At 42.5% G+C, this 125,001-nt stretch overlaps 1 protein-coding gene across 3 annotated transcripts; it reads left to right on the plus strand.

Annotated features, from left to right (window-relative positions):
- Nucleotides 1-3,572: 3,572 nt before the first annotated feature.
- On the plus strand, nt 3,573-116,112 carry LOC124416595 (ABC transporter G family member 21). 3 transcript variants are annotated; one of them, XM_046897799.1, is made up of 13 exons: nt 3,573-4,044; nt 106,365-106,525; nt 107,312-107,481; nt 110,505-110,610; nt 110,997-111,097; nt 113,010-113,265; nt 113,655-113,825; nt 114,081-114,185; nt 114,523-114,644; nt 114,777-114,984; nt 115,082-115,296; nt 115,393-115,601; nt 115,744-116,112. In XM_046897799.1, the coding sequence occupies exons 1-13, from the start codon at nt 3,929-3,931 to the stop codon at nt 115,937-115,939; spliced, it is 2,136 nt and encodes a 711-aa protein (XP_046753755.1). In that variant the 5' UTR covers nt 3,573-3,928; the 3' UTR covers nt 115,940-116,112. The 3 variants fall into 3 exon arrangements, with proteins under 3 accessions (XP_046753755.1, XP_046753757.1, XP_046753756.1); XM_046897800.1 differs by lacking the exon at nt 3,573-4,044 and adding an exon at nt 96,773-97,084; XM_046897801.1 differs by lacking the exon at nt 114,081-114,185.
- The last annotated feature ends 8,889 nt before the right edge of the window (nt 116,113-125,001 follow it).

Consider the following 125,001-nt stretch of genomic DNA (forward strand, 5'->3'; position numbering starts at 1 on the left):
AAGTGCGTTTTGCCCGGTTGACATAGCGGTCGGCCGAGTCACCTACACAAGCCCACCGTGCAGACCGTCCGGGTTATTCGGTGGTGTTTCAGTTGTGCCAGGGCCACGGGGGCTTTCGACCAACTGCGCTCGCCGCATATCGCAATTCAAAACCGGGAGAGTGAGCCGCACTTTGTGCACACATGAAACGTACGGTAGTATAAAGAAAGGCCCAGTCGTCGCAGCCCGCCAATTCAAACACCTCGTTCACCTTGCCGGGGTTATCCTTTTTTGGTCCTCAGGGGTCAAAACGTATGCTGCCTTGGAATGTGTGGATGAAAAATATATACCTAGTTTGGTAGAATTAGAAGAAAACGAGAAGTCTGATCACTGATGCGAAAATCGGTTTTTCGTTATTTCATAAAAGTTAGGGGACCTGTGAGTATTAGGGTGGTTCTATTTTAGAACTTTTTCGAAATTTGACCAGGATGCCTCGCGAATTGGTTCCAAATGAATAAAATACGTCTCTATCTCAACCCTGAATCCCGACTCCCTCGCCTCGCAAGGTTTGGGAAATTGACTATTTAAAATATGCACATTTTGACTTAACCTTCGGTATACATAGATTTGATCGCAGGATCAATTAGTTGCAAAAAATCTATAAGTGTGATAAATAGATCAGCGTTGATGCTACCATTCGTTAAATATATCAGCATCGTCAATGGCGCACTTTCTGTCAATTGTCCACCGATATTAAACTGACAAGAAAGTCTAAGACCAATTGGGTACATCTGACATATAGAATGCTCTATAGAGGCTGCTGATCTTTATTGAATATATTAGAATCAACGCGCACTGATTTCTCCCAGTAACAGATTTTTTTTAAAGCAATTTGTCCTGTTACAAAATATATATATATATATATGTGACTGTGATTTCCCAGCTCTTGTCCAAAGGCTTAAAGTTGAGACAGAGATCCGTGCTTTAGAGAAGATTTTTGACAATTTATTTGGAACTAATCCGTAGAGCAGCCGAGTCGAAATTTGAATAATTCCAAAATAAAAATCGTCTTATTGACTATTAACCAACCGATCAACGTCGTGAAAAAAAAACTAATCCGGTGTCGGCTAGAATCTAGATAATCCATTGAAAACGATGAAATTTGAAAAAGTGTGCGGTAGAGCCGCCCTTCAAGGAGGGTGTTAGACTATCAATCGCGTCTGGCAGGCATGCCCTGACGATAAGCAAGAAGGCATCCGGAGGTGCAGCGTTATTCGGGATCGTCCGTCCGGTTCGCATTGTTTCAGTTTTGGCTGCTCCTCCGGAATCCGGAGTACGCAAGGAACGCGAGAGGGCCGTTATAAAATCGAGCGTTACCGCGGCAGGAACTCCCCCCTCCCCCCTCCCCCCTCCCCCCTCCGCCCCGCCTTATCCTCTTACCGAGGGTAAGTTTGGGAAAAAAATCTTTGATTTCCTGACCGACCGACGACGGAAGAAGCGATCGGTCGGACATAACAAGGGATCGAAACTTCGGTCTCAGTATAAACGCGCGCGCGCTTTTCCCGCGGCCAACTGATAGCCGATAGGCCGGCTCCCGTGTCTCGGAGGAAGGAAGGGTGAGTCGCCGGTCCGTGTGTGTGTGTGTGCCTGCGTGCGTATGTGTGTGTTTCTGTTTGTGTGTGTACTTTGGCTGGTTCGGCTTCGGGACGCAACGCGGCGCGAGCTCGGCCCGCAGCTCAGTTCGCACTAGTCGTGCGTCGCGTGCGCTTCTGTCTCGATGAGCGAAGCGCGATCCAATCATACGAGCCGAACGTACAGAGACTGATCACTACTGATCTCGCCTTCGCGTCGTCGTCGTCGTTGTTGTCGTTCGAGTTAAAGAAGTAAGTCGCGAAGGACAGTCGAACGAACGTTTCTTGTCGCACGCAACGCGGAGCCGAGGAGCGCGAACGTTTCTTTATTTCTGTCGGACCGACGACAGGCAACGGTTTTACGAGATAGCGGAGAAGAGCTGCGAGGGCGTTGAATCCCCCCGACAGCGAACGTAAAGTAGACCGAGAACGGGAACAACAGCGATATCGAAACAAGAGAGTTGTTGTTGTTGTTGTTGTTGTTTTTTTAACAATTTTTTATTAGAGAGAGATTATTTTTACGCCAAAGAAGATTTTCGTGTCATCTTTTTCTCTCTCTTTTTTCCCTTCCTCTCCTTGTTGGCTCTTTTTCACTCTCTCTCACTCTACGGAGCAAAGGAGAGCGGCTCTTTTCAGCCCTTGTCATACACATCGACGATGATTTTTCGCCGCTTCAACGTCAGCGGACCCGTCGTCGGGTTAACGACACCGCGTTTTTACCGCAGCTTGACAAGCCTGCCGCATCTTCGCGCCCCTGCTGCTTCTGTTTCTGCTTCTGCTTCCGCTTCTGCTGCATTGCTCTGCACAGAGCTCCAGTGAAAACCGACGCACACACGATCGTCGTCGTCTTTTCACCGAATTGCGAAGCTTATCGTCATCAGCCCGAGGGGATAAAAACCGGAGAGTGAAATACGAGGAGGAAAGAGAACTCGGAGAAGCTATACAATAGCGCGGAGAGTTGAATAAATTCTTAATCTAAACACAACGCGCGTGTATGAGTATTTTTATTCATCATATGTGTACGTATCCGACCGAATAGCTGGATACCTGCCTTCCTTCCTTCCTTCCTTCCTTCCTTCCTTCCTTCCTTTCCACTCGACACCCAAACGTACTTGTTTGACACGGATTGTTGAACCCGCGGTTCGAAATTACTTCGCACGACGACCTTATTGTGTGCGTGTATGGATGCGTGTGTGTATGTCGTAAACATTCGCTATACATACGCAAAATCGTGCGCGTGTGCCGTTGATGTTACGTATATGGCGACAGGAGGGTATACGAGTAGTTGAAACAACGACCGAGTGTTTTGACCTTAGACGCCTGGGCCGAGAATATTATATATATATATATATATATATATATATGTATTAACAGTCGTGCGTTTCTAAAAACGCGAGAGAATCTTGTTGTTGCTCTTTGGGCGAAGTGAATTTTGACGGAAACAGCGACGCACCGAGTAAACGACAAACAAGAAAACAAACCGAATACATAAACCGCAACGACCCACTGTGCTACAGTATAATCCGTATCTTCGTTATTTTAAACCAGTGTTTGAAACGAGTCAAAATAGGTCAAGAAAGATATAAAGAATAATATTTAAAAAAAAAAGATAAAAAATTACATATATGAAACCAACTATGAATACAAGACGAAAAATCTATTACGTTAATAGTTGAACGGTAAACCTTTAAAACCCCCAGCATCGTCGGTTCGTCTAATCGCCGGCTGCGTTTCGACGATACGACTGACAGACGTGTAACACACACGCAAGGATTTTGTTCGGTGAAGGAGAAGGAGAAGAAGAAAAAGTCGGAAAGAATAAACAGAAGACAACGAAAAAGAAAAACGAAACAAACAACAAAGAGAAGGAGTAAAACGTGCAGACGAGACATCCTGTGGCAGGAGATCGGAAGAGGGAATCCCCCCCCCCCCCCGCCCCCCCCACTCACCTCTATTTTTCCCACCACTTGCCAACCACCCGTTTTACCCCTCGACACGTCATTGCTCCTTGCACCTTATACTCCTTGTAGTAAAGTTGTGTTTGAGGACCTGCAGACCCTGTCTCTCCCTCCCTCCCTCCCTCCCTCCCTCCCTTTCTCTCTCTCTCTCTCTGGTAGAGTTTTTCCGGTATCTGTGACCGGCGCCAGGACCGATTACGTATATCGGAGTGGTTCCGTGGCCCTCAGAGGGTGCGGCACCGGCTGACTGAGAGGATAGAGGATAGAGGAGTGAAGTGAGGAGGAGTTTGGACGAGGGTTTTTTCGTTTTCGATAGAGTGAGAAACGGCGCGGGGTGGCGGCGACTCATAGACGGTTGACATGATTATATCAAAGGATCTCTTCCTTCTTGGCGACCAAGATTACCTGCGGCTTCCCAGCAACGAGAAACGCCAGCAGCGGGCGATGGGCAGGCCGGCGGTCGTCAACACACCAAGGTAAGAAAGAACGAGGTTGTTTATCATTTATTGAATAATATTCATAAAGAAGGTCGTCGACGTTGGTCATTTTGTGGAAAAAAGATTTTACGATACGATGTTTCGGCAAGGCTCCAGCCTGCCAGCTTCAGGCTAGAAAACAGATGTTATGCAATTTACATGTTTTACAATAGTTGCCAACTTGTCGCAAAACCATTCATCGATACGAATTTAAGAACTTTTCGTCTTGAATAGAACTGAACTTCTTTTCAATCGATTCAACGATTTACTGATTGCGGAAATGTGATTTTTACACTTTTGAGCTTGAAATTCGTAAGATTACACTGACAACTCGATACGGACAGTGTTTGAATGTGTCTTTCAATCAGTCTAATTCTCTAGTTTTCAGTCTCTAATTTGAGGTTCACGATTTGGATGATTTTTTATATGTTCGTGGTGCGTGTTTAATTACATAAGATTCGAAACGAGGAATATTTTCACTTATCCGTCACTCACTGCTTGTGCCAAAATCGTGCATAAATGGCGAAACTTGACGCTTGGGCTCTGAAAGAAGTTTGTATAACAGTAGATACGCCCGCTTCCGGTTCTTAATCAACTAAAATAAAAGACCGGTATGTATTTGATTGTAAGTTAACTTCGTTAAATGAGGAAAATTTCACATTTCACGATTCGGTCACGTCTCGTGTAATTATCATTTAAAAATGAAAAATTGATGCGAATAAAAATAAAACCTAATTTATTGGACTAATGAAAAATTCATTCTCGTTTATTCGTTATCGACGATTTCAGTGAGACTTGTCCAAAACCTTCCAATTTCATCGAGGTACGAAATTATCAGAAAGACGGCATCGTCGTTCACCCAACGGAAATTTTTATGAAATTTCATGTTTACAGAATTACTTATGAGCAAAATAAAAAACAAACCGATTCTTCCTTCACATCTAATTTAACAAGGCGTAACCCGCGTAATTTACCAATCTGTGTTTATCGCCAGGCCCATTTGTCAAAGTCAAGTCATACTTAACGTCGCTTTAATTAATCGTCATCTTATTCAACCTGGACCGCATGTTGCATTATATATATAAGGACAAAGGGTCCCTTTTCCATATCTTTTGTAACTTGGCGGGTTAAAATTTCAAAGCTTATGAAAGAACTAAACGTGGGAAAGTGTCGAATAAACTCTTTATTACATCCCGTATAATCTCTCGGCTCATGTGCGAAGTTATATAAACTTGAGTATAATACATTTTCTTAATTGCTTAGAGTTTTGTTTAATTAGTACAAGGAATTAATTGCGTGTAAAAAAAGAACCACCAATAATACAAGTCTGATTGTAATCATGGAGTAACGCTATGCATGCATTATATCCCCCCTCCCCCCCCCCCCCCCCCCTGCCATGCGATAGAAGTTTGGTTCGGATTTTTCGGCGCGTCTCTGCACTCCAGACACGATTCGGGACAAACGAGCGCAGAGTCTGAATAACAATACCGAAGGCTTTTGTTGATTGCAAGGATTTTGACTCGGGTGCATATCAAACAAATAAAATAAAAATAAAAAATTGAATATTTCGCTAAAGTTTGATGTCCATACAGGTGATGTTTTTTTTTTTTTTTTTTTTTTCTCTATAATTCAATTCCTGTGAACAGCATCGTACTGGAAATGAAATGCAGATAAGATCTGTGGCGAAAAAAATGGAGTAGACAGAATTTTCGTAGGTACGTTATTGCACGTTGCGTGAGTCGATTAGACAGATATTTCAGTCTTCTTGTTCATCGGCGGCAAGTTCGATGACAGATTAATGAAATCTAAAGGCAACAAGTAAATACTGTAACACCGCATTGCACGTACTTAGGTACCTGCGTGCTTTGTTGTGTGGTGTTGTGTTATATATAGCTTCTCACTATTGCGTCATCAAAACAAACGCGCGTGTACGCGAATGGTTATTACACTACATAACAACGTAATATTATACATAGAAGTATATCTTGCGGGTGAAGCAGCAGTGCTACTAGCAAAGTGGGACGACATACGCGCGACTTGCGGTGAAGGAATGCGTGCCAAATGGGAATTGACACCGAGACTCGGTGTCTCTTCCTACGTATCTTACACACCCCCTCCTCCCTTGCGTACGTATACCTATATTGTTGCGTTGCTAGTCGCGTCAACGATTTTCCTTATTGACTGCATTGTTCGCCGTTGTCATCGTCGACCGTTTCTCACTTCCACGGATGCATGGCGTGGCATGTATTCATGCATGCGTATAAAATCTGAAATGTTCTACTTACTCATGGACGGTGCAATATTGCATCTTCTCGCCTCGGTTCATATCAGAATAAATGTACAGAATGCTGATGGAATTTCACTCTTTTGTTACGTTTCAAGCGATTTCGTTTTATCATCTGACGTTTAACCCTAGAACGGTAAGAGAGAGGTGAAATGATACCAGAGAACAATTTACGTTTTCGAATAAAGACACATCAATTTTTGAACACGTTTTTTTAACTTAAGCAAAAAGTTTTCTGGTCCACGTGATTTTTCATTAAAAGATGTAGAAAATTAGATCCTGTAGGACTCTTAACGATATGATGTACCCGATAGATGGAATTTACAAAATTGGAGCAAAGTTAGAAAGAAGACTGTTTTTACAATAATGTTGATTGACGCAGCAACCTTATTCATTTTGTGGACATATGAAAGCGTCTTTTATACGTCTTTTAACTATGACTACTACTAAATCGGAAAGGGAGGCAAAATGGATGCCTTCACCCTTTGTAATAATATTTTGAAGCGTTTTTCTACATTTGCCACTGTACAACTAAATGATCACACAGAATGTCGTTCAACCGTTGAACGTAAAATTATAAGTTCAACGAACCGTTAATAGTTCCGGGTATAATATAAGTATGGAAATCGCTGGAAATGTGATGAACGAAAAATGTTGATAGCAGCGGTATGTAATTAAATTGAAATGTTTGTCAATTTAGCAATTAAGATTAAATTTTAGTGTTAGAAAATAGCTGGCGTGCCAAAAAAGCAAATGAAATTTTTCTTCCCTACACTATCCAACGTGATCAGTTTTTACACAAGATTAAAGTTAGTAACGTTAACGCAACAACGAAGCATAGAAACAATAACCATTGATTTACAATTAACAATCTTAAAACGATTTTGAAAGTGTTGTTTCCATAATATAATTAGTCTCCGTAATAAGTTTTAAACGCACCGTTACGTTAACACCACAAGCTCCAACCTCGTGTTTTTATGAGGCTAAAGTTATTAACGTTAACGTAACGAAACGTCAGTGAAAAAATCATTATTGCGCAATTTCAGAATGACTTTCAAGGAGTTGACTTTCCAAAGTATGAGCATATTTTATTTATCACAATTTACTAAATCTTAAACATTCCTAAAGTTGCGAAGTAACGATATTTCCTAAACGTGCATCGTTACTTACAATTATTAACTTTACCAACTTCATGCTCTTGAGTTTTTGCAATAAGGTACACCCTTATATCCCTGATCACAATATACGAACACTATAAAAAACAATTCCTTGTTTCTTTTGTTCTTCGTTATTTTGTTACACATATTGCTGCACGCCTAAACTCCAAAGTGCGTTCCGTTGCATCGTTAAGTCAGATTTAAATCGTTGGTTAGATATAGGGACTTGTTGCCGGTCGCGAGGCGCTCTAAGTATGTAAATATTAAAGCGACGGGTCGGCGACCCGCCTTTTCTACGCTCCTGCCCATTTGCCTGTACTGTGCGTTCTTGTATGCGTCTATATATACACACGCATGCACACATACACACCATATATATGTATATACAAAATCCGTCGTACATGTACGTCGATAGTAGCCACGTTGTTGTTTATTAAAGTGACGTGTTAAGGGGCACCCACATCAGGGGCTCAATGGCCCCGCGTAAGTGGAGCAGTCGATGCATATAGGCGATATAGGCGCGGCCATTCGCGTGTCCGCGACCCGAACCTCCACTTAGATACGCAATTTACTCGACATTTCGCCTAAATCTTGCATTACCTGTATTATGTATACACAAACGCGCTCTTTTAACCTGAGTGCTTCGCAGTCTGCCAGTCGGACGGTCGATGGGAAAAGCTCGAATATCGAATATACGAAACTCACGGCCCTGCTTGAAATGCTTGTGTAGGTATACACGTGCACATACATATGTGTCAGTGTGCACGCATTGTCATGTAACACACTTACGTCAACGTGAACTCTGGCTGGGCACGGATATAAGAATACATGAACGTGTATTAGATGTACATATGTTAAATACGTTGCATACTATACAATATATCTACATACGTGCGCAGTTGTTGGACATGAAAAGATGTTTAAAAAAGCACAATATTCCGCATGATTATCGGATCGCGTGGTTCTAAGTTTTTCAAATATACATGTAACTCCTCCACTTCGTATATGTATACCGTCTCATTGATATATCTACTTAGTATATCTTTTTGTTTTCTTTTCTTTTTCCTTTCATTATATCGTTCTACGTGAAGTTTTGCTTTTACTCAATTTGTTTTACACTTTTTATTTTTTTTTTTACTTTTACACTCAAGAAACTAAATGAGAAATTTCTTCAAGCGCAAAGTTAGCAAAGTTATTAGGCTGCAAAGTTCAGGGCTGATTCTTCTCGCTGCTCACTCGCGCACGAGCTATGCGAGCTAAACGACCGACTAGGTTAATTAACGTTGGTGCACCAGGTAATTTTATGCACTAGCTGCATCGCCCGGCTTTATTAATGTTATGTATGTACCAGTGCGTGTAGAGAATGACGAGATATTGCTGGTTTTTCATAAATGCAGAACTCTGCAACTGTTATACAAGTTTTATACGCTCTATCATACATATGTTATGATCTGCATGATGTTAAAATTTATATGAAAATACCATGCGAACGGAGTTTTGAAAATGATTCAAATCATCATTCTCACAATGGTTTCGATATAATGGGTGCCATTGTGTTCGGTCTTCCTTATTACAAAATTATCTAAATGATCCATGAGGTATGGATAAAATATTTTAGTCTGCTTTTTGGTCTCGCTTTCTTTCCAAGTTTTTTTTTTCTCCTTTTTCTTTCTGTTTTTTAATCGTCACACGTGGGACGCTTACTGATGTGATCCGAAATAGAATCGCAGTAAAGTCGTATCGCTATTTCACGACAAACTGCGCCATGCATGAGGTACAAAATAAACAATATTCCCGAGGTAATAATTTACGTTTATACAACGCGCTAGGATATTCGTCAAGAACGGAGAAGGAGCGAAACCTACCTGTTGGATCTGTAGATTACAGTCAACGTGCCAATTTTCCTGCATTTCGAAATCGCGGTCGACAGGATGTTAACCCTACGTTTCCCGATGGCTGCAGTAGCTATATCCAACCCAGAAATCATAATCTTAGCGAAAAAAGAGCAAAGAAAAACAAGAGAAAATTATCGCCTCGATGCGGATGCCGGTGGTTTCATCGGCGTTGAAAAATACGCGCTTTTCCGCTCGCCACGCGGGATCGGGGAGCCGAGTTCCACTTCGACTTCCTTGGACTCGGTTTGGGGTCGAGGAAAAGGAGGGAGGCTCCGCGACATGGTTGGTCCAGAGGGATGAGGGGGAAAGGCGATAGGGGAAGAGGGCTGGCCGGGGAAATGGAGCTCGCAGGAGAGAACACCGGTAACACCGGCACACCTATTCGCGAATAAATCGGGGTCGGTGGGGAGAAGAGAGGAGAGGAAAGGAGAGAAGGCATGCAGGCAGATCTCTCGACTCGCGAAAATACAGAACCGGTCCTCCGGTCGTACGTGGCACGCATCTGTGTATACATATAGTGTGCATAACCACCTCGGGGATGGATAGTAGTAAGTGCGTGTATCCACCGGCCTTTTACTCCTTCGTAAGCTCGCAATCGTGCGTGAGTGCATGCGTGCATCTATGTATGCATAAACGTAAGCGTACACGCGGTTGGACGGACCGAACTGCGAACCGAACGCCAGATATAAAGCTCTGCTGGGTGGAATATATATACCTTTGGAGCTCTCTCCCTATATGGATATGCAGAGACGCACACACGCGCGAAGTCTTACGTTCAACGACTGTCAATCGGTCTCTATATGCGCCTTACACGGTTTAATCGCGATTATTTCACGAATCGTCGTTTGCATTTATTAGGTACTACGGATGATCGTCAAACACCGTCGCGTCTCGTGTTGGTTAATTATTTCTAAATGAATAATTGATCGGGCAGCGTATTAGCTCACTGAATGATAACGAATTGGAAAAATTTACCGTCAAAGTTTGTTTCTTAATCTTTTTCTTGGTCGATTGAGATGAGTTTCAATTATAAGTGCAGTTTCGTCAAGTTTTTTTTTTTCCTTCTTCATCGATAATACATCGAATACTCATATATCGCAATTTTTATGTAAAGAGATAGAAAAAAAAATATATTAATTGTATTTTGTGCGGTCTATAATACGCTGTTCTAATCCAGCAATTTGAAAGTCAATCTCGAGAGGTGATATAGTCCTTAAAAAACAATAAACCCTTTCAAATATAAGATAAGATATGACAAATTCTACCCATTCGCCACCCGGAGACATTTATTTTTTTGTTATTCTCTCGCGGCTCCAGCATCTAATAATTTATAGACAGGTAGAGAAATTATTCGAAATGGTATGCATGAAACAAACAAAATGAGTTAAAAATTTAATACAAGCTGCAAAGGGTAGAATTACATATATTACGATTTATTAAATCATAATCCGAATGGCTGCGATATATGATAAATTACGTGCACGCTTATACTGCTTTCAATGCTACGCGTACGATTCGCAATCAGTACTTAATTGCCAATTGAATGAGAATATTTTTCGCGCTGCAGGGAGCAGGTGGGAGGTGGAATAATCGGGGTGGGGCCTGAAGGAGAGGGGAGGGGAGCCTCGACCTGGAATCCGTAGAGTCGGAGCAAAGCGAAAAAGATGAAAATCTGCGCACTGCGCGAACTCTGATATACGAGACTATGCTAATAGAAACGTAGTATTTTAACAACACTGAGAGCGCCGGCTACCTAATTGGTTCGACGCCAAAAAGTGTTAGGCATACATTATTTGCCTTCCTTCGCTTTATTTTTAGGTTTTAAAGGTTCGATAACTCTCGTTACTCCCACTACAAATCGGAACCGATTGCAGTTATACTCGTAGCTTAGCTATGATTTGCTTTTTAGTCTTTTTTTTTTTGTTACAAAATTACTCTCGGCTCACATTGTGTCATGTATATATATTTCATGCTTTTACCATATGCAGATTGTACCTGTAGCGTAATTCTTATTCGCAATCATAGCAGCGCGTGTATTTTTTAGCTTGCAATATATGACTTAGGAACAGATTTTATCCCGTAGTTTAGTGGAATGCCAGAATTTTTCAAGATATTTTATATACTTGGTTCTTGGTCACCGTTTTGCTCGACAACGCAGCTCCGGGAGTTGAGAATTTTCTTATTTTTATTTTCACAGTTTATCTCTGCTAATAAAAACTCTATATATATGCGTGACGGTAGAATATGGGACATGATAAATTATACTGCAGATTATTTTTAGAGTCCTTACTTTACAATTATGAATTTTTTCTTTTTTTCTTCTTCTACTCGATAATATTACTTCTTCTATCGAGACCTAGTTTAAGATTAAATTTTTCTTAAACGAAAACATTTCGAGATTTCAACTCACAGACCAAGGTTTGTAACTTGGTACCTCGACTTGTATATATAACATACCTTATAATTTTGTATTAACACCTGAATATTCTTTTGCAATAACTATCATCGACCAGCGCGAAAATTTGTGACTTTGGATCGAGTTTTTAAACAGATTAACAACCGTGACCAGGAACCTGTAGCAAATCAAACCGACGAACATGTCTGCTAACGATACACACACGTCTATACTTTGGTGTAAACACGTATGTCTATCTACTATAAATACGTGTGCATGTGAATCGCAATAAAAAAGCGTCAAACCCGATTAAAATTCGAAAGCACTCCCTCACGGGTCCCGCCTAGATTTCGTAGTATAATACGATAGTAGAAATACATAGATATATCCAAGCATGTGTATATATACGTATAAGCAACACAGACCGGTTTATTTATATATATTACACAAAGCGCAGAAAATGAAATATCTCAACGTGCAGTTCGCGAATTCGTCGCGATCAGCGTGTACAGAAAAACATAACCCTAATATAATATAACTATATATAATAAAATGGCATGTGCCGGTATAACGAAACCTTAACACGCCGCGAAATATCCGTATAACGCATGATTCGCAAATACTTGCGATATAATAAACTGTATATATAATTTACCGAACCGAGATATATTATTACATTTTAATTTGTCATGTGTAACGCAATTTTTTTCTCTCTCCCTCCCTCCCTCTCTCTCTCTTTTTCTCTCTCGCCCTCGTTTCTTTTTTACCCACCGCACGCATCGGTGCCGAGGTCGACGGAAGTTTTTGCGATTCTCACGCTGCGAAAATTCGACGGTATACATATACATACGTATCACGTATAGCAGGTAGCAGTCGAAAGTTTCGCGATAATGCACAATAAGAGCGTGACAACGGGGACCAAGTTCTCCCTTAGATGCAGCGCATAGGGAAGAGGAAGCGCATGCACGCATGCAGTCCGACCTCCGTCGGTCGGTCGGTTGGGCTTCTGCATCCCCTTCCGCAAACGCTACGCACACGGGTGAGGAAGGCCCACGTCGTCCTCGTCCCGCCATCTCGCCATCAGCTATTTCCGAGCTGTCAGTCAAAACCGAAGGTTATACCTCCCATTGAGCTGCTCAGACCGCGTAGTCTTCCTCGCCTTCCCTTCTCCTCCTCATCCTCCTCATCCTCCTCATCCTCCTCATCCTCCTCATCCTCCTCATCCTCCTCATCCTCCTCTATCCAACCCATCCCGTTTATACGCTAGCTAGACAGCTGCGTCGCGCGATTGATTCATCGGCGTTTCTCCCTGAGGAAAGGCAGTGAAAAGATACAGATGGCGATGGGGGGGGGGGGGGGGGGGAGATTAGAGAAGAAACAAATTATATTTATCGCTCGAGTTTGTGTTTAATTTTTTTGGAAAGATTATTGCACGCTGTTTATACATATAGTTTTGAAACACGTCATGTGTTGTACAATTTTCGAGGGTTTATTGTTACACGCAAACACTCTTCATTGTTCTCTTGGCAATTTCATATTTACGTGTATACCTACGATATATATGATCGCCGCTGATATGAGGGAATTCGTAAGATTTATCCGATAATTATTCAATAATATCGATTGATTCATGTCGTCTAGCTTTCATTATACATACCTGTTTATATATATAGGTGTACTGAAATATAACGATATCGGTTAGAATTATTAACATTATGCTGCATGCAAAAGGGGAACAATGTTTGAGTGCATTAAACAGAAAATGCTTTATTGATTGCAATGACCCGGGTACCAATGAATCGATTATTCACACCTAATTTTATGCGCTTTTTATATCGAGACGTGGGAGAAGGGATATTTCCCATGGCTAGAATAAAATTTACTCTACACTCTACTTTGTCATGTACATATCTACTATTAAAGTTTTCGGTAACGGTGATGAATAATTAAAGAAATCTTCTACGCTGCATTTTTTTCGATGTGAAAATATAACGCTTATTCACCTTCGGTCTAGATGTCAAATAACCAGAGTCCGCAGTTCAGGGAGTTAATTTGTCACAAAATTCACGGCGTTGGAGTCGACATTTAGAAATAATTACGTACATCTACAATAACTGCGCAGTTCGAATTACATGGTTGAAAATTTCTCAATATTCGTCTTTATAATCATCATCATCATCATCATCATTACCACCATCCTCTTCTATGTCGTAAACCGAGCCGCAGAATACTTCCGCCGTAGTTATGATCTCTAATTTTAGATTGGACCACGGAGAGGGTTGGGGGGGGGGGGATGAGATGGGATACTCCGCGCACTTGGTAATGTCATGGCTGACATTCTCAAGGACTTTTTGGCGCGGCGGCAAGGATACTGTATGGAGATGAGAGAGCGAGAGCGAGAGAGAAAGAGAGAAAGAGAGAAAGAGAGAAAGAGAGCGCGAGATGGAGATGGAAACAGAGGATGCAGGACAGAAGCGCGGTCCATGTTTTCGAAACGTTTCTCTCTCATCGAGGATAAGAGTCAGACTATATCTATTTACTGCACCGCTGCAGCCTTTAGCAGTCTTCTTTTCCTCGCCGTGAAGCCGAGGGAAGACGAGGAACGCTCGTTAAGAAACGAACGAGCCTCGTCTTCGGACCTCCGACTCCACCTCCACCTCCACCTCCACCTCCCCCTCCCCCTCCACCACCCCGTGTGTATAAGCGGTTCTCGCAAATAACGTCACTGACCTGCCTTACCTGCGACTTGATGATGGTTCGTCTTTCCGTACGCCGCCCTCCGTATCCCGATCCTGCTTCTCTCCCTTTTCTCAACGACTGCTAAGAGTGAGTGCTAAGGACACGGACGTGACAACACTAGGAGATTCTTTTTCAAAAGTATTTTTCGATTATGGAAAATTTTTGTGTACCTACATAACACCCTAATATATGGATAAATATTCTGCGGTGGATGACCATGTCGGTGGAAATACCGCGAGACGCCTCAGTCATACAGTTGTTCAAGCTGTTCAAGCAGTTTGACGAGTCTGACAAAGATGAAACTTTCAGCCATTCGATGATACGATTTTTGATTTCTGTACGTATGGTTTAACAGTTATACTGTAATCTCGCCTATTTTTACTCTACTTTGATGATTGATTTGCGTGACTTTTAATCACGTCAATTTTTAATTCCAATTACACGCGGGATAATTGACTTTGTGTTTTATTATACTTACGCAGTGTATGTGTGGGTGAACTGTGTACAGTATAATTATTGGATTCTCGTAATTGTGCACCCCTGATTTTAGTTTTAATCGTAGAACGTTTCATTGGCTTTCCCGAAGCACAAGCAGCTTATAAAACCCGTACAATTAATTCATTATTCATTTTAATCCGACATACGTGAAAGTACACAGACACGTGTGTCAAGTATATAAAGCTACGGATACAAACGTTCGTTTGCTGTTGTTAGAAAATTTTAACGATTTAGTCAAGTCAGCGTTCGTCGATACGGCTGGGCAAAGGTCTCGATGACGTTGTTTTAATTCTCTACTTATATTATTCAATAATTGTGGAGGTACACAAGTACAAAGCGATAACGAGAATGTCAAATTTACGTTTATTACTCTTCTTGCATTACTTGTTTCTTAAATTTATTATATTTTAAGTAAAGATAAGCGTTGCGCGAGTAGTTGACAGAACACTGTGTATAACGGAGATTTACAATAATTATTAAAACAAATTCATGCGTGGAGAGTGAAGGTTTTCACGTAATCTTCAATCAATGCATTTTCTTTCTTTCTCTTTTCATTTCTCGCCGCAAATATCGTGATTTATTCTAGTACATAAGAAGAAGAAAAATCTACAAAGGTTTTTCTTCGCAGTGTACTCGTAAGCCTTTTTAATTTTGTTGTCTTTGAAAAAAAAAAAAAGCAAAACGAAAAAGTAAAACATACGTACAACGACCATGTAGAGATAACTAAACTGCATGATTTTGCAAGTATTTCGAGTAATTACACGGGCACCGCATACCTACCTACATATATTATAGCGTATTCGCGTGTAGCTTTTTAATCTTTATTTTATGGAAATGGCAACGGTTTACAGAAAGAGAAGAGAAAAAGAAGAAACGCAAATATATCTTCATTGTACTCCGACGACGACGACGGGATGAACCGTTGCTCTGCACTCTCTTTACTTCGCCGCTGCTGCAAGCAACGGTAAGGTTGGTGTCAGATTTGGGTCAGGGGGGTCGCAAGGGTCGGGCAAATGAATCCTGATTGATGTACGACACAACTGCCGCAAGTAATCTGAGCCTGAATGATCATCGTCCGAGCGCCAGTTAATAGCTGATCCCCCGCTGGAGATACATGGTTGTTTTTTTTTTTTTTTTTTTTTTTTTTATTGTGTTTTTTTTAGATTTATTTTTCATTTTACTTCCATTTTTATTCCTCTTTTTGCCGAGAAGCCGTGCGACTGCTATGTTCGGAGCATCTCAACCGCGTGAGAAAGTCTCTTTTTCGTCTTTACGATTCGTTAAATTATTATTGTTGTACGATTGGAGCCCTTGACGAAATAATTTCACCGCGGTTTCTTCTCCTTATGTGCTACTTCTAAGAGTACGAAAATAGAAACGTGGAATCTGTAAGATTCAAGGCTTTTTAAGGTGTAGGATGCGCAAGGTTTGACTCGATCCTCGTCTCCGATTCGCGAGAGAGTTTTAGGGTTGTAAAAAATGTGAAAGAGAAGAGTGGCTGCACGACATTCCGAATTTGAAAAGTTTCGACAGCGCCAAATTCCGAATTTTTTAATGGTTAAACTCGTTAAAGTAAAGAAATCAAATTTTGACGAAACGTTGAAGTTTCGGATGATTGAAAACCCGACGCTCAAAGTTCCGAAAGGACAAAATGTCGAAACTCACTTGTAACTGCGTAACTCCGATAAGTCAAAGTTCCGAAAAGTCGACAATTTTACAATTTGAAACATCGAAATTCCGAGTGATAGAATATTTCCAGTTCTGTGAATTTCCGGCTTGGTCAAAGTTCACCACTTTGATCTTTCTTTATATTGGATTTTCGACATTTTTACGTTCGGAATTCTCACCCCTTGGGAGTCAAAACTTGGAAGGGTCAATATTTCGAATAGCCGATGTATCAAAATTTCAAAGATGCGAAATATCGATTTTTCAAAGTGTCGCTGATTGGAATGACTACTAACCAATGGCTCAAGATTTCGAACAATTCATCTTTCGTTATCTTATCTACGCAAGTGTGTAATTCCGATACATCGCCCACTCGAAGTATTGAACCTTCCGAATTTTTCACCCCCAAGCCTCTTTAGATACACCCTCGAGTTCAACGGTAGAAAAGTGTTGAACCGCGTCTGAAATTTGCCGTCTAAAATCGCGTCGTCGTCGTCGTCGTTACGGAATCGCATGGCGATTATCGTCACGCCGTTTAAAATTCACCGCAAGTAGAGTAACAATAAGTCGAAAGGTGTGCAACTAGGGTACTGTACGCTGTATACGCGAGATGAACCGCATGCACGTGCGAGTGAGACACGGCCCGTTATATCTATTTGCAAAGAAATGCAAATCTCGAATATCCGCAGGTGAAAACCGAGGCGCTGCGTTCTTAGCGATCTTCTCCGGCCGCGTTTGCAAGAACGGCGAATCGGGCTCGAGACGTGCCTCACGGCTGCACGCGTGACGTACTTACTTGCCTCGACTCTCGATTCTCTCGTTGCACAGCCGCAGCAGCGGATCCTCGGAAGGGCTGTTAATTGATAAAAACGGTGATTGTTGATTGAAATTGCGGGGAATCACGCCCGGCTAAGAGGCCCACTTATATTTGCGCCGATTCGGTTAACCGCAGCTATACGTCGACGTTGCATCGGAGGGATGCGCCGTGCGTGTAATCCAGCTCTTGCCGCACGCCTCCGGCAACGTAAATAAATTTATACACGCGGTATAAAGTACAATGGTGCCGGGTTGCAAGCAACGCTGCATGTTCGTTCGTTCCTTCCTTCGTTCGTTCGTTCGTTCCTGCAACGTTATCGCTCTTGTTGCCGTCCCAGTTTCTCCGCTTTCATGCACGCGTGCGAGAAGCCACGGCCCCTCACCCTCCCCCTCCACCCTGCAGCTAGGCACCATCGTCGGAGGAATGACTCTCGTCTGTATGACAGTCGGTACTATACGTGGAATAATTTGTTTAATTTGGAGATTGGTTTGAAACGAGGTGATTTATGTTTGATCGTTTGTTGTTCTTTAATCTTTTGACGTCGGTAACAAATGTTCGGATATTTTTTTTTGTTATCGAGGTCTTGCGATGCTTAGTCGTGCGTGTGTGCCTGTCAAAGGTCGTGGAGTAACCCGATTGAACTCTTTGTTAACCTTTTCAAAACATGCGTTTTATTCTACCGCATTGTTCTCGAAATTTGGACGTAAAACGCGGAAGAGACCTGCGTGTCTTACGGTTTTATTCGGCGAGATGTAGTTTTTGCAATTTATCCGCGGTTTTGCGCAGTGAGTATTGGAAGTTGTCCGAACCTGAGGAATCATTCGTTCGGTTTTGAGAACTGCCAAAATACTCGTAGAGTTGTTCGGGTCTGCGGCGAAAGTAAGATTGACGACGAAAGCTTGGCTTCGGTAAAAAACTTAACTCTGATGTGGCTATTGTTCAGGTTTTATCGTGACGATGGGAAAATTATGCACCAGAGTGCGCAGGCGCCTCGGTCTTTCGTTTGCTGACGGAGTTGATCGAACCCCAAAACCGCAATTTGCCATAACTTGTAAGCAAGCTTTCGTGTAGTTGCGTTAAGTTCAGAGTGCTTGTTGATGACGGGTTCGTTCAAGTTTGCTGCTGGGTTAAATCAATTTCGGAATTTAACGGATTACCCGCCATAATGTTTTACGGGGGAAACCGATGATACTGATTATACTATCAAAAAATGGCGGTTGAAAGAAACAAAATCGTTACTATTGCGTATAGTTAGTTAGTTCATTCGTCGACGATCAGATACGTATGAAGGCCGAAAATGAGTTTATTGGTATAACAATTAGCCAAAAATATTATTAGCTATATTCTTTTATACAGCCGTCTTTATTCCACCATCATGCTTTAAACAAGTAAAAAGTCAAAATATTACAAGAATCACAATTATGCTTCGTTAGATTGTAGACTTTGAGTTTTCGTTGATTTCAATTAGAGATATCGGTTTTATTTCCACTCGAAAGGTTTCCTACGGGTAGTCGATACGAGTTCGAAACTTATCTATAAGTACCACTTATTCAAAAAGCCGGTGGTTAATAATCCACTGTATAAACTTTGTCTCAATCCTAATCGAGTATAACAATTAAACATTTATTGTCGTCAGTCGTCGTGCTGTGTGAGTTATCAAATTACTCACCGTCTTCGATATACCTTAATACCTTATAGTTGCAAACTACCATCTATTTTGGCACAACAATTCGTACAGGCAATCAAAGTTCAGTGTGTATCACACAGTTTTTTCATTTCCAATAGATAATACATATCTTTATCAGTCCCATCGAGATGTGCTATCCTGATAAAAAAAAATGGCCGTAGTTTGAAACGAGCTCGCATTAGAGCTCTTCTTTAATTCCTGCAACGATAAGCCATTTTAAAAATTCGATTTCCATCTTCTTCTCTCAGAATTTTTACAATGTCGGCAAAAAACCGTCTCTGCTCCTCACTCGCAACAACATCGCGATCGCGATCCTGCTGTAGCCTTGTTACAGAGAATGACGAGCAATGCTGCTGCGCTATGCTATTATATACGCTATGCTGCGCTATCCAGCTCGAGTGGTTGGCTATATCGTGAAATTTTTCTTAACCTAGTCCCCACCGCGCCTGTTGTCGGCCAGTCGGGTAGGTTAAGTGATTTTATCCTCCAAGGTCACGCCGGTTATGAGTCAGTGTGTCTGCGCCTACCTGTCTGTCGGTCCGTCCGCGTGCCATGTCTGAGCGCCCGTGACCAAGGTGTATGCGTCTCTCTCTCTCTCCTCTCCCTCCACCTGCTCCCTCCTCTCTCGGCCTACCTCGTCGACGCCGCCAAACTTCGGAGGCAATGACTCCCAGTTCTGAGCCCGTACAGCCGAAAGCAGTCCTATCCCACCTACCAGAGAGAGAGAGAAACCAGCCAACGCCGTTCCGCCTCTTGGATATACAGTCAAATTTTCGCCGTGGCGGTTTTACACATGGTGCTCATGGCGGTATTTTCCCAGGGACAGTTTGTGCGAAACCGTCTTATGATTTTCACTCACTAATTTATATTCGCTCCTCTCACTTTTAATATGTGGATTAACCGGATATACGTTTTATAATGTACGATGCTCAGGCACATCGCGAGAGTGGAAAACCCTGAGAGAAGAGACCAGCCTCTAGTCTCTCATCTAATCATGAGTCGAACCAGCCCGTGACGCCTCATGGCTATTCTTGTCATTCTGATTCGACCGCAGACTGCGAGCCGGTCCATTGCAGCCTCCGCTACCATTTGCAGAGTTCATACTTGTTCGATGAGGATTTTTTTAAAACTCTAGGGATTCTTCGTAGGCTTTAAATTCCAATGAGATTCTTCCTGCAATTATGGACTTCGTGCTATGAGTAGTGTATCAAGAAAACAAATTTCAGCGTTTCTGTATACCTACATATGGTATGTTGTATGTGGTATCAATTCCAGACGGATGATCATCACTAACGTCGAGACGTGCAATCCTGCAATTTACAAGATAATTCAGCGGAAATTAGACGATCAACATTTTGTACACGATACGTCAAGCATCTCGCCGAATATAATTACACCGTGACTGTATATATAGAAATTCGTATTTTTATTTATCTTTTTTGCAGCTCGTTTGTCAAACAGTAATCAGCTCGTAAACCATGCAGTTTCCTCGATTCGAATAAAAAAGAAAATTGTTGAATAGTAGCGTTGAAACGCGACTCCAGTGCCGCATGAAATGACTGTAATACACATGCCAAGTTACGTCGAGGTCAAAGTGTTGTTCGTTGGTTAGTTTGTGCTGCATCACGACGACGAGTGCAGCTCAATTGCTTTATTCCGTTTAAAATGCACTTACGCCGTGCATTGTATTGTGTGCCGTGCCGTGCAACAAATGTAGCGCATTCAGACACTGCACCACGTACAGCATCTGTGCTTACGTTATAATATAAGTGTGCATGGGGTATATAATTTTGTTGTTGCGTGTAACGTGGACGACGAATTAATACCGCGAAATTTTCTGGGGCATATGTACCTACATGACTTAGCATTGTTTGTTTCAAGGCGACCTTTTCTTCGTCTCGAAGTGCATTTTTATACAATTTTTTTTTTACTCTATTTTCAATCCTCCAGCATCGTCGAGTCGGGATGCTTCTTTTATGCACGAGATGATGTACGAAAATTTCTCAAGAATACTCGTCGCGCGATATGTTACACTTAATAATTGTTGACTACAACGTTGAGGAATGACCGTGCCAAAAAAACGTCGTTCTAATCCACTTTGAGAATTGCAACAAATGTTTTAAGTAAAAATATTCTCACCTTTATACTTTTCTTTTTTTTTTTTTCTTTCTTTTTTTTTTACTTTAAACTTGGTACTGCAAAAGAGGTGCATAAAGCTTGTTAAAATTCTTGCAGACGTATTTCATATCGCACGCAAGAGTCTTGAAAAATTTAAATAACGACGAAGTTATGAATATTTTTTAATATACCTCAGGTTCACTTTGAAGTAATAACATTAATATGACGTACCAACCTACATGATTAAAGTCGAGGTTGTATCGCGACTCGCGGAGATCCGACCGTGAAGTTAAATTGAAAATCGACTCGAATATTAATCCATGTGTCATTCTTTTGTACCGTAGCTTCCGGTGCATCAAGGCTGGTTTCTGTCTCAAAATATTCCTGTCGAATTATACTGTATTTAGTGAATCATACCTTCTCGCATTAGTTTCCTTCTATGGAAACCTGGCAGTTCACAGAATTTGTAAAAGAAGATTCCTATTATTCTATCCTCTTGTGGTTGGCAGGACCCAACTATATAATTGCGCTTTCTGGTAATTACTTAATTCTAGGGAATCTGACAAGAAATTTATACTCCATTTCATAAAAAACAATATTCATATATCGTTATACATTAAAACTGTGGCGCTGCCGTGCTGATCGTTATTGATAGTGTTTCTCACATTGCCAACGATCAGGATGGACGGATTGGTGGACGGTCGTCTGCCTTTCTCGAACGTTCGCACACAGCTGACCGTGTTCGATCCCGTCTGCCAAGCAAAATTTCGTAGGCCGTTTTTTCCGTTTTATTTAATTATTTAGTTCATTTTTTTGACAGTGAAAAATTAATACCTTGTTTACTACCGATGGATATTGCGTTCTGTTTTTATTATACTTTTGATGGATGTGTGACTGTAACTTGTGGTTGAAAATGACAAGATATGGTGAAATAATGCGAAAATAATCGTCCAACATTCATATGAACGACATAAATCAACTTGGAAGCAAGTCTGGGTTGGAAATATTTGTTTCAAATATTAACAAAATTTCATTCCAAAATTTTAATCGTGTTACGTACGTATATAAGATATATATTTCGCAATATTGATCGAACGTCTGTATAAGATGTTATAGGTATTGTAATAACTGGTCGGTCGTAAAAATTTTCGTTTGTAACCAGTTGTATCAAAAAAACAGGAATAAATTCTTGGAATTTGGTCCTCGATATTCGATCCCACTGGTGCAATATATAATATTAAATGCCCGTGCATCGCGATGCATCGACCACCCGGAATTTCGTAATATCATAATTTCCATACGATGAGATTCGGTGTCAGGGACCTGCAGGTATATACATATATATATATATATATAATTTCGTGAAAATATGATGAATTTCGACCAACGTTGGGAATTACTTTACAATTACCATATACCAATATGATATATATCTACATATTATACTATCGGCAGATTTTTCCATGTACATGTGGATAAATCGGAAGAAAAATTTCCCAACGAATCCCGTCTCGTTCTGAAAACGGAGGGTCGTCGACCTTGATAATCCGGAGAGGATTGAGCCGGGGCGAGGTGATCGACCATCGATAACGATCGATCCGCGCGTTCGTCGTGTGCATGCGTCGTTCGTTCGTTTGGAGTAAGAAGGTTCTTCTCTCTTGCAAGCAGGCAGGTAGATACGTACATAGGCCAACTCCCGAGTCCCACTGAACGCGGCATATTATACTAGGTACCTACGCTCAGCTCTTTTACGACTCGGCCTTTCCCCCGTCGCGTCGAGTCGCGGGACTCTCACTCTCACTCTCGGTGCTCAGCCACAGCCACAGCCACAGCCACAGCCAGAGCCAGAGCCAGAGCCCAGCCTCAGCTCGGTGCTGCGAAGTGAGGCTGTGCAGCAAGCAGCGCTGCAGACCGGCATCGAGGAGAAAGAGAGAGAAAGAAGATTAGGAGAGAGAAGAGAGCGTTGAACTCCGACGCCGCCGCCGCCGCCGCCGCCGCCGCCGCCGGGAGAGGAGAGGAGAGAGAGCGGGAGGCGCGAGCGAAGCAAGGGAGAGTAAAGCCAGGCCAGGCCAGGCCAGTCAGTAACGATGCCATTAGTTTAGTCAGTCAACGAGTCAACAACTGCACCGTTTCGCCCATCTACTCGAGAGAAGAGCCGCAGCATCCCCGATTCCCCTTGAGACCCGCAATACCCGTTTTTGCAAAACTTTGGCGAACCGGCGGCTTCTGTTGAACGTTTTTTTTTTTATTTCCTTGTTGCTGATTTTTTTCTGTCTCTCTCTTTGGATTTCTTTGCCTCTCTTTGCGATTAGAATGTCGCGTCGAGTTAGCGACCGGAGAGAGTCTCACTCTCTGTATTTTCGCAATTTTCAAAAGATGATCGATCACTCGTTTAACTCGATGTCTTTTTTCCTCTGCCCGTTGTTGCGAGCATGCTTTCGTCTCGTTCGAATAGGACTCTGCGACTGCGACTCGTTCGATCGCTGCTAAAGGATTTGGTACAAGATATTTGCGGTGCGGAAAAAAGCACTGCTCGCACACTTTTGTCTGCGGTTTCGGGGTTTAATTTTGGCAGTAAATGCAGCTGCTGCAGAGACGACCGTGTGCTGCTGCTGCTGCTGCACTGTTGTTGCAGGCGTTATTCTTCGCTGTATAACTGGTTTCAAAACTGACGGTCAACGCTCGGGACTTGCCGTTAAAATGTCAGATTGGCATATATAAGAGAAGCACGGAAAAGCTCACGCGATGATTTGATTTGATACACGTTTCAGGGTGGTAAGCCTTCGCCATTGCATACCTTGTGTTACATACACAACTACTTTACAATCTGCGTAGATAAAGTTCTGTCTTTTCGAAAAGCAAAGAAAAAAAGAGAAAAACAAATTTAATTGGTCATAATTCATTGATTTAAACTATGCGGACTTTGCATTTTGAAATTTTTAACTCGCGTGGATGATTATTTTTCATCGGGTATTACACAGGTTTGATTATGTGTTGAATTTTTTGCGGTTTGCCTATTATACTGTCTACGTTGATTCGCGCATTTTACCGGGAAGACCGTGGATACGTGGCCCCTGTTACATTGGTAGTTGCTTATAATAACAGCAGAAGCAACGACGGCATGGCAGTGGCAGCGAGCGACATCGTTCGTTACATACCCACGGAGTGCTGTCGCACTAAAGGCTAGAAGACATTTTTCGGAACTAAGGTCATGGTCGAAAGTAAACGCCGATTTGTTTGCTCGTGTTCGAGTGATAATTATTCATAGGCGTCGTTTGGCTACCGCTCTGCCATGCTGCTTCGCGTTATAAAGAGGGGGAGAAAGAGAGGGGGAGAGAGAGAGAGAGAGACGAAGTTTATGATCCTATGTGGAGTTTTTTATGCAATTTTTTTTCTCTTTTTATTCTCATTCAATCTTTCTTCTTTTTTTCATTAATTCCTACCGCATGATTTTGTATTTTATTCGTTGTTAGGGAAAATTACAATCTTCTGTCAGTAATTTCATGATAAAACTGTTCTCAACGTGCGTGCAATATTTACTTATTACAAACTCGCCTTGGTGTTGAATTTTTAGTTATTTTCCTGCGGCTGGATATGTCAAGCGGTTGAAGACTGCTTCGGATTAAGATAGGTCTAACCGTGTATCAATACAAGTGGATCATACAACTCCGTCGCGTATACTTTGATGAATGAAGATTAATGGAATTGAGGTTGATCGCGAAATAGGAAAGGAAAACGTTGAATGATGAAATGAATGGAATTGTCGAAGCTGAATGCGTAAGAATTTTAAGTGGAACGAGATGAAAAATCTGTACTAATTCTTCTAGACTTTTGCTGGAACACCTGTGGAAATATTATACACACTATAATATTTTATATATATATATATACATCACACGAAAGTACACACAATATATTTTTGACAAGCGTATAACCGGTCTTAATTAATTCCTTGTGGTATAACCGGTGGGTATATTTTTTCACGATCATGAGAGTGAAAAACATTTGAGCTATTTTTCTTTTGGTTTTTTTAATTCAATTATATTCTGCGAAAAGTTTTCTGAAAGTGGGTTTTTCGCTGTTGTTGCGAATCGAGCGATTCATACACATGTACCTACTGAATTTTTAATTGTCCAGGTTTCATTCCACGAAGTGCAGTAATGCCGGATTTTTTGCATTCGACGTTGATTCAATCGATCTAATTCTAGTGATCGCGTATGCATCGGCTGGTACGGAGATATTATGCAGATTAGGTGATAGGAATTCTAGAAACTCGTTTTCAAATCCGTATAGTACATATACCTATTCCATTAGTCATCGAAGCAAAGGGTTGACCGTTCGGGATATAAATTTTTATCACTCGGTATAAACGCGCGATCGCAAAAACCGGTCAATGTTACTAATTGCTCCGATCAAACCGATGGCAAGTACTCTACTTCTATAAATGTTGAATCGCAGCGATATTTACGTAGCGCATAAAAAGTCCTTCTGAATTCCGAAAACCCCGCAATTTATTGCAGCCAAATAACTATCTGCTGATGTGTTATTTGGAAAGGATACCTAACAACAAATGACACGATATTAATACGTTGATTCGAACTTGACGTAAATGTCCGAGGCAATGAACGAGTATCAGTTAGACTAAGTAAATTGTTAGCGACATTAGTCCAGGTCTACAATTCTACGTTATATTTTATTTATACACTATAGGTGTATAATTTGAGAAAAAATAAAACGATTTAGCTAAATTGCTTTATCATAATTTATGTAGGTAGGTATACACGAGCGCGGGTTGATAGTTATCACCGAATGATGAATAAACAATTTTAGGATGACAATAATGATTTGAAAAATAAGAATTTTACTTTTATTCTTAAAAAATCGTCGCGACGGTGCAAAACGTTGCTGAATCCCAACTGACAAATGTACGCTTCTGATGCATAGCATTATTCATCGCTGAACTTTGAAGTATTTTTCAGTATACGCGTTTCACGTTGTATAACGTGTGGGTGTATGTATGTGTATAGAGATAGATATATAACGTACAAATGAAAAACAGGATATATATGCATATACGTATATGTACTAAGTATGCTTGGTTTTTTCTTTCATTTTCTTCTTCTTTTTTTTCTATTTTTTTTTCTCATTTTTACTTTTTTTTTATCCTCATTCTTTTCTTCTTCGAGTTCAACACATGTTTATAATTAGAGATGAATCTTCGCGTTTCATCGTGTTCATCTTGACAGCTGCTAAAAGCACCAATTCTCCTCCCGCGTTCTTTTCCCGCGGTATAACCTGCGATACGACCAATAACAATTTTATAACATGTGTGTGTATATATATATATGCATATACATATGTAATTGACTGACCACCGACCTGGTTAGCCCGGAGCGATCAGAACGCGACGTTACTCATTTGAATTTCTTCAATTTTGAGAGATAATCACTCGAATCATACATATTGCATACACCTACGAACGAGCATATCTGCTGCGTTCCCTTGAACATCGGGCGAGGAGAAGAAAAAGTTGAAGAAGAAATCCACGATATGCATATCGAAGGAACGGACGGAGTCTAGTACATTAAAGCAAAAGTTCCAGGCGTTCCCTGATAGCCGGATAATACCGGCGCGAATACCTAATTAATTATAGGCGAGGCTGTTTCGTATTCAAAAGTCGAATAGCTGCCTGCACACGATGCAGGATACTATTAAATTCGGCAATGCGTATTCGACACTCGTCGCAATCGAACTTATATTGGTTCATGTTCATCATTACTGGACAGCCTTTGACTCGCGAGGCCGGATCCTCACACGCGTGTGCATATACCGTCTTGACAATTAATCTTCTTTCTTTGCACGGCGAAAGCACGCAACGAGTGCTCGATAATTTGGGCTGCACTCGCGTATGCGGTACACATTTGTCATTACGAAGTACATATATCGTCGGGTATGTAAAAGTGCAGGCGATAACGGTCCCTTTTCAGTTAAGGATGTGCAGGTAACCGACAGGCGTGGATCGATGAAAATCCTGCAAATTTTTATCACTTTTATTTTTTAAACACCTGTGTAAAATTTTACAACGATTATCTCGCAGTCATAATTAATTCTCCATCATTTTACATTGAAAGCCCGACAGTTTTTCGTGGGAATTAACGTTAAATCAGAAAAAAAAATTCAAGCAAAATAACTCCGGTGTATGTGCGGTTCGTTCAAGACAATTGTTGGAAAATTTTACACACAGGTGTTTGAAATAAAAGTGAAAATAATTTGTGCGCTTTTCATTGTACGGATACGATATCGACTTCTGCACGCCTGTACATCCAAAGAAAGTGCAGATTTTAAAATTAGCCTGCATGGTGGAGGCGTTATTACATGCCGTATGCGCGTATCCAAAGTTTCTGTTTTTTTTTTTTTTGGTCTTTTTTCTTTTAAATACTACTACACGAATTACTACCACTACTATTACTACTACATTCAGTTTTACCTTACTTATTATACGACGCTTCGGTAAAAATATATTTAGACTCGTATTACTGGCTAAACGTAGTCGCGGTGAAAATCTTGGAGCTGCTGAGTTGGCTGCGCTTGCAGTTCGTTCGTTTACGTTGTATAACTAACCTTACCCAATTTTTTTGTTCATTTCTTTTCTTTTCTTTTCTAATTTTTTTTTCTTATTTTTCATTTGGTCAATTTTATTATTTCTTGTTACTCTCGTCGCATAGCTGACTCTACATACATGTAATACAATAACACAATTATACGACTGATCGATGCGTATGCGCTGGGATACCTGCAGCGATGTGCATAGAGGAAAACATAAGTAATAGTAATGATGCAAACAAAAAAAAAAAAAAAAAAAAAAAAAAAAAAGAACACCTTCGTTTTCTAGACTCTGACTTTTTCTCTCTATTAAGTTGGCGCAGCGATCGTCGTCCGATGTCTTTCTTGTTTCTCTCATTCTTTTTACTCTTTTCAAGTACATTATACACGATGCAGTTACGACCTTCAGGAATCACTCGCTGTTTGCTGCTCCCCCCATCCTATATCTCCCTCTCTCTCTATCTCTGTCGCTTTTTGCGCATAGGTGCTACAGCAAACTCCCACAAACGCTACGTTTCATCTCTTTCTCTCTCTCTCTCTCACTCTGCTATATGCTATACAGGACCTCTGAGTCCACAGTCTGAAAAATACACAAACTTAAACTCAAACTCTCTCTCTCTCTCCCTCTTTTTCCCTTTCTCTCTTTCGCTTAATAAGCGGGCAGACACACGTATGTATCTCATATCCTACCTATACCTCGTCACGTAAACGCCCAGCTCGTCTGGGAGAAAAGCAACGAGTCATACTCTCCCGGAGTGAATGAATCCCCGATGGTATGAACAAAAGAGTCTCCGGTGAGGTTTCGGGATGCGCGGAGCTTCGGCTTCTGACCCGGCGACTGTGTACACGCGCAGCATATGACGTGTATCAACGCCTGCGTGAAAGTGATGCGAGACGAGGAGAGATAGAAAGAGAGAGAGAGAGAGAGAGAGAATATGGGAAAAAATGAGGTCTTCCACCTCCCGCAATGAAAGTGAAAGATAAATAAAGTCGAAAACGGTGTAAAAATAACATTTAAAATAATAAACGTAAACATGCATATACATAGTTGGGTAGGTAAACGTTGTACGCATGTTACATACATAACAAAACATACAAATATACACACATACTTGAAATGGAGAGACGGTCTTGCGCGGCGTTAGATTTCAGGGTAATAACCGACTGCGTGAACTCGAAATGACCAAGCGGCGTCAACATATGTAACGACGATTAGAGATAATCCTTGATAATACGCTCGTTTCCTCTCTCCCTCTCCATCCCTCTCTCTTTCTAATATCTCTCACATTTTTCCTCTATAATATACACTTCGCTGCTCTATCATACTCTGTGTGCATCATGTCGTGTAATAGACACGACTGGCGCCACCAGATTTTCTAAATTGTCGCCAGATAGCGGGGGCGATTAAATGTCGACGACTTCCATGCTTCATTTTGCAAAAATGATGCTGCCTGGCTCTTGGACTCCGGAGTCCAGCCACAGATACTCCGGTGCATGCGGATGGCAATTATGAGTCTATTCCTTTCTCCTCGTGCATCACCCTTTACTCACTCTCCTTCTCTAACCCTAACGTGATCCCTCTTCCTCCTCCTCCTCCACCCCCGTTTTCATGAGGGATGTTTACGTCTCGTGCAGACTCGAGTACGCGCTGTATCACCTATCCTTCAACCCTCGAATTCCACCTTGGGTGGTTCTTGGCTTGGGTGTAACAACGTACACGTATAATATCCTACTTCCAAACGTATCGTTTTCGCTATTTGCACGGATACCTGCTACCGTGGGGACGCCCACACTTGAGATAAGGTTTTTTACGTGGTAGCCGATACTCGCGTTTATAGAGCCAGTCGTAGACGGGGTAATGTTAGAAGAACCGTGTCGATAAACTCAGCTGCACGAATTATACATGATCAGATGCTCTTTCGGTGATAATTACAGGTGCTCGATTTTTCTTTTTTACATCCAGAAAACAACCTCGCTTACACGTTGCTCGGATTACGAATGTCGTGGTGGAAGAACATCGGCTAGAAGTATTTTGGAAATCTATACAAGCTAATTATAGATACCATGTTGAAAATGATCGTGCTTGACTTTTTTTCGAGTATATACTTCATTTGTGTGCATTATTGGCATTCGATCCGTTTTCCGGGTGATACCGTGAAAGATTTAGTGCAATTTTAGGCGCTGATATGTCGGATTAAATTGTAAGATGTTTTTTCATCGCTAATAATTTTTCGAAGAGTATTTGTCGTTATCCAAATTTTAAATCATTTTATACAACCTCACCGTTGATCGTAGTGTACAATCGTGTTTATTCATAAGCTTTTGTGGTATGCGGAAGGCGGTAAAAAATTGCGATTGACAGAATTTTTCAAGTCGCGAAAAGTGAAGGTTTCATTAATCAATTTCATTCTCTTTTCTTTTTCTTTTTCTACTATTCAACGACGCGGAGTGGTGGAAACCTTCGTCGATGACTCACGCAGCGGCGGTATCATGACCCTCTTAAAGGTTCTTATAAGGTTATGCGGTGATTCGTGGGGCCGCGGGAAACAGAGAAATTGCTTTTGGTAGCACGTCGAGTTTCAAAAGATTGACAAAACCGCGCGTAGGCTGGTTAACGTCATGTCAAGTATCGGTGTAAGGATTCGAATTAACACCGTCGTCGTGCAGATTTTATTATGCATTGCTATTTTTGTCATGCTATATCACTGTACGTTATCAAACTTTGAAAACTGAAAATATGTATCCGGACAATAGTTTCTTTGATTTTTTAATTTTTCCCAGAGCGCGATCCAACCTTTATTAAATTAGGGGTACGTTTGATGCATGAATTCCAAAAAATTGTTAAAACGAGAATATTATTGTTAGTTCGTTTCAAACTTCCACGCATTTGATCAACTTTTCATGTTCATACGTTTTTTCCGTTTTTACATTTTTCCCTACACTTTGTGCTTTGGTCGGAAATTCCTCGCATATACCTCGCAATACACGGTATTCATTCATTATTGACAATTTCATCAGCGAATACTTGGAATTATTAAAACGGAACCGAATCAGTTTTAGTCCTTGAATCACGAATGCGGAATGTATACTTGACTCACTATTTCCAACTGTGAAATTTCGAGTATTCGATTAAATTAAATTTCACATCATATTAAACTGTATATCGAAGAATTGAGTGAGCTGCATTATCGTTTTTTCGATTTGAAATCCGAACATATCCGGCGGCACTACTCGTGATGGAAAAATTCTTTTCAAATATATATATTTCAATTCCAATAGAAAATTGAATTCCGTTGAACGGAATACGTGTACCCATGTGTGCAGCTATGAGATGAGATTTCTCTCGTGACGATGTTGAAAATAGAAACGAATTAAACAGCAAAAGAGTTAAAAGCAAAAAAAAATAAAATAAAAAATAAAAATAATAATAAACAAATCGATAAATAAATAAAAGAAATAACGAAATAAGTTGCAACTTCTACTGTGTACGGAAAATGCAAATGCGAATGCCTGGGTATCGCAAAAAGGAGCTGCGGCGTGCAGTCGGAGTTCTACCGATGCGGTTATAGTATATATAGTAAATTATCGAAGGGCTCGAGGCTGCACTGTAACAGTGCATGTGTACGTGATACCCATACCCATACCCTGAATACCAAAGCCATGCAGCAGCGAGTTAATTAAGAGAAAACTGGAGTCGAACCTGGCTTCTCGTCTCTCGCATGCCGTAGCAGGTAGTAGGTACCTACCTACCTACTGCAGAAATCATACACGCATTGTTTCGCCCTTTCGGACGGCTAGTTTGACGTCCCGAGGCTTTTACTATAGGACACCGTATGTATGTATAATAACGCAAGTTATAGGCTGGTGCGTAACACGAAACTACGTGCACAGCGGTACATCCTGGTTAATACATGTCGTGAAAATACTGCACGCGGAGGTGACTCCGTATCTAAGACACGCGTACGCGTGATGTTTAATTCGGTGGGTTAGGTTTCTCGTTTGGGAAATATATTACCAAATCGTAGTCTTATATGGGCGGCTTTAGCGCGTTTGTCAGCGCTCGTTGCACGGCAGCGAGGCATCGCGTACTTCGTTCTGACGTGCTTTGAATTTATGGGTCGTCAGGCCCTTTCCCTTAAACGTGAGTTAAAGTTCAAACGATTTCGTTTTGCGCCAGACCTGCCATGCCATGCCATGCCATGCCATGCCGTGCTGATGTGGGGCTGACCGGGATGTGTTTTTTACTGGTGAAACTAATGCACGATATTTAGGACGTGAAACGGTCGTCGACACTTTGCGTGTCCTCACTCCGACCAGAAGCAACAAACTAAGCCTCACGAACTACAGAGATACATGACCAGACTTCTTATATGCACATAGATCCTTCTCTGAAGAATCACGATTAAAAACCGTTTTCTTGATGGTTCCAATTTCAACAGGACTTACAGACGTCTCTCTTTTTTTTTTTTACTCGCTGCAATTCGTATAACTTTAACCGTTATTTATACCTTTAGATTCCTTGACTTTAATCCTGCCAGCCAGACTGTCGCGATTTTAATCTATAGTATAATACGCAAGGATCAGAGTTGGGTCTTCGATCATCTCAATCATAGATCGGCAGACGAGTGTTTTTGTTTGCATTCATCGTGAATCTGCGATTAGTTTAATCTTAATTATATTATAAAGTTCACTGTACTCAATCAGCAAGATAACGATAAACCGATTAATTAGACTCTCAGCGATGTTTTGACTGATTGAAACTAGCAGAGTGCGATGTGGTCACTTTTTCGTACGTTGAATCGAGTCACCCTTTTCGCGTTTGGTTCCTTCTCGTTTCCAACATCATACCTCGCTGAACCTTCTGTGAAACTCTAAACTTTGATCAGAGTTTCCAAAACCAGCACGCGGAAATCATTTCATGAATCGTACAACGGACTCGTCTAGGAAAGAAAGAACGAACTTTATGGTTTGGGACTGGACGATGGTCGCACGCACTTTTACGCACGGGGTCGAGGTGGACACGTGTACACATAACGTCGACGTGCGAGTGTACCTAGGATCCTTAAAAGTAGGTTGCACGCGCGATCACATTGGATTGCATCAACTGCACTAGCAGCAGCAATAGTAGTCGGGTGGATAGCAAAGGATGGAATGGGGTGAGTTAAGTTGGGTCGGGTCAGGCTTCTGCCGTTACTTTAACCCTTAATTAACCGTACCTCGATGACTGACTGGCTGACTTAGTGCGGAGTGACTGCGCTGAGAGAAGAGGAACGTCAAAGGAGGAAAGAGCCGAGTGTCTTTTAACGCATTGCGCTTACCAGACCCTGGCAATAACAATTACCCGCGTGTACACACAACCGGAATTCACCCACCACGTCGACGGGGTATCAAAGCCGCCAGTAGCTAGTGAACGGATTGTGCAACGACCCCGTCATTCCGCGGAGTGCAGCAGCACCGCTTCTTTAACGCCCCGAAGCTGGTTATAGGCTTGGTCTGCGACTATGCATCTTATAGCGTTTTATGCGCCACACGGGGTCAACGACTCCGGCATAGGTGATGGCCTCGTAGTCTCGGATTCGTCGTCGTATTATTATAGTTGTTGCGCACCGTGTCACCGGTAAGATATGTTAATTTATTAACGCACGTCGTGTGACTCAATAGACCATCCATCGATTCTCTTATTGTCATGTCGATTTAGGTCCGATGCGGCGTCTTTCCACCCTCCGCTCCCTTCCCTTCCCTTCTCTTCCCTTCTCCCCGCTTTTTTACCGCTGTCCTCGGCTCGTCTCACCTCGTTCTCGTTCCCCTAGGGAACCGGTACGACCTTACCTGTCGTCCGACCGAGCTTCACCTTTCGTCTAACGGGTAACGGGTCCAAGATTTTCATATCCGATATCCCCACGCCCCACGCCCTACGGCCAGCTATGCATCCATTCCGCATTACAACGCACTCTTCCTCATCTCGGGTGTAATTTGCCTGAAACTTGCTCATCGAAACGATCAAAACCACCGCCAAGAGCCAAGAGTTGTACGTACGAGGCTGTTAGGCTGCGGCATGCACGTTGTCGCACCTTCTGAACACATTTTCGCTGCTGTATCTCTCTGTAATAAGGTATATACCTACCTACTTTACGAGGCAGCACAAAGACCGGGGACTCCTTCCTTCACGGTGCTTGACTTCAAATTATCGTCCCCCATTGTCTTGCATTGTGAAATTTGCATTTTCCTTCTTAATTTCATTTCATACTCTGGCATCAGGCGCAGCCAGCCGGGTCGACGTCGGGTAGGTATTGCGGTCTCGTTCTTACTAAACGGAACGCTAATTTAGAAGACGTTTTGCAACCTCCTGCAAAGCCCCGCTTACTTAAGGATCGTTGCACCCGATCTCATCTCTGTCGTCAACTGCAGACGGCGGTTTGTAGGTAATGCTTATATCTAGTTGAAAGACCGTTTTCTCTCGAAAATACTCGACGTCATTCGAGCAACATCACCGCGTCTTTCAACGTTCAACACCACGTGTAGATGGTATTTTAATCTTGTTTGTTTATCGAACCGGGGCGATTATTCCTTCCCGTTCTGTGCCAGCTTGAATGTGCAACGCTTTAAGCTTTGTAATAATATATACATCGATAAACTGGGGCAAACTCGGAGAGACTTGCAGATTCGTTTTAACGAGTACTTTGACTGCTGGTTATATAATTGCCTGTCTTATCGCAGAAATAAAAGATACAATTTGCCAGATTCATCAGTTCCGCAGTCTACGTGTGCAAACTCGATTTCATCTGGATTTTAAACGGTATTCGGTAGTTTTCTTTTTACACGAGTTTCGTTTGCATACTTGTGTATTACGGTAATTTAGTTACCGACAACTTTCGATTCCGTCTTTTCAAAACCCTTCTATCGGCTGACGCGGTTACGCGTTTCTTCTAATGAAATTCACTCATCGTAAACAATTTTATTCATTCAATTGTCACATTGATGAGTTCTGAAAAAGGCTTGCTTCCGATATCTAATTGCATGTATACATTTTTTCAATCCAAATTTGGAACAGCCTTTGTTGCGCAATAATCGAAGGTCGATAACCGCCGATCGATGGTGATCCGGTATTTGGCAAAATTGCCAATGTTTAAATTGGTGCGCGAGGCCGATAAGTTACGAAGAAAACGCAAATCCACCATCGGTGGGGGGATCGAAAAAATCGGGTTTACGACTTTCGACGGAACAGGCGACATGGATCGGTCCCGACTAACGAGCCTGTAAAATAAGCGTCAGCCACAAGCGGCTCCGTGGATCCTGTCAAAGAGTGTAAAGACGTCGAGGGACGCGAATTATTGCGCGGTTAAACCAATTTTTCCATCGCGGATTCAAGGAAACGCGGTTCGCCAACACCCGCGGTATAACCCGGACTGCCGTTTCACCCACACGGTCGCAGCTGCCGATCGGTGGAAACGAACAAAGGCAAACAGAGTCTTCAAGGTATCCCAAGGAAGCGGATTCTAACGAGTTTCCGATATTCTCACTCAGGTTTTATCGCGGGGTCGAGTGATCCCCGGAACCTTGAATAATTATCAGGATTGTCAAAAAGCTGGACTCTACTTTTATCTAGTATCACAACTATTACATCACGTACCTGTTTTCTGAATAATCTATTCAGAAAGTAGTATGTATCTATTGTATTCTGGGTTTATAGACAAACTAAAATTGGAGAATATGGGTTGGAAATCAGTTTCCAGTAATGACGATCGAATAATTTTTCGACAAAAACTGCGGAAGACCTTCGCAATGTTCAGCTGATACCTGATGACCTTACTGTGACCAACGCGACGAGCAGAAATCGATTTCCGCATGAAATTTTGTCGTGTATGGGACGAAATTACTCGGCCTCTTGACGAACGTTTCAGAGTTTTGCACGCGATTCCCGTTCAAAGAACGTTCAACCGCTGTTTATAAGTAGGGGACGGTGGTACACCGATTATACCTGAATAGACACACCCACAGAGAAGCGAAGGCTTGCGTAATTACACTTCCAAAGTTTGCTCAAGGTCGACGCTGGCTGCCGCGTGTGCAAAAAACCGGGTTAGCCGCCCTCCTGGACGGGGGACTGTCGCTTCAAAATAACACTCGAGTTTTTCTCCCGACCCTGAACCCTACAGTCACACGCCGCGTATGTTCGTCTGACGATAATTGGGTCTGGTGTGATAACGACAAGCTTTTTGATTAGAAAATTATCTCACGACAACGGCGACGACGACGATGAGGCTGAAATTAGTAGCCAGACGTTCTAATGCTCGTTCGAATTAGGCAAATAAGTCCGGGTATAAAAAATTTGTTAAATATCTTCAACTTCCGATACTATAATAGAATTATAAGGATAAAACTGAAAACTGCATGGTTTTATTTTCAAAAAGTTCAACACGTTTCGATGATAAATTTGGCTGCTGGCTTCAGCTTCATACGAGGACGAAAGGAGACGACTATCTAGCCGCACCAGCAACGCTCGTTTTTTGCGATGACCGCAACTTCAGCACCGGAATATGTATTCATGCCGCGGCACGCCTAAGCCAGATCTCCGGGGATAAGGTCAACGCCTGGAATACCCTTTACAGAATTTTTGCGGGGGTGGTTTCGCCGTTTCGTGACGGAAAAATGGGAAATGGCACTTCGCTCTTTGCCGCGTTGACGTGTTCATAGCGCTGTACAACGGATATAAACCTTCTCGACGATAATATAAGGTAGGCGGTGCGGCTACGAGGCGTCGCGTCGTTTGAATCTCATTGTCAGACGGAAAGGAGACTCGCGTTTTACAGGCTCGCTCGGATAAGTCCTCCTACTCTTACTCCTCATCCTCTACGAAGAGAGGAAAGAAGGGGTCGACGGACCTGGCGCTATGCGCCCCTAGCCTCACCCTCTACTTCCGCTTCGCAGTCGCTACTCGAGTCTCAGTATGACCACGACGCCAATTCTTATGCTCACAAATGTGCCCAACACTCGTTCCAAGATCGTCTTATAATTTGCTCGAATTTGTACCAGCCAAGTAGCTGGACCAACAGTCAACGTCCAATTCCCGGTTATCATCGTCGAGCAATAGAATAGTCCTGGATATTTTTGGGGAGGTTGAATTCCGGAAAAAAAGATTTGCAAAGAAAATTCGGAACGCATCGCTTGTCTAGGTTTTCATATTTACTCTTACCACAAAATACGACGACAGTTATCGTACAACCCTTAAGGATTCTTCCACAGAACCAAACTTCTCACCCGGTCTTATCGAACGTCGAGTCCTTGACTTTCGGAATATCGAGGTTTCCAGTCCTTTTATGGCCTCCGCTCAGCACCTTTTCTTCCAGAAGGTCGCCGCGTGGCCCGGACGAGTCAAGGATCATTTTCTGTGGTCCAAAATCGGTTCTTCCGACATCTGATGGTTCGTTTTATTCCGTCCTTGATGCCCGACGACGCCGGATACAGGCTTGCCGTGTTTCTGATTCTGCGACACGATACGCGTTCGATTTGGCACGAGGAATTATAATGTATGGGCGTATCCGCTGGATTACGTTGCAGTGGCGACTTCTTTCCCCACCGGTATATAACATGCAGGAGGATTTATTTTAACAGCAGCTGTTGAATCTCTTGAGGTAGGTCGCGATTTACTACATCCTTTCTCCTTTAACCATGCACGATTTACGTCAGGACGCACATGCTGCCGCGAATAATTCTACAACGGAATCATCACACCGGCCGCGAGACATCGTGTAGACTTAAATATGACTGTGCATATGGCCTGACTGCCTGCTTGCCTCCTCTCAACGTGCGATGAAACTCAACGTGGTTCTACTATCTTTTCAAAGTTGACATAAGCAAAAGAAAAAAAAAGTCTGGTATCAAATTTCAATTTATACCGTCATTTCGTCGGGAAGCTTTCGCAGATTTGCAAGTTTTTCCGTAACTGGTGCATAACGCTGCGTACGCATCGGTAAGTTTGGGCTTCTTCAGGCATGTTTCGAAAAGACATTCACGAATCGCGTCAGTTTTTTTTTCATGCAAAAATCTGGAGTTACGCGTGGTAGGATTTCCTTAAGTTTATTCGTGCCACTTCGGCACGGATCGTAGGGTTCTGAATAAAGAACCTTGAGAAGTGGGAAAATCGGGTTACGTGGAGTCCGTACATGACCAGGACAAAGTCTACAAGGTGTATAAATTTATACATGTATGTAGCGAAGCGTTGTAGATCGAATCCTGAAGACTTTCAGAGATTTACGAAATTGTGAAACGGTATAGTAAACAGTACCGTATGACGACCAATTGTACTCGTAATACACAGCCCTCTGTACTTTACACAACCCGGTGTTATTCTCATCACGTGGCATGGAGTATAGCTCTATGTAGTATGTATGTATCAGAGCTAGTGGACGGTGATATTGTGCGCTTGTGTATTACATAGAAGTACCTACGTGAATTTGACGTCCGTCGACGATTTCATTTCTCCATTTTGTAACCGGTTTAAATGAAATTAATGTATCCACGAGACAACTACTCGACGAGTTGGCCTACGGGCTTGTCGTAGACGACAACGCATACATGCACTGAAAATATGCGAGAATATAGTTGGAGAAGTTTAATTAATCAACTACCGAGTCAATTTGTCACGCTCTTAATTGAGTCACGTCATTCTACTTCGCGACGATAAATAATATACCTTGTAACTGTGCCCATTATGTTACACCGTCAACTCGTCAACGTTGTATGACGAGCCTGCAGTCCTTTTCTTCGTTGCATGTAGGTACAGCGCAGTTGGTCTCGTTTACCGTTTTATACAGACAACGATACAGGCATTCGCGCAAAGCCGGCAATGTTCCAGCGAGTATCGGTCCAACGTCTTCCTGACGTCAAAAATCCATCTGGCAGAAGTCGATGCTTGGCGCCAATCCTGGAATGCTCGTTCAGCGCTTGTGTATTGCCTTCGCAAGGTGGCGTGGCATCGTCTCGCCTGCACTTACGGATAACCCTTGGGTGATGAAATTTACGTCGCAGGCAAGTCATCGTCGGAACCTTAACGAAGATCTGAAGGTGAGAGAGAGAGAGAGGAGAAGAGAAGAACTTATGGTCCATTGGCGAGCGGCACACGTGAAGAAACGTGAATCGCGATCACGGGGGTGACAAGTAGAACCGAGTTGGGAGGCGCGAGGTGTGATTGCGAAACGTTGCCCTTCTTGAGAAGCCCAAAAATTTAATTCGGCGATGGGTTCACGTGAGGAGAGGCTTCGATGTCATTGCCGGAAGGACGGAATGAGGCGATGGTTGCATTGCGCGAATGAACGTCCGTTTTGCAAGGCCAACACTCGATGTATAGGTGCATACATGGCGTGCAGATTTACGTGCTCGTCGCCATAATTCGTCCCCCGTTAACAATTTTGTTTTCATACTAGGTATCCGCTCTCTAAGTTCATTTCCACAGCGGGGCATCATGGGCTGCGGTAACGCTGGTCTATCTGTGATCGTCGCACGTTGTACCGCCTGACAAACAAGTTTGACGCAAAGAGTAACGTCGGCTATAGTGCGACGGTTTAGTCTATCTATCCTTTTCGACACCGCCTACAAACCGTTTTCCACTTACGCACACACCTACCACCCGTAATGCCTATACTTGGGTACAGCACTCGGCATCGTCCTCCTCTAGCCAGCGGCTACTACATGGACCACTTGATTGTAAATAGTAAAACTGTTGTGACAGGGACGTTGTGGCGAGTAGCTATTTCGACCCCCGGATGAATTATGCAGGATTGATTGGCCCGAGGCCGTTTTGCACCGCGTTTATAGTTGCGGTAGGGCTACGACGGCAAGCATTGTGTCAAGGTTAAATGATCTTTTTTAATCCGTCGCACCACGTGCCGCCTTTTCAAGTTCATCTCGTCTATATAACATATAACTACACGTATGTTATAAGCGTTTCGACCGACCCCACGCGCCGTATGTCGCCGACGCCTAGACCACCAATCAATTCAATTTCATACACCGGTTGTACCTTCGGTTCAATTACGCTCGCGGTATGTATCATGACCATTTGTGAATCCGACCATTTCGAGTCTTGAACACTTGGATATTCCACTCTTTTCAGTTTTCCCCTAACGCTTCGGTTTATTATCGATATTATTACGGTTGATGGTTGGTTAATTATGATGACCGGGTTCTAGGACTAAATCCTCTCGGATTAATCCTCCCTGGACCAAATTTCTCGGGCAATATTCACGCGAATGAATTTCCCCCGGAATAATAATTTTTCAATTTATTCATTTATTTTAAATTTCATAAGTTTTTTTGCTTGCACTAGGTATATTTATTCACACCAATTCATTTATTTGAATACATTTGTTATTTATTATACCGGAGATTTTACGAAGGAAAGATTTTTACCCGGAGAGGAAGTTTTGTCCAGAAGGATTTTAACCGGGAAATTTATATCACAGAAATGTAGACCGGACATCGATTACCGTTTATAGTCGATTCCGAAGATTGCAATTGAAAAGTGAATGGAACTCTAAGTCTTCCAAGTTTTTTTTTTTTTTTTTTTTCTTTGCCACGTTTCAAATCTATTTCGGTACCCTTCCGACGCCGCGCTTAAAGTCCACCTTCGGTTGAAGGCTACGCGAAATTTCCAAGCTCGCACTTAATATCGCAATTTCAATGCCACGACGTACCCGCGGGAGGACTGAGTTGTAATGGCCAGAGTTACTGCCGGCTTAAACTATTTTTACTACCTACTCTCCTAGAGAACTATTCATATATGTATACCTCGAGGGAGTAGGCGAAGGTATATAGATATAACCTGTAGAAGACATGCGAACTCTTCGAGCTGGGATCACAGGCTTGATCTTTTTTTCACCCGCGGGACTGGCAAGAGATGCGGGCACTAAAATTTCTCGTCTGTAAACCCACAGCTTCTCGCTGCTCATCTCCTGCTATATGCCTTGTTGTAATATATTTCATCGGGGATGTTTACTGACGTGGCAATTGTCCGCGAGATTGACTTTGAGTAGTATATTACACATACTCAGATATATATATATATATATATATATATATAGGTATATCTATATAGTATTTTGAAAACATATAATAGGCGGTGCTTGATGAAAATATGCTTTGCTATTCTCACGTTTTGCTTTTCTTATTTCATCTGGAATTTGAGGGTAGTTGATTTTTTACCTTTTTTTTTTTTCCTCAACTTAGTAACCACTGAGAAGTTATTTATGCACGTGTCTCGGGATGATTCAAGACTCTATTTCAATTGTGCGTGCGTATAATGGATTTGATTGTATATTTGTATATTTGTTTATTTTTTCCTCTATCTACAATAATTTCAGCATTGAATTTCGGGTTTTTCCTGCCCCTCTTTTTAACGCGTACGAAGCGATCACGCGGTGTACTACTTTTTAGAGGGTGACAAATTGCTGTACCGTCGTACACAAAGTAAAAAAAATATCCCACCTGTCTGGCTGTTTTCAAAGCTCTTTTTCGTCATCGTTACGAATGACAAATGACTTATCAAGGCCCCTAAATATCGGCGGAGTGTCGATAATAAATTGATAAAAAAAAAAACAACTACGAAGCAACAAGCTGCTCTTTTTCCTCCAATACCCATTATTACTATCGTTATTATTATTATTATTATTTTTGTTTGTTTCTTCCGATGCCTCATGTCTTTTCCTTACTTTTAATTTCTTTTTTTTTATGCGATTACATAACCGGCCAGGCAGAAAGGATCGACGAGGGGTTCGGAAGGACGTATAAATAATCCCGAAGATCGGGTTTGTCGGATAAGATCTTCGATCCATTCGATCTTTTTTTTCCTTTATTCCTTCGTGGAACGCGGGGCGTTGACGCTTGGTCGCGTGCGGCGATCTATGAATCAGTAGGCGGTTATATTTTCCTCTGTATAACTTATAGGTATTCATACTTGTGGCGTACATACACGTACGTATACAGTATACACACGTACGTCATGTAATACCTCATCGCAGGCGGAACTCGCGCCTCTTTGGTGAAAGTGAGAATTTTAGCACTCCTCAAGGTCGCAGAAATGTACACATGGATATGTATAATGTATATTGTATACATGTATGTATGGTATGTATGGTATGTATACAGGCTCGCGAATGAATACATTTGTATTTCAAGGAACAATTAATTATCCACGGTGAATATCCCGATGCTGATGTACCAAGTTGTACCAAGAAAACTAGACAAAAACTTGCTCGGTGATGGAAAAATGTATACGTTAATAGTAAAATTACTTGCTTATCCGTTGCTATACAAGGTGGGTGAATTAATTTATTGGAAGCGGGTCCGATTCTCACAAAAACCTTCCATCGTGATCTGCGTCATTAAAACTCTCTTACCATTAGAATTTTAATTCGTCCGCATACTCGCTACTTAATCCTTGTATAATATGTGTACTTTACTCCTGCACGGTTTATGCCGTCATTTTTTTGAGAATTATTTCTCCGTATAAATTAATCAAGTCTGCCCTTCCCCCGCCATCCGTCCCCCGTCACCGCGACTCGAGTATGCGGTATAATAAAAATTGTTAAATATAATACTTGTGCTAGAATTCCGTAACCGTAACCTTGAATTTTTTTTTTCGTTTTTTTCTCTATCCCACGCGACGCTTCTTCTCAATTCTGCGTTCGTCTCGAGTCGCGTGAGTAAGCATAGAAAAAAATTCTAGATCGTTCCTGGAAAAAATTTCGTTTGCGTTTTTACGTCAACTTATCACGTTATACCAGCAGGTCTTGAAAATATCTGCCAATACTACTGATATGCGGCCATCTTCTTCCTTCCTGCATCTCCTTTTCTTTCATTCCTTCTTACGAGTTTCGTAACACTTGTTTAACAATGAGGTCTGTGCACCTGTTGTCGTCACACAGGCAATTACTCTCTGTCGTTGGTAATAACGGCCTCTACATTTTGCACCGCTTTCGAAACATCTTTATGAATCCACATCACTGTCGCCCTTCTGACCGTTATTGAAAGTATCAAAGCTTCGCAACTTCCTGCAACGAGCTGACGTAACGAAAGTTACACCGCCGATATAAATTCATGATCTCTGAACGTACTTAGATCCATTCTCTTCCTAACGCGATCATAATCCGGAAATGACGGGACCAAAAGAAAGAATTCCAATATTCGGGGGAAGATCATGAAGTCATAATGAATGGACAACCGGAAACGGATCGGGATTCGAGTCGTATGCCCTGGTAGAGCGGTAGCTCGGGATCGTGTCGTCTACAAGACGTTTCAGGCTAGCAGTACACACATATTCGGGGCAAAGACTGCAGGTAGTATCATGGATCAAGCGGCGAAGGATGAGGATCATCCTTTTCTTTAAGTCACGTGCGGGAGTCGGATGGAATGCCGAGAATATTGACGATCGGTACGAATCGACGTAGGATCTCGAAGAATTTGATCACACCTCCGACCCTTGATATAGTGGGGTGGAAAAAAAGTTGCCGCAGGAACTTTGCACCGCGGTTATTACAAACTGCAGGTTGATATCGCGCGATATGAACGGCGCCCGGATCGTCGCGATTATTAATAATCCAAAGCCGCTCCATTAGCGGTCGCGTTTGCGGTTGGCTCCTCGGTCGAAACAGCCATAATTCAGTGTCTCATTGACCGGGTAAACCATTAATCTCGATATTTGGGCATAATTCGTTTCTCGAGTGACCTTCACCTCCGTGCATGCTCTTGAGATGCAGCGTCATATTTTGCCTCATTTACGGATCTCCTCTCGAGACGATGGGAGTGAAAGTGCGGAAGACGAGACTTCGATGTCATTCTCCTCCCTTCCAGTCCTCCCTCCCCATTCTTCCAGCAATCTCCGGAAGACCGGATAAGGAAAGAGCGAGTCCGGACTGATCGATCTCGCTCCCATTTACTCCGACAAACCAAATTGCACTCTCGTGTAACTGAAACTCATTGCATTGCGAGGTAGCCACAAGATGGTGGCGGTACTTGCACCAGCAAACGAGCCACGTAGGTAGGATAACGAAACGCGTCCGACTCCTCGGTAAATGCGTCGGTCGTTGCTGCATCATGTGCGTGTGCGTAAAGTTTACATCGTGTAGCGGACGCGTTGCACAGAAAGAGAGAAAAAGAGAGAGAGAGAGAGAGAGAGAGAGAGAGAGACTGCAGCTCCCTTCACCTCGGACCACCACCTTCTCCTTCTCCTCCTCCATACATACCTGAAGTCGGAGGCACGCTGGTCGTGTCTCTTCTCTCTTTCGACGTAGGTGGCAAAAGGATCCTTCGTGCTTCGTCGCTCTCTCGTACAAGTCGATTTGCTCCTCTTCTATGCCGTTGTTGCTTCTCTCCAGTCTGCCCCGGAGTCTCCGGCCTGCTTCACCCTGTGCACCTGCACCTTTCTCAGTTCGTCCTTATGTGTTCCAGTTCGTGAGATGCAGTTTATGCCTTGTGTGGACCCATTTACACGCGCATACTATCTCTTACCGCGTCTCTTCTTCTCGGATGAGACGTAGAACCGACAGATTTTCTTCTCCATTACCTGTCAGTACCGAACTCGTGAACCCGGGCCAAAACTACTTGGCGCCCTTTACACTTGCCACTTATCCCTCGTCTTGCATGCTTATCATCGCTCTAACTTGAAGACGATTTTTAATCCCTGCTGAAGAATTCGACAAAGAATTATTGCGTGACTTTGTCGAAAGGATTTCGGTTTATAGAACACGTAGCTCTTATTGTCAACGAAACCAGATCGAGAGTACAGGAATGCTTTTCTAGCCACCGTTAATTCGGAGGGTGAAGTCGCCTTGACGTAGCGGCACTGAAACGAAGACCTTTCCTGGGAGTCCTCAGAGCCGTTGAGGCTCCCGGCCTTTCCTGGCCTTTCTTGGGCCAGTCATGCCCGCAACCTAAGGCTGTCTTTGTCGCACTCCGCAGGCTGCTAATCTGCGACACTGACCTTGGCTTGTAACGGCTGCTGCAGGTGCATTTGCAATCAAAAAATCGTTATACCATTGTGTTGGTGCCCCGGAGCGCTAGCTCCTTTCCCCACTACGAAGAACAAGAGAGATAGAGAGAGAGGGAGAGAACGAGCGACCATAGCGTCGACCTCTTCTCCCGCTTTGCCTTCTCCTTTTCCATCCACAGCACGATCGGATCGGTCGGATCCTTAATGTTGCATGTATTCTTGAACTGAAATTTCTTCGAATCGTCTTATGGCAGTGAATTACTGATTCTTTTTTTTCGCCAACTTTACGACGTCGCGGTGTGCCAACACCATATCCAATTCATAAACAATTGCGTAGATTACGCGACGGTGTTTTTAATTTTCGATATTTTTATCATCGATAATACGTACAGTCGGTATCTATGTCGGCCTACTCGTGCTGGTTCAATGTCCGACACTAAATCACACAGATATGTTCGTCGATAATCTATTCCGATGACAACGCTGATTCGTTTCAGGGTCACTGAACCGTACAATCCGTTTTATGTCTCTCCGTCAGTTTTTCTCTGCGATAATCGTCTCCTTATCGCAAAGGTAACAACATGTCACGTGTTGGGGAAAAATCATGCTGTATATGGAATTTAACTACCGATAATGTTTTCGATCAACGTTCAGTACCTGATCATCGGTGTCTGAACACTGTCCGGAAAGTTCCGGACTCGTTGACGATGTCGGGGAGTTTGCTTCGTCGTTTCTGCAATCTCGAACGATCCAGCACAACTCGTTCGTCACCTGCACCGTATATGTATAAGCCATGTTTCACGGCAAGTGCAGCGCTGCAGTTCAGCACGATCGTACGACAGGATATACGTGCCGCAAACAAGCACGTAAGAAGACGTCGATTTGTGACGTCATGCGTCACATGCAAGCTCATGCGATCGAAACGTCGTCGAACAAGCTTGGATCTAATTTACTTATGATTTGGCTGACAGTAATTTTCTCGACAAGTAAAAAAAGCAATTGCACGGTGCGGTTTGTTGTTTCCGGAGAAAGTAACGAACGCCCTCATCAGCGGAGTCTTTGGACCCCCGGACTGCAGAGCGGCGGTTATTGTTAAGGATTCGCCGCTATATCAGCGCAGGGGCGGCTCGCTTGACGCAGGCTTAATTTAAAACTGAGCTTCGTTTTGCTCCTTTGTTGTTTTTTGTTTTTTTTTCTTTTGCTTTTCTCACATACTCTTTTCTGTAGCATGGCTGGGATGAAATTGTTTAGAATACCGGGGCTGCGGTGGTTATTAGTATTCCATGCCACGTTCCTCTCGTCACGCGGGCCTTTGCCCTTATAACGAACATTCGCACACGTCCGCAAATCCCGCGTAGGTACGTACGTATAACGCGAAACTCTCGACGCATGCGAATATCGCGCCAGACAGAAATCGACCGTGAACTACAACCAAACACCTCTCTCTCTCTCTTTCTCTCTCTCTCTCTACATGTACCTACTACGTGAACGCAGTTTTCACTGCAAGGTAGTTCCACGACATTGATACAATGACACGCAGCGTTTTTGCATCTGAAAATGAGGACTTGACCTAAAAAAAAGTCGTCTTGGTCATGTACAGATAATATTGCACATCGGTCGAATTTTTCCTCGCACCCACCTACATCAGGCACGGGAATCCCCGTGACACAAGGATCCTCCCTATTTTCAACGAAACGTGCGAATCTTGCAGCCATACATTTGCATAAGCTGTATATCGCAAGCTGTAGGTTTCCTTAAGAATCTGCAAATCGTTGGAGGTTCTTGCTCGATTCACATACATCAACGTATTGGAAATATTTATCAAAGCTGAATTCACACCACTAACGCGAGTGTTTATCGCGCGATCGCCATTAGGATTGTTGGCTCGGATCCATGGTAGTAACGTGGATGGACTCGGCGAGTTTTCATTGCTCTCGTGGAAAATACGAGAGGCGGTTACGATGCTCTCCGGAGCCGGAGGCCGAACAGAGTTCCTCCCCGAATCATTGCAAAAAATTAATCTGTTTGACAATATCTGTATTAATCATTATATAATATAATAGTTTACCGTCAATCGTTACTTTCTCTCCGGGTTAATTAGCCAGCCAGAAGCGAGTTTTAGCGAGCAATTCGCGCCGCGGTCGTCGATGCCGCTCGCAGACCTCAAGTACACAAGTGTTATTCTATGCGTCACCACGTATAACGTGTGGTGGTGCGTCATGGAAGAAATCATACTTTCCTCCCGGCGCCGCGTGCCAGTTGCGGTCAGTTTTTACTCTCGATTCGATTTATTCTTACTTTCGTTGAACTGGCAGCGATCAGTGGTCACTGTTTTGTTTTCGTTTCTCGTGCTCACGCGGTTTTGGTCTCGCGAATTTGGGGCAAACCGGTCGAGATTAGCGCGTCTCTAATCATCCTCAAGATCGTGTCGCGGCTTGAATTATCCCTGCACGATTCGCGGTGCGCGATTATTCGAGACGCATCGCGGGTCCAGGAACACGTTTATCTTCGTTGGTACCTACATCCCTGACTCGAACTGGCCGGATTACAGGTCGTGCTTCGGTAAAAACGAGTTTAACGCACCTTGGCGCGGCGATTCCCGATAAGTCGACGACACAGCCGGATCGAGAAACGTTCGCGCAAACCATCGTCCGGCTGATCCCTTCCCTCGAAATTCGAAATTCAAATAACCCAACAACGCGACGATCGTGGAAAGGGAAAGAGAGAAAGAGAGAAAGAGAGAGAGGCGTCGTCGCAAACTAGCTGACCTTGACAGGTGGATGATACCTTCGAATACACAGTAAGCTAGGTGCGCGAAATAAACTGGTCAACGTCTCTCGTTCCGCTAACTCATAATCTCAAGAAATTTCATCAATTTCAAAATTATGTATTATCGATCATTCGTAATTTCACCATGAACGACGAAGCCTCAGAGATAGCTATGCAGACGGACATTTCACGCCTCGAGTTTTTCAGACTGCGATATTATTGCACATGGTTCTATGAATACCTATACGTATATTTACAGACTTATTAAGTGGCGATTTGTACGCTGTGTGGCGGGTCGGGTAGACGTGCACTTTCCTTCATGGCCAATGCTTCTTCATCCGCACGCTGTACTAGCTAGAGAAATTTTCATTGTCCCTTCAGACTGTTGCGAAATAGCTGCTAGCTGCTGTTGACGACGAGATATTACTGTAGGTACCTGTATTCAAAGTTTCGTGACAGTTGTAACTATACTTATTATGTGTGTAACAATAAACGTGACAGCCTAAAGGCTTTCGACTTTTATATATTCCGCAATGCGGAACGCCTCGCGCTGTTGCGGATGTAACGATTAATGCTGACGTGATATTGTTCGTTACGTATTATATCTATGTTATACAGATTAAGATATCAAATCGCAGTTCGATCTATACTGCAGACTTTTTTATCTTCTTTAAATTTTAATTCTCTTTTTCTCTTCTTCTGATTTCAGGTACGTGTCGTTATTTTCTTAACGCCTTTTCGTCATCCAGGGTGTATCGTATTATTTCTGACCGCAATGAATCGCCGTGGCAGCTGCTGCTGATTGTGAGCTGTACTGTAATTGGGGAATTGGTGAGTTCGTTGAATCTTAGAATCGGCCTTAATTAAATCTTGGCAATAACCTCGAGCTGATCGTGCTGCAGCTTGAAACTCTGCACACGCGACGTACATCTTTGACGTACCTACGTACACGCATGCTTCACCTGCGTAGTACAGCTGTCGGGATATTTCGCCGCAAGGTTAGCCCGAGAACTCGGAGGTTGTAATTTATTCCCTCCTTGGCATCGATGGTCCTCTCGTCTCTGTCAAATATATCTATCTGACACGAGGATATCTCGCAGCGCTCACGAGATACTCGGGTTTAATTGATACAACGAACCGAAACGAAGCAAAATTACGGAACGACCGAATATCGCGTCAGGCGAAATTATTCTAGCCTATATCACGTCTATGATTCACGCTTCGCGCCCGATCTATGTATGATATATTATAATGTTATCCTACGTAACGGCGAACGGCGATTGATACAATTCTTTATTCGGGCTCAACGAGACTTAATTTAATCAAGTCATTTTTATGCCGATATTATTTTTTAAATCGTACACCGTGCAGCCTAGTTTCACAGGGGGTGAATAATAACACATGCATGCTTAGTGTCGTCTACTAAACCAATTCGATAATAATACCGTCTTCTATACGTTCTCGGTACAATATCAGGCGCGATATTCGATTAGCTTAATCGCAAGATAATGCGCGAACCGCAACTGCGTATCGACCCCAATGGTGATAATCTTAATTGAATAACGTCGCGTTTCTTTCCCCACTATATACATGTACGTACATGTGTGGATAATTATAATGTATTTATATACGCATTTATGATAGTTATATTGTCGTTTCAAATAATTGAGTAATTCCGCGCACCGAGCAACAACATAAATCAACACACTGCACGCATTTAACTTCATGGTTATAATTGTATAATAACATATTCCTCAAAGAGTTTCATAGCTTGTAAAATATCCGGATTGGAGAAATTTGTAATTTATCGTTACGAATATATATAACGTACGTGCAGTATAACGATACAATATTATCGGTGTACGCAAGAAAGTTTGAGCGAATAATTTAGAGTCAATCTGCACATTTCTTCCCGCATAACGTTGCAGAGTCCGTGAGGTGAGTAGGTAGGTACCTACACACAGCTTCCTAATTATAGTTCTGTACGCTGGGTCAAAGCTAAGAGCCAGGCAGGTTTGCACAACCAGCCAACTTGATCCAACCCCCCTTTAATCCGGACACGTGTCTTATTCGCGATGGCATTCGGCCAGTGTACGAATGTCAACAATTTCAAACGCGTTCCGCTTGAATATTTTCTACCTTCGTCTGCATGTGGGAACCGTTGCGCTTCCTGGTAGTGCATTGCTGCACTGGCACTGCTGTATCTATAAACGTTGGAATCGAATCTGCAATCAATTGACACTAGGATCAGCAACAATTTTTCAAAATTTGACAAACTAACATTTTTTTTTAATAAAATCCAGTCATGCAGCTTCGGAACTCGGACTTTGAGTGTAAAAACGTGACAAAATGAAGTACATTTATAGTTGAAAGTTGTTTTCGTACGTAGATCGAGTTTCACGAGAGCCACGACATTATTTCTTGGGATATCAGTAAAGGCTTGACACGTAAATTGTTATTTTCTCGCATTATAAATCATTCCTTTCTTACCCCCCTTTCTCAGAGAAATAATACAGATAACTTTCGAGGAACGACATTTTTTTCGAGAATAATTTTTGTCCCTTGCTGGCCTGACTTGAGTGCATTTTTCCTTCGCCGGTTGACCGCGTCTCGAGCAGACTTGAGTCTTGAGTTTCGGTACGTGGGAAATCACTTTGACTGTACAATCTTGTCCGCAGTGTATTGCATCTACTTAAATACATTATGATTATTGCTGTTGATTTAGTGTGTGTATATATATAAGGAGATACAATGAAGCGATATCGAATTTATGATTGTCGGTTATTAAGAAGAGTCAAAAACTATCCAGCGAGAAGAATTGATCGGCACTTCGTGCGAATTGGCTCGCCGGGTTGCGTAAGGAGGAATTATTCGCCAAGGGCATATCTAGCGTCTAGTGTGCTGCGCACAAAGCGCCTCGTTGTCGCTTCGTCTTCGACCCCCCCTCCGCCCACCAAAAAAAAAAAAAAAAAAAAAAAAAAAAGAAAAATTGACAGAGAAATAAAAGAAAAAACCGACCAAAGCGAACAATTAGTTTGTGCACGTTGACGGGAATGTGGGACACGCGAAAATTCTCGTTTAATATTTCTGCTCGAGTTAATGTTGCATGCAGGCGACGCAGGGTGGTTGTTACGACTGTGTAGCGAAATTATTCAGATTAATTGTATTTTAACTTCGTCCTCGATATAATATCGCTGGAGATCATTTACGGCAAGAACGAGTGTGACATTGTCCAGTGCAACCCGTGACGTCAACTATGAGTGCGGACACGTCGCAGCATCCGTATCATTAATCGTAATTTTGGTCAAGCCTCAAATGGATTCGGCCTGCTGCTGCAGCAGTTCGGCTGATTTTATTACATAGATTTGCCTCGCGTGCGAATTTAATGCGTAATTGTCTGCTGCATGTCAATCTGCCGGTAGCAATGTAGCGTGGTCACGGTTATCGTTGTTTGTTGTTGGATTTTTCAAAGGGGTTGAAAAATTTTGCAGATATTTTGTCATTCCTTCCTTGTTTGCAAAAAATTTGTTGTAATAACAATTAATTGAATCGGTGACACGTCTTCGTATTATTTCGCACTTTGATGTGTGTAAGATAATATTATGGTGAGCGACGTATATACGGTAGAAAGTCAGGGCACAAGCCAGCATCGCACCTGCAATTGTGCACCGGCTTCGACGTCGCAACCGTTGGCCTCGCAGTGGCGTTGAACTCTTTTGACGAAACTGGAAGAGAAATTAACAACTATTCTAATCAATTGCTAAACTTCTCTCTCGTATGTATATGTATACGGATCGTTCTCAATGGTGATTAAATTTCCAAACGAGTATCGCTCCTCGAATCTATATCTATTATGCACGTGTTCTCGTATGATGAAGAAGAGAAAAAAATTCAGTTCATCAATATCACACCCAATATTACCCGTTCGTTTGCTATTAAGGGTCATTTCAATTAGCAGCAGACGTGTTGCGGATTATCGTAAAGAATCCTCACAGCTATTACCGTTTTTTCGCACGAGCCAATAATATCTATGCTTATTTTACACGCGGAGGAAGGAGTTGGATCGTGTTTATCCGCGAGCTATTTGGCGACTGGAATTTCTTTTTTCTTTATTTGTACTTTTGAATAGTCGATATTATATTTATACATATATATATATATATATATATATATATATATATATATATATATATATATATATTTTCAATCTTTCAAATTGGAGCCGACTGATCAACGAAGTATAATTAATGAGCCGGTTCGATTTCTCTTGATATATCATCCGATCAGTCTATCATCGGTGAAAGTTTGCACAGTTGTATTTTGGAGTTGAACATACGCGGGTAATCGTATGGGTACGAGATACTTACAATACATGTGTAAATTGCGAATACTGCATTGAGTTATAGCTTATATATGATAAAGTTGACGAGGAAGACGCCTCAGTTTCCGATGGAATCGAGAAGGTTTGTACACAGTGTCTTCGAAATCTAGATTGAGACTTCTTACTCTGATCGTGCAAGAGAGTATCGATTCCATCAGCCCGCAGTAAACATCCGTTTCACGTAACAGCGAAAGTGCGAACTTTACTTTGCTAAAAAATCATAATTTAAGTAAGAAAAACAAATTAGAAAGAACGATCGGTATGCGTATATAGTGAAATGAAAATAAACAATGTATGAAAGATGTGATGCGAAATGTCGGTGCAAGTATCGTTACGATATTATATTCCGATCCGTCCGTACAACTCGATTTTTTAAGGAAAGAAAGAAGTAAAAGAAAATTGAAAAAAAAAAGAAAACAACCAAAAACGTACTTCTCCGCAACAGTCGAGTTCAATTATCTATGAAAAAAGTGACTGGGCGTGTTTTCATCAACTGGTGTGGTTAATCTGTAGCTACAACATGTCATGTTAAAGAGGACGAATGAATTAGCGGGATTCTTTCTTCACCGAATTAAATATGTTACGCTGTTTGTTGTTTTTTTTTTTTCTTTCTTTCTTTCTTTTTTTCGCAATTCTTTTCGTTTCTCCACTTCGCTATATTCGCGCAGCTTATAACATCCGGGAGCTCGAAACGTATGGTTTCGAAATCAGGCACGTGTCTTCGTCGCAGATTTGCGAATATTTATTTCTGCAAGATTGAAAATCACCGGGATGCTGATGTAGCTCGGCTAACGAAGGAGCGATATTTAATCGAAATGATAATCGACCGGCAGCTAGCTTAACAGCAACTTGACTAGGCAGGTACCTAAGTCATCGACGTGTACCAAGACCCAGCAAAGCGAGAAGTAAGGAGAGATTTGTGGGGACAGGTTCTCCTCTCGGTTGGAGTTCCTCTGCCACGTGCTCCTTGCGATCGTCGAACTCACTCACTCACTAAGGATTGCCCGGCTAACACAGTGCCACACTGACAACGATGACAACGACAACGACGACGACGACGACGCCGCCTCCTCGACGCGATCTTTCCCGTCTTATTTCATCCGGCCAACGGTATCCCGTAACTCGGCAATGATTTGCGAGTTCCATTTATCCTTGGCGTGAGATACAGGGTCAAGTGTTCTTGGATGAATTCTCTTCTGAGGGAATTCTATACGTAGTTTTAATTATCTTGAATAACGGGTTCGTTTTACTAGGATTTTTACAATTTTCTAACCCATTGACGCCATGTTTGTTTTCAATAGACTAACGATTTTTAAAGATATGTTTCCGTAATGTGAGTCTCCGTAATAAGTTTCAAACGCACTTTTACGTTAACGATATAACCTCGTCATTTTTCCCACTTTGGACCATGCAAGACGTATCAAGAGTTTGTTTTGTTATTTGATTCGCAAAATGAATGAACGTGTTCAAGCAATCGGTTTTTCTTGTCTTGTTATTAGCAAAAACCGAAAAGCTGCTTCCGAGGATTGTTGGATAACTGTTTTGTATGTTCGGTATTGGTAGGAAGTTTTTAACGGACGAAATCTCAGATAACGATTATAATCGATCACGCCTGAGATTTTGGAAGTTTAGAAACACTCGTAACTTTTACGAAATCCGTATAAAATTCATATATTTTAACCGTCGTTTCTACTCGTTTTGCGGTTAATGAGCTTCGCTTCGGTGCGTCAGTGCAGCCAATTGCGTTACAATCGTGTATGTTACTTTGTTTGATGGAATCTCGTGTGAACGACCTCGGATCAGCGAGAGGTTGTGTAGTATTTCTTGGCGTAAATGCAATTTGCCAGTATGTATAATAAGCAATTACCGCAAACCCCACGGAGAAAGCGAGAGAGAAAGAGAGTGAGAAAAATATGCCTCCATCCGTTTTTACCCTATTGATAACGTACGTTCCATTTTTTTCTCTTTTGTCTTCTTACTCATTTTTTCCCACTCGCATTTATTTATTGCTATATCAGTCGTTGTCAACACATTTCTGGAGATACTATACATCCAACGTTATTATATATATATATATATATATATATATATATATATATATATATGTTTATGTTACGCGTGCACCATATACAAATAAAATATCGAGCAGATGATGAACGCTCGGTGTGAGAGCGAAAAACTTTTCAAAAGTTGAAATATAACGTTCTATCGAATCGTCATCTTTCTCGCTAATTATACATAATGGCGTCTTGATATCGCCTTGAACCACCAACCCGTGATGATCGCATGTATATCCCATGCAGCGTAATTGCGGCAACGGGTTACGTCGCAACAATTCCAGATGCAATGACGCTAATGATAAAAGCAATCTAGATTTTTGCCAAGCCTCTGCATTTATTGTGTTCGGTGAGAAGGAAAACAACAGCTGACAATGTGTCAGAGGTGGATGGGTATACGTCTTAAGTCTACCTAAATGTCAGACACGGCAGCAACAGCATCATGCGGAGAAGCGAAGAATGTTGAGGCCGTTGTCTGGCAAATAATTATCATTGTATATTATAATTTGCTAACTATTGAGGCGAGCGTAGAAAAGGTGAGCTAATATATCATCGTCCAGGTCGAGAGTCACGCGGTGAATCTAATTTGCGATTCGTATATAAGTTATGTGATCGCTCTGCAGCTGATTTTCTACGGGAATGTCGATCCAGGCAAGAACTTTGGATCGGCTTTTGTATTCTTGTTCGAAATTATGTATTTGACTTCAACCTGGCTTCATATGTACAATAAATGATTATATATCGTACACATGGATCTTGGAGTATGATTGACATCTCGTTTTGACCGCGCGGTTATTATGTACATACCTAGGGGTTCAATTCTGTGAGTTTTAAGATCAGAATTGCGAGGTTCTAAACTAATGATATATCGTTCACGGAACGGCTCGTCAAGACGTGTGTCATGTAAACGTTAGAACCTTGTCTATATTCTCTCTCTCTCTCTCTCTCTCTCTACTTTTGCTTTTTATGTTACTTCGAGTTTTTTCATTTCCAAGCAACCTTGATACTAGGCCAAATAATTTTTTTTTAACGTGGTGATTCGTGGGAATTTTTAACCGACCGTTGTATTTGAATTGCAATTTTTAATCAAAACAGATATATAATAGGTACTTCCTCGAAACTTTCAATTGTGAAATAATTATACAGCTCTAGTATGTTATTATACTGACGAGATGCCTTTCGGGACAAACTTGCCCCGTGCCTTAGACGAAAGTTTATTTTTATTCCCAGTATCTGTAAGTTTGAATTTTTGATTGTCGTGTGAGAGACACGCCTATGTCGAAATGGTATTTAAATTTAATACACATCGTTTTATTTTCAAATCAACTTTCCATAAACATATTTTTTTACCACCTATGTTGTATTATACATGAATAAACGATTGTGAATTTTTCGTATCATCGACCTCGAAATTCATTTTTGGATACCCGCATGCGGCGACGCGAAGGTTATTATCTTGAAAGTGATCCGTTTATCGATCATGTTTGCAATGTTACTTATAAATGATGAATATTTTGAGCTAATAAATCAGCGGAGAAATCCGTCAAATGTTCCAAGTTTCCTCCTACAAAAGTTGTACGAAATTGTGCGGCTCGTTATTTCGCGAATAATGGCGGAAAGTCGCACGAATGCTTCGCGTGGTCGAGTCTCTTCGTGTTGCTGATCCTCTCCTCAGTGGGCGCGGTAACTCGAAATAAAACTTCTGCTTTTCGCTAATTACATTTTTACCCGGATGTGAAAAACAAGTTTTACTCCAATTAAATGCATGGACAATTAATCCTTATTTTTTATACTCGTATATCAACGATTCGTCTGGGAAGTGAATAGATTTTCAGAAAATTATGTCCGCCAAGGCGGTAGTCGGAAGGCTAAGTTAAAGAAGTGAAAATAAACGTGCCGTTTTGAAGTTCCTTACTGCAGCAGGTCGTTAAATAAACTCAGCGTGACACCGAGTGACCCAACCTACATATGCGGTTGTAATAAAGTACCCGATAAGTAGAAACCTGCGGCAATCCGCCATCGCAACTCCTAGGACTTTATACTGGCGTCGTCGTTGCGAGAAGAGAGAGCTCGGCAAGAGATATAAACAGCAATTTTCACAGTGCGTTTTACTTCTTCACGAATCATGTGCACGTCGTGTTCATCATTTTTGTTGAGATTAGATACAATTTGGAATTATATATCGTTACATCTTATACTTCCCCTCGTCGGTTAGTGCTTCTCTTCTTCTTTTCCTTTGCAGATGGTCTGAATTTACCAAATTCAATGCGTAGGTTCTATACGATGTTGAAATGGCTCGTGAAGAACAGGGATCAAAAGAAGGAGTTAGAAACTTGGAACGACCATGTACTCCAACTGATATGTAAAATTTCGTGAATCCTTCTCCGTCGACTCTGGAGTTGACAATTTGAACAACTTTGAATTTCACTTGTGATCTGTTTTACAGAGCATAGAGGAAACTTTTATACCGAGTAAAAATCATCGCGAACTTTTAAAGAATGCTTGACATCGTGAATTGCTGGTAGAATATCGGCGACAACTCGATCATTGAACTTGTTGAATCTCGATCGCTGCGGTAAACATAATAATCCGATGGAATTTCGTGCGCTACCGTAAAATTCATTCTTCCATAATTCTCCAGGCTGAGAATTACGTGGGTATCGATTGACTTGCCGGTTTCCCGTTTTCGAATTTCTTATTGCATTTCTTTTTTCTTTCTCTTACCACGCATAAATTTTTCGACCGATTTCGACATTCACGACCTCGTGGGAGTTACTCGAGTCCCATAAAGAGGTTGACAAAAATCGCGTTCTGCAGGCAGTTCTGACAGCATGAATTGACGTTGTTTCCCATCGTCGTCGAGGAGTATCCGGATGATCGCGAGCTGCAGTCGGTTTGACGACGATTCGACTACCGTATCTACGTCGAGTGTTGGAACACATTTGCCGCAGCAGTACTTTCACACTGAGGTGAACAACATCGGGTCGGTATCGAGGCCAGGGGTGGCCAACCGGCGTTTGCAGAAGTTAAGTTAAATGACCCCCGGAAAGTCCTTTTAGGTTAAATCATCCACATGCTTACGCCGATCAAGGCTGTTACTTATTTTTACAATTTCATTTCACGCGCGACGATCCGCGGTTTGGGATTAGAAGAAGTATAAGCTCGAGACCCTCGATTCCCGTTCTATTTCGAAGCGGTGAAAGAATTATTTGGAAATATGCAGGAACGCCCGCTGATTTTTTAATGCCCCGAATAATTTACCGACGTTTTTTCCCCATCTTCTCTTCATTTACGATCGAACGCCGCTCACACGTTACAACCTTTAAAAGCAAATTGCTATTATAACGGAGTCAGCGAAGTGAGATAATTCCGGAAGTGTGAGTGCAGTGATACCGATGCGGTGACATAAAGAATGTATAAAAAGTATCCGAGTCATGTAAACTCGCTGTTTTTGATTCGCAATAAATTCCGATTCAATTTTGCGCGTCTTTAATAATCTTTCCATTGATTACACATGCGCACCTTGGTGTGCTGTTATAATACACGTAGAAGAAGACCATCTTCGCACGCGGTATACATTTCAATTCCATCATTCTCTCTTACTCTCTTACGCTGTTGCAGTAGTGCTGCAAGCTTTTCCTCGTCATTCGCCACGCCATTCGATCACTTGCGACCGGCACGTATCCTCTAGATTCCGTATGTGAATTGAGATATAAATGTTTGCGTACGCAGGAGGCGGATCATTTGATTTGGCAAACTGTCGTTTCCACTTTGGGCAATCAAGACGCGACGAAAATTCCCTCGAAACTTTGCGTTACAGTCGTTGCCTCGTTTTCACTCTTTGCAGCTGCCGTTTTATACGCTCAGGAATTCTCGGCGAGTAATACGTCTTGGCTAAAAGAAAATTCCGCAAATTTTTTTCTCTTATATTTTGGTTAATTATATTTATTTATTTTTCTTTTTTCATCTTTCAAACGATTTATCTGTATCAACAAACCGAGGTGGAGGACTACGCTTCAGGCTTAAACTTGACACCCATCAGACCCCGGATGGAAATTAGTTAGCCAGGTAATCCCCAAACGATTCTTCAACAATTTGATATGTAACGTAACACATGTCTACTTGGATTTCCGGTTACAGGCAAGGTTATGCCAATTTTTTGTATCTATCGGGCGGGATATAATAGCTCATAAGTATACAGAAACGATTAAAAGTGTTAGAAATCATGCGACGAATAAACTGAGCTGAGAGATTTCTAGCGTCCGTTTTTGTCGTATGTCAATTTTTTTGTTTTTCCTTTTGTATCTATCATCTTTTTGTTTTCTCTAACCGAACAACGCGTCTAACGTTTTTTGTTTCGGCGAATCGTTGTTAATTATTAATTCCATTTTATTTCGTTTGAATTTTTTTTACTTTCAGAAATATTGCGAATACCTTATACCTTATATATATATATATATATTTTATACCTACACACGCGGCGCGAGTAATCACTCCACACGTGTCTGTTACGTGGCAGTCAAATAGCTTGTACAGAAATTAGCAGTGTTTACTAAACGTTTGGTATTACGTCAACCTATACAGAGTGCTCGATTTCAACCCGTGGACTCGATTTGCTGAGGAAATTGAAATTTTTTGTTAGGTACGAATAGTGGGAAAAACACGATTCTCACTTTCGGAAGGTATACGTCACTTCGTTTCATCCTCGGCTCTCCGATGGCTAATATGACGTCAATTTTTTCCTCTACATTTGAAAAACAATCGCTAATACTGTTTCGCTTCGACTTAACATCCACTCGGTATAAGACATAGTTGGGGGTTATTCACATTTATGCCGTAATATTCCAACGTGTAGGTATATATTATACATAACGCAAGCATGAAAGGTACGTTTTGAGTTCGTTGCGTGATTTGTTTCCTAGCCTTTTTTCTTGTTAATTTTGTTTTTCTCTTTTTCTCCATCGTTTGCTTTTTCCTTGCCCCATGCGTGTGTGATAGGGCGTTTCAGAAAAAAGTAATATGCGATTTTTCTTCGTGGCACCCCTTCAAAAATCCATTTAGGTTGAAAGAAAGGTTGTGTAGAAAGATGAGCGTAATACGTTATGAAGAAGATCGCGCTCAGTTGATTTTTTACTTTCATGGTTTTTTTTTTTTGAATCCATGAAGCATCGTGGGTATATTTCCTTTTTATTGCTTACAGCAATCATAATATCAATTTACGTCACAAAGAAGACGCCACACTTGTAATATCAAGACTCCAGTTGATGTTTGAGAATTCGAGCTGACGACTTCTTCATTATTGGTTCAATTTCATGTAATAGTTATACCTTTATAGGAACTTTTAATTTAAGAGAATAAGATTTTCGGTTGATATATCGTTGAATAATGGATCGTGATCTTTGGGTTGAATATAAATGTCAGGAAAGAAATAATAATTGAAGTGCCTGCAAAGTGTTTCTTTCCAAGTTCAAAAAAATGTGAAACAAAATATTGAAAAATAAAATGAGCGTGATCTGCCACATAATTTAGAACGCTCATCGTTTCGCAGAACCTTTATTTTAATAAACTACGCGAACTTTTTAGGGGCTGTTCCATGGTGGAAAATCGCAAATTATTTTCTTCTGCAACACGCTATTGTATAAATATCAAATGCTTATCGTTTCCGAGAAATAAAATAAAACAAGATTCGCAGATAGTCACATGATTTTTGGTCGCAAACAAGTCAGCTTGTTTAATTCGTTGTCTAAACTATGCATACATATATAAATAGTATGTTGTATCAACACATAACTGCGTGCTTGAGGGGTGAAACGGATCACAGTATCGACGCTTGAATTCTGACTTTATTTCTTTCTCTCTCTCTATCTAAAAAAAAAAGAAAAAAATCAGATTCACCGTCGAACGATAACGAAAGCATCAGTAGGCATGCGGAAAAGTGCGATGCAGTAACAAGAAGCGAAATATATCTGTGAAGCAAAGACGTCGAGATACCGGGAATAATCGATTCACTTACTCGCCGAATATTGTGATTTATCGAGGCTTAAATTTGGCAGAAATTCGAATTTTATTGACCAAACAGTTAGCAGTCGCATGCATGCGGAGAAATATACAGTGTGGCTAAAAGTGTGCGGAATTTGGTGTGTCGGAAGTAGGTATCATGCCTCGGCAGAACTCTATATTCATATACAGTGTTTGCCCGAACTGCGATGCACGGGGGAATTCGAAGCTGTCAGTGGCGGGGTTGGGTGTCATTTCTCAGTGGTATCCTTTTTTCTCATGGGGAATTTTTGTAAATACTTTGGGCACACGCGAGAGCGTCAATCACTGTCAAGACCTAGCCTACGGAAAAAGATCCGCGCGGGTCAACGAACACTTGGCCGTATAATTTAAGAGATATTGCCGGAGTCGGTTCCCCGTCTAACTTCTTCGGTACGTCTGTAAAGTACGTAACCTTGCGTGTGTACGCCTATGACTAACACACAAATCAAAATCAAAGGAGTCGACCTCGAGTTACCTTCCTCCGAAAAACGCGCGCCTTTGATTCGTTATAATAGCTGAAACCGTCAAGGAGTCCGCGGTTCCTTGTCACACGTATCCAACACACACGGTGATATCTCTCCGCGTATGTTACGTACTCCATTAATACCCGTGCACACATGACGTCTGTCCTAAGCGCGGTTTTTTATTTTACCTAACAGACTCTGTTAACACCTCCGGCGTTCGGTTTTTCCTTTTTTTTTTTTTTTTTTTTTTTTAGTCTGAGACGACGACATCGCCTTTATAATCACGTCTTTATACAGCGATTTTATACTTGGAAGAAGAAAAATGTTTTCCACCTCTCTTTGCACATGTATAATACTTCAACCTCGAACCTGCAGCATTATAAGTGGATACTTCGCAACACCTTAATCAGAAAACGTGAAAGTTACCAGTTTTACTCGGAAGCAGTTTCTTCTTAAAAAAAAAAAAAAAAAAAAATGTAAAGATTAAAAGACCGAGAGATGCTCCTCTTGCTTGCTCTCATCTCATCTTATCTTTTTCTTCTTTTTGTTGCGGTGAAACTCCGCATGGTCAGAACGGAACGCTTATATGTATATAGTCGACGCGCGCAACTCGTGGGTGTATTTTCCATTCGAGCCAATTGCAGAGTGAGTAGTATAGTTGCAGGAATTGAAGGAAAAAAAGAGAGAAAAAAAAAGAACTCATCTCCCACGTGGAGGTATAATATCACGAGAACGATACATAAGCTTGGACAGCAAAAACGCTTCTGACTGGCTATCTTGAGGTCACAGCTTATAGAACGAATCTGAGAAAACTAGCTGTATAATAGATGAATTGAAAGAAGACGCGGATCATGCTCGGCACGAAATCAGACCTTGTGTACAGGTATCGTATAACAACGGAGCTCCTTCGTACGGTATCGTAAAAAGAATAGCAGTACTCTCGAATGCTCGCATCACACTCAAGGACGTACGTAGGTAGGTACGATGTACCGAGTTAAAACCGGATGAACCGTAAAGGGGCCATCGGCCTTCGGGGACAATCGGTGCCTACGTAGGCCGCACTGCACTGCACTGCATTGCATTGCATTAAATTCCACGCACCTCCTTCCTCCTGCGCATCTTTGTCCTGGAGCCCAGAACGGAAGTTGCGACGCCCTTACCGCCGGACCAATCAAGGGATTTCCCCTCCTTAACAGGTGTCTTTCTCTCCTTCTCTCTCCTTCTCTCCCTCCCTCCCTCCCTCTTGGAGTCGACGCTTCTCGGAGACTTTTGCGGTTGACACCCGTTCGCGTCACTTCTCACCGGGCGGTGCAACGTCCCCGTCATGACGATGAAGATAGAATCGTCTGCAACCACCCTTCGTCGCTCCGGGAGGCGGTCGCTGGTGCAGCACCGACAGCGGCATGCCATGTCATGCCTTCTTCTTTATTGTATGATTATACCGGAGCTTACGCTGCTTCACACTCACATACGTACGAAACTGGCTGCTGTTGGTGCGGAGGATCTACATTTCGGCTCAGGGCATGTGATATACTTTATTGTCTGTGCCAGTCGGCTTATAGTTATGATCTCGAGCGCCACGATTGGGCAAAAGTTTATACCTGTCTCTGTGAAGCTACGCTGCTGCTGCTGCTGTTGCTGCACCTTTTACAGAAGCGCCAAGGCCCCGCTATCGCTTTATGTCATCCTGCAACCGCACGGCTCGGCGCTGCTCTCATTCGAACTCAGCTATGCAGAATCGAGCCAAACCGCAAGAATGTCGAACACTGCATGGGCGTGCGAGCTGCGGCACTGGTGTATACGCGTTTCTGCTGTAAAGTTGAACTCTGAGGGAATTTTCATCATGCCAGGCGATTCTCTTTGATATGGTTATTCGCTCGTATTCCTGACCGGTCCTAATTGCAATTTAATATTCAGGAATTTCATGATTTTATTAGTTAAACATATTGGAGCAAAAAATTTACCCCGAGTATTAAAATTTGTTGTAATTATACGTATGTTGAAATGTACGTACGCTAGCTAATGGAGGTACAGCTGTAGAATGTTTATTTGATTGATAGTTTTTACAGGTATGTATAAAGTCAATTAGCCGGCGAAAACATTTTACGAACGTATTTCTGGAAATTGAAATCGCACTTTCGAGGAATTTGACGATGTGAAAAGAAGCGACAAGATGGAATTAGAGAGAAAAACTTGCAGAAAACATCGTCTGCGTTCATGATGAATCCTATGATGTAGTTTCATGTTGGCTAGAACAATTAATATTAAATATTCATGAAATTCATTATTCGATCCACATATATATGTATAGAAAGTGGTGGCTGCTACAGCGACATCCATGAATTACGGGAAAATCGTGACATCGAGGAATGAGGGAAGGAAGAAAAAAGTGGCTGGAAATTGTAACGTGAAAGACATACACGACGTAGGTACTTGTACTTAAATGTACTCGTATATTACACATGTACATGTTCATATAGTCGATCATACTTACAGAAATTCTTCTTTATTACTTCTTTTTTTTCTCGTAAGTGGTTCGTTCTTATTTGCTTATGTCAAAGTGCACATCGTTGCACGTTTACCCCTGTTATATCGACATATCAACATGTCTTTACATTCTCATTCAAAGCGGTAAGTTTCAGCGAAAGCCTAAGATGGGTGAAATGAAGAAAGAAGAATCGAAGAAAAAGAGAGAAAAAACAAGCTGATTAAAAACGAATCAGAGAGCAAACGAAACTTGCTCTAGCCCTCCGAGATTTCCTGCAGACTATGAACTCGATCTTGGTTATATATTCAGGGCTTAGTTACAGCCTGCAGAACTTTGCTGACTCCGTGGTCGCTCGGTACTAGCTACTAATCAACCCCTTTTCTTTCGCTCGCTCTTTGCCATTCACCACTTGGCGAACGAGACTCAATTCGAATTGCTCGACTCTCTCCGGTGTAACGTGCAGTAGGCGCTTACATGGGGGAGCAATGCAGCAGCAGCAGCAGCACCAGCGTCAGTCTAGACGGAGAAGCTTGAGGGGAGGGAAGGGACCCGGGAATAATTGAGCGGACAGGAAATTCAATATTACTACCGATTTAGCAAACGCACCATCGATTGGTCCTTCGCGAGGTTGTTTGCACGCTGCACTGCACATCGTTGCTGCAACTTGTTAGGGTGGGAGTAAAAACGCAAAGGTGGAAGAAAAACAAAGCAAACAAAAAACAAAAAAAATTCTCCGACATGTTTACGTATTTTCTATTTCCATCCCTGCTCAGGTATAGAGAGTTGGAAATGTACCCGATCGAACGGGTGCGGATCGCGTTTGGCTGGATCAAATTACGCTTTCGCCTAGACGTCAACGCCCTTCTCGCGATCTTCGATTGCGAATGTCTCGCGTCGTTTTCGCGATACGTCTCAGCTGCTGCTGCTGCGTCGCAGGCAGGTTGGCAACTGATACGCCACCGAGTGTGTACCAAGGCTGCACCCTGCTATTGCTACTGCAATCTCGTCAACTGCCAGACAACGTGACGCTCTGAAATGTGTAGATAGACGTATAGCTGTAATCCTGTACATACCTACGAAATTATAAACGCGGCGGGTGTTGGATACTCCGTGCATGGAGCGATACGTGCAATATTAATGACGAAGTGACAGTGAAATTTTACGAGAGCTTACTGTAACTGATTCTCGGTGAGGATTATCACTGCGGGGACGAAGCTCTCAATTATTGTATATTCGATGTAAAAGTTAAACTCGTGCGTTGCAAACGTAGATACTCGTTAGACGTGGCCGTAAACTTGATTAGTAAATCATTATCACTGCGTATTTCTATTCAGAACGGGATACAGCGAGGTTGGATTTGTTTTTTCGTATATTTATATGCACATTTTGTATAATATACACGGCGTGTATAACGAACGTGTCAATCACAGTTTTCACTGTGGTTCGTTTTTAGCGTTTGGTGTAATAATTGCTCCGTTGTCAATCAGCTTAAATCAATATATAATATTGAAATGAATTAATTCGGCTGGAATAAATCGGACTCTGCATAATTTCTATAAATACACAACGTCTGCACGCTTGCATATACATATATTTATGTAATACAAATCAACAAATATTCTCGGAAACTCGACGGATCAAAGTTTTGAAATGTAAGATTCCGAAAATTCAAGTTACAATAGAGCAGAGTTGCGGAAAGTGAAGTTCCGATAGAGCAGAATTCGGAAAATCAAAATATACTCATGCAGCGTAGTTTACTCAACGAGTGTGTGTAAAAAATGAGACCAACCGAAAATCAGAATTACGAGAATTCCGAACGTCAAAAGATAGAAAATTCAAAACAAAGAAAGGTCGAAGAGGTGAAATTTTATTAAGCCAGAAATTTACAGAACTGAAGATATTCGATCATTCGGAATTTTGATGTTTTAGATTTTTAAATCCTTCTCATTTTCGTACTTTCGGAACTTTGAGCGTCGGGTTTCGGTTCATTAGAAACTCTGATGTTTCGTCAAAGTTCTTTCGGAACTTTTCAATTTCGGAATTACAACCCCACCCCACATGCATCTGTACGTTATAATAATAATTACAGTAATTTATTTTCGCTCTGCGTCAAAGCTCACTTTGCACTGCGAAAAAACGGACGTGCGGAGCAATGGGAAAGTAAAAAAACAGAAACAAAACCGACAAACGTTCGTTACATGTCCCTTGAACTTGCGAGCAACGGTACAAGATAATAACAATATTATTCCTATCATTACACATCAAATCTGCATGTGTACCGGGCGTATAATAATATATTTTGCGATAAGCCGTGGTTATACGCGATGTCAGGTCCGTGCAAAGGGCTTTCGGACTTAATCCCGCGCACGCGGCGCATATTTAAACGAGCAACGGCGATGACCGTCGCTGCATCAGCCGTGAAACGAACGGCCATTCCGTCGTCCTCGTCGTCCCTCGTTATGTTTCCAATTTTTTCGCCTATTTTATTTCGTTTTGTATCTCGCCTCAACCCCCAACCCCCCGCTTTTTTCTCTCTTTTCTCCTTTTTCTTTCGAACTCAGGGACGAGACGAGACGAGACGCGACGAGACGAGACGACGGCGACGACGACGATGTTGGTGTAGTGGTGGTGGTGATGGTGGTGGTGGTGGTGCGAGATCGAGCGTCGGTGTGCTTCGAGCCAGGAGTGGCAGAGGCGGCAGCAGGGGTTGATGCCCGGGTCCACTTCCTAGTCTGGCTGCCTGTATCGACCGCCGGCGCGGCGTTCCGTCCCCGTTGACGACCTCCGCACCCTCGGCACCCTCCGTCGCTCCGTCTACTCGACGACGACGACGACGACGACGACGACGACGACGACGAGACGAAGCTGCACACGCGAGCGCAGGGTGTTCGCTCGCGCTTCTATAACTATAATAATAATGATTATTATTATTATCATTGTTATCGGTGCACTCACCCCCTCCTCCGTCTTCGTTCCTTCATTGCGTCGTTATTATTGTTGATACACCGCGGTGTTCGTTAGACATCAACCATTCCGCATATACATATGCACTTAACGAAATTGCGAATAATTGCAGCGCACACTCGAAGCCGCGGTGAATAATATTATCTGTGTATGCGCATACTTGTAAAACGATTACTATATGCACACATATACACAGATATATACATGTAATACAGACGGTATATAATGGGGGAGGGGGAAAAGTTTTTGCGATGATTGATTCGCGAACGATATTTAATCGGCCTCTCGTCGCGATTAAGTCGCCGACTGGAAAATTCGTCGCTGCTAAACGAAATACGATTAAATACGTTTTTTCCGCTTTTCTTTGTACATAAGCCATATTCATTATATTCCTGAATTTTCTGATTTTGTACAATCGATTTACATATACCTACATGTATATTGGTAGATATTTTATATAGAATGACACCCTCGTGAGCAACGAAATTTTCTTGCAATTTAATTACCCTCATTTTTTTATTTTCATCGCGTCGGTAATGTTGCAGTGGCGGTATTTTGTTGACGACTTTCAGATAAATTATACGACTAAATAATCGAACGAGAAACGTAAGATATGCAGAAGAACAGCAAAAACTGAAATAAAATTTGACAAATGACGTATTCAAATATTATCGAGTGAAATGATACGATTTAACACGGTTATTGAACAATTACGAACTGACAATAAGTCAACCTTGCTGTTTTGCAACTTTTAAAACTCAAAGACTTTTTTTTGGCTCAGAATCGTTATCCATTCTCGCGCTAAATGATTGACGTTGATACACAGCGTGTGAACACACACGCACATACATAGTGATTATAGCTTTTTTCAAAACCAGTTCAAATTTTGCCAAATATCGAAGGGCGTGTTTGGAAGATCTATAATTTTTTTGGCCTTCACATACGAGTGATTGCGAGAGTGATTGTTTACTGACGGGAAAAATGAATTTCGTAATAAGTACAATATGCTGCAAAATTTTATATACCTACTGTTTTCATACCTAACGCGTTTATCGTATAGTAATATCCTGCAGCGTGCAGGATACGGTGGATATTGTCTATTATGGTGTGGTGGTTTTTGCTCCTTCTAGAGTGTACCCACAGTGAATATTTGATGAAATTGAATTGACTTGCCGAGAAATCTAGTGAACCCTGAATAGAGATGCTCTCATGATTGTTCAAGCGGGTATAAAAATTTCCTGCTTTCCTTTATCTGTTCAATTGAGATGTACGAAGTCGGAATAAGTTGAAAACAATTTATGGTTTTGTTATTTGAAGACGAGATTCATAAAAATATCAAAATTGAATCTTTTTTTTACCGTATGGAGTTTACGCAAATTCTTATCATAATTTTTTGGTTCTTTGGTCATGAAACAGCAATTATTATGCCAGATGTATTCGGGCATAAGAATTTTGGTTTACAAGTGATGGCTTTAAAAATTATATATTCAATTCATTTTCACCTCATAAACTTCCACTCGAGTCTACAACCGCACTACTCGTTGGTAAATTAAATTATGTATACCTGCAAGTCTGCAACATTTCCCGCATGCAGCGCAGTACCAACAAGGGTTTAAATTTTCCACAAAAGAGATGAAGTGAAAAAAAACCATCGTTCCCGCAAATCCGGTAAATCAACAATTCATAAATGGTGGGTAGGTATCGCTGCGTTATACGTATAACGAAGAAAACGCTGCATACCGGGTGACGTGGAAGTTTAAAATGTAATCTCGAACAACTACAGGCTGACTCTTTCCGAGCTTTCACGTTGAAACGGAGTCCGCACCCTGAAAGCTTCCTCCACGTTGGTACGTGAAAAAGCATCCGAAACAAGCTTGCCAGGCATTCCGACAGACCGTTCAACTTGGCCGGCTGCGTTCATTGTCCGGTTAGTTTTGCAAAGCGTTGATCAACATCCTTTCGCCGATCCCCCATGTCGCCGTAGTCTCACAATCATGCTTATACTTAGTGTGCGCGCGGAGGCGAGAGCGAATCAGTGCGACCTCTCATGCAGCGGCGTGCTAATGTCCTCCAATTGCGGGATGTAGCCATAATGTACGCTGTGTACGCCGACGCTCACGCGGTGCACTTGCATCCCGGGTGGTAGGATGGATGATATGCCCACCTGCACATCGCGCAGCGGCCGCGAGAGGCCGACGGGCGGGGTTGCAAACACCCGGCGACGTCGACCGCGGGCTGCAGGGGACGCATGGACCGCTGCTGCAACGGCGAGACGAGAGGAGAGGAGAGGAGAGGAGAGGAGAGGAGAGGAGTGAAGCGCGGAGGGTCGCCGACCCCCGGGTCGATAGCCGACACGGCAACTACCCGCGACCAACTAAGCAGCCAACCACCCCGGACTCCAGACAACCGCTGCCCCCGCCCCCGCCCCCGCCCCCGCCGCCGCCTCCACCGCCCCACGACCTTTTAGATCCAGCGTGAACTTCCTTCCGTGCGGGACGACGCGATGTGCAGTCTATATGCATCCAGAGTACCTACATGTAGTAATGGTACAGCGTTCAAGGGTTACACCCGCGTGTCTCTGGCCATCTCCGATTCGCCGAATGCATACCGGGTGTTTCTTTTAAAGGGACCTCCGAATTTTGTTAGGTCGAAGGGTTAAACGGATGATCGTGCTGATTAGGAAGATTACTGTGACGACGATCAGTTGTTGATAATCGGTTTAGAATGGACTTGTACTTTTATTGATTGAGGATTCGTCAAATTTATATGTGTGCGTAAGCTAAGGTGACGATTGATTCTTTTGACAATGCAAGGTAATAGGCTAAAATAGCTTTGACGAGAGTTCGGGTAGCAATTTTACAGTTCAACCAATACTTCAATGTCGTAAAAATTTAGACCGTTTGTTCGATTTCAATCTGCGATTAATCATTTCATTCGGGATATTGTATTTTCTACAATTTCACTTGGACACGTTTTTTTTTTATTATACTCTATTTATAAATATTCAATTTTCCGTGCTTGCACGGATATTGATTCCGATAGGAAAAATAGCGGTATTGAATGGACGATTGAAAAAACAATCTGCTTCAATGATCACTTTGTGGAAAGTAGTCTTGTGAATAGAATACATCGTCGTTGAGTAGAATTGAACAAATCTACCAGATATTTTACTATTCTAAAAGGATTCGAAATGACAAGGCGATATATAATTTTTTGTTATCAAATCTTACTATTTTCTTGATTTTGCATTGCTAGGAAAATCGTTGTAGCTTAAGAACACATCATTGGATAAATACTCAATGTGTGAGTATGTGGTTACAGAACAAAAGAACTTCTAGAATATTCAGAAACGTCTCGAATTCCAGTGCACCCATATAATCTCTAATCGGACTCACCTGCGAGAGCTTATTTTCCTTTTCATCCCATTTGAATGATGCAGACGACGTCTCAACGATTCCTTAGAACGTGCAGCCTAGGCGTCCACGTTCACCACAGTTTATCAGATAGTCACCCTTAAACTCAGACAAGGATCTTTGAAGGAACGTTTCTAACGAGGCGAAGTTTCCAACTTTACCAAACGAATTTGTTCAGGACAGTTTTTATTTCGACTTTACAGTTTGAGGCTCGAGGCAATCCTTCAGTCCTTTGCTCCTTTCAATTGCGTCTCTTCACGAGCAACGAAACTCGAATCTAACCGCCAACTACGCTAAACTATGACTCTTTTGATACGGAAAATTCAATACCTTCAGGCTTGAAATTTGAGTAAAGTGTAAGCTCCATATGGCATCGATATCTGGCTTAATACGTTTGGCTGCTAATTCCATAGCTGTTACAGCTTAAGATTCAATCGGAGATCCATATTCGACTATTTCGTTAATCGGTCTGATTATGTCTTATCTACTGCACGATTTCTGAAACGACTGCAGTATTTCAACACTATGAACCAAGTATTACGTTTTCATAAAAGAATTCTGCATCTAATGACGAATGTAAAGTAGGTTTCTTGATCAGGTATTAATCAGAACTGGTCCAGATATCCACTTGGTGGCTGTTCACAGTACCTGCAATATGTCAGGTTCAATTTAGGTCAGATCGGGTACACCCTAGTACTTTTCCTGGGTTGTGCCTGCTCAGAACCAGATCAGGCATGCTTGAGGAACGATTACGTAATTTCATTTCTCATATTTCACCATCCGAGCATTCCGATTGGTTGACTAAACTCTGTAAACCAATCAGAATGTTTGGATTGATTGACTGAATATAGCAAACCAATCGGAATGCTTGGATATTTGGAAATGTGAAAAGTGAAATCACGTAATTGATCTTCTGATGTTCACTTGATCAGAGTCACTTAGAAAATCCGGCTTACCCTACGAAATTTCTTTTCAGAAGGAGTTTCGAGGTTTCGAAATACTGTATTATTCCGTACGATGTGAAGTTTGAGACGTAAAACGAAACCTGACCGCTTGAGATAAAACACTGATTTCTAAAGTGTATAACACGCAACTTGCTAGCTCGTGGATGATTTTCCTTCACTTTATATGCAGCCGCTGATTTCAGCTGCGCGAAATCAGTCTCATCCAGCTGTGTTGCGTGCGTGCCTGCGTGCGTGCGTGCTTGGATGCATGTTCGCACGCATGATCTCATCCATCTTACCATCGGCAGGAGTCTGCAGCAACATCGACAAGCGGCAGAGGACCGTTCGAAGTTTGCGGAGCTCGCTGTGCAGTGAGATAGCAGTAGTAGTAGTATAGTAGTAGTAGTAGGTATAGAAGTAGTTAATTCCTACGCCTTATCCCGTTAGCCGAGCTGTACGCATGAAACAGTTAAGGTACGTTCTTACAAAACGGAGTTGGAACGAGTGAGCGCGCGTCATAGTATTCGTAGCGGCGAGTGTACAGCTGGAAGAACGACGGAGATGGAGAAGAAGCAGATGAAGAAGAGGGAGAGGAAGACGAAGGAGAAGAAGAAGAAGAAGAAGAAGAACAAGAAAAAGAAGAAGAAGAAGAAGAAGGATCCTAGCAGGGCCGTTAGGCCTGGAAAAAAAATTCCGATCCTCGAACCTGAATAGTGCCAATTTTTTTTCTCCTTCTTTTTCTTCTCTTTCTCATCCCTTTTTTTTTCTCTTTTTTCCACCTTATTCCTTTTCGTTTCTTTCGTCATGGCGCGCGTGTATCCCGCGCGTGACGAGCAAAGAACCGTAATATCGTATGAGTTTGGAGAATTTGTCTCTCGGTGAGTCGGTGGGCCGGTATAACACCGCGGCATGGGATGAAAAATCGAAAAACTCGAATGCGCTCCTGGTTACGTGTCGCAAGTCGGGTGTGAAACGTAATTCGGGACCACAGCTGGACCGAAACGTTCGTTACGGTAACCATCGCTTCTCGGAAGGTTCGTATCTTGCAGTGTTCGGTGTCGACGACCGGGATTTTCAAATTTATGCTTACCCTCATCCGGGAGAAAGGCGGTGTGCAAAACCGTGGACTTCCTGTGCAGAAATAGCGCGTTTGTTGAGCCCGCAGGAAGGTTGTTACGTAAGGGGGGATGGTGAAAAATTTAACCTCGATTAATTTTCAAAAACATCCGCGAATCCGGCTCTGAACCCTATTCTGCAGGTTGTGTAGCCGTGTACTGTTTCCGGCGTCAGACCTTCGGCTTCCTATTACCAATGCTTCGATTAACGGTTTTCACAAAGTTATTCAACGACCAACCTTGTATACGAATTGCATAGCTGCTATTAGCATTCGGACGGCTCCGACTTTCCGACTTTCGGATATAAAGATTCGTTCGAGTTATTAGAGATTTAATACATGCGACCAGAAGGAGGATAAATGATCTAACGACAAATCGCGGCGAACTTGTCGCTGACTCGAAATCAGGCGATGCGCATTCAGTCAATTTTAGAAAATTGCGAAACAGTGTATTGAGTAGGTCGCGTGAAATAATAGTTCGGATTGAGCACGGTAATACCTACATATACATAAAATTGCAAGAGAAGAACCGAAATAACTTTTAATGTATATACTATAAAAGAACACGGGGTGAATAAACTTTTCTGGTAGCCGGCCAAATAGAAAAGTTTCAAGTTTCGTTGCTACAGAAAACTATCGGAAAAACGAATGCGAAAAACGGATCTGAAACGTGTACCGTACCGTATCTCCTTTTCTATCTCTCTTCAAATTTATACAACAAATTTATATTACAGGTAAACGAATCTGTTAAGCACAGAAATTACAATCATGATTGAAACTAGAAAAATATGTTGTGTACCAAATATATAATACCGATTACCATAAATTGTTCAGCCTTTTCATTAGTCGAGAGAATGTTCGCAGTTAATATTCACCAATGAAATATATACATCTTCAGACGTTTAAGGACATGAAATTTTCATGTATTTTGTTCTTATCTTTCGCATATCCCACTTTGCCAGCGTATTGTGAAACAAAAATAAAAAATCAAGAAAGAAAAAAAAGCTGTGTAGACACTGAACGCGAAACGAATTCTGAATCCTCGGTGGCGTGTAAGAGAAAAAAAATAAAAGAAAAAAATAATAGCAATTCAACCATGTACCCGATATGTATCTATGGATCAGCAGACAGTTTCTTCTTCAAGAGTCAAACGTTTCTGGCGATTCGAATGACTTGGCGGTTTAGCTTATCGGGTCAAACTTGAATCGGTCATTGACCACACGGTCGTAGAGTAAATTTTGCAACACCTCGCCAATGCCGGTTGTCACCGGGCCGCCGCGAACGATGGCAAAACGTTTGTCAGAGATTTTTGCAGATTTCACCGGTCGATTGTTCCATTTTTTTTTTTTTTTTTTTGTCCTCCTCAACTTTTTGCACACTCCACAGTAGCAATTGCTCGCCTGCAATAAACTCGTTTTCACGCGAGCTGTAACGAATCAGCTGGCCTACACGACATGATAATCCTAACAGTACTATACCTACTCATACACCAGCGAACCTATTCAAACCTCCGGGCTCCGGCATGTATAAAACGGGATTTCAGAGATTAAGATTGGATAACTAGTCAGCGGGCGTAATCACAGGGGGGAGAATAACACGATTAAAACGTTGTTCCTTCCTCCGTTATCGTCCGGATAGCCGACGACTGCGGTATGCAGTATGCAGTACGTCGACCGCCGACCTACTGTACCTATACAGAAGCTTTATCTGCCCCGCAGATACGGGATATTACATTATTATAGGGCAACGGGGCCCTGCAGGCAGTAGCTCGGCTCTTATGAATGGGGCCATCCTGCACGGCGCACGCTGATTCAGAGAGCTCGTGACTCGTCGATTCGAGAGCGCGAAGACTCGGTGCCGCACGTATGAAAAACACTGGTCAATTTGATAGAGAGAGAGAGAGAGAGAGAGAGATAACTGATAAGAAACAACGTGGAAACAGCCGCGATCGCTCCAACACAGTTGACCCTTACTCAGGTATTCGGGCCAGCTGATTAACCCAGTAACGTCTTACCTCACGTGTTCTCTAGCGATGAAACTTTTTTCGCCTAACCCTTGTGTACGGCATGGTACGGGCTCAAAGAGCTACACGAGCCTTGATTTACAGATGACCGCAGCTCGCCGGATTTGTGCCACCACGCTTCGATCCTCGCGTCAGTCGTCGGCCTGCCCTAGGAGATATTATCGGTTTCCGCATAGCTCGGCACATTATAATCGCGAGCGACGGAGAGAAGCCGGCTTGCCGATATCGCCGGATCGAATCGAACTTTGGCTGTAAACGAGAAGGAGTTATAAACCGTTACGTTAGGTTCGCGCGAACCGGGACTAAAGCTCGAACCTGTAGAACGGAGGCAAATCTGTAGCTCTCGTCGCATCGATCTTCTTGGATTTGCTTGCTCGCTACGCCACGAAACCTCAAGACACGAAATGCCGATTTTAAATAATTAAAATGATTACCAGTTTGCGTAACGGTTCAACGAAACGTTCTTGTATACGATTATTCTTCCCGCTGTTGGTGGAGGTACTCAGATTTTTGGATCAGGCCCAAATTTAAGCATCGTCTAAGAAAGCCAACGTGCAATGTCGTGAAATTTTCAAATAATACAACGGTGAATTAGGAATAAAAACATCAACATTCCTGTCTTCGTATCCTCGAGATGCGGAAGGCTATCAGCCGTTATAAGAATTCGGATATATCGTACTCTCGGTAGGTACTTATGCGGCTGATTTATTATCTCGGTTTCATAAATTACCAGGATAAGATCAAATCTTTTCATTATATATTAACCGAGAACCCATTACCTACTTATTATTCCGGGCGCCGTCGGATCGACGCGCGGAAACCGTTACAGTTATTGAGCTTATATACGCAGAAACCTTCTACATTAATTTACACTCCGGATGATGATGATGATGCTGCTGCTGCTGCTGCAGCCGATGAAATCTGTTTGTTTGAATAATCAACCATAAGGTTGAATTCATTGTAACAATCCCGATATTAATTCCGTTACGCGGCGTGCGTTACGTGATCGGCCGAATAATACAAGTTACTTATATATATATATATATATATATATATTAATACTTTTGTTTCTCGATTATTACCAAACATTCGGCTTTAAGGGGATACCCTGATTGATTTCGACGTTTTTCTATGAAATTGCTATTGTAAATTCGTAGAATTCATGCCATTTCTGAATTACTGTGTCAAATGAAAATGTTGTGGAGTCTTTTTGTTCAGTATTGGGTATAGAATGGGCCTGTTAATCCCCTTTTCGCGTTTGAAGTACGGGAAATTCGATGTTCGGTAATATATACGTCTACGTCGAAATCGACCCCCGAGGACACCCCGTTGAGTGGCTGGGTGTGTTTAGTGGAAGTACATTCTTCGGAATTCTATTTCGTTCTAACACGACGTTATAGCACAAGGAGCTAGTGACTGAGCAAAAAGCACGTTAATTAAGCTTCAATTTCTCCAGGTTCTTTCGATCCTGCATTCAGTTGGAGAGAATGGATTGCCACCCTTAGCCTTCCGCGTCTGGTGTAAAACACAACCTGATTGAACGAGCAGCAGGACAAGCGACGGCCGAGCGTCTCGAAGCCTGCAATCGTGAAACCTGTTTGTTTAATCGTGTGTTTTCGTGACCTGGAATTACGATATAGTATAGCTATAACGTGTGCCTGATGAAAAGAAAATAAAAACCCGTCAAACACGATTGTCATAATTAGCGTGGCGCTGGCTCGCTCACGTTTTAGTACTTAAGAACGCGTATATATAGTACATACATATTCGTGCGAAGGAGAAGATGAAGAATATGAAGAAGATGAAGAAGAAGAAGAAGGCGAAGAAGGAGAAGAAGGAGAAAGAGGGGGTGAAGACGAAGGCGAATGCATGGTCGTTTCGACGCGCAGTGCTTATGTCCTCCTCCCCCTCCTCTTCCCCCTTTATCGTTTTCTGCCTCTTCTGCTTCTTTCTCGGGGATCAACTAGTCGCTAGACGCTACCAACGATCTCGCCACGTATCGCGTGTCTAAGAGCCTGAACCGCACGACGATGTGTATGAAATCGGTACCGAGAGAGGAGGAGCGCGCGCGTAAGAGCGCGTAAGAGCTCGGAGGTCTCTGAACCCAGAATGCGCCTCCCTGGTATCTTCTATCTAGCTGGCAACCAACAACCAACCGTCTTTGCCTCCTCTCCTCTCCTTTCCGCTCTGTTCGCCGTCAGCCGCCTCGCTCTCACCTCCTCGCAGCTTCCAATCGTGCGAGATCTTTTACCACTTCATCCCCCTCCTCTCTGCCCCCCTCTTCACCCGAGCAGAAACTAAACATTCCGGATAGATTTGATTTTCGTTGTTTTAGTGATAAGGAGCCACGGAGTCGAGGCACGATTTTGGAAGGTCGTCTACCTAACGGCTCGCCTCTCGGTTCGCCACCAATCGGCGATCGTTATATTCGCACACAGTCCAAACGCTGAAGGTCCGTGATGTATGTCACGTCCATGATCGTGTGGCGGTTATACGACAAGATCCGTTGACGATGAGCGTGAAAAGAGTGAAAACTTTTGAATCCTGGATGTGCGTACACGGACGGATTGATGAAAGCATTGGAAGCGTCGGTTTTTGTTTTATCGACTGTTTAACGCTACGTTCGATATGATAGAAGGTCATCCGCGATTCTCACGGACGAAACATGTGACTCAAACCCTATGACTCTGTGGAAAAGGGGGGGGGGGGCATCCGTGGGATGCGTATTATATACATATATGTGTGCGTATATAATATGAATATACATGTATGTGTTAGTGTGTGTATATAATAGCTAAGAAATCGGTTTCTAGAAACTTTCTAATTTCAACGCAGTGTGTATAGAAGCGAAGGTCCTTTGTGAGAGATTCTAGAGATCAACGTACGGAGTAAATGCGTTGAATAATTCCACGCCCGGTATTCTTGAGAGCTCGAGGTGTGCGCATATGAATTTAACGCTTTACACGCACACACGAGAACGTAAAACACATACATGCTCACGTGTTGTTTTCGTTCTGTTTCCTTTCGGCGCCTGCTGTGTTTTCTCTCTCTCTCTCTCTCTCTCCCTCTTGTTCTTATTCTTCTTCTTTTCTATACACAAATAGTAAGTTACTTCATCGATTTACTCGTGTCATCATCGCCAAGGAGATAACAGCGCAATGCAACTCGGCGATGTTGTTGGTATTGGAATGAAATAATAACTTCATCGTTTACGTATAATAACTTGTGTGCAATGTTGATCTGACTTAATGACAGGGAATTTCCTCGTTTGTATGTTCCAGGTAAATACTATCTCCATTATTCTACCCCTCGAGAAACACACCGAGTGCACATTATATGGCCAGCCGTTGGAGCTTTCCTTCCTCTCAAACGGCTCTTCGTGTCTTTCCAACTTGTTCAGGTGAGTTCGGTGCAACTGTTGTTGCATTTTACCCACGTGCAAATCTTTCTGCACACGTTTCGTTCCTCGAAGATCCGTGAGGCTGGTGCACGGCGAAAATACAGGTCATGCAGCGCTGCTGAGGGCACTGTGTGTCGGACCTACGTAGCGTGCGGACGCCTGTATTGTGAGCACGACACCGTCGTCGTGCCATCGTGTCAGCTCTGCAGCCACGGGACACAGACATGAGATTGACAAATTTGAACGGCCAACTCTCGACTCCCTGTAAACAACTTAACAGCTCCCCGTCCTCTGGTGAGAGCCTCGTTCCCTGCGTGTAGTCTGCATGCTACAGGCCTAAGGTTTGCTTTAAGCCGTGGCGGTGAGGGGGGACGAGGAGGAGAGATAAATATGTGCGAGTTGATGCGCTGCGTGAAGCGCTCACTCGCTCTGCACCAGGATGACGTCGATGATCGTTGGGAAACGCGATTTCACCGTCTTTCTTTATCCCCCATTCTTCATTGGTACGGTTCTTTCCATTTTTGCGCAGCAGGCACCATTACCTTTCTTCTTTTTCACGGGGTTGGAAAAATTTCGAATACCAAGACCCGGTGAGAACGGTTTCTGGTAGCTGGTACGGCCATGCGGCTCCAATGTTGCGTACTTTTATGTCGAGGGAATATGGAGGCGAGTCGAGAAGGATGCAGTTGCGCGGATCGCATGCGGGCTGCACGAGGGGCAGCCAGTGTTCAGCGTGAAACGATACGGGGCCATGCAGCCGCCACCCGGCGAAGAGGGCGTTAACATTTGGGACAGGGACCGGTTTTTGTTTGCCGAACCCCATTAAAGAACCGTAACTTTTATATTGTTTCGTCCCGTCGTCGTCGTCGCCATCGTCGCGTCGGTTTCGTCCGTCGGCCTGGAAGACAGCTTTCGAATATTTTCCACCCGCCAAGTTTGAAACGCGAATAATGACGCCTCGACTTTGTTGTACGGAAACCCGTTCGTCGGTCAGACCAGAAACGATCTGTCGGTTGGAGCGCAGAAGATGAGGTCGGATCAACGATTGCCTCGAAGATAAAATTTACGAGTCAACCCCTGTTCGTCGATTTTCCCGGCGTTACGCCACGCCGACGTTACAGGGGAACCTTCCTGGCAACCAGGTCAAGGCCGTGACCTAGTCCGAGGCCATCGCCTTCGACGCCGCTCCTTCGACGGCCCCACTTTACTTCCTATGCCCGTCGTCCCCCCGGTTCCTACCCCTCGTTAGGTGAATTCCGTAATTTATAGATCGCACGTGCGGCGAGGTATAAGACGCGTTATATCTTATACCAGCCGGGGTGGGGATCGCCGATCCCGAGCTCAGACTGCAGCAGGGAGATTGGAAATTTCTTATTAAACCTCGATAGGAGAGCTTGAATAACAGTTGTGTATTTTTTACGCGTGGCAATGAACTTGGAAGAAAGCTGAAATAGTATTTATACGACGCAGGCAAACTCGCAGCTAGTATATTAGAAATTTCTGACGATTTTATGGAATTCTTGTCAAGCTGTTGGTAAAGAAATGAAGGAATAACAGAAGAGGATCCTTCGAGCGAATTTTCTTTCGATTTTTTCAACATCACTGAGTCTTGACAGTGAATAAAATAAACACGAATTTTTTGACACGCCGTTCTCGGTTCAAACGTTCATACATCGTACTGTCATGGCGAAGTAGGATGCACACATTTTATCGAACAGTCGTTTCTCTTAAATTGAATCTGCAGAGAGAAATTGACGCGCTTCGTGGGCGGAAATGCATTGCCAGTGTTCCGATGGAAATATCAGCGATGATTCAATGGCTGGGTACGTAGAACCGCGTGACGGCTTTGATAGGCGGTTTTGAGCCAACGATCAGTAAAGACTTTTACCGCGTTCGAATTGAACTGTACAGTCCTACTTATTTGTGAAGCTATCAAAATTACGGAGTTCTATATAACCTATATCATGGATGGGTGTATCATAATCTCTCCTATTATGATAGAGTGAAAATAACTATTTCCCGACCATGTCAACGAGCAAACTGTTGATTTTAAAACCCAGCGTGCCCCAAAAAAGAAGGCAACATCAATTTCTGATGGTAACTATTTATTACTAACCATTAACGATTACCCCACTGACTTCATCACTCGTCTGCTTATTACGCATTGAATACATAAGAAAACAGAAAAAAAGAAAGAAGAAAACTGACGACGTTGCCGTCAGCAGCGCGTATCATGCCGCCACGGTGGGTCGGCTTACCTATTGGTGTCAGATGTGCACCGGATAGCGTGCCTTGCGCACCTACATTCTATCTCCGGGGGCTCGATGAAAAATCCGGAGAAAGGCGCGAGAGATCTGAAACGTCGGATATAACTACTCTGAAACGAGACTCTCCCGTCCCCGTCCCCGGGGTTTTCTCTGACTCCGCATATTGACTTCGGGCTGAAGAAGGATGCGGCAGGGTAGGGGTGCGGTTGCAGCAGGAGCTGGAGGCAGAAGCCGGCGACCGGGTAATTGGACACTCCCTGCAGGAACGAACGTCTTTCTCAACTAGTCTAAAGTCGTCGACCCCTGCGCGTGACCTTATCAGCCACTTTCTCGCGAGGATGGATCCACGGTCTGGTCTGCTTATGTTCTCTTCCCTTCGCACCCCTTCCCCTTGCCGCCACATTTTCTTCGCTTCTTCTCGGCCTTCCTTTACGTTACAGTGAAATTCTCGGGAAAACAGTTTTAATTTTGCTCCATAGACTCGCCGGATGGACGCCTCGGGCCGAGAAGCGAGCCGGTGCAAGGCCGGGTTCGTAACCCTAACGTGTCTCGGTCTCGGTGGTCTTTTTCTCAATGTCATACCGTGCCCGAGGGGGAAACGGCGGCCATAGGATCCCGATAGGTGGTACATACCTACCGCGTCAAGACCTGAACAGGCATGAACCTTGGCACGCAGTGAGTGCACCCCCGTTGAAGAACGTGCAATTTTACAGGGTGCAACAACCTCCTATCCATCGCCGACGGGGTTACGTTTCGTGGCAGCTAAGCTGCGGCCTCGGTGGTTGAAAATTATTCTGAATTTTCCGAGAAATTTGTTATGGAAATTCCATCTGGCTATGACATGAATTTTCCAGACTGGTAGCAACTTGTTTATTACACAATCGCCGCTTTTATGCTGCGGTGAAATTGCTGTATTCAAACAATCTTGGAAACATACACCGAAAAATTCTATAGCAAACTTTTTGCTATATCTTTTAACGGAGTTTATGTACGCAGGCTTCTTGTAATTGGGAAATTTCATCACTGCGGTACGTGTACTTGGTGGTATTCCGTGATATGATCAAATGTCGACTTCATTGAAATTGACTCCATGTAGATATGCAAAACTTTTACTGAACTGATGTTAAAACGTACCAGTCAAGTTCTTGAAGGTCTACTAGTTTTGAAGCATACTCCTTTCCAAGATGTGTACGCGGCTATCTGTACCCACCGTTCTTGGAATTCATTCTTCACGAGAGAGTGCACGACGTATATATATGTAGGTATGCAGCATCAGATTGCAAGGGAAAAGAAGACAGCGAGAGAAAGAATTCAACGATTAGAATGATGCTCGGAGGTAATGGAACCCCGTTGCATTGGTGCATCAAATCGTGACTATGTACAGCCTCCAGATGGTACCGTACCGTTTCATATAAAGTTGGAGAAATTGCTTTTGGATGTAAATACAGAGTAGAGACGATTCTTGGCCAAGCGTTTCGCTGGATACGCGGCCTGGATCGAGAGGACGATTACGCTCGCCGTAGAAGAAGCAGTTTGTTTCAATCAACGATGCTAGTTTCCGTGTGTTTGTGACTTTGTGTGTGGGGGGGATATCAGCAGCATACGCGAAACGCCGTTGCACCTGGGTAGTAAGCCGTGCAAGGGCTAAGTAATATTTACAGGTATTTGGAAGGAACGTCGCCTCCTGGGACCTGCTCTGTTTCCGTGACTTTAGCCGTTGATTGCTAGCAAGGTTTCGCTGGGACTTGGAAGAACAAATGGCAAGGTGGAGGAGCGCGGAGATGGTACGAGCCTTGAACGAAATCTATTACGTGCCGCGGAGATATTTCTGCTCTCTGAATAGTCGTGAAATCATCTTAATTCAAGACGAGTGCCCATCAACGTAATTAATAGCTGTAAAGAGACCGTTGTATATACGTTTGGAGGTTAACGAACTTTGCTCGAGGCCGACGAATAACTTCACTTCTTATTTACGATCTTGCACTTGCTATTAATAGCGTGCAGGGACTCTATACATCCACGATTCGCAACGAAATCGACTCACCTACTTATTCGCATCAAACTTTTTTCAACATATTATTCTTCTGATTGGAATGCAAAGTAAAAGTCAACTTAATTCGTCGCCAGAATTTTTATCATTCGTGTGAACCGATTTTCGATGTTCTTGAATTATTTCACATGGATTTTCACAGCTAGAACGGATTAGTTTTGTCGGATAACGAAGCTGCCTCAATTCTTGTACAGTATTGCGAAGGTCCAAAAACAATTTGATTCTTCTCTTAACCCCGATTAACCTTGTCCTTGGGTTAGGTTAAGGCCAGCGCGATGGTGAGGCTGACTTACGCAACTCTTATAGATTCTAGAGTTCTCTTACAAAGCTATTCCACGCGGTTCTAAAACCGACCTCAACAACGCACTAAATTGGTTGAAATTCAGTGTCCAGAGTCACTGCCCTCTTCTCTCTAATAACAATTTCATCTTGGGGATTGAGATTCCTAGACGGTGGTTAAATTCTGCTGCCTCCGTGAGTCTCTCTCAAAATTACGCGTGACTCAGCCTCGGTACATCGCAAAGCGTCGCGTCGCCAGTACGAAAGACAATTTACTCTTGACTTACTTCAACTTCTCTTTTCTCTTGTGAATCGATATTTTCTCACGTCTCCGTCAACTACTCTCCGTTTCTCTCTACATATAACACTTTTTTCGTGACATATTTAACCACTCCAATAAGAACAAGTTGAGACATTTAACGATGTTTAGTCATCTGGAGCTCCGAAGCGTAATACCGCCGCGTAGCTTCTGCAAATCCTTGACAGAACGAGTCCACATCTAACGCTGAGGAAAATGAAGATACACGGCCAAAGAAGAAATGCACTGGGATTTTGATTCTCCCCGCGTAGATATCAACCCTTATCCTGTCACATGGTTTTCAGTATACGTTGGCTGTCACACGGGGTCTTTCACTTCTTACCCTTATTTTGGGTATTCTAAGTGCTTGAAAAAATTCTGAAAAAAATTCATGCATGTTCTTTGAGGCGTCTAGTTGAAGATCCAATAGTTTGTTCACTTAATTATTCATTTGAGAGCAAGCCGCGCGCCTTCTAGCTTACAAAATATACACATAATAAAAAATCATGCGAGCACGCAAGACCCCATGTGACAGGGTAAAGGTTAATACATGGATATTCCTTTTTCCCTGCCGATGTACGGTGTTGAGAGGTCGCGTGCAACGGAGATCGGTAATTTTATATTATCAGCAAATGTTGTATTTTGAAATTATACGTCTTTCATCCTCTAGAGTAATACAACCGGTATTCTTAGGATTATCAATTTATGAGACTACGTGCCAGTTTGGATTCCTCTTTTTTGCACTTTGTCTAACTGGATATCTTGTAAAAGTCGGATGGCAGGACTGTCATTACTCGCCGAGGATAGAGAGTTTGATTAATAATACTGAAAAATCAGTATTCTGATTAGCGCGTATCGTAATCAAGTACGACGTATGAGTGGATCGGACTCGACCCTTTGCCGGCATCCTTCGAGGTACAGCGAACAACGCAACGGAAGGCCAAGCTGGAAAATTCCACTACTGCTTCTTTATCTCTTCGCTTTTTGGCAGGTCAATCACGCGACTATTGCGTTTTTACGGGCACATATACAATACATACCCTTTTCATCTTTTATTTCCATTTATTGGAATGTGAGGCATGGACCCATCCCCTCTCTGTCCATCGCGTGTCTTTCCCGACTTCAACCTTGACGCCATTATTCTAACTATTACACCGCAGTAGTCAAAGGGAGGAACAATTAAGCCGAAGGCCAATACTGACACGTTGCGAAATCAACGAGAACGAAAAAGCAGCGGATTTGGTACGCGTTCTCTGGCTATCGGAATCCGCGGTGAAACGGAACCATGGCGTCGAAAACCGTGTGATTTCACCTCAAGTTCTTTTTCTTCCATTGCTTTTCCTCGTTTCTTCCTTTTCCCCGTAATATTCAGATCGCTGGAGACAAGGAGCACGGAGAGAGGGTAGAACGTAGTTGTGGCCCAGCACGGCCGATTTCTCCGAGGTCAAGCACCGCTTGGTTTAATATGTTGTAGGGAGTAGCGACCGTAATAGGCTCTGAACGCCTTCGTACGCAGCGGAGAACGCCAACTGCATCAGGCCTCGTTGAGATGTATTCACGTTGTTACTGGGTACTCGTCCGCTGCACCCGGGGGACCAACGAGCATTAGTATTGTTTGTTCACTTTTTAAGCCTCGTCTAATTTCGGCCCTCCGTCTCCCCGTCGCGCTTAACAACATCGGTATTCTCTTATTTGTTCGAGCGATCGTCAACAGTCGAACCGAACCGTCAGTCTCCCTTCCTCCGAAAGATGTATCACGTAGTGAGAGGAAAGCTTGGAGAGAAATCTAATTCGCCAAATCACTGAAACGAGCCTCGTCGAACATCTGTCACATCAACGTAACATACGACTATGATGATGATCAAATGCGCGAACAACAATTTATAAGGAATTATACCCGAAATGACAGGTGTCCTTTTCCTCTCAAGGTCGCCAGGCTGCTTGTACTCCGAGGTGCACGTTGAAACGCGGTTGGTACGTTCTCAGACATGAGATGAGGCCAATACCTGCTGCCCACCGCACCTACCAAGAGTCGTTCTGCCCGGAGCATCGGCAGCCTCCGGGGAAGTCGCGGCAGTAGGGAACGAACCGGAGCCAATAAGATCCGAAGAGGAGGCCTCTGTGGAATTATTTTGACCCAGTGTATATAGTTTAGCGGCAGAAAGGCGAAGCGTATGCATCTACCTGCAACCGTCGTTGGTCGGTCGATGCCGGTGCCGGTGCAGCGAGCGAGCAAGCAAGCAAGAGAGCGAACCAACCGGCATCATCTCGCCGCGCTGCCGCACACAGAATGTAGTCACCGAACTGGTTGCAGTCTCCCATGCCAGTTTCTCCCGCAGCTCTTTCTGTAGGATGCAGTTCTTTTGGCCGATGCTGAAACTTCTTCTACGTGGTTTGCTGCTGCTGCTGCTGTAGGTGGTTTTAATTCTTTCCATACGTGTACCGTCTACTTGTAACCCTCCAACGAAGCATCCCTAACTCGTTCCAACGGACACCTCCTTCGCCGCGTGTTGAATATTATCTTGATCACACTGATTGTAGGTGAGCTTTGAATCGAATAGAAAGCTTGACTTATTCCTATGGACAATGATCTGGAAGCATTCGCAGGAGACACTTTCCAGGGTCTTACGCGTGGCATTGACCACGAGTTTTGCGTTATTCATCGATGTTATTATTAGACCATAGGCCTATCTTTCCTGCAAAGACGGTGCTGCCTACCTCCAGTCCGCCTGCACACCGCGATGTTTGTTATTTTTAGCGATTCGTCTGGATTGTGGCTTTTCCGAAAGTCGGAGGTCAGTGTCGCCAGCTGTGAGTCTCTCCTCGATTGCCCGAGTAAACTCGTCCGTCGGTTTATCACGTCCTCGGATCCGCGAACCTCGTTTCACTCCGGGACGGAGTTGAGAACTGCGTTACTGCGCAGGGGCCACCATGGAAATGTTTTGGCGATGACTCACTGTTGTTGCAGCAAGCGTTGTCGTCCACGGTCAGACTCGTTCGGTGTCAAGGTGGCCATGCACGTATGAAAAGTGAATCTCTGCTCAAGACTTTTGCTTTCATGGAAGACCGGGTTCATTCCACATCGGAGGGGTTGAATCTATCGATCGCGGAAGGGTTCTGCAACTGCTCCACCACTCGAGGTTCATTGGTCCCTCTCGACCAGCAAGGGGAACAGCTCCGTGCTGCTTTGCAGGTTCATACGGGGTGTCTCATTCCAACAGACCACAACTTTGAAGTCGTCTCTTCGCGTTAGGTACCGAAATAATAGAAAGCTTGTTGCCCTTATTGCGTAATCTGCGATGATTTACTGGAACAGCGTTGAATTGCATAAAAGAAACCCATTACTGGTGGTCACTTTGTTTGGCAGTGACTCAGGGTATTTACGACAACGTTTTGTTCACGTTAATTAAATAATGTCGCTGGAGAGGTTACGATGACATTATCATCTGCATGAAAATTTTCTCGTCGTCAAATGTGGGCGTTCAGATTTAAGATAAAAAAAAGTCGATAGTTGAAACTGAGATATAAGCAGCAGGTCTTATCTTATTTTAGGATTAACACTTTCGATTCAAGTTAAAATTACTCCTCAACAAATTCGCGTGTATTTGCCAGACAAAGAGAGAGAGCGAGAGATTCTTCTAAACTATAACGCCGAGCAGCCGCTGCCAAGATGCGATAAATTTACTCATATGAAAGTCCATGCAACGCCCTCCTCGCGTTCCGGGTTACCAACTTTGAGTTATATCTTTCGATAGTCTCGGTTATTTGGCGTAAAAATCTTCAATTATGGACTGGAGAAATTCGGTCTCAAATTAGGTTTCAAGCCACTTTTTTATCGACCAAGAGGGTTCGTTCGTTCGCTCACTCGGAACGACAGAAAGCCGTCGAAGAAATGAAAGGTGGCTTGGTACCTGGAAAAGAAGGAAGCGACAGACGCGTCGGTGAAGGGATTCGGTTTCTCACGTCGTCGTTCGCGTCACATTGAATATTATAGAACGAAACGGGGGCGTACTTGTTCGTCACTGCATTCCAATCAGGAGATCCATTCGAGTCATAGTTTCTCTGAAAGATTCCTCCCGCCTCGAACCAAAGGCCAGAGATATCCCGTTCGCTTCGGGCAACTCGCTTCATCTTTGTCCGTCCTCCCATGCAGAGGGGTCATTCAAGGTCAAAGTCAAAGTGGGACACAACGTATCGAATGTATTTAAAGAGACATATCAAGTTGCCAAAACAATAGTATAGCGATCTCCGAAAGGTGCCCCTCGTCGAATCAGCGCTGGACGCGTTCGAGAAGGAGTGACGAGTTGGCAAAGCGGGGCATGGCAACGTGATTTATATGTCACGTTCTTTTATTGTTAATAAATAGCATTGGCTCAATCTATCGAGGTTCTTGAACTCTAGTAGAACCATTTCTAATCTCCCGCAACCGCTAGTAGGAGGTGGTACCTATATGTATAGACGTGTGGTATCGATAGTTCTTCGAGGATCGCGATCAATCATCGTTTACTATGAAGTTTGCTCACGATACTCTTTACTGGTGTCTGGCAACATGGTTTTAACACCATCAACGAATGCTCTGGACCATGGGAATTCGTTTGACAGTGTACGATTTGCAGGAAATTCGACATTCGTTAATATCATATAATTTGGTATAGTTTCCACGTGAATTTAATCGAAGATTCTTCTTATACGATGCGAAACGAATGATCATTATAATAATACGGGATAGTACTTGTCTGAAATTTTTATTACAACACGTTATATAATCAAGATATGGAATAAAATTTCGCAACATTTGGCGTATACTCTGTTCAGTTCTAAATTCAGAGCTGGCGGCATCTCTATGGGAAGGCCAATTAGCGGACGTTACATGTCACTGAATTGTGTCCTGCATCACGACGATCCGTGAGCGTCGGGAATTTTTATTCGGCGGAAAGTCACGTTGTACTGAATAGACTACGTGTTACGTCTTGCTTCCTGCGCTTCGGTGAGCGGGGGTGGGTGTACGGACAATGAAGCGAAACAGCTGGTCGAGGCAATCCAAAATCAAGACGCGACGAGAGTATAGTAAGTAGTTAGAGATCTTCTCCGGTATCGTTTACGGTGATACGGACAAAGCGGTACGAACGAGCAAACGAGGGAACGAAGTAACGAAGAAACGGAACGACGGACGGGACGAAAGAGATTCACTACGCTGCAACTGAAAGTATATTTTTGGCGCGTGGGCCTCTTGTGGTAATAGGCTTGAGCTCGCACCAGGGCATTTTAGCGAGATTACTAGAGCGTTGACCCCGTCCCAACCTCCCCCACCCCTTCCCTCTTGCCTCCTTCCAACGCTAACGCTAAGCTCCACGTGAACCCCCGTCACAACTGCCCTCTCCCTCCCTTCTTCCTCACACACCATCGGCTGTTAGCTGCAGGCTGAATGCACTCCCTGCTGCATACACGTATTGTGTATCGGCAGGCGTGTGTGCGCAAACGCAACCCAACCACTTCATTCCATTTTGCCTTGTCATCGAGATCCGTGTGTGGAGGTACCATAACGTAGAGAATATGTTCGAACGACTTCTGTATGGGAGTGGGACCATCTAGCTTTGCTTCGCACATGCAACGGGTGGAGAGATGGACGTGCTTCATTGGAGTCTTGCACCTATGCTACCCGGTACTCCGTTCGCCAAGGGTGCAGTGCCAAGGGAGACCGAGTTCCAGGGAATCCCTGCTCGCGGAACTTGGCAGGAAGTCAAGAACCGTCCTCCTCGCATGGTCGCTGGTATGACTCGCCAGCTGAGGGTTGTGCGGTTGGTACCTTCCAGCGTATTCTCTGTATGTATGATGCTCTCTGTACCCGATGCTGTACCGCTTGGAACCCGGGAGAAAGCGTCGCTCAAACACTGCGACTCAATCTATATACTCGTTCAGTGACAGCTGCTGCTTCGGCAACGAACACTGGCAGCGGCTGCAGTGCTCGTGATGGATGTAGGTAATTGCATATTTTCTTCGGCGTCTTATGCATGCGGTTACTTTTGAACGTATGATTTTTCGGTTGTTCCGTGATCCGTTACGGCATTAATGCTATGGTGCGGTATTCATTTCATCACACGAATGTTCCACTTCACGACTGCTGAAAACCCTTCGATATAATTTCAATGATTTCGATGACTACATAACTCGTTTTGACCAGTGCTGCAACGCATCGGTACTGAGAAATCTCCGACAAATGAGAGCCACTGTAGCGGTCTTTGACTGGACCGACGTCCGTGACGCAAGTCGAGGTCATTCGATCTACCGAACAGTGTAAAATTTTCATCAACTTATTCCTACAGCTCTGAAAGTTTGAATATTTTTTATTCACAAGGTCCAGTCGTCCGTCTATTCGATAGTAGGTAGGTACTTCAGTGTTTGGGAAATATTTTTTCTCACGAATTTGTCTCAAAGTCTAAACTTTGATTCCGACCATGAAGCAGCGACTGGGGAGCAGACATTCCCGAAAATAAATGTAGAAAAATTTTATATGGAATTAAAATTGTCGACGCGTATTTAGAGTTTGTTCGAACAGAACCTCATGCGCTTTACTTCTTTCCGTTAGTTTAAAATTAGACCCTTGCCCGTGTCTAAGTACCTGCTAATTTACAACAGATGACAGTGATTAATTGTGAGCGGTTCGCGCAGACCGGCTCGTCCCTGTGTCAGCTCGTATTCTTCGGTCGATTCCATTTTTCAACTTGGTTCCAACAACCAAGCAGCCGACGAACGAAGAAACGAACAAAGTAACAAGATGATGCGCTTCATAGAGTCTCTTCAGACCAGCCTCAGTCTCCGCCGCCAACTCCACACTACCTTCGAATTCTTTATTTCAGCCGCAGACAGTTCGACTCTCTACTCCGGTAGGCGGTGTAAAAATTTCTCTAGAATTTTCACCATCACCAGCGACCCGTGCCCTTGAAAATTCGGCCTGGCTCATTAACTAATTCAAAGTAAAAGAGCAAGGTGAGATGAGAGAGAGAGAGAGAAAGAGAAAGAGAGAAAGAGGGATCAACAGTGGAGGATAGAGGGATAGGGTGGAGCGAGGAGAGAAAGAGAGACGAAGACGGAGGCACTCTCGGCACTGGTGTCAACGACCCTCGCGTATTTAAATCAGGTCAACCTTTCCTAGTGGGCAATAGCTATTGCCCAAGGGCTATTTTTCTTGATGCCTCTATAATACGTGCTTCTGTGCTTGTGCTGCCGCTGTTGCTGGTGCCGTCGTCGCTGCTGGCTGCCACCGTCTCGACCACCTTCGAGGACTTACTAGTTTTCAACGCGTATTATATGTCTCGTTTCGTTTCACCCCACCTGGTATGATGCCAGTAGGTAGGTAGGTACCTACTACAGACCCGTTGTTCCAGATACAGGATAATTTTTTGACCACGCAAGTTCCTCGGGCAGACCGCATACGAAACCGTACAGCGTCGAGTTGAAATTCACGAAAAAATCTGAGGCACCCACATACGTCTGTTAACCAGCAATTACCGTTGCGTACCGTAGGGACATTGAGAAAGCCAAGCTGGAAGTGCAACGTTTACCGGGTACGCGTGCATCTGCGGTGTACGTATACAATATACATACGGCATACGTATGTATACACAATTCCTGTGCAGCGTATACATTTGATATGCAGTGTGCTTCATACTAAACGGTTAAATCAACCCACGGAATCACGTACGCTGGATCGTGGGCAGAGAGCTGTACCACGACTTGCAAGCATACATACGGTGTACTTGTTGTGTAGGTACTATACTACTTGCGTCGTCGGTACGGTTACAAAAATAATTATACACGCTGGCAATGGAGCGTGTCGGATTCTTCCGGGCTTCAGTAACCATGTTACGATACTACAAGTTACGTTACGTTCGCCACCGCGCGACGACGAGAGGTCACGCGTTATACTCGAGGTGTAGGCTAATAACATCCACGGAATAATGATAAGTGCTTGCTACCAGCAGATTCGGTTGCGCAACGCGATGAGTACACCTGCCTGTTTGTCTCTCCGTCCGTCTATCTATCTTCATGCTGACTATGCACTTCTGCCGCACTTGTTCCGCTCCTTCGCGATCAAAATTTGTAATATACCCCACACTTCGTAGGATATTGTCTTGACTCCGTAACGATACCAGTTTCACAAGCGATTCCACCTCGGTGACCCACATCCTCCAATGGTGAAGTCACGGGATTTTCGGCGAAGGTATGATACGTACGTCGACTACTCGGTACTACGGCGAAACCGTTAAGGTTACCATATTTTCTGTTCCGTTTGCCCTACGATCTACGATCTACGGGGACGATTGTGCAAACTCCATGCTGTGTCGTATGCGGGGGGTCAAAAAGTGATGAGGTGAACTCAGGATAGTCTAGTCCGCCGTGTTTCGATGTTACTTACACGCGAGGAACGTGATCTCTGCTGTTGCAGACTTTCTACGGATTATATGTATATGTGCAGGTACCGGTTCAGGCACGTAGGCACTGCAACGATGCAGCGTGCTGCAGTTCGCTGCAGTTTGGAATCGAAATGCAGTTATACATGTACCCGTGTCTCCTGAATGCTCTCGAAATTTCATCCCACAATAAGGGGGAAGTGAGTGTCTAGTGTCAGTTTTGCGAATTGTTTCACGGGTGGAACGTTGCCAAATTCATTTTTTCTTCCACTCGTTCGAATTCCCGAAGTCAAGCGTTTCGGTTCACTCAACGAGTCATTTTCGCGATCAATTGACAATCTTAATTTTTTTTTATTTTCCTCTTTATTTATACTTCTTCTTTCGCTTTCCGCGGCAAAGTGACGAGGTTTAATATGATCGTTGGGACAGATCGTAAAATGCGTGACACACGACTTTGAGGACGTAAACGAAGCGTACAATCTGGCGGACTTTATGCTTGCGTAGATGTTGGTCCGACGGGTCTTGTCTGCTTGCTCCTCGCTACTATACTCGGAAGGGAAAACGCGCGGGCGCAACGGCCTCTCGGCATTCGCATCGCGGATGTGCCATAAAATCTTCGTTTTATGCGAATAGTAATAATATATTATTAAAATTTAGAGTCGCAGTAGACTTTACGGTCTAGTTCGCTTTACTTCGTATACAGTATGGAGTAGCTCCTCTACTTTGCTACATGCTCCTCCCCGGCTATCGAATGAAACTGGCAAACTCCAGACTCTTCTCAATCCCCAGACGGTATACGACTAGAATTTATAACGTCTTAAACACTCAAATTGAACAAATAAACAAGGTCGAATAATGTTTATCGATCTAGATTACACGGATACTGTACCTCTCCTGCACTACTTGCTGCTCAACCTTTTTACCTGCACTTCAGTCTCAAGAGAAATACTGGCGATTTTTCATCAAGTAATCACATGTATGAAAAAACCTCTTTCAAACACCTTCTGACAAATTTATGTCCGACATATTTTTTGCTGTCGAATGCTTACTATGTTGCTACAGGAATACAAGTCAGTTTTAGATTCCCGACACTGTGAGATCGTGAAACGAATTGTCGCATAGATCATTCAAGGAATGATTCAACGGGATGTAGTGGTCGTAAATCGGTTCAAAATATGACGGAGCTTCCACCTTCTCGGATGCATTTTCCGACGATCTAATCAGAATCCAATATGAATTATCGTAAAACCGTCCTTTCGAGAAACAGAACAACCTAATCAACCGGGATCCGACCCCCATCCCGACTCAGAAGTAAACGGCGAACACTCGAGATCAGGTTCCAGAAGCATTATAGGTACCGTAACACGGGTGAAAAGCGGTCGGCCAAAAACCGGGCAGATTAATCGGGCCCCAATGGCAACGGCACGTGCAAGCCCACAACTGGCGTCTTACTACTTTTTCGTGGAACTTGGCCCAGGTTGGCGGACGGAGTCCGGAGGTCCGGTCTCTCATACTCCCGGTGGAACTTTGACCAACGGCTAACGCGCAGCAGATCGCAAGCACCGTAGGATATTCCTTCCGAGACAGGGTGATCAATGGGGCAAAGTCGTCGATGTATCGATGCGGACGTGGTGGTCTTTGGCGCCGAGGAAGCGGTTATTTCATCGCCCACGGATGCAACAGCGACCGCGGAGTGAGTGGGAACACCTTGCTATCCTCACCGGCTGCGTCGGCGACGGGGGACCAGGTAGGGGATGCGGAGAACCAGGACGAGACGAGAAGGGGGTCGGGGAAGGCAGGCATCCAGGCTGACACACACCCACGCCGGTATTCTGGGCCGAAAAATCGGAGAACGCCGTTCTCTTCCGCGTGGCCTGCAGGCTCGATCGGTTCTCTCTCCTTGTAGTTGGCGGCCGGGGTTCCGGGTCCCGGTTTTTCGCCCTCAAAACGTCGCGATTGTTCAACCCGGCGTCGACTCGGCGCTACAGAACGCGAGGGGTCCGCGCGCAGACTCGTTTTACATTTTTTTCACCCGCACCTTGGTTTCCCGTTTCGCCTCCTCCGCTTGTTTCTCTTCGTACGCGAGTTAGGATCGCCTCGTGCGTTTAGATGTGGTTGGGTTAGGTCAGGAGCTGCAGTATAGGTTAGGCTTGGCCTCCATTCTCTGATGGTGGGCAGCGTATACATTGATTCTTCTGGATCCCGTCGCAATAAATCCCCTCCCCCCCCCCCCCCCCCTCAACCTCCTCAACCTCCTGTTGTAGAACCGCCGTTTATTCCATCTCGGTGGTTATTAGAGGTGCGTAATGCACGCGGAATGTCTGTCGGGATATTCACGAGAGAGAGAGAGAGAGAAAGATGGAGAGATATGTAGGAGCACATGGAGTATGTAAAGAGAGAATCGCTGCGAGTCCCGTTCGTTCTGATTTTACGTACATTATTCGCTGCTGCATGATCGTATTATATACATTTATACCGCACACTCGATGCTATCTCGCCGAGAATTTCTAACAAATTTCACCGTCTCGGTGTGTACGAGATCGCCGCTATCGACCGGCTTATCTAACTCTAAGCTTCGCCGCCTGCGAATTATACTCCCAGCACGATCAGCCCGAGTATTACTCACTTAGTCTTATCGTCGGTTGATTACGCTCGCCGCCACGCGAAAATTATACGTATTAATTTTCTACCGCCGCAGTGTTTTCGCTATGTCGGCTTATACGCTATGAACGAAGATTTTTTGCCCCCTGGTCATATGATCCGTGAAGAAATTTGAATTCATGATTTATTACCCGTGCAGGCATTGCTGTTGCTGCTGCTGCTGCTGCTGCTGCTGTGGCATGCTGGACGCGCTCCTCCAAGCTGTGGTAGCAACTCTGTAACGACCTGTAAGCCGCTGTAACTTCATGTTAAACTTAAAGGCACGCCCTAGTTCTACAGTGGGGAACAACTTGACCAGCCTGGCTTTGATGCACTTGGTTGCCGCTCCGCGATGCACTCTCTGAACCCAGTGTATTCTAATTAACGTCTCAACTTCGCGGTCTGCTCAGCAACAGTTTATACACATCGCGTTGCGATGGAGTGGACTAGTGACGCGTTTCCTGCGAAAACTGCAGGTGACTATGGCGAGGTCTATTGGTTTCCTTGTGTAATAATACCGTCGTAAATCATGTCATAGATTTGAAGTATTATGCACATTATATACACAATTGGTCGGCGTGTTTGTATGTACTTGTTCATCGGGAATTTTTTCTTTGAGATAGCAATGACACGCCGTTTAATAATGCAAGTTGACCCCATGAAATTGGAGAATCAGAGACTGTAAATCTAAAATTACGTGTCGTTGAACCTGAATAAGTAGTATGTAAAGAGACTTGTTGCGTCATTCAGTTCAATAGTTTTCAGTCTGAACAGGCTGCGCAACATGAAGTGCATAGAGAAGAAGCTCAATGTACTCGTAAGTGGTGATACGAAACTTCTCAGAATTAGATCTCAGCGGTCGGGACAATTAATCGAATGTCGGAGGAACGTGTTTAAAAAAAAAAAAAGATACGAACAATTATATCCACCAAACAAACTTTATTGAGACTCATTGCCATGCGCCATATCTACAAATTCTCTACAACAGTAATTATTTTTCAAATTCTGATTGGTATAAATTACTCTGAAAGATCTACGAGGTTACTCGAAACACATTCGTACGAATAACGTGTCGGTCGGGAATCAATTTTCATGAAAGCTCTTTGTTTGAAAAATTCCGGATTATTCGTCGTTGGTGTGTAAGAAAATTCGCAATATACAATCCGGAGGTTTCCATTAACAAATGAGAAACTCATGCATGGACACGCGATCCGGTGCGAAGTGGTTGGTATATAGATCTAAAACGAGATGGAAACGTCAAGTCAGCAGTAAAGTGGCGGGATCGGTCTCTCGGGGTATCTGGTTAAGTTATACTTAGGCCTTGGCTGGATGCGTTTGTGCGTAGAGTGCAAAGGATCGACTTATCGTCTCACAATCGCGCCACGCCGCCGGGGCGACGGGTGGTGGAGCGGTGCGATGCGTGAGACCGGATGTACTGACATCTCGCAAAACTGCGTGCATACGTGCGTGCGTGCGTGCGATGCGATGCGATGCGATGCGATGCATGTGATGCATGCGATGCAGAGTCGCCGATGGAAGAGTGCAACTGTCATGTCGTCGTCCTACGGTCACCCCTTGTCCATTGTCGTCGAACTGGGTCACCGAGGCACTTTGTTAGAAGCCTTGTTATTTAAGTAGGCTTCTGTATTACGGACGTGGAGCATAAGGAAAGCGTAACTGATGATGATGAAGAGCTCGGTGCGGAGGATGACGAGGGGAGCGGAACGCGGGGAGGCTTGCCGAACGTGAGATAAGAGGAAAATAATGGAGGAACCTTTTGTGTCTTCTTTCTGCCTTGTGTAACACTCACTCGGCTTCCAGCGCATTTCTATATGTACATATTATTATTTTTTTTCATTTGAATTTCAACGGTCAAAAGACTGCATGACATATTTTACGGTGCTGCGATAACTGAATGAGTTACACCTTTTGAATGGGCCCGTTGCGGAACTCGTCGTCTAAAGCGTTCACGTCTTAAACCAACCCGTCTGCATGCAGCGAGATCTAGTCTTTGTACAAACCTGTTGCACGAGACTCGGTACGCGGTACAAGACTAGAATCGCAAATTATTTTTATCAGCATCCTTCACTTACAAACAGACTCCGGACGATATATTTTCATCCTCGTTTTTGTCAGTTACGAACCTGAGATGCAGTTGGAATCGGAATTTGGCTAGGACAGTTGATTCGAGTCCGAACAGTCGTGATTAAATAATGTTTCAAATTGTTGCTAATTACGAATTACGAAAGTCTCATTTCGTAGTGCCGTTTGGTCTCCTCAAAGTGTTTTCAGCTGGTAATTCATTTCCCCTTCTGTCGGATTATGGTTGGATCATAGGATGAGTAGCGACTATGATAAGTAACAGTGGATTTTATAGTAAAAAAACTTCCCAGCCGCTGTTGGTCCCGATAGCTAGACGAGAACTGCGCATAAGCCTGCCAGTTGTACGTATACGTGGGAGTGGTTTCTGGTGCTAGGAAAAAAAGATTTCTTCTTCACGAACCGTGTCGCAATTCGCCAACAGCATACTGATGGTATACACATGAAGGTAAAAAACTAATGCCGACATCCCGTAACCTAGATCAAAGTCGAACGAGTTCCTTCAAACATCTGTTTTTATAATAATATACACCCATAAGGAGGAAGAAAAGAGGGGGGAAAAAAACGAATGCAACACATTTTTGGAAGTATTTCTTGGCCAAAATCAGAAATCGATTTATGAACGCCGGTTCTAATCACTATAATAACGTGTAACTGCCAATGAATTATGTCGGTCGGACATCCTTTTCTCGACTCTACACGTATTACGCCTGGGTCAAGTGTCGTCTGCCTAAGAAGTTGCGTGCGAAATCCAATACAGGTATTTCCGTCCGATTTTATGATCCCCTTGGTTCTTTCTAGTTTCTGGTCTGAGGCTTCGTTTCCGTTTCCGGAGAGTTTCGCACTGTCAGGGGACTCGGGTCAGGATTCAACTGCGATCTTTCTCAAAAGCTGATTAGCCGGCTCGGCTTTACCACAATGCTGCAATGACTAGGCGTGCTCGGGAACGACGCGTTGCCACACCGAGAGGCGCACGCACGCACGCAGCCACGCACGCACGCATGCACACCTCTTTACACCTCTCTTCCTTCCGAGCGGACTCCTCCTCGCGCGGTAGGCTTTGCGGGAATTTTACCGATGTGCCGAAAGTTGGGAGTGCTCCTCTCACTGTCCAGCGAGCGGTCATTGGTGCCGCGTGTCTCGACGCAGGTCTGCCCAGTGCCCTAGTGACCAAAAGCCCTGTTCACAGTGCGAGTAAACACGGCGTCGAGTTAACTCGCTTCTAACTCTTTTTTTTCCGCCGATTCTCGTTCAGTGATCCGTTCACGGTAATCGACGAGTTGCCTATCGACTACGTTCAACGATTGTGCTAGAAGAAAAAAAAAAAGGAAGAAAAAGGAAACACTGGAAACGGGAAAAACGCCAGAGCGTGACCGCGCAAATTCGCAATATTGCTAATGCGGCCGTTTCGCGACACCAGTTTTGGAGGTTTCTTGCCAATTTCAACAACAAGACCAACGCCAATGTTCGTACTCGTGTCAACGACTTCTAGTTTTATAACAATGAAATGATCACAGTGTGTAATATCCGCGAGATACGCATGGATTGTTTCTCATACACATAAATTTGTTTCGATACAGTGTGCTGATACTTCGTATAATTCTTACTTAAATTTGCTGAAAAATTTCTGCATTCAAGTTGATCAGTGAAGTGGTGAAAAAAAAAGTTTCGTGAAACTGTTTCTTGTGAGACGAATTGTTTGTTAACGTATAATAGTGCACGTTATAAAGACTGTGTGCGATTGTTCGCTTAAGCAACCTTTGATTGTAATCAAATTTTAAACCTGATTCCCCCCCTCCTCTAAGTGTTGACGCTAATTTATGCCATACTTCAAGCAAGTGCGTTCAGCACGCCAAGATGATTGCCGGTGTAAATAGTTCTCTCACAAATCCATCCGACGAGAGGTAGTCGATGATGATCCTAGCCTCATCACTCGCTGCGATTATGTTTAACGAGACGACCGAGATGAGACAACCGGTCTGAAAGTAACCAACACTGCAGGCTAACAACACGAGGCAGAAAAGTGCATGAATGTTCGCTTGGATAAATGGAGGAATTGCTAGCTGGGTTGTTGCAGGCACCGATTCTTCTTCCACCCAAGTAAGAATGATAAACGACTTAAATCTTCTCGAAATTATAAAGGCTTTTGTATTTGACAGTTGAAAAAAAAAAAAAAAAAAAAAAGAAACTGAAACACAAATCGACACGATATTTCATTTTCTCAATAAATCCTGTATCTTCGGTTACACAACTTCTCCTGTCGTAATTCGAAATCGTGCATCTAGCCGTTCGGTGGATAGGTGCACCTTGTCTGTCCCACGAAGATGAAGTAAACAAAGTTTCACGTGTCTTACGAACTCTCTAACGAGATTTTAAGTAACTCCTATAGACAGAGCAACTCTTGTTGTATAAATTTACCTTTCGGCCGACGTTTCGTCAGATCAGTTTTTATATTTGAACTGACGAAAATTGACAGGGTTCAACGACAGGATGAACAGAAAACTCTCGTTCACCCGCGAAATTTATAACCTGTCGATTTAGGCGGCGAAAAAAAATTCGGTTTCTACCGATCGCGGGTTTCATTGGGCTTTAGCAATTTCTTGCGCATACACGAAGTAAAAAGTTTTCTGGGGTTCGTTCGGTTTCACCTATACGGCTATAGCTAATTAAAGTGCCCTCTAAAAGTTTCGCTTTACGAAAGAATTGCCCTTGGAAAGCCGTTCGAACGAATCTCACCCTCGATTTACGGTTCGACACGGTGTTTATTGCGAAAAAATGATGAGTTCTCGGGCAGAACGGACCCAGATACCCAGTTGGCAACGGGAACCAGGTACAATATAGTAGACAGAAGTGGTTGTTCGATATATTTACTGCATCTCCCAGACATTGCGGAGTCGCCGTCGGTGCAGCAACGGTTCTAATTGAATACCGTTTTTATAAACATTGGATCTGATCTCGTTGGATTGGCTGTCAGCCGTGCTTGTCCAGTCAGGTCCTCGGCTAAAAACGGCACGTGCAAATCGTTGCAAAACGTACCATTTGTACATGCAAACTGGCGAGCCGAACCGCGGTCACCTGTGTAACGTATCCGTTTCAGGAAACCGATCGGCTTCGGTAAAATCGTAAAATCATGCCGCCATCGCGGCAGTTGATGCGGTCATTATACTCACTCGTGATAGCGCATGTATGCCTACCTGCGGTAGGCGCGACTTGCTGACTTACTGACTGACTGAGTGACTGACTGACTTACTGTGCTGCAGCTCGGCTAGCTGCCTCCGCAAGACTCGGTCTAACCGAGTGGTCATATTATATCGGTGTGTACGTAGCCGAGCCGGGTCAATACCCCCTAGATATTCTCGGCCTTTCCCTCCCCGCCGAACCCCTCTATCTACCACCTTCTCTTTCGCTTGCTCTTTCGAATCATTGATCAGACCGCGACGCCGATCGGCTCACTTCTCGCCCGTTGAAACTCCTTCCCGAAACCGCGATCCTCCAACAAATAGGCCAAAAGAGGTGCTATTAGGATTTACACGACGTTTTCTAAGACGTTCGTGTATCGTACGTCGGTACCGGGGAGGGGGTGCAGAGGTCAAACGGAGCGGCTAATCGTGCAACTTGTTGCTCTAGGAAATAGGCTAGGCTCGTTTAACCTGGAAACAAATCCCGCTGGGTCTGAACTGTCGCACACGATTATACTCTTCGCGTGTAGAAATAAGGATGTAACAACGGCTCGTGTTATAGGTAAGGCCTTACCATACGTATCGCAAAGGTGAGTGGGCTGATATGTGCTTATATCGTATCGATCGGACGTCCCGCGGTGAATCGAGAACGCCGTCCTCTGATCGACTTCTTCGAAAGCACTTACGAGTTTATTTCCTTTCTTCCGCCCTGTGTTCCCTGCATCCTGGAGTTCGAACGGAACTCTCCGGATCTCCGATAATACACTCTGTGCATCCGCAATTGATACGCTAACTGTGGACGGTGCATTGTAGCTGATGGAAAGGATATTGCGGTTGAATTGCGGCTACGGATTCAGGTATATCACGCAGGATGGTAATATAGATTCAGTTTGTACAGGAAATTACGAGGATCGGTAGACTCGGCGAAATGTATTTTCTCGATGACAGAATATCAGTTTTCTCTCGGTAAAACGATTTACTCAAATTATATAAATAAATCTGCCAGGCAGTTACTTATCTATGTAATAAATAGACGAGACTCGACGTGAATGAACGCACACTGCACTTGGCTCGCGGCTCCACCGAGACTCCTTGAGATATATATATATATATATTCAAATATACACTATATATTCGTTCAGCAAAAGTTTACTCATCGCAAACGAGTTGGTTGGATTGAGGTAAAACATTTTCGAAAATCCTATTCTTTTTTCTTATACTCAAAGTACTAATTTGCGCAATGTTGGTATGTATACGTATATATACGCGTTTGAATTAAATCGCGTGACTCAACGACAGGTATTTTAACTTATCGACATATCTCGAGGCTCACGAATGTGCGTATATTATAATACTATAAACAGGGGGAGTTTTCATCTCGCGACACACCTGTACAAGATGTATAATTTACAGAGAACGAGTCCCCCGTTCCTGCGGATCGTTCGTTACACGATTACTTACCTACCGCTTCTCTCCTCCGATCGTTGGGTGTAACGAACCGAGTAATGAACGAACGCAGCGACACAGTGTATGTGGCGCGATTAAGTTTTTGTCGAACGTTATTTCGATCCACGCGGCTGCTGTATAGCCGAGTGGCAGATAGACGAACGTGAAACCCGTGTAGGAACACCTCCACCTGTATACAGTGTACTATAGGTGTGTATGTATTATACACACGTACAAGGTATACGCTATAACACTAGGTGCAGGTATAATCGGCCGGCGGCAAGGCGATTGACCCAGATCTATTGTAGTTGTTCTTTAACAGCAGAATATTGAACCCGACAGAATTCGCGCGGACGATGTTTATTCGCCGATCGGCGGCGATCGGCCGACTCCCAGTTTTATTTCTTTTGCAATCATATCGCGAAACGAAACGTGCATACATGTATGTATATATTATATATAACGCTGTAGAAAACTTTTCGGCTGATCAATTCGCAATCGATTATTTCCGCCTTCGGCCGAGCCTCTGGGGGCCGCGAGTTCTCCACCGTAATCGACGTGGGTAAGTGAAATTTGCAACGGCTGCACACAGACGGATTTGAACGAGGAGTAAACCCAATTCAAAAACGCATTAAACCCGAAGTATAACAACGATTCTTCTTACTCCCCGCAACCGCACGGCGCGTCCTTTTCAACGCTTTATAAAGACACATGTACAATATATTGCACTCGCGGAATTACGTTTATCAATTTGCGAGCCCATCCAGCACGTGCCGATATAGCTTCGCAAACGCCGGTCTCACAGCCGTATAACTATATAACTAAATATGCATGCATAATACGCGTGTAGGTACAACATTCGCCGCGTCTGTCGCGTATTATAATATATATATATATATATATATATGTACGTGCGAAACACACATGGACGTACGCGAATCGAGGCTAAAGTGATATCGAGAGATTTTTTTTCTTTTTTTTTATTCTTTCATATTTTCTTTTTTTCTTCCCGACCGCGGATGTGTTATTTTTATTTGTTTTTTTCTCTCTTATTTTTATTATTATCTTATATGTGTATAGTTGTATACGTATTTATAACGTACATGTGTATTTGTATATATATATATATATATATATATATATATATATATATATATATATATTTGATTTTTTCCTTTCTTTCTTATTCCTTGGATCCTTTGAATAATAATCCCGTTACTCGCAGCGTTTTCACCGTTTCACGCACTCGTCGACGGCTGTATTTTATTTCACATACTTTGCACGTATTCGCGTTTTAATTTGCAGTATTGGTGTAAGCTAGCGGGGTATCGGGGTTCCGGCAAATATCACGTTACGCGAAAAATTCGTATCCGTCCGTTTACGGTGGTAAAATTAATTTTTTCTTTTTATTGGGCTTTATTTTTTCACCTCTATATCGTACCCGTAATATCTCCAAACGCTTGTCCCCACGATTTCACGTATAATACGTTGGCATGTATATTGCCAACTGTAGAAAAACATTCTATTTTTTTCTCCATTCGTCGAACATTTAATTCGTTCGAATTCGTCAGCCAATATAATCGATTAATCAACCCAGTTAAACTTGTTTCGCTTCTTGTTACCGGCGTTCGGCCAATTACAAAGTCTGTTTGGTCCTTTTTGCACGAACATCGCGCACGTCCTCATCTCCTTTATACATCGTGCATGTATATATGTATATATATATATATATATATATATACATTTATATAAAGTATGTTAACACGAGTAGCTGTGGAGGAATTTTACCTGTAAACGAAACCCGTCTCTGAGAACCGGAATTTATTGCACATAAAAGTGTTCCGGAGAATTTGAAATTTTTTTTTTCCATTCCGTTATCGTTCTCGTTTTTGTTTCTGTTTCTGTTTCTGTTTCGGTGTTTGAAATTTTTACAATTCCTCCAGCGCGGCAGCGTCACGTCACGTCCGCGTCCGTATAATAACTGGTGGGCCAAATTCATCGGTTCGCACGGTCCGGGCGGGGAAAATAAATTTTGCGTCACTCGCTGAAACGCGCAAAACGTATACGTATCCAGTAGCGGATGTATTTGCGCCGGACGATGTAGCGATCGGGCACGTAGCCGCGGGAGGTCGCGGAAACATAAAGTGCTTAACGCTGCTGGAACAACGTGCGGGGGGAATATTTTTGCATGCGTGCATAAATCGGGTCGCGAATATATACGGCGAGTGGGATAAGAGAGGAGGAGGAGGACGGACGGACCAGTCACAGGGAGGATGTGAGCGGGACATCGGGGGCGGCGAAAAGATACGCGTGACCCAGTTTTCGCGTAATTTTAGGAGGACTGTTTTTGGAACGATAGAGCTACGCTTTATACCCTATAACAGTAAAACAAGATCTCAATGAATTTGCAAATCTGCGGAAAGCCGTGACTTCCTTCCTTAATTTTTATTAAAAATCGTGAGAGGATTTTCTTAAACTTGACGAACGAAATCTGACGAGAGTTTCTTACGGCGGGTATAATTACACTTGAATTTGAAAATGAAAATTATTGACAACACATGTATAATCGAGGACCGTTTGTCAAAATTTATACCGCATATGTTGTTTGCTTTACATAATTGGTGCGCAGGTATAATGATAATAACGAGTTGAGTTTCGGTGATTGCACTTTTGTTAGACCAGCACGATGACTTAACTGATGCGATAATTCGAGGTCTCATTGGGTACCTGGTAGTTTTATGTTTACATAACTCTAACTCTTTACTGTATGCGGCTCGAGTATCGGGTTACAAAAGATAATTAAATTTAGGTTCGAGTTACAGTTCGCGTGTGGCTATCACCGATTTTCACCTGTGTGGGTAAATATATATTGTATACCATATAATGTACAATATTTGCACGCATGTATAATGTATGTATACCTATGTATCTATATATACAACAAAGCAACGTCAACTCTTCGTATAAAGAAACTCCTTCCACTTTGCACGGTTTTAATTACCGCTCTCAGCAATTATCTTTTCAATTTGTTCCGTTATCTCACTCCGCGCAAAGATAGCCGCGACACACACGTAGGTTTCTATTATAATAGTTACCCGTGTATAAATATATAATATCCCGCGTACATTTGCACGTATGTATTATATTTTATGATAGTTTTGGCTCCGTTTCGTGCTGTATTAATTTCTTCTCGTTAAAACGTATTATACACATTGAATAGGATGTCTGCATATTATTATACCTACCGCATGTATTGTGTATAATACCTGTCTAGATTAGACAGAGTGAAGAATTCATTCTACCACTTAGATTTGTTTTTTTATTCACTGCACCTAGTAAAATCATCACCGAATCCTTTGCCAAATTATGCAAAGTAGAATTTTTTGCTTTTCATGCTCGAAAAATATTCCGTACAATCAAGAATCAAGTCTATAATTTCGGAATATAAATCAGTTATCAGAAAAATAATTATCCAGACGTTTTTATAGTTACTTATATGCAGAAGTCATTGGAATGACGAAAGCAAAAAAGAATCCTAAAACTGAGTCTTCTCGAAAATTCGTCGGCTGAAAATAGATTGCTCTCCCACTGATTGAAAAAAATTTCTCCCCATGCATAAAATTCGTTGGAATTCCTGGCAAAGGAGCAAGAGGGCGAAGATAGGGGGGGGGGGGAGGTGGGTCACGAGGATGACCCAGGGTGAGAAAAATAAGCCCTCTTGAAGGCACGTGCCGCACCATCCGCGTTCCTTCCAGAGTCGTTGCTCTCCTCGAGTGACGTGATTCCTAGATATAAAAAACAATATTAAAAAAAATGTATATATACATACATATATGTATTGCGGTATAAATGAATTTGAGAAACATAATAAAAAAGGTAAAAAGAAATAGAAAAATATCCCGTTCGCAGGGAATTGTTATGCAAATTAATTGGCCTTTAGAGAAACGCGAGCGAGTACGCGTCTCCTAATTGAGGGAGGGATCAGCTGTAGGCTGATCACAACGGTGATCCCGGAGTCCCGCGGTCCCAACGTCCCGGTCCCTTGGCGATCGGCAACAGCGCTATCAGGGACACGCGACTGCCTGGCGCCTTCGCAATTCACAACTGCAGGGGCCAAGCTGCGCACCGTCAGCGGACAATGACTTTTGACATTAAGGTTTGTCAATGTTGACAGTGCGACACCGTCCGATGGCCGAGTCCGTTTGGTGTGGCGTAGAACCAAAGCCGTCGCCGCGAAGTGCATTACAGTCGTGCTTTTCACAGGCAATGAACCACACACACGGATCGACTTGTGGGGCGTTTTTTTTGCCACGACACTAGCGTTACGCAATCGCTATGAGCAGGGCTTGGCGATTGGTCGGGAGTAGACCGTGTAGAACCAGGAAATGTGGGAATGATTTTATCTTCTTTCATTCTCTTTCTTTCTTCCTTTCTGCTCGTTTGGAGGAATACATTTAGCGGTCAAGGCTACAAGGTCGCATTAAAATTACAGCGACATTCTCTCTCCCGTCAGGAATGGATGGCGCGGTTCGAATTACCGATCGACGGGCTTCTTCTCTGGCGAGGCGGTGTCCTTCCTTGCCCAGAAGCACAAGGTCCCATCTTTCCGTAACTTCTCATCGATACCCGCTGCCTTCTCATTCCGTGAGTACGTGCGGTGCCTTGCCACAAGACCGTCCGTTCGTCTTCCTTAAAATTCAAACCCACTCCTCTAGAACGTGGCGAAAGAACGAGTCAATTTTAGATGGAATGGAAATCAGCTGATGATGGTATCCATCTATCCAGCGGTTTGGTAACCGCGCCTCGGGCTTTAAAAGATTATACGTCGCGGAAGAAGGTCCTCAACTTTGCAGGCTTCGAAAAATTAAATGCTCTGAAAGAGCGTAAATGCATCGGGCTAACCACCACGAATTAAGGTCGAGATCGTATAAAATGTAACTACATGCTGATCATTGGGTATGCCATATTTCTCTCTCTCTCTCTCTCTCTCTCTCTCTCTCTCTCTCTCTCCTCCGTCATAAACCAGAACGCGTTATAGTGCCTGAAAGAGAACTTCACTTTGCGTAGCACCTACTGCTCCCCGATGTATCAGAGTCAACACGTCGTTTCTGGTGTTTATATACCAGTGTTGATGCATTTGGGTGGCCAGTCAAGGTTCGAACGACACGAATTTGACACTAAATAGTCGTGCAGAGGCTGCATGTGCGGGTCTTTCATCCGCCATAGTAGAGTGGTGGGCTTGGGCGTCGTCGCATCGACGTTCCAGCGACATGGACACCGCAGTCATTTAAATACGTACGCGTCCGCGAGTCCGAATGCATTCGGTCGCGTTTCATCAGGCGGGCCAAAGCTCCAAGTCGTTTGACAATGAGCGAAGAACGGGGGGCGGAACGGCAAATGTTTTAAAGTTGAAGTTCATGTACTACCGACGGGTTCGTCGACCCTCTGCGGTATGACGCGACTCGTTCACGTTGTGAATTTATTGTCTCATACGGAGTCGTTGCTCGGGAGTTGTTTGCTTTTTCCGTGTATATACAGTATACTACACATGCCTATGTGTACCGTCATTCAACGCAACACTTGCCATCCACTTCTATGTGTGTTCGGATACTTCTCTCGTGTGCATATCTACCCGGACCCGACGGACGATGGACAAAAGACGTAACAATTAGCTGCATTCATACGTACGGACGGGACACACCCGGTTGTATTCCATCGCGGACCGTCGGATAGTACCGATCATGGTCATCCCCTGCAGGTACACCTCATCCATTCGTATTTCACGTTCACGTACGCGCTTACGTTAGTCGGTCACATCCAGCGCAACTTGATTCCATCACATTCAATCCTTTCGTAATATCGTGAGTTTTCGTCCAACTCTCACGACTCGAAATCCGACGCAATTAACACTGTCTTGTGATGAAGAATTTAGAGGTGAATCAAGCTGATATGTCCTTGCGTTACTCTTTGTTAATCAGGATCGGTCGATACGCGGGCTGCTTCGGAACTCAATTCGTGCTAAATTCGACATGAACCACATTTTCCAGTGTAACCTATGATTTCTAAGTAACGGATTCTCTCCTGTCTTCGGTCGTTGCTTCGATAAAATATCGTCTCGAAGATTTCGGGAATTTCTATGCCTCTTCGGAGAGGCGAGTGAAAGTGACAGACCAGCTCGGTATGCTCGTTATGTGGTTCACTGGGATTCGGGACTCACGGATCATCGGGCTTACGCTTTGAGGTTGAACAACAGATTGCCCCGAAGACGCTACAGAGGTTTTCTGCCTACGGTTGGATGGCTCCACACTTGTGTCTACCTACCCCGAACCATCCCAATAACGAAATTGTCCATTCAATATTGAACAAAGCCCTTTCGCCGAATCGATGTACCCTATCTCATTTCGTCTGGTCGGAGTTACTTGCGTCATTGCCGGCGGGTCCCTTTTCATCGTGACGTAAAAATTTTTATTGTAATAACCCAGCGTTCCGCCTGCTGCGGACTCCAGATTTCTCCAGACTCACGTGAAGTTTCAGAGGCCCTCTCTTTGTGTATTTCCCCTCGCCAAATCACGTGCAGTTTCGCAACGTCTGAACTTGACGTACGAAATGATACTCGTTACACGATCAATTTGTTTATTTTATGCCCATTCAAGTATCTATGTGGTCCCTCTACGGTTACGCAAGTTGGATCCGCGCCGGCGTCGTCGACTTTTTCATTCTTATTTTATCTCTTCATTTTTGTTCTACTTTTTCAGAGTGGAAAGTTCGGCGCTGCAGCTGGTATGTCCGCTGGAGTCACGTCCCGTTCAACTTGTCTACCGGAATCTCCAGGTGGTCAAGGACAAGAGGGCTCTCCTCCGAGACGTCTCAGGGGTCGTCAAACCGGGAGAGCTACTCGCCGTCATGGGACCATCAGGTAATGCAATTAACCAATCCGGTTCGTAGCAACGTAATTGAATCGCTAACGAGCCACGCGCGGCAAAACTCTTGGAGAATACAGCGACGACCCGCCACTCCGTCAATCAAAGACGCGCAAAGTTTACACTTCCAATATATCGCCAGCGACAAAGTTCAGGGATAACTCGAAGCAGCTTCTTTATTGATGTTTCAGCGTCGAATCGTCGCGTTTATTGCGTACCTTTTACCGTGACGTATAATTCCAAGGAGTGATTGCTTTGATTTTCGTTTGCTTGATATGTTTCATTATTTTAAAATCATTTTCACTCTTTCCTTCTGCTCTACTTCTTTCATCTCTATTTTTAATTACACTTTATACTGCACGGGAGAGAACTCCCTGAGTATGTTTACGAAACTCGCGAACCGATTTATGGCTGATCGGAATTCCCGGTTAACCCGTCGTCGACCAAACTATCTTAATTCAGTGAATCGCAGCATTCAAACCGACTAGCTGAACTCTATCCGAAATTGATATGCGCGGTTCTTGATTAATTGAGCGTGGACTCGTTTGAGAGATTATAGTGTCTTCTTAGACAGAAATTACATCAATTTTCTCATTCTGCACGAGTAGACATGTCAAGCTACAACGCTATTAAATTTCCGAAGAAAAAAAAACTGTTGAAAATAAATTGAAAAACATGATTAACGCGCTTCAGTGCAGTATGCATATCGTTTTATCGTTCGACGACTCGTGTACACGTGACCAACGATGATGAGAAGCATTGATTATTTTCTTGCATAACAGGCTGCGGGAAAACAACGCTGCTGAATTGTTTATCCGGACGAGTCGGTCTGGACGGCGGTGAAATTTGGCTAAATCGAGAACGTCTTACGAAGAGGTGGCGCCGAAGGATATGCTACGTTCAACAACAGGACGTCTTCTTTCCGGATCTCACCTTAAGACAGACACTCGAGGTTCGTACTATCAAAGGTTACTAATTTTTTCCCACCGTTAAATATTTCACGGGCATGGAGTCTCATGTCGCAACCATGCATTAAACATCGCACGTTAGCGTCTGATATTCGCGAGGCAGGTGTTTAGAAAGTGGGATGAATTATCTTCTCATTCGAGATACATATTTCTGATCCCTTGGTAACTCGTGTAAGGATAACGTGTCAACTTATGTTATGACGTTGGTAGGTATCCGGTTTAATGCTATACGTTCGGGAAAACTCGAACGTATGAATATATTGATTTATACATAGAAGTATGTTGCATATAATGCAGGCAAGAGAAAGTGCACGAGACACAAAACTCTTTCCTATCCTCGTCGCGGCTGACTAGTGTTCACTCTGTCCAATATTGGTATACACACGGTGGTCGAGAAGTATCAATTATCATTAACGATGTGTCATCCTGTGTTTGACGATCATCAGGATTCAGACAGACCCTTTATTCGCCAATAGCTTCATCATTCCGTTATACCTATGTAACGCGAAATATGCGATGTAAGAAGAGTTATGAGAAATGTGGGGACGCGTTGAGCCCGAAATTGCATTTGCTATGCACGGTTCAATTCTGCTGAAGATAAAAATTGTCTCGATGAGTAACGTAAAAAAACGTACGTTAATAATGAAAATTGTAAAAAGAAAAAAATAAAATAAAAAAAAAAAAAAGGACCGTATGGAACTGTGGGATAGTTTTTAATTTATTTAGAGCATTACGTGCAGATACATGTATACATTGATACGTAAAAGCTCGCGAATCTTCTGCATGCGAACGACCGTCCCTGTCCTGATGTACCGAGTTGGTGCAGAGAAGTAGGGTGGGGTGGAGATGGTGTGACGTCATAACTTTACTCGGTCAGTGAACCGCATATATTACACGTTTCAAAAAGTTCTGGCATCATCATCGCGAGATACCGATCCTCGCCTGTATAGCACACACTCATGTATAACGTATGCTTGTGTGAAATAAGTATTTGTGCACCCGGCGTAAAGATCGCTCGTATACCTATATATATGAAACGCAATATTCGATATACCGCGTTATTTTACAGTCGTGTTAGCGTCGTCCCCTGCTCTTTCGTTATCCTATCTTTCTATTTCGCACTCTCTTTGGCTGACGGCTATTTTAATCGACCACCAATGCGTACGTATACACGCAGAACCCAAGTAGCTGATAGCAATTAATTGATAATTCATTGCACGCACGCATCATGAATTACCAAGAAAACAGCCTCTGTCCGAGATTGTGCGATGTAAGTGTACATACGTGCATGTGTATATTTATATAATCTATAACCGCTCGTCTAGACCACATACAGACTAATTTCCCACTTTTCTTTCGATCCTGCTTCTATCCATCTATTTATTTAAAAAAAAAAGAAAAAAAATCCACCTGCCTCCGACGACAGTCGTGATCTAAGGCAGTCCTGAATCTTTCTCCAGCTCTATAATATCTCACTACGTTTCGCGTTTGCAACAGATTGCACATGTATACCTATGTATACTATATATCTGACACACTCGCGTGGTGCGATGCAGTTATGATTATGTTTATACATACGTATATATATATATATATATATATATATATATATATATATATATATATATATATCCTCAGTAATAACTCTCGCGTTAGCGCGAATAGTATAAGATAAGGAATATTCTAGTGGAGAGAGAACGAAAGGAAGGAAAGGAGAGGAGGGTGTTATAGAGAAGTAATGCGAGCAAGGGCTTTGATAAGATTGCAGGGCGCCATCCTTCTATAGCATGTACGTATCTCTATAATACGCGCATACTCGTACAACCTACACCGTAGCTATGACATAGGTTATATACGACGAGGAGTTCTAGCTAGTTGTAAAGAGATAAGTGCAGCAGGTCGAGCTGCAGGGGACAAGTTGGTTGTTTGATTGCATGCGCTGCTGCACAATGTTGCAGCATATATGAGCCGGTGTTGATATATGCAACTGTTAAACTACGCGGATACTGCATTAGATGAACAACGGAGAATATCTTATTATTGTTATTATTATCATTATACCCACGTATACATATATATATATATATACCTACCTTTCGCATTGTTCATGGCAGCGCACCCTTCTTCGGATTGCGCCTAATTCCATCATCCTGCGCTCGACGACGACGACGACGACGACGACGACGCAGTCGGTCAGTCGCCCCGCTTTTTAGTTGTTACGCGCTGCGCTAACGCCGATGACGCGCGTGCATCGGACGGTCGCGTCGTCGGTGCAACGGGAAAGCAGCTGTTAACGCTTCCTAACTCGTTTCTCGCTTTTCTCTCTTTCTCACTCTTGTGCGCGTTCGACGCGAGACTTTCGCGCTGCGAAACCTCTCTTTAAACTTCAAGAGAGAATTGCAACCCTCCTCCGCCTCTTCGCTTTGCGCTAATCCCTGGACCCGCGAACGACGTACGGTACAATTGCTCGTTGCGACACGCCTCGATGCACTTTCTACACTGCATCTGCACCAACGCCCGATTGGCGGGGCGGGGGAGAGGGAGGGGGGAGCTCCCTATTATTCACGCATGCATTTACTTACACCCGTCTGATCCTTGGTTAGGCAATTGCTTTCTTTCTTACTTTATTTATTTATTATTATTATTATTATTATTATTTTTGTCATTCTTGTTTTGTTCGGAGAGAAAATTCACTTGCCAAGAACGCCAAAGACTTTCGAGACGATTTGTTTTGGAAATTATTACTCGAATTGTATACGGTTGTGGGTCTAACGCAAAAGAAAAAAATAAAAATAAAGAGAAACAACAGAGAAGACCAGAAAAGAAAGATTATAAGGAGGGATGATAGAGTAGTGTGTTACCATTGGTGTAATAAATGAATGATGCTGAAGAGATATATGTATAATACGTGCGATGAAAAATGCAAAAGTGAAATATTTTAATCGCTTGTGCAATAGTAAAAATAAAAAAAGATTGTTTTTTTATTTTTGTATTTCCTTCTCCGCAGTACCAGGCTCGCCTCAGGCTGCCAGACACGCTTTCACACTCTCAGAAGATGCAGTGTGTAGACCACATAATCGAGGTTCTTGACCTCTCCGCCTGCCAAGACACAAGTAAGTATGGCTCCCGTAAACCAATAGCCTCTCTCTGCAGAAAACAAAACATTGTCAGCCCTGCTCGTACGTTACATCTGCAAATATATGTACAATGTTAAATGTACACCCACCGTGCATAAATATACACATATACGACATGATACGACACATTGTGCAAAGCTTCCAAGTATACACCGCTCGTCAGCGAATATTGGGGGCGTTGTAATGACGGAACGACGGACCGACGGACCGACGGACGAAAAAACGAAAAAAACGAATCGAAGATCTCTCGAGCATCGGAGCTGCTTTCTTTTCTCGTTCCCGTCCATCGCGTACCTTTTCTCTTTCTTTTCTTACAAGAACCGCACTTGACCAACCGTTCTTTGTTTGATTATTTGTCACAGTTATTGGAGACTATACGAAACGAGGTCTTTCTGGGGGCGAGAAGAAGAGGACAAGCATCGCCTGCGAACTTCTCACCAATCCTTCTTTGATGCTCCTCGACGTAAGTATACATATATATGCATATCAATTCGATTCAGTTCAATTCAATTCACATTCACCTGAGTTTTCACCTTTCAAGAGGATTCAGGGGAAGAAAATACGAATTCATTCACTTTGCGAATTCTTAGCGAGAAAAAGTGATGTTTTCGGTTAACACAAGGATTTAAAATTAGCGTCACGAAGCGTCAGACCTTCTGATTCAGTTCATATTCATGTAGAAACGAACAAATTACTATTACCTTATAGGGTAAAACGTACAATCACTCATCGGTGATGAAATTTGAGTAGGGATTGTGTTTCTACTCGTCAGAATTGAATTCTTCATTGTACGAAGAGAGTAAAAAATTTCATGAATAAATTTGACTGACAGTTAGAGACCCTGACAATTGAAAATTGGACCAACGATGCCTCATAAGTTGCCTCGTGCCTTTCAGCTGCCGGATTCTAAATCAATTGAACGAACGTGTAGCGGGTCGCAGAATCAGTTACGTCGAGTATAGATCTAATCCTCTTGTATACCGAATTATGAGAAGCGAAAAAAAACCATCGCCACCTCATTGTTACAGGGTATTAAAATTATTGTACCGTTTAGTTTTTGCGCGGCCTGATACACCCGCACACGTATACGTTCGGGCATATCTGCATACACGTAAAAGTGGCCGGCACAGAATCGTGTGTAGATCTACCGTTAGAGATTGAACGCGTTCCTGATCTCGTTTCGAGTCGCTCCTATCAACGAGGAGGCAGCAGACGCACACAAGGATCGGGTATCGGTCAACACTGGAGTAATCGGGCGTGGGTGTAGATCTACCTAGGCTGCTGCTGCCGAGTATCGACGAATTATCAGGCATCCGGTACAACGATCCTCTATGTTGGCATTTAGAACGGTAGATTGAACGCTGCATACCTAGTATTGAAACCTACTACCCACAAGATTAATCAGTGTCATTCACCGGGAAATTGCAACCTACGTCAAACATGTTTCACGTAGATAACGAGCCGAGCGAATACATATAACGCTCTCGACTCTCTACCCGCCTTTATGCTTTTATAATAATATAACTATTTGAAAATTCAATATATATTCGCTGTTTGATATGCGAAAACTGTCAATCATCCATTGGCTCGTGGAGAAACTGCGTTGTACTCGTTATTTCACCATCGATCTAACGCACCCAATTTGCAACGTTGCAGCACGCGTGATGCTGTGCCTCTTATTTTCTCTGCATTAGAATATTGCGAAAAAGATACACAATTCTATTAGTCTACGAACGTTTATTGATTGGCAAAACGTTGTGCAACCGTAAGCAACTATCGACAAGGTGGCGAAAGCTAGGGAAAACCGGAAAAAAAGTTCAAGAATTGCGTAGCTTATCCCTGTAAAAAATGCGATGCCTTTTCTCAGTCACTACCAGTGCGAAAGGTCGGAGGAGAAAATTTGCACGATCCGATCGCGATCCGAAAAACATGCGATGTCCATGAACCGGGTTTTGAGTTATTAACGTGTCCTCGCATGATCTTATCAGGAAAAAGAACGAGTTGTAGGTATATCAGGCGAAGAGATACGGCAGGCAGCAAACATTCCAAATATTGACCATTATATGATATTATTTGACGAATGTGCGCAGAATTTGTCGGTCTTGTTTGCTTTTTTGTCCTTAGTTTGACATTTCGGAGGACATTCATCGGCATTTGGTCGTCGTTTTAGTGACACACAGTCGCATCAAAGTTTTTCAGCTGTCGAAACACAGAGTCGTCGTCGTCGTCGTCGTTGACCGATGTCGACTCACTCTGTTGATTCAGTCACGATATTGTATTCCTTTCGAACGACAATCTTCCCGCAAGCGTCTTATCTCAATTATTCAAGACGGCCAAATGAAAATGCATAATCATTTTTTTCTACCCTTCAACAGGAACCCACGAGTGGACTCGACTCCCATTCGGCCCAGGCTCTGATCTCCCGGTTGAAGAAGTACGCTGAACAGGAAGGAAAGAGCATCGTCGTCACGGTCCATCAGCCCAGTTCGCGAATGTTTCACAGCTTCAACAAGCTGCTCCTACTCAGCAGAGGACAGGTCGCATATTACGGGTCGACGACCAACATCGGCAGATTTTTCTCCACCATCGGCCTCACCTTACTCCCACATTACAACCCTGCTGACTTCATACGTGAGTTGAAATTGTAACATTTTTGGGGTTACGGAAATTGAATATGGGTTCGTCGAGCAATAAGGGTGGAAAAATTCGTTCAACTGCGATACGTGTTTTCAGTTTAAACTTTAGACTGTTTTTACAATGATAATGTTGGTCGACGCAGCAATCTTATTCATTTTATAACATATGAGACGCTTTACATGTCTTTTATCTATGATGACTGTACTAGATCATTAGAAAGGGGGGCGGGGAACGGGTGATTTAACCCTTGCAACAGTATACTCGGACTATTTGCTATTCATCCATCGCTGCAAGTTTGCCGATCGAAGCTTCATGGCACGAGAGCCACTTCAGAATGGTATTTTCCACTCTCACTAATCCCATGTTATGCGCCTGCGTTACAGTCGAACAAATAAAGGGACCGGAAGAGGTTCGAGAGAGGATAGTGGCTGCGGCTAGGGCGGCGAGGCAGGGAATCGACTGCCCCTTGGAACTTCGGCCAGACTACAACCCCAGCCAACATCCGCTCTGCGATCATCTGATCCATTATCACGAGCACCATATCACCCACAATGGTAAATATATGATATCGTTAAGAGAAAAAACCCTGCGAACGACCGAGTATTTTTAGATTCGACCTTACGTTTGTCGGACGATGAGTTTTTATTTCCGTAAAATTTAGACATTTTTATATCCGGTCTGATATATTTTCTTTATTCTTTTGACACGAAGCCATGTTCGTGCACTTTGTAAATCTCTTAGCGTATATTTTAGTCTTTTTTGAAATCAATGTGACTCAGTTTGTTTTGGACGTTGCGTTTTGGTATCAGGAAACGGAGAATGCAAGGACATTACGAACGGAGGAAAACTGGATATGTGTGTGGTCATTGACACCCCGAACCACAACACCAGCAGTCACGTTTACAGCGCGATCGGTAAATTATGCATTTGACAAACCTAAACTAATACTACTACTACTACTACTACTACAACCACCACGTACTACATTACTAACACTAGGCTAGAAGATCTGCTATCGGACCGGGAAGGGAACGATGCTCAACGATATAACTTGCGCTCAGCGATGATCCTCTGTTATTATTTTCCGAAAACTAACCGCAGACTTTGATGTCGTTAATCGTGACTAATACTTACATGTACTGCCATTATCATTTGCTCCATTTCGGCTGAACATCTCGCCGTCTATAATCATCCTGCGCAATTCTCTCAGTACCTGAAATAAAACGATTTTCTCTGTTATTGCCTCAACAGTAAAGGAGGATGACGGAAGGACCCTTTGGCTCGATACTCAAAGTCACGCGAGTAGCAGCACAAGTTCTTCGGACGACGATTACTCCTGGCATTGGCCAACGAGCTTTTGGTCTCAATTCAAAGTGAGTTAAAAATGCGCAGTGCCATTGTAACTTCCATTTTCGAATTCAGACACCGTGCTTGTCCGAGGGAATTCAGGCGAGATTCGTCGTCTCTTCGTCCCTTGCAATAATTCGACGCATCGATTTCTCCAGGTACTGTCCGAGCGGAACTTCCAAGAGGCCAGACCCAGGATGTTGTCTCGCCTGAACTGGCTCCAGACAGTAGCCTTGGGTCTTTTGGCGGGTCTCCTTTGGCTTCGTCTTCCGAGAACGGAGGCCGCCCTCCACGACATCCAGGGATGGATGTTCTTCAGCACGACTTACTGGATGCTGTTCGCCCACTTCGGAGCGCTCTCTAGCTGTGAGTTGTTTACATTTGATCGAAAAGTTGGGTGTGCAACGAGTCTGATTCCTGTTCTCTTTATCGATCGTGTCTAATTTCCTTGCCCCACGCGCAGTTCCTCCCGAACGCGAGGTAATCAACAAGGAGCGTCTCTCGGGATCGTATCGCCTCTCGGCTTATTACCTCGCCAAAATGGTCGGCGAGTTACCGTTGACAATCACGCTTCCGGCGGTTTATCACATAATCAGTTACCCAATGCTGGGTTTTCACAGTCCGGCTGTGTTCGTCACTCTACTGGCGTTTCTACTGCTGAACACAGTCGTCGCCCAGGTAAGTTAAGAGGGTTCTTTAATTATCCACGTTATTCATTGCTCCCTGCCTACGATCAGCGATCGTCCAACCGTTCTTTTCGATTCTCTACTTCAGAGCGTGGGCTTCTTCGTGGGTGCCTGCTGCCTCGACCTTCAAGTCAGCATAACGGCATCGGCGCTCTACACTCTGGGGACGCAATTACTTGGCGGGTATCTCGCCACCGCTGTACCCCCGTGGCTTGCCTGGGCGAGGTACGCCAGCATGGTTCACTACGCCTATCAGAATATGCAGATACTCGAGTTCGGCGTCGGGGAACCAATCATGTGAGTCAAGCTCGTCCAGGAAACCCTCCTGATGCTTCTTCTCAATTATTATAAAAAGAAAAAAAGGAAAACAAAAAAACAAAAGTGAACGTAGCTAAATACATCGTTATTTATTTATTTATTTTATCGAATCTTATCACAGGTGTGCTCAGCCGAGCAAATTTTCCGAGTGCAAGAACGGAACGACGATACCGGTATCGGCGATCTTAGAGGGACCGGGCGGTGCTGCCGGTCCTGGATTGCCACTGTGGGCGAACACTGCGGTTCTATTAGCGTTCCTAGTCGTGTTCAGGACGCTAGGATACCTAGTTCTACGTTATTATCGCGTACCCAAGTGAGCGTAATGATGAAACGCCACCTAGAATCCAATTTTGTACACAAGTTTTCACGGATCTTTATTATATAATATACTATATTGATATCACTGTTATAAATACGATATAATAATACGAAGATATAGTACTCAGCAATACGATTTAACGGATAGTAACGCGTTTGAGGGTCCGATTAGGTGAAGAAGTAAAAAATTATCATAGACGAGACAGGGAAAACGATATTTGACGTTGTCGTAATTTTTTTTTCTGTTTTGATTCCTTATTTTCTCTTTTTATCGTGGCAAGAAGAGTACAATCATTGAGTATTGCTATAGCGTGAAAAAAAAGAAACCAAGAAAAAATAAAGGAAGGCAATTTGAGGAAAATACGAAAAAGTATGGAAAAAAAACATGCTGCAAATCGACTGACATTTTTACGAGCGATGGACATTTTTAAATGACTTTAGGATAGGCTTAATGTAACTCTAAGTATGTAATAGGTATATCATAATACATATTATATGAATAAATATATATATAATAATATAAGACGCGGAGAAGCGTTAATAGTGAAACATTATGCTGCCAACTTTACAATAGTATCGATTCTCCTTACATTGCATATATTTATATGTGTAATGTGAGTAGTATATAAACATGTATATCACGTAACTTGATCACGGGCTAAAAGTTCAGAGAAGAGAAGAAAAATATCCAAACTAAACTGAAAGAAAAAGGAGAAAAAATAAGAAAAAAAAATCAACGTATCCGTATATTAAATCAATAATCTGTACGTGCATATGTATGTACTATGTATGTATGTATGTATGTGTGTATGCATGTATGTATGTGTGTCAGTGTGTGTGTGTATACAAAACAAATTGTACACGAGTGGTATAAAAAGATGTGATTTCGTTTAGCCAATTGCAGATGACAAATAAACAGTGAAAGCGAAAGACCAATTTCAGATGTTTACCTAGATCCTCGCCGGATTTTTAAGGACGTTGAGATGATGTCTCGTTCGCAGTTCACTTTGTTCTGGCACTAATAAGTCACGTCACCGATGCCACTTTGATTCGGATGAGATAAATCGAAGTGTTTAAACTTCGTTCTCACTTGAATTCAATTCGTTTCACTTGACGCATTAGATCAAATATTACTCTACGTATATACATGTATATGTATCTATATATGTAAGATATATCTACGTACATAGTAGTAGACCTACCTAATAATAATAATAATAATAATAATAACAACAACAACAATAATAATAGTAATAATATTAATAATAACAACAACTATATTATTAATGATAATAATATCACATCGGACCGTTTAATATTATAAAACAATATGAACACCTTGCTGGAATATTTAAACGAGCGAACACGAGGAAAGAAAACAATTGTTTAAACAAAGATTTGGCTGTGTAAACATTGTAATAATTATTAATTTTTATCAGTTTTTCTACTTAAAATATTTAGGGCGAAAGTAGAAAAGCGACATTAAGAGAGAGAGAGAGAGAGAGAGAGAGAGAGATAAGAGAGATAGAGTGAAAGAGAGAGAAAGAGAGAGAGAATAAATGACTGCTTTTTATTATCGAGCGAGTGAATGATGATAAATAAATTCGGCTTCGGTGGAGTGTTTGACCGATAAATGATCCGCTTTGCGGCCGGAAACGGGAATAGGGGGTAATTGATGAGTAACGGCGCGTGATTTCGCGTGATTCGTGTTATTCAGACCGGGGTTTGAATCAAGGTTATTTAATTTCTTTTTTTTTTTTTTACGTTTCTATTCATCCCTACCTTGAATTTCTTATTTTTCTCTTGCTACCCGTCAGCGGCTAACGTGGTGACACGAACAGTAAGAGAACGCATAAAGTTTAAAAAAGCAACGTCTAAAGTTCATAAAATTTCGAAATAAGACGAATTCCAACACTACTTTAATCTATCATTCGCTACGAAATTTCTTCTTTCGTGTCCTCAGATCTTCCATCTTTGAACTAAATTTGGATTGTCTGCGTGTCGATTTTATTGCGGGCTTTGTGCTATTTTTGTCAACGTCACTGCCATTGGCTTGACGCTGCATCACGGTGCTGAATTACTTTTTTCTCACACTACATTTTACGGAAGAGACGGGATACGTTTAATATAACGGTTAAAAAAAAGAAAAAGAAAAAGAAAAAAAAAAACAAATTCAGACCACGTATAAAATTCGAAAGTAAATGACAAACAGAGGGAAGAATAAGACTTAGCTTTGCTACAAATGCAGTCGCTTAAGGAGCAGCTAGCAAAGATCGCGATTTATATTTAAACGTACACGGAGGTAAACTTGATTAAAACTTTTTTGACAATATTGTCGTGAAAATTATTAATAACCTTCTAAATCCCCAGGGAGGTATGACGTAACGTCACAGTTCTGTATACCTTGCGATGACAAAAGAATAATATGAAAAATAAAATAAAAATAAACATTGAATAATTGAACTAAAGTAGTTGATATTATGAAACCCACACGGCCGTTTTTTGTCGAGAAAATAAAACCGCTACGGGCGAGGTGCTATTAATTTAAAAGTCGAATCAGGATTATGTACACTGGTAAATACGTCGCTGAAGTTTGCAGCAGCGATAGAGTGATTGGAAGAAGAGATAGATAGATAGATAAAGAAAGAGGAAGGGAGATAGAGAGAAACGTGCGATGGAAGATTCTGAAATTCAAAAAAACTACGGAAGCTCCACGTCTTTGCGCGGTTTTCTCCTACTCTTTTTTACAATTTATTGTTAAACTTTATTTTTAAGTCGTTTATTTTGAGGATTCCATTAACGTTTGTATGATATTTATATACGCGCGCGTATAGCCGTATATATATGATAAATATATACATATATATATCTATATGCGAGCAGAAAAGCAGTGCCTTTTTTTATTGAAAAAAAAAGAAAAAAAAAGAAGATTAAATGAAGATGTTAATTGTGCCAAGCAAAACTAAACAAAGAAAATAAAAGATAAAAACGAAATTAGAATGAAAATTTTAGCGAAAAATTGAAAAAAATTAAACATGAAGAAACATAAATAAATTGCGAGAAAGTGTAAACAAAAATATCGGTAATAGTATAAAAATTGTAAGCAAACGGATTGTACGGATATTCATGCGTACTTTAAGGAGGAACATGACCAAACATATGTAATAGAACTGCTGCAGACGGACGAAAGAAAAAGAGAAATAATAAGAATGATTAGAAAACTGCAAAAACGAGAAAAGTATATAAGCTACGGGATATAATATACCTATGTACTGATAGTAAACTGTTTTTTTGTTTTTTTTTTTTTGTTTTTTACGAAAAAAACCAAGACGAAAGCAGCAAACAAATGAAATGAAAAAGAATCGATGATAATAACACAAATCAACGCACCACCGTATACTTACTGAGAATGCCTAAACAGTGTTCCGATATATCAAGCTAGGTCTGCAGGGTTGCTTTGAAAGATGAAAATTTTTCTTAATATGATTTAGCAATAACATGCGGTAACGAACAGTAAACAAACGCAGCATATAATACGAAGATTGAATAAGGAGCACTAGTAAATTGTCATCACGTTTTTTTTGTCTTTTTGTTTTTAACTGGTTAACAGTATGCATAGGATAACATCTTATAGTTTCTCCATCAGTTTTAAAAGCAATCATTAGAACGGTACGGTAGAATGCGCCATGGATCACTGTTTTCAGAAAAATGAATAAACTAATGAATAATGAATTATTATCTAACATACCACGTGGTGTACATAACGAGAATTAATCACTATTCAATCAATGCCGCTCGACTCTTTAAATATACATACATATAATATAGATATGTATACTCATCTAATAATTTAATAATCTCTCGTAATCGTTCGCTATACTATTCTGCATACAATATATACCTTGACTATCGCACGTTTTATCGACGTGTAGTTGTAATAAACATTTGTTGTATGATAAATAATACGCATTATACACAACCACAACGACACGCACACACAATCACTCATAACCCAGTATGCATTATGTACCAACCAACCAACCAACGAACCAACCAACCAACCAACTAATCAACAAATCAACAAATCAACATATTTATACACGCAACATAATGTACTATATTATTTTTACTTTAATACTGACCAGACGTTTACCTATGTACATATAATATATATATATATATATATATATATATATATATATATATATATATATATATATAAATATATATAAACACGCATTACATTATTACGTACATACATAATACTTGAGCCGTAACGTGTACTACCATGTATGTATATGTATGATATGTATATGGTATTACATATAAATTATATAGGATATATCTATTATTAATATTATTATCGTTATTATTATTATCATTACTGCAGACATATAGATTGTTGTAAAAGATCAATGATCATATTATTCCTGTTGTCTGAGTAGCGGATATGGTTCGCAGCACTGCCTAGAAAAAGAAATCATTCATAGCTTGTATCGAACTATTATCATTATTATTATGATTAATATTACCAGCACTATTATTATCACGAACGTTTATTTTATATTATGATAATAATAATTATGCGATTTATTGTAATCATTATTATTTTTATTATAAAAACAAAAACAATGTTTCTTTTTTTATCACCAGAGCCCGTCCAGCCTTGGCCTCGCGTGCGTTGGAGTTGACGATATGCGGTATAAAAAATAATTTTATGTACGCCAAAGCGGTCAATTGGCGTAACTTAATTTACGTTTTATTCTCTCCTTTTCTACGTTTGTACCCTTTTCGGTTTATTTGAGGGATCGCGAGTCGGGGCACGCGAGGGCAAGGCGATGACCGCATATTTTTCACCACAGCTAATGCAGTCATATCGTGTGTATACCATATCTGCAACGGTGTATGAAATTTTATGACAAAGCGTGTAAAATACAACATACAACTATACAATATACATAATATACATCTTGTATTGCAAACCGGAAATGGTTTTACTCGATTAAATTTAATAGAACGATATTCAAGGAGGATCTATACACTCCGAGATAATTTTATCATATAATCAAAGAAATATTGAGGTACGCTATTATATACGCTATCCGTTTTTCCACCATTCACGTATACGGATTCACGCTCGCTTATACCTTACTGGCTCGGGGTAGTTAAGTACTTGTTACAAAGATGTACCTACTTTTAACGATCGTCGCGAGTCGCGAGTCACGAATTATACATTATATACTTATAGCGAAGGATATATAGGGATAGATAATGGAGGTAAAAAATGAAAAAAAGAGAAAAAAAAACAAACAAACAATACAGAGGCAGACGCAGATATACCTAGATACGAATATCGCGCTGATTCCTGTACTCTTGGCGCGATCTTATTATCCTAATTGAATATTCGCACTTTATAGCAGTTGATCTGCTAATTGAAAGTTTATCGTATAATACTATATGGTTCGCCGGAGCGCGTACTTGTTGAGAAATAAATAATATAAGCCTGAAAAAGGATGATAATTAAATGAATGACGATGAATAAATAATGATAGCTGCAGTTGTGTCGTACAATATTTTGTATGTCTATCGTGATATATGTTAGACATAAAACACATGCCTGCGTATATTTGAGTAAAATATATACGTTTCAGGTTCTACTGATTGTGAGTATATTTAGCACGGCAGGTGTATTCACAATGAAAAAGGAATGGTGGCAGCATTATACATAAAGTGAAACAGTCGGTCATCCTTCCCCATTAGTACGTCCTTAATGAATCTTTCTATCCTCTACACCTTTTCACCATTATACCAATTCCCTCGCCCTGGCCCACTCACCTTTATTAAGCATATAGGTAGACGTAATAAAGAGTTGACAAAGCAAAGAAGACAAATTGAATATCACTCTGACATTATACAATTTATAAATACATATACATATGTGCATATATATATTTATATATACGTATAAGGATACTCGGTATCTCTGAAAACATTCTGAAACGTAGTAATTCTTTTCTTTCAAAAATTTTCTCATTGAAATGACTATTGATATCAAAAGAATAATAATAATAATCTCAGAGATACCGGGTTTTTTATTCTATTGATATATAGTGATAATTTTTCCATTAAGTTTATTAATTTACGTACTCTCGATGCTCGGACCAGCGATCTTACTTATTTAACCAGCATGTGTATTTAAAATATATGCATGTATGTGTATATATAAATATTTATAGTATATTTATTGTTGCTGTTCTAAGTGTAAAGAAAAAAAAAAAGAGGACGAAAAAACTAACAGCTATTACACGTTATATTATACATTATTATATGTATAGTCTTGAACTCTTCCAAAATGTTAGATACCGTATGTTGTCATTATTGTGAGGTATATGATTCACTGTGATTTAATACTGGGTCCTTCTTTGGCCACTTAAGGGGGTATACACTGCATTTTTATTAATTTTTAAAATATTATTATGACTATTATTATTATATTTAGAGATATTATTTTATCATTATTATTATTATCATCATCATTATTCTTCTTCGAGAAATAAATCTAGAATTTACGCCCTGAATTTGTACCTATTTGGATAAGTGTCGATATCTCCCAAAATCACGGATAAATCGATAATCATCTTCAATATTTGCACACATCATTTCTATGCATAGGCGTCGACTTTTATAAAATCTAGGGGCTGCTTTATAGTAAGTTGTTGGGGTACGGGGGGAGGGGCACTGCAAAAATATGAACTATCTCGAAAACAGAAATCTTAGATTGAGAAACTCATAACTCGCGTTAAAAATAAACAAACTATTGGAAAGAATAAATACTTTGAAACATATATCACAACATATTCAAAACTCTGAAGTCCTGGAATTGTCAGGGGCTGCTCGAGCACGTTAAAAATCCCGGAGGCGGCGCCTATGTATGTATGTGTTGAAACTAATTTTTTTTTCTAAAACTAACTTAATGTTAGGCTTTGTCCCTGGATGAATTAAAGTTTTTTTTAACGGAAACGAAGCCAGAAAAGGTTATATAAATTACGTTTCCGTGAAGTAAATTTCAAAATCTCGCAGAAGTTAGTATATTTGCCAGGTGAGTTTCAAACGTTCACTGTGGTGCAGAACATTCCTGGAACGACGTGTTAACTCAAATTATTGTTAGATATGTACTGTAGATATGCATACTTCAATGATCACACGGAAGTGCTAAATGCTAAAGTGGTGTTTTAAGATTTAATTCTAAATGTTCAACTCAAGTTTTATTGATAATACTAAAAAATGAAAATTAAAGATTTGTGAATTTCACTTATTTATAGCCAGAAACTTGCATATATAGGTATATGTAACCGGGGAAGGAATTGAATTTAGCGCTAAATTTACGACGCGGATTGGTTTCACAACTTGCACTCGCTTTCTGAAAATCGAAAAGCGATATTTCGAAGGCTTTGGTGTGATTGAAATGTCAGATTATACCCCCTTAATTTGAGTAAAAGTGTGAATTCGAGGATCTGCGCAAATCTTTGCAGATAATATCTCGAGAAACGAGGATTCCTCGGACGTATCTATAGCCGAAAAGCACTCGATTAGCTGCGGCGATACTGAATTGCAAACTCGCCTTAAATCTAACTGAATTAATCACCGCAAGCCATTTCTTTTGGAAACATTTCTTCACGTCAATGAAATGAAATTAATCAAACCTTATATACAGTTGTGATTGTTTATTGTCCCACGGTAGTACGAGAAGAGGGTTCATTATTGACCTCTATTGAGCTCCGTGAATTTAGTGAAGAAATTTTTCCACAAAGACAGGTCGGTGCGGTATAAAATATAAATCACTCTTAAACTGTGGATCAAACTAAGGGGCCGAAGGCTTCTTGAAGTACGTTATGCAGGCGTGCTTAGTTACCATTAGCCGCCCCATTCTATGTGAATATAGGTAGAGGAAAATTAATGACCAGAAATTTGTTTTTAATACAAAACTACAGTCGCACTGGCGGCGAAAATCGTTCGATCGACGTATAAATAATGCACATCAAATACCGTCGTATGAAACAGACTTATATATGTATATTATTATTACTATATATGTATACAAGTGTCATCCAAGTGAATTATAACATCTATGTCATGTATATTTCTTCATACTCAATACCGCAGGTGATAATGAAACGTGTTACCATAAAATGCGTGATTTCGACGCATATTTCATCCTAATAGTATAATCTGTATTTTTTGTGTACGGCTTTCCAATACTTGTCTATTAATATTGATATTAATACTTGTTCTTTTATTATTGGTATTACTATTACTGCCGCTATTATTAATATTATTATTATTTTTATTTTTAATATTATTATTATTGTCGTACATCTGTGCATAACAGCAATTTTTGGTAATGACATCATTATCGGATATATTGAGTACGGTGTTGATATTTGCACACAACGAAGAGATGGAGAAATATAATGTGTGGAATTCGATTCGGTAACAAATCTCTCGACTCTATATGTATTATATGGCGCCATAGCGTCGCGCCTGGGCTCTTATTTATTTATTATACATGTCACTATAATAATTAAACGTAATAATAATAGTAATTATTATTGTTATACTCAGAGAGAAAAGCAGAAGTATAGGATTTTATGAACCCATCTCTATTATATGGCCGTACAAGAACGATTACCGCATTAATATTACGCATATACTACTTCGACATCACAGGGACAGATAAAATTATCATCCATATTGAAGGAAGTGAAGAATTCATGTCGTATATTAGTATATGGCATTTGAACAATGTTTACCACATAATGCGTAATATAAATAATGTATACAGTGAAAAAGCAGCGGGAACTATTTGTCCTAGTCCTAGTATTCAAACTCATCATAATTCATAATCGATTTGAATTGAAGTATAATAAAAAATAATGTTATCATAAATAATACGTGTTTCAATCGAAGATATTATTTATCCACACTTTTGACGCTTTACGATACATATTTATTACATTATACATCTTTCACTCGATCTCTCTATTCAATAATTCTTGTTAAT

Source organism: Diprion similis, chromosome 2 (assembly GCF_021155765.1).
Source record: "Diprion similis isolate iyDipSimi1 chromosome 2, iyDipSimi1.1, whole genome shotgun sequence".
Classification (NCBI taxonomy): Eukaryota; Metazoa; Arthropoda; class Insecta; order Hymenoptera; family Diprionidae; genus Diprion; species Diprion similis.

Bases quoted from the DNA above. Each gene is read 5' to 3' on its own strand.
- LOC124416595 (XM_046897799.1), top strand. From the start codon at position 3,929: ATGATTATATCAAAGGATCTCTTCCTTCTTGGCGACCAAGATTACCTG. The intron at 113,826-114,080 runs GTAAATATATGA...TTTTGGTATCAG, and splicing joins GCACCATATCACCCACAATG to GAAACGGAGAATGCAAGGAC. The intron at 115,297-115,392 runs GTAAGTTAAGAG...TCTCTACTTCAG, and splicing joins TGAACACAGTCGTCGCCCAG to AGCGTGGGCTTCTTCGTGGG.